The sequence below is a fragment of the Zychaea mexicana genome (assembly GCF_025766255.1).
Source record: "Zychaea mexicana strain RSA 1403 chromosome Unknown BDB00scaffold_133, whole genome shotgun sequence".
Classification (NCBI taxonomy): Eukaryota; Fungi; Mucoromycota; class Mucoromycetes; order Mucorales; family Lichtheimiaceae; genus Zychaea; species Zychaea mexicana.
This window is the reverse complement of record NW_026516796.1, coordinates 1-111,419: the sequence shown is the minus strand read 5'-3', so window position 1 is coordinate 111,419 and position 111,419 is coordinate 1. Positions and strand designations below refer to the sequence as shown.

The 111,419-nt window shown below is 42.8% G+C and overlaps 36 protein-coding genes across 36 annotated transcripts; 12 read left to right on the top strand and 24 right to left on the bottom strand.

Moving 5' to 3' along the window:
• Nucleotides 1-1,849: 1,849 nt before the first annotated feature.
• BDB00DRAFT_853066 (uncharacterized protein) lies at nt 1,850-2,268 on the top strand (the record flags this gene model as incomplete). The annotated part of the gene is made up of 1 exon (XM_053125600.1): nt 1,850-2,268. A coding segment is annotated over exon 1 (163 nt), but the record flags the coding sequence as incomplete, so codon positions are not given.
• Nucleotides 2,269-4,845: 2,577 nt separating this feature from the next.
• On the bottom strand, nt 4,846-5,843 carry BDB00DRAFT_792551 (uncharacterized protein; the record flags this gene model as incomplete). Its single annotated transcript, XM_053121128.1, has 2 exons — nt 4,846-5,133; nt 5,715-5,843. 2 exons carry the CDS (start codon nt 5,841-5,843, stop codon nt 4,846-4,848), a joined length of 417 nt encoding a protein of 138 aa, XP_052973901.1.
• BDB00DRAFT_853056 (uncharacterized protein) lies at nt 5,766-6,303 on the bottom strand (the record flags this gene model as incomplete). The annotated part of the gene is made up of 1 exon (XM_053125599.1): nt 5,766-6,303. A coding segment is annotated over exon 1 (254 nt), but the record flags the coding sequence as incomplete, so codon positions are not given.
• A 193-nt stretch (nt 6,304-6,496) lies between these two features.
• On the top strand, nt 6,497-6,788 carry BDB00DRAFT_853052 (uncharacterized protein; the record flags this gene model as incomplete). The annotated part of the gene is given in 2 exon segments (XM_053125598.1): nt 6,497-6,521; nt 6,532-6,788. Coding segments are annotated over 2 exon segments (214 nt in total), but the record flags the coding sequence as incomplete, so codon positions are not given.
• A 6,358-nt stretch (nt 6,789-13,146) lies between these two features.
• Nucleotides 13,147-13,431, top strand: BDB00DRAFT_853008 (uncharacterized protein; the record flags this gene model as incomplete). Its single annotated transcript, XM_053125597.1, has 1 exon — nt 13,147-13,431. A coding segment is annotated over exon 1 (176 nt), but the record flags the coding sequence as incomplete, so codon positions are not given.
• A 5,622-nt stretch (nt 13,432-19,053) lies between these two features.
• Nucleotides 19,054-20,589, bottom strand: BDB00DRAFT_852987 (uncharacterized protein). The gene is made up of 3 exons (XM_053125596.1): nt 20,208-20,589; nt 19,874-20,095; nt 19,054-19,662 (listed from the first exon to the last, which is right to left on the bottom strand). The coding sequence occupies exons 1-3, from the start codon at nt 20,367-20,369 to the stop codon at nt 19,216-19,218; spliced, it is 831 nt and encodes a 276-aa protein (XP_052973897.1). The 5' UTR covers nt 20,370-20,589; the 3' UTR covers nt 19,054-19,215.
• A 4,148-nt stretch (nt 20,590-24,737) lies between these two features.
• On the bottom strand, nt 24,738-26,131 carry BDB00DRAFT_109406 (uncharacterized protein). Its single transcript, XM_053116088.1, has 2 exons — nt 25,426-26,131; nt 24,738-25,346 (listed from the first exon to the last, which is right to left on the bottom strand). Exons 1-2 carry the CDS (start codon nt 26,030-26,032, stop codon nt 25,054-25,056), a joined length of 900 nt encoding a protein of 299 aa, XP_052973896.1. The 5' UTR covers nt 26,033-26,131; the 3' UTR covers nt 24,738-25,053.
• Nucleotides 26,132-26,482: 351 nt separating this feature from the next.
• BDB00DRAFT_109390 (armadillo-type protein) lies at nt 26,483-29,263 on the bottom strand. The gene is made up of 10 exons (XM_053116087.1): nt 29,196-29,263; nt 29,009-29,110; nt 28,716-28,904; nt 28,543-28,633; nt 28,310-28,454; nt 27,891-28,212; nt 27,689-27,802; nt 27,532-27,606; nt 27,251-27,448; nt 26,483-27,141 (listed from the first exon to the last, which is right to left on the bottom strand). The coding sequence occupies exons 2-10, from the start codon at nt 29,015-29,017 to the stop codon at nt 26,713-26,715; spliced, it is 1,572 nt and encodes a 523-aa protein (XP_052973895.1). The 5' UTR covers nt 29,018-29,110; nt 29,196-29,263; the 3' UTR covers nt 26,483-26,712.
• Nucleotides 28,905-30,591, bottom strand: BDB00DRAFT_109384 (armadillo-type protein). The gene is made up of 6 exons (XM_053116086.1): nt 30,395-30,591; nt 30,201-30,301; nt 30,039-30,111; nt 29,905-29,966; nt 29,196-29,833; nt 28,905-29,110 (listed from the first exon to the last, which is right to left on the bottom strand). The coding sequence occupies exons 1-6, from the start codon at nt 30,524-30,526 to the stop codon at nt 28,998-29,000; spliced, it is 1,119 nt and encodes a 372-aa protein (XP_052973894.1). The 5' UTR covers nt 30,527-30,591; the 3' UTR covers nt 28,905-28,997.
• Nucleotides 30,592-31,061: 470 nt separating this feature from the next.
• BDB00DRAFT_852981 (uncharacterized protein) lies at nt 31,062-34,073 on the bottom strand. Its single transcript, XM_053125595.1, has 6 exons — nt 33,897-34,073; nt 33,205-33,828; nt 32,977-33,112; nt 32,604-32,854; nt 32,461-32,509; nt 31,062-32,379 (listed from the first exon to the last, which is right to left on the bottom strand). The coding sequence occupies exons 1-6, from the start codon at nt 33,900-33,902 to the stop codon at nt 31,079-31,081; spliced, it is 2,367 nt and encodes a 788-aa protein (XP_052973893.1). The 5' UTR covers nt 33,903-34,073; the 3' UTR covers nt 31,062-31,078.
• A 431-nt stretch (nt 34,074-34,504) lies between these two features.
• Nucleotides 34,505-35,393, top strand: BDB00DRAFT_852979 (uncharacterized protein). The gene has a single exon (XM_053125594.1). The coding sequence runs from the start codon at nt 34,597-34,599 to the stop codon at nt 35,119-35,121; it is 525 nt and encodes a 174-aa protein (XP_052973892.1). The 5' UTR covers nt 34,505-34,596; the 3' UTR covers nt 35,122-35,393.
• Nucleotides 35,394-37,369: 1,976 nt separating this feature from the next.
• BDB00DRAFT_964862 (major facilitator superfamily domain-containing protein) lies at nt 37,370-40,445 on the bottom strand (the record flags this gene model as incomplete). The annotated part of the gene is made up of 16 exons (XM_053129773.1): nt 37,370-37,677; nt 37,791-37,844; nt 37,950-38,084; nt 38,171-38,230; nt 38,309-38,318; nt 38,412-38,566; nt 38,678-38,774; nt 38,865-38,923; nt 39,039-39,269; nt 39,373-39,448; nt 39,539-39,689; nt 39,782-39,813; nt 39,906-39,925; nt 40,031-40,066; nt 40,152-40,217; nt 40,322-40,445. 16 exons carry the CDS (start codon nt 40,443-40,445, stop codon nt 37,475-37,477), a joined length of 1,509 nt encoding a protein of 502 aa, XP_052973891.1. The 3' UTR covers nt 37,370-37,474.
• A 2,350-nt stretch (nt 40,446-42,795) lies between these two features.
• BDB00DRAFT_878364 (Mis12 protein-domain-containing protein) lies at nt 42,796-43,919 on the top strand (the record flags this gene model as incomplete). Its single annotated transcript, XM_053127726.1, has 5 exons — nt 42,796-43,023; nt 43,127-43,255; nt 43,357-43,437; nt 43,512-43,632; nt 43,729-43,919. The coding sequence occupies 5 exons, from the start codon at nt 42,796-42,798 to the stop codon at nt 43,917-43,919; spliced, it is 750 nt and encodes a 249-aa protein (XP_052973890.1).
• Nucleotides 43,920-44,167: 248 nt separating this feature from the next.
• BDB00DRAFT_109211 (uncharacterized protein) lies at nt 44,168-45,272 on the bottom strand. Its single transcript, XM_053116085.1, has 3 exons — nt 45,000-45,272; nt 44,768-44,928; nt 44,168-44,673 (listed from the first exon to the last, which is right to left on the bottom strand). Exons 1-3 carry the CDS (start codon nt 45,124-45,126, stop codon nt 44,341-44,343), a joined length of 621 nt encoding a protein of 206 aa, XP_052973889.1. The 5' UTR covers nt 45,127-45,272; the 3' UTR covers nt 44,168-44,340.
• Nucleotides 45,273-46,007: 735 nt separating this feature from the next.
• Nucleotides 46,008-49,396, bottom strand: BDB00DRAFT_792542 (rab-GTPase-TBC domain-containing protein; the record flags this gene model as incomplete). The annotated part of the gene is made up of 4 exons (XM_053121127.1): nt 46,008-48,102; nt 48,253-48,287; nt 48,364-48,936; nt 49,028-49,396. The coding sequence occupies 4 exons, from the start codon at nt 49,394-49,396 to the stop codon at nt 46,008-46,010; spliced, it is 3,072 nt and encodes a 1,023-aa protein (XP_052973888.1).
• A 2,505-nt stretch (nt 49,397-51,901) lies between these two features.
• BDB00DRAFT_108968 (uncharacterized protein) lies at nt 51,902-54,162 on the bottom strand. The gene is made up of 2 exons (XM_053116083.1): nt 52,219-54,162; nt 51,902-52,136 (listed from the first exon to the last, which is right to left on the bottom strand). Exons 1-2 carry the CDS (start codon nt 53,954-53,956, stop codon nt 51,982-51,984), a joined length of 1,893 nt encoding a protein of 630 aa, XP_052973887.1. The 5' UTR covers nt 53,957-54,162; the 3' UTR covers nt 51,902-51,981.
• A 629-nt stretch (nt 54,163-54,791) lies between these two features.
• BDB00DRAFT_108909 (velvet factor-domain-containing protein) lies at nt 54,792-56,802 on the bottom strand. Its single transcript, XM_053116082.1, has 6 exons — nt 56,275-56,802; nt 56,060-56,203; nt 55,710-55,952; nt 55,449-55,530; nt 55,337-55,352; nt 54,792-55,258 (listed from the first exon to the last, which is right to left on the bottom strand). The coding sequence occupies exons 1-6, from the start codon at nt 56,583-56,585 to the stop codon at nt 55,176-55,178; spliced, it is 879 nt and encodes a 292-aa protein (XP_052973886.1). The 5' UTR covers nt 56,586-56,802; the 3' UTR covers nt 54,792-55,175.
• Nucleotides 56,803-56,907: 105 nt separating this feature from the next.
• Nucleotides 56,908-58,182, bottom strand: BDB00DRAFT_885141 (uncharacterized protein; the record flags this gene model as incomplete). The annotated part of the gene is made up of 3 exons (XM_053128388.1): nt 56,908-57,081; nt 57,195-57,333; nt 57,440-58,182. The coding sequence occupies 3 exons, from the start codon at nt 58,180-58,182 to the stop codon at nt 56,908-56,910; spliced, it is 1,056 nt and encodes a 351-aa protein (XP_052973885.1).
• Nucleotides 57,988-59,359, bottom strand: BDB00DRAFT_108879 (uncharacterized protein). Its single transcript, XM_053116081.1, has 3 exons — nt 58,978-59,359; nt 58,224-58,911; nt 57,988-58,120 (listed from the first exon to the last, which is right to left on the bottom strand). Exons 1-2 carry the CDS (start codon nt 59,123-59,125, stop codon nt 58,259-58,261), a joined length of 801 nt encoding a protein of 266 aa, XP_052973884.1. The 5' UTR covers nt 59,126-59,359; the 3' UTR covers nt 57,988-58,120; nt 58,224-58,258.
• Nucleotides 59,360-60,267: 908 nt separating this feature from the next.
• BDB00DRAFT_852946 (putative cation efflux pump) lies at nt 60,268-62,563 on the bottom strand. The gene is made up of 10 exons (XM_053125593.1): nt 62,044-62,563; nt 61,917-61,960; nt 61,647-61,797; nt 61,536-61,568; nt 61,407-61,448; nt 61,216-61,303; nt 60,925-61,137; nt 60,774-60,839; nt 60,475-60,689; nt 60,268-60,379 (listed from the first exon to the last, which is right to left on the bottom strand). The coding sequence occupies exons 1-10, from the start codon at nt 62,392-62,394 to the stop codon at nt 60,362-60,364; spliced, it is 1,221 nt and encodes a 406-aa protein (XP_052973883.1). The 5' UTR covers nt 62,395-62,563; the 3' UTR covers nt 60,268-60,361.
• Nucleotides 62,564-63,696: 1,133 nt separating this feature from the next.
• Nucleotides 63,697-64,962, top strand: BDB00DRAFT_852943 (uncharacterized protein). Its single transcript, XM_053125592.1, has 2 exons — nt 63,697-64,452; nt 64,542-64,962. Exons 1-2 carry the CDS (start codon nt 64,055-64,057, stop codon nt 64,843-64,845), a joined length of 702 nt encoding a protein of 233 aa, XP_052973882.1. The 5' UTR covers nt 63,697-64,054; the 3' UTR covers nt 64,846-64,962.
• Nucleotides 64,952-66,334, bottom strand: BDB00DRAFT_852941 (uncharacterized protein). The gene is made up of 3 exons (XM_053125591.1): nt 65,956-66,334; nt 65,769-65,862; nt 64,952-65,664 (listed from the first exon to the last, which is right to left on the bottom strand). The coding sequence occupies exons 1-3, from the start codon at nt 66,326-66,328 to the stop codon at nt 65,115-65,117; spliced, it is 1,017 nt and encodes a 338-aa protein (XP_052973881.1). The 5' UTR covers nt 66,329-66,334; the 3' UTR covers nt 64,952-65,114.
• A 2,401-nt stretch (nt 66,335-68,735) lies between these two features.
• On the top strand, nt 68,736-70,547 carry BDB00DRAFT_942844 (WD40-repeat-containing domain protein). Its single transcript, XM_053129418.1, has 4 exons — nt 68,736-68,943; nt 69,089-69,278; nt 69,395-70,251; nt 70,338-70,547. Exons 1-4 carry the CDS (start codon nt 68,793-68,795, stop codon nt 70,436-70,438), a joined length of 1,299 nt encoding a protein of 432 aa, XP_052973880.1. The 5' UTR covers nt 68,736-68,792; the 3' UTR covers nt 70,439-70,547.
• Nucleotides 70,548-72,014: 1,467 nt separating this feature from the next.
• BDB00DRAFT_108749 (TMEM164 family-domain-containing protein) lies at nt 72,015-73,878 on the top strand. The gene is made up of 6 exons (XM_053116080.1): nt 72,015-72,425; nt 72,497-72,595; nt 72,689-72,836; nt 72,970-73,153; nt 73,259-73,444; nt 73,524-73,878. The coding sequence occupies exons 1-6, from the start codon at nt 72,319-72,321 to the stop codon at nt 73,679-73,681; spliced, it is 882 nt and encodes a 293-aa protein (XP_052973879.1). The 5' UTR covers nt 72,015-72,318; the 3' UTR covers nt 73,682-73,878.
• Nucleotides 73,879-74,074: 196 nt separating this feature from the next.
• BDB00DRAFT_878354 (uncharacterized protein) lies at nt 74,075-74,944 on the top strand (the record flags this gene model as incomplete). Its single annotated transcript, XM_053127725.1, has 1 exon — nt 74,075-74,944. One exon carries the CDS (start codon nt 74,075-74,077, stop codon nt 74,942-74,944), a length of 870 nt encoding a protein of 289 aa, XP_052973878.1.
• A 60-nt stretch (nt 74,945-75,004) lies between these two features.
• Nucleotides 75,005-78,311, bottom strand: BDB00DRAFT_878353 (uncharacterized protein; the record flags this gene model as incomplete). The annotated part of the gene is made up of 6 exons (XM_053127724.1): nt 75,005-75,385; nt 75,537-75,749; nt 75,847-76,451; nt 76,533-77,849; nt 77,926-78,088; nt 78,201-78,311. 6 exons carry the CDS (start codon nt 78,309-78,311, stop codon nt 75,005-75,007), a joined length of 2,790 nt encoding a protein of 929 aa, XP_052973877.1.
• Nucleotides 78,312-78,600: 289 nt separating this feature from the next.
• Nucleotides 78,601-80,394, bottom strand: BDB00DRAFT_983588 (NADP-dependent oxidoreductase domain-containing protein). The gene is made up of 8 exons (XM_053130001.1): nt 80,265-80,394; nt 80,127-80,159; nt 79,965-80,030; nt 79,779-79,885; nt 79,594-79,710; nt 79,426-79,487; nt 79,046-79,343; nt 78,601-78,918 (listed from the first exon to the last, which is right to left on the bottom strand). Exons 1-8 carry the CDS (start codon nt 80,284-80,286, stop codon nt 78,685-78,687), a joined length of 939 nt encoding a protein of 312 aa, XP_052973876.1. The 5' UTR covers nt 80,287-80,394; the 3' UTR covers nt 78,601-78,684.
• Nucleotides 80,395-81,712: 1,318 nt separating this feature from the next.
• On the top strand, nt 81,713-82,236 carry BDB00DRAFT_852929 (uncharacterized protein). The gene has a single exon (XM_053125590.1). It carries the CDS (start codon nt 81,954-81,956, stop codon nt 82,212-82,214), a length of 261 nt encoding a protein of 86 aa, XP_052973875.1. The 5' UTR covers nt 81,713-81,953; the 3' UTR covers nt 82,215-82,236.
• Nucleotides 82,237-83,815: 1,579 nt separating this feature from the next.
• Nucleotides 83,816-86,051, bottom strand: BDB00DRAFT_852925 (heterokaryon incompatibility protein-domain-containing protein). Its single transcript, XM_053125589.1, has 3 exons — nt 85,955-86,051; nt 84,002-85,771; nt 83,816-83,938 (listed from the first exon to the last, which is right to left on the bottom strand). Exon 2 carries the CDS (start codon nt 85,760-85,762, stop codon nt 84,077-84,079), a length of 1,686 nt encoding a protein of 561 aa, XP_052973874.1. The 5' UTR covers nt 85,763-85,771; nt 85,955-86,051; the 3' UTR covers nt 83,816-83,938; nt 84,002-84,076.
• Nucleotides 86,052-87,813: 1,762 nt separating this feature from the next.
• BDB00DRAFT_774168 (GPN-loop GTPase) lies at nt 87,814-88,882 on the top strand (the record flags this gene model as incomplete). The annotated part of the gene is made up of 3 exons (XM_053120135.1): nt 87,814-87,906; nt 88,017-88,705; nt 88,789-88,882. 3 exons carry the CDS (start codon nt 87,814-87,816, stop codon nt 88,880-88,882), a joined length of 876 nt encoding a protein of 291 aa, XP_052973873.1.
• A 1,752-nt stretch (nt 88,883-90,634) lies between these two features.
• On the bottom strand, nt 90,635-92,186 carry BDB00DRAFT_774136 (kinase-like domain-containing protein; the record flags this gene model as incomplete). Its single annotated transcript, XM_053120134.1, has 5 exons — nt 90,635-90,763; nt 90,847-90,954; nt 91,037-91,262; nt 91,333-91,756; nt 91,856-92,186. Coding segments are annotated over 5 exons (1,218 nt in total), but the record flags the coding sequence as incomplete, so codon positions are not given.
• A 1,955-nt stretch (nt 92,187-94,141) lies between these two features.
• BDB00DRAFT_852918 (E3 ubiquitin ligase complex SCF subunit sconC) lies at nt 94,142-95,228 on the bottom strand. Its single transcript, XM_053125588.1, has 4 exons — nt 94,978-95,228; nt 94,807-94,868; nt 94,397-94,687; nt 94,142-94,255 (listed from the first exon to the last, which is right to left on the bottom strand). Exons 1-4 carry the CDS (start codon nt 95,069-95,071, stop codon nt 94,235-94,237), a joined length of 468 nt encoding a protein of 155 aa, XP_052973871.1. The 5' UTR covers nt 95,072-95,228; the 3' UTR covers nt 94,142-94,234.
• Nucleotides 95,229-96,959: 1,731 nt separating this feature from the next.
• On the bottom strand, nt 96,960-99,292 carry BDB00DRAFT_852911 (WD40-repeat-containing domain protein). Its single transcript, XM_053125587.1, has 8 exons — nt 99,187-99,292; nt 98,902-99,112; nt 98,595-98,799; nt 98,327-98,514; nt 98,109-98,252; nt 97,907-98,002; nt 97,575-97,829; nt 96,960-97,511 (listed from the first exon to the last, which is right to left on the bottom strand). The coding sequence occupies exons 1-8, from the start codon at nt 99,210-99,212 to the stop codon at nt 97,026-97,028; spliced, it is 1,611 nt and encodes a 536-aa protein (XP_052973870.1). The 5' UTR covers nt 99,213-99,292; the 3' UTR covers nt 96,960-97,025.
• A 411-nt stretch (nt 99,293-99,703) lies between these two features.
• BDB00DRAFT_852908 (major facilitator superfamily domain-containing protein) lies at nt 99,704-102,261 on the top strand. The gene is made up of 5 exons (XM_053125586.1): nt 99,704-99,911; nt 100,001-100,291; nt 100,391-101,169; nt 101,255-101,474; nt 101,548-102,261. Exons 1-5 carry the CDS (start codon nt 99,776-99,778, stop codon nt 101,859-101,861), a joined length of 1,740 nt encoding a protein of 579 aa, XP_052973869.1. The 5' UTR covers nt 99,704-99,775; the 3' UTR covers nt 101,862-102,261.
• A 1,104-nt stretch (nt 102,262-103,365) lies between these two features.
• BDB00DRAFT_878344 (uncharacterized protein) lies at nt 103,366-105,068 on the bottom strand (the record flags this gene model as incomplete). Its single annotated transcript, XM_053127723.1, has 8 exons — nt 103,366-103,554; nt 103,628-103,752; nt 103,827-104,090; nt 104,201-104,426; nt 104,494-104,687; nt 104,750-104,783; nt 104,874-104,963; nt 105,051-105,068. The coding sequence occupies 8 exons, from the start codon at nt 105,066-105,068 to the stop codon at nt 103,366-103,368; spliced, it is 1,140 nt and encodes a 379-aa protein (XP_052973868.1).
• Nucleotides 105,069-105,381: 313 nt separating this feature from the next.
• On the bottom strand, nt 105,382-106,852 carry BDB00DRAFT_878343 (uncharacterized protein; the record flags this gene model as incomplete). Its single annotated transcript, XM_053127722.1, has 5 exons — nt 105,382-105,805; nt 105,940-106,129; nt 106,203-106,389; nt 106,530-106,684; nt 106,771-106,852. The coding sequence occupies 5 exons, from the start codon at nt 106,850-106,852 to the stop codon at nt 105,382-105,384; spliced, it is 1,038 nt and encodes a 345-aa protein (XP_052973867.1).
• Nucleotides 106,853-111,419: the final 4,567 nt, after the last annotated feature.

Genomic DNA, 111,419 nt, shown 5'->3' with positions numbered 1-111,419 from the left:
TATACACGCACCGCCTGTTGCCCCTTGAACGCGTGATACCGGTCTTCCTGGGGATAAGCTTTTTCTTTCTACACTTCTTATTGGATCGCATTCCTAACACTATCCGCTTTTACCCGCCATTGCCTCCTTTCCACCTACCACTTCCAGATTTATTTTTTGTCTTTGTTGATAAGATAATTTGTTACAAGGTAGCGGTGTTGATACCTTTAACAGCCGCCTTTTTCTTTGTGAATAATGGTAGCTTATAAGATCACAGAATGGCCGTCGCCGGCTACAAGTTTCTTTAAGTGATACGAACGACATAGAGCTATGGATGAATGTCGTCGGCGCATATCGGATTATGGCCGTTCATTGAACAAGTGTCTCTTGTCCAGGTTACCAACTATAATCTTGTGCGAACATTCTTTCACATCAATTGTTTACTGATAGTACTACGGTGTATTTATTATCAGAGGCTTCGGTGGACTTACTATCAACATGTCTGATAATCATTTAAGCTCATATGAAGCCTTTCCGCATTTGGCACACGACCTAGTTCCCTTGGACTTCATCCGAGCTTTGACAAACAACCGCTTCCTTCACCAGCTGTTTATCAACCAATGAAACAAGGTGAGCCATCCTGTATTTTTCATCCCTATGATTCTAACCGTGTTGCTTTTGTTTACATTCGAATAAGAAGTTCTTTGTTTATTATGTTGAAACGTTGATGGTTGAGGTGTTTTACTTTTGTTTGTGTTTTTAAAGGCTTGTTTCGAAGAGCAGTGGCAACTCCGCGGTTGACTACGGTTTGTTTATGGTCAATTCTGAACTGGCTATGTCTTGATTTTCCCCACTGCTAGATAGCCGGATACCCCAACTAAATATACTGTCTTTCTCTTCTCTTTTAGAATCTCTTCTCTTTTAGAAAATAAGTTTTCGAATTGCAGTCGCACTATGATCACGCACTGTTTCATTTTGTTTATGCAAGACTGGACGACAGATTTTTGACTGGTGGCACAGTACAAACTATCTTTTTTGTGGCGTTTGAAGGGGCCGTTGTTTGTTTATCAAGTGCAAGTACGGTAAATACTTGGCATCGATTGTTGTCACGCGACATAAATAATATATAGTACCACACACATAGTGTCATAGATAACCGATGATATGTTGCTGTTCTTGTTACGAAAGATGGGCCCTATTAGGTTTCGATGAAAATGCCGCAATCTATCAGAGACAATGACTCAGCGTTTACATCCTAAATTACCATGTCTTCTCTGTTCTCCGTTTATCTTTCTTTTTACATTCTTCACCATTCTTTCGTACTGTTTTCTTTTCATCCTTCACAATCATCGTAGGGTCAGATCTTTTTGACACTCGATGAGTGGAAAACCCGCTCTATACGACGCTCAGTTGTCATCACGTCAAACGACTGTCCGTACACACCCTAAGCCGACCGGCGTCGTCAACCATGTACTGTGGTAGTCAACCAATTCAAGGTGTGTTCAAGCTTTTTTGGGCCCCTTATTGTGGATGTGCGCACTGAGACGTTGATAGCACAATGGCGAAGAGTCGGCCACTCACTGTTGTTGATAGATTCACGGTCCTTCATATTACATGCCAACAGCGTTTTTCAGATCTTCCAGCTGGCATATCTATCTAATTACAGTCATGCAGTAGGGTCGTCGGTATGGCGCAGGTAAACAGATTACGTTGCTGCTTGGGTTCGCTGTTCTGTTCAGCCGCAATGACATTTAACGCGTCACCATTCAAGTATGACTTGTATTGATATGCATCATTAGTTGAGTTGGTTTAAAAATGAATTTGAGCGCTACATAATTGGTGGTTTACTCACAAGTTTGTGTACATCAAGGACCAACTCTGTACCAAGTTCTCTATACCCGTTGTGAATTCAAAGTAGATGTCGTTCTGCACTTGCACCCAGTACCTTCGACTAGGGTGCGCTGACCTTGATCGGAGAACTTGATTACTGTTGCCATGTTATAAGTGGTCATGCTTATCGGGTTGTCACGGTGCCTATGCTGTCATGGACACACAGCTGTTGCTGGCCAGTTCCCTGTCGCTCGCCTTTACGATGGTCTATGTAAGCTCGTTGCTGGGCTTCTGTTTTATATGTCTCGTGACGATATCATGGAAGCGCCATTGGTACCTCTGATTTAGCTAGCTTCTGTCTGTTCATGTCGCTTGCTGGCCTTATTTGCTTGTAGTCTTTGTTTCTCCATAGTTGTCTTCTTTCTTTCCATGAATAAAAATATGATTTCACTCTTCGTACAATAATAATTCTTTGTGTCTGTCCAATAATCTTGTACACGTTGTTGACCTCTAGACATTAATGCCTTTCTCAATCATTGAGCCTTGGCTCTCTTCTTCCACCCAACTTGTTTATAATCACAATACAGTATACCCCCTTTCATTGCACATCCGTTAACAAAATTTTTGGGAACGGTAAAAATAACATGGTAAATTTCAAACCCCCGTTTATTTCACTTTCAATGTATCATCCAGGGTTAATCGCGTTATAATACAAAGTGCTCCTCCATATATGCTTTAAATAAATAAAGCGCTGCACATTATTAATTTCGGTTGAATTAAAGCGAATATCATAAAAAACAAAAAAGAAAGCTGTCTAAAGAGCTTTGTCTAGCAAACAGTTTTTCTTGAAGCTTCCCGCGTAACTTCCGTAGTTTAGAAGGGAGACTAGGTATAATCTCTTCCTCTCCATCGGAGGTCAAGGAATCCAAAAAGTTAGTTTAATATTCATGAACAAGTTATCGTTTATCTTATATTTATAGAATATTTCAATAGAAAACAAATATTCATCCCTCTCCTTATGACTTCAAGTTCTTTTATATGATAGAATAATTCAAAAGGATATAAGTAACAGAGATATGCCTATCCCTGTATATAATTTTTCTGATTTCCGGTGATACTACTGGGCGGCAAGCAGTCGCTGATTTACCAAATGCTTCTTGGTCTCCCATTGTCTCTTCTTTCGGTGTATATTTTATTATTATGTATGTGGGAAAAAGTCAATACAGCCAGAAAATGTATTGGATAATGGGCTATGCGAATTACGATTCCTATATTGTGACAACTTCATGAGCGTTGGTAATCTATGTAGCATTAAGATGCGTCTTGATAACGAATATCCGTACACAGCTATTGTGTCCTAGCATCCGTTGACTTTCACAATTATCATTTGGGAATTTCAAGTTGGAAATTAACGGGTGTCCTGATCTCGTTCCTGTATTATTTCCGCTACATGCTACATATCCTCTTATCGCCCTGTCAGCTCTCATCATACACATTCACGCTCTCGAAATAAAAGCTCCGTTGCCTTTCTTCATAACCCTCGCTATAAACACGATCTCTTTTGTTTGCCATACGCCGAACCTCTGCCGCTTCGTCCTGACCACCGCCTATAACGTCATACCCCCCCCCAATTCTTTTCACTTAGTGCCCCACTCAACTTTCCAAACTTCCTAAGTCAACTTTGCTCTGCTCTTCTTGTACTTCATTTTCATCTTAGTAACTTATCCAACCTCATTTTTTTCTAAAACCACAAGAAAATCCGCAAAGATATTGAACATTTTCCTTTTCCGGTGCTTTTCTGGAAAATTCTCTTGTTTGTGTTTATACATCCTTCCAAAACAATTTCGCTTCTACTGTTTTTCCACTGCTTCAACACTTTTGCCGATTTGCTATGTTGGGGGACCACTGTATACTTTTTTGCTTCAGGAAAAAACGTGCTAGTACACAAGTCGCTTTGTTATGTACGTCGGTTTATGTGACTCACAGACAGGTTCCATGTATCAGCAGCACGACATGCTTACTTTTTTCTCCTGTCCTACCTTTTATCCCTCCTTCCGCCTTCACACAAACGAAAAACCTATATCTTCTCATTATACTGGCGTTGAGAAAATGGTTTTTCTAAACTAGCGTGACAGTCTACTTGTTGTATCCAACAAGGCTGATAACACTCATTCTTTGTTCCGTCATTAATGACTGCTGTTATTTCCCTCAAGATTTCACTAGCGTTCTTCATGTATCGCATCAGATCGGATATAAGGGCCATGCGCACCCGATCCGGATATGCGGATGCACTGATGAAATTCGAATCCGCCGTATTTTCCAATATTGCGCATTAATGAATGACAGCCTTCCACTGTACGCTCTCAGTCAACTAAATCACAACAATTGTTCAATAATGTGCTCCGGTTGCTATCCATATTCCGCTTCAAATGCTATTAACGTTCGCATTGTATATATTAAGAATGTCCCCAACAGAAACAAACAAGTTCGATAAATCAAACAAAGACAGTAACGTCGCCTCAATATCGGTAAGTTCATAGACAATAGAATTGAACCCAACAACAAACGTTAATATTTTGGCCTTATTAACCGAGGAACCACTGCAGCAAAGATACTGCAGGGCCATGCAATACCGTGATGCGAATCAAAAAGATCGGAAGAATCAACTCGGCAAACTCTATGATGTAGATCAGCTTACTGCCATGCAAAGGGCCAGAGATGCTTTGGGAGTTAGTCTCACAGGAAACAATCAAATGTTGCAGAAGAAGCTGAAAGGCTAATATCTGATGAGCTTGATGCCGCGATATTGAATACTCACGAGGAGACATGTGGCGTTGATGGTATTGATTTAATACCAAATGAAGAATCGGAGATATCCATGCACCAAGTTCTTTCGACGACCTCGTCAACGATCTCTCTCTTCCTCCGAACCGTCTGCCGGCTCTCCTTCCTGCACCACATTCTTCTCCATCTCTTCTTCTCTCATTCTTTAACGATCTCCTGTTGCTTCTTCTCGTAGTACCATCGTGAGCAAGACTAAGAGAATCCAAATCCTTGCCAGTTGCGCCTCTTCATTCGCCTTTTGCGCCTCCTCCAGCATTTCTCCAAAAGTCTCCTACTCTTTCCTTCCTCGACGACCTCCAGACGGGCGAGCTTCACCTGTTCACCAGCCAGGCTCTCGAGATCGTCGTCTTCGGCGTGTCGTCTCTTCAGAGCCTTGGCTTTCTTATTACCAATGGGCCGCACATCCTTCTCGCCATCCACGCTGACCTCGTTGGCCTTGTCGCTGATAAACTCAAATTTCTGCTCATCCTTCAGCAGAGGCTAGCAAGAGCCATCTTGAACGGCCTATACCGTGCTTCAACTTTGCCGTTGTACCTCTCGATTATGCGCTGTTTCTATTATAGGAACTTAAAGGAACTTCTCGAATCTGTAATATGCATATTCTTGTGCAAAGGACTACCCTGTCACCATCGGTCTCGTCACTTTTGGTGGCCCTCTCTCGATAAAGGCCGGGGCCGCTGCATATCTCGCGATTTGTGCGCTGATGATTTCCAACGACCTTGACAAGTTTCGGGGGTGCGGTTTTTGTCATTGCCGCCTTTTTCAAACTCTTCAAAAACGCGTTGCCAAAAGGTTTTTAAAATCTTGGTTGATGTCAACTTTTTCATCCTTGTCGACGAGAAGGCAGGCTTGGACCAAGAGCTGATCCTCGTCATTGCGCCACTAAGCACCTTTCGTCTTTTTTTTTGGTCGGCAGTTGCGACAGGGGAGACAGCAGTAGCATTTCGACTTGAGGAGAGGGTGGTTTCGGGGGAAAGTGACCGTAATCGTAGACATGGGATTGCTGCTGTCGTTGTTGATGTTCAAAATGTTTGGGAGTTTTACAGGACAGGACCAGTTACTTTACAGATTATCATTTCTACAGATAATCCGTTGCGAATGCTCATAGCGCGCACTGCTCTTGTGTCTTTTCGGAGGACGTGCATGATCGATGCTTTTAAATGACCTTCGTAGAAACCCATGTCAGGCATTATTAAGCAGGGTAAAGCAAAGTGACAATGACAAACCCGTTTGGATGAATGACGAAAAGGAAACCGCGGTGACGAAAAGGGAACCGCAGAAACGAAAAGGAAAGAACGTAGCACAAGTAAAAAAGAAAGAACTAGCCGAGTGGAGTGACGGCGTGAAAGCGTAAACAAGAAGTAGCGAAAAGGAAAAGGAGGAATGGAAAAGGAAGAGCGTAGCACAAGCAGTAAGGAAAGAAAGCATGAAAAGGGCGGTTGTCATGGTCACCACTGCATGTGGGAAAGCACTTCTTCCAGTGGTCCAATGCTCTGCTGGCTCGGGGCCCCAGGACGATATAAATACTTGAAACAAGGGGTGACGCTTTTCATTTCTTCCCTCTTTTTCCTACTTTACTTTCTACTTTGCCTTTTTTTTTTTACCAAAGTTCTTTTGTTGTTTACTATTGCTCAACATTGCTTCTTTCGACGTCCTTCATAACCATCTGGTCACCTAGCTCCATCTCGCTTTACGCCATTCGAACATTACGTCTTTGCACCTTCACTTGCTACGTGTGCTCTGTCCTTGCCGTCAACAGAACGTTGCTTTTTCCTGTCACTACCGTCAATCGTGCTGGCTGCCATCTGTAGTGACGCTATTCTGCTCTCGTATATGGCGCCCTTGTTGCTCTGTTACCTGCAATACGTATTCGCGCTCACTCTGGTTTTTTTTTTTGGCTGTTGTATACCTTGACTTGCTCATCTCGCAATATCTCGCCATCTAAGATCTTGGACGTGTTGGATATTCTACTCATTGTACAGACAATTCTTTTCCTTGGGTGTCTTGAACTCTGCCGGACGTATTTTGTGGCTCTACTTGGCGTCTTTGTTTCCAAGGCCCTTTGCTGGACGGACTTGTTTTTGGTTTTCCCGTGCTTGCCAAAGATGCTGTGCATGGATGCTGCTCTGCCGCTTCAACGGACGACCTGTTCTTCTCATAGCTTTCCTGTGTATGCTTAAGCTGTATGCCTTCATCCGCCGTTTTGGATTTATCAAGATCAAGGCTGAGACTGTGTTGGTTGCTGTGGCTCTCCATGGATGAACTTGCTTTTTTCTGTCACATGCGATTCCGTTGTAGGCTCCTGCTGTGCTTGCCGAAATTATGATCCACATGGTAAGTTTTTCTAATTTAAGATCTTCCTTTATATTAGCTGGTCAGCACTTGTGGATTGTTTTATTAAAAAGCAAGAATGATTGATAGGATGAACAAGTGCATGTACACGCGCGATCGTTGACGGCAGGCATTGTGGGTATTGGCGACGGTGGCAGAGGAATTTGGATGGGCAGGTTATTCTGTTTGTTTATGGAACAGATGCAAGACCATTGACCGTTGGTGTGATAAGGTACTTTACTTTTTGATGTATGTGTATTGCTGGATCAGCTTGAGCCATTTTCTAATTTGAGGCTGTCCTTATAATGTAGATACTACGTCTTTGTATCATTGCTTCGTGTGAGGATCCAGGTAAGTGGTCAAGAGTGATTGCTGGGCAGAGTATGCTGTGCTTAGTTTAATTGTGTCGAGCATGCTGGTTGTGGATGGGTGTGGTGGATGAGTGATGTGGATATATATTTCAGAGTGCCGGTCTTTGTTTGCTGAAGGCAACAGTGTTGGACTAGAAGAATAGAATTCTTTAATAAAGACGATCAATTTAAAAAAGAAAAAATACTTTTTGAGCGGGTTAGAAGATGTGCTGTGAACGGCAGTTCTTTTGTCGGATTACTGATACGACGGATTGTGTGAGAGCACTGGTAAAAGAAATAGAAACAGAAGGATCTCTATTTTATAACTTGGCTTGATTACCAGCATGTATATATGGATAGTCGAACAACGACATATGAATATGACGGTGAACCATGATCGTGCTGTCTTTGAGTGACTGTGCTGCTGAAAAAGAACAGCACATCTCTACTCTTTTTCCTCTTTACCAAACAAAAGCATGAATATCACGAACGCTCCACACCATCGATCGTACAAGCACCTCTGACAACTCAACATACCATTCTACTGGTGTCACTGAGACCGTGTGCTTCTCACGAACGTTTGCATACAACGATTTCTCTGGACGACGATTAGCAGATCATCTCGTCTGTAACGATATAATATATACAGAGTTGTTGACCACGCGTTTTTATCATACCAAAGTGACACATTAAGGCGGCAATTGTACTCACAGCACTCGAACTTGTATAAAAACTTTGACGAACGAATATACAACACACATTTTACACAATTGTCAGTGGTCAGTCAATCGCTGTCAAAATCGGCATTTTTTAATATTAGCAACACCACTGCAAATACAGACGAACTCGTTTGAATATGTTCTATGCCAGCCGATATATTTTCTTCCATCACGTGAAGAAAAGAAGGGTTACACAGCACCATAAAAACAAAGACGGTATCCAGCGCTAATTTTTTGATTATGACGTTGGTGCAATTTATCAACATTCAAGTAAAGATGTATATATCATCCCATAACACCGAACAGCAACAGCACCAATCACTTTGGAACCCATTTCTCAGGACCAAAAGGAAACAGGCAATCCTACTCATAACATTTACTGCACACATCCAGGCTTCGATCCAGCAGACTATCTAGACAAAATTAATCGGTATGTCATCTTTACTATTTCTGCTGTTGCTATAGTAATGAAGGGATAACGCTATTTGATTGCAATGGAATAAAAAAGACCGGTCTGTGTACTTTCTGTGTAAGAGACACTGGATTCTCAAGTTGAAGATAGGATGATGTTTGTGAAAAAAAAAGGAAACAGCAGCATTTTCGCTGGTATGCAGGCTTCTTCCTAATACATTGCCCACGCGATCCAAAATATCTTACTGCATTGTCATGATATCAAGCAGCTACGTTACTAATAAATATAGGACATAGTGATGAATTAAGTCACTCAATAGGTTGAAAAGAAGGGCGAGTAGCTCGCAACGAATTGTGGGGCCTGGCAGCGAACGCCAGTGAGTGAGCAGGTTTAGGCGAACGCGCAAGTCCTGGTCTGGGTTTAGTCTGGTTTCGGGTTTAAAGTTTCCAAATGATGAGCTTGGATGTATATGGGACTATCGTCTTCTTCTTCTCCACCACTTATTTTGGATTGTTTACAGTAATTCTAGGATATTCTATACTTCTTGTGTGCTGATGTGTATGTACCTGTATTCGAGAGATAATACTAAAGGTCGTGATTGCCAATAATGGTACTTGCTCTAGTTATTATTTGTTTTGCTGAGCTGTAATTCCATTCAAAAGCTTGAGACGCGACTCAAACTTTCTAAGCAGTGTCCTTTCCGCCTTTCCAAACGATTTAGTAAAATCCAGCAATCATTTGCCATTGCAGCAAGAACAAAGTTTGCTTCGAAATCTCGTTAAACAGTATCTTCACTAACAGACGTTGAGAAGTGAGTTTGTGTTGTTGAAATAAAAGTGACGACGACTTTGCTATGCTAATACTGACTGTGTTACAAGAGATATTTTTTTATATTTGAATAGGCAAAGATACAAGTCAGCAACCTATAAAAAAGTGGAATGGAATTGCGTCGAGCGAACTTTCAGCAGAATACTCCATGGGTCGAACAAAATCCACATTATCACTTGTAGATATTTGGTCCGCCAGGGCAAATGATACGAGTCCTTGGAAATTCAGCAGTAGTTACTGCTTCCCAGATCGCACACGAGCACTCATCCGTTGTTCTTAATCATCGTTGGCATTCTGTCTTTCTTCCTTGTCATTTCTAATTGAGTTGTTCAGTCGCATCTTTTTTTTTCTTGCGTACTCATTGAACAAGTTGGCATTCGAAACGTACCTGTATTTGACGCGGAGGCCGGGTGCGTGCACTGACTTCTTTCCAAAATAAGCGGCGACAGTATCGGAGGGTACATCGGCATGGTGAAACATACATAGCATGTCGATCACTGCTGCTGTAGCGTATTTGACTTCTTCACGACGACTATCACTTACACATCTCCTTCGCCTTCCCTTTGCTTTTGGGCCAAGTTGCGTCATATGATATAAGCGGTCCATAAAATGAGCCAACCAGAGTCTTACAAATGAGAGCCAATCAACATGATGGATTTCATTGAAGACCCGAGCGTGACGGCAAAAAATTGTCTGGATAAGAATACCAAAACCCCCCCACCCCTCCCATTTTTTTTTCTTCTCCAGTTCCATTTACACAAACTTTATGAAGCGCAAAGTGTTGTGTGAATCCTTGACTTGGAAAGCTATCTGCCGAGTCGAGGTGGATGTTTTAACCCGAAAGATGCTTCAACGGTAGCAAGGTTGTTGGAAGCATGCCCTAGGGCTGCATCAACGTAATACAACAACCTTGAGGCGTCTTTGTGCTTAGTTGACGTTGTGGGCACACACGGCACGGGCGCCACTAGTGAATGGCGAAGGTCTCTCATTGCGTAGCGACCATTCACTACCTGCGTCTTCGATCAGGTTTTGTTGTTTTCCTGGAAAAAAGAGACAGCAGGAGTTTTTCCCCTCTTTTTCTATTGGAACTTCCTAGAAAAGAGGGTTTCTCTTTAAAATACAATAAGAAAATGACAAAAAGATAATAATCAACAAGAGAAGCTTTCTATGTTCGATTATTATTATAACGGAAAGTTAATCTTTCGTTGGGTAATGACGTCCCATTTCACAAAGAAAATCTCTCGCGTACTGATCGACCTTGTGATGTACTTTTGTACTTTGTTTGTGAATGTACTGATTGAGATTTAGGATCTTTTATAAGTGCATATAAAGCGGTGGCAGCTCTTTGACACCGTGCTCTCTACGCACAGACCCTGCTATTGTTCTTAAAAGAAAGAAACGAGGTTGGCATCCGTGTTTTTCAGTTCTGCGATGCACGATTCGTTTGAAACAAATGGCCATCAACGGCAGCAATTGAGACACGCTTGACTTCAAGTCAAGCTTGACCTGACCGACTGCTGCGGATTCGCGTTGTCAAAGCTTGGTTCAAAAAGGTTTATACGATATTTTATAACGCGCTGGTATTGCAAGTAGGATGCCTTTTTTCCCGCTATTCTCCGGTTTCAAAAAGTACCACTTTCCTCTTGACCATTCGTTTTTCGTAAACGGATTCCACCTTGTCAATGGCGATTGAGCTTGCGTTACTTCTCCCTCGCGCTTACAGGCGAAGAATGACCCTTTTATCATTTTAGTTATCATCCTCGCATTATCTCTGTCGCGTAACCTGCATAAATAATTTATGTGGCACATCGTGCTATACACATATACACATATACAATGCAGATTGCCAATTGCATCAGTCAGCTTACTTTTGTTGGTAAGAGTTGGCGTGGCACGAGGTTTTAAAGAATGTGTGAGTAAACGATGCAATAATATCATTATACGCGTGATTTTACTTACGCATATATGATTCTTCATCAGTAAATTGTATTAAGCGCGTAACAACCGAGCCATCTCATCTCCTCCGCTTACGGCTGTATTCTCATTTGTAAGCAGCCACAGAAATGGCGGCGTAAAACAAAGGTATATTTTTCTTCCAGATACGAGAGCACTTGTTAATAGACCGCATAGATTCATAGAGCTGCGAAACTACAAGAATGCTTTTACTCTTGAAGGATGATGGTCGAGAAGAAGGAGAAATGGCAGTCGCTATCCGGATCATTTTTTCAACAACATGTTCGTGCCACCACTTTCTCTTCTTATTTCTTTTACGCTGATAACATTCTTACTAAAACTCTGGTCCCAAACTATATGGTCACAACGTCAATGCTCTCAGATATAAACAAGTCAAATGCAAAAATGCTTATGCATAGATTCATAATCGAGAGATGTGACTGACTCGCTTGTAAGAGTGTCTAATTTTTTAGACCCTTGCTCGAGCATGAGAAGTCATTGTTTGTATGCATGACGTCAACAACCAAATTACTTGACTATTTCACCATCTTGTATAAGCTGTTCGTCTCAAATCGTGGCGCATTTTAATGTACTGATATTGAACAATTCCTGGAAAGTTGAAGGCTGAAGACTAAATATATAGAAGCGCAACGTGTATGCTCCGGAAAAGCTGAACGCTCCCCGAGAAACGCAAGGTGGTTGGAAGAATTGCTTAGATCTTGATCGTTTGTCGGATCACGGTCTTGCTTGGATCTTTTACTTTTGTTCTCGATAATTAAAGTAACGCAATGATCACCACCATGGCAAATAAGTGTTGTAGTTGATGCGTGTTAGTCGACCTAGTTTCGCATTTTGGTTTTCTCCAATGTGCGATATTTTAATGATCTTCTTTTGCAACGAAATCCATTTAAATGCCTTGTATCGTTTAATAACGTTTGATGATTGTTTTCTTCGGCAGTGTAAGTTATTAGCGGACATGTTGCCCAATACACTACAACGGAGCTTAGATAGCGAAGCTTTTTACATTGCCATCATATGATTTCTTCTAGGCGTATCAGATTGTCCCCTTTTCATAGACTTCTCAAAGAAAATTTTTTATTCAAAATGATAGTGAATGATCAATTCGCAGTAAAGTGATAGGCAGGCCAGTAATACAAAAAAGGAGTCAACTATTATAATGTTTCAACTCTGGTGGATCGATTCTGAGCGTTTTAACGAAAAAAATGCTGTTGGCAGCAGGTTAAAAACTGATATTCACGCGTATTGAGAATGCATCGAACGCCCTCGCGGTTTACAGCACCTTTCAGTAATGGATACACGCCTGTTCACGAACAACAGCGTTAGCAGAAACGAGTAGTAATCCACAATGTGTTTATTATTTGTTAAGTAACTGTCAAAAGAGCAGAATATATAATACACGCTATTAAGCGTTTTATGCTGCGTCAATGAACATTGAAAGTTTTTTGCTGTCGACATTTACGATGCTGACACGTTTATGCGCGACCCTTGAAATCTTGCCCTTACTAAATTCGGATTATCCAGCTTATGTAAGCAGTAGCAGTACGACTGCCATTATATCATGAATGTGGAAGATCTTACACCTGTACAACGAGGGGCGGCTATAAGCCGATACTGTATGGACTGACGCAATATGATGCATAGGCGTATGTCGTTAGTGATCTCTTGATATCCTTTACGATAATTTAGAAAGAGAAGGTCTGCTTATGATGCACTTGGAATTAATGTCTTGTCACAAAAAAAAAAAGCACCTGGCAGTGGCAGGTGGAAACGAGCGGATGGGCGATGATAGCGGATAGTGTTATGCAAGCTAATCAATACTTATCATCAGCTGGTTCGGGCACCGTTTCACTGTGCCGATCCACGCCTGCCGGCTATCGCACATGCGATGAAGACTGCTGTCTTCGCACGTCGCTTTTGCTCCCAACCCAAAACCACTCTTCTATGCATCGCCATCGTTCAAGCGATCTGGTCAGCACATTGGTTTTTCATATTCGAAGGCCACCCTTTCATTCCGCAGGCAGTAGCTGCTCATGCCACTGCCATCTATCACCGCACATATAAATAGGTTTCTCTTTTCCGTCACTTCTCTGTTCCTCATTTTCTCATACATGTATTCACATCCAATAGTCCGTCACTCCTCTGGACACTCTGTTGGGAATAAGTTTTGCCTCCAGACCATAAAAAAAATACTTATGATCAGAATGATTGGGCGTGTACTAGTTTTGGTTAGCGCCAAGCTCAAGCCAGGGATCAAAGGGTCTCGGTACAGTGTCTACCGTCAATGTTGCTTATGTTGAATACGAGATTATTTTTGGATTTATACCGCGTCGATATTGGCCGGTGAACAATAGCTTCGGATGATAACGATATATTCGCGCAAGGTGTTGGCGAAATATCATCATTTTTGGTTTGGAGTAAGTATGTGCTGAATGTCGTATCCAGCTTCCTGATGGGATAAGTGAGCCATTGTAGAAAGTCTCGGCCGTTGTTGGATTAACCATGGTGCGATGTGGTGGCGTGTGTAACAAACAAAAGACGCACTCTTAATCAAGTATCAAGTATAAGAAAAAAAGAAAACAAAAAAAAACAGGATGGTGGGCTCGTAGCCTCAGAACAATTTTTTTCTTCTTTTCGATTATTTTCGCGAGCACGACTACGCGACCACAGGAAGTAACAAAAAAAAAGTGTTAAAGTGTTGTGATCGTATTACTATTGCTGCCATTGTTCCCTGTATTGTTAGCACGGGCCTGTTGATGGTGGGGGGAGGGGTGTTCTTACCTATTTTAGTTTAAAAAAACCAGTTTTTCGGCACGTACCCTCCGAACATTTTTTTTCGTTACGATTAATTTCGCAAACACGACTACGCGACCACAGAAAGTAACAAAAAAAGTGTGAAAGTAACAAAAAAAAGTGTGATCGTGTTGCTATTGCTGCCTGTATTGTTAGCACGGGCCTGGACGTGTTTTTTTACAACCAAAAAAAAAATACATAAATACGCCAGGGCATTTTGATTTTTTTCTCTTCACTCTTTCTTTCCTTCACTTTTCTTTTCCCTTCACTCCCTTGGATCCTCCTGGTCTTTCTCTTGGCTCTTCCCTTGGTTCTGGTCTTCCCCTCGCTCTGGCTCTTCCCTTGGTCCTGGTCTTGCCTCTGTCGGTCCTGGTCTCAGCCTTTTTCCCGTGGTCCCCCTGGCTGCCTATATATAAAGCGATTTCTTTTTTCTCTTCTCTTCAGTTCGTTTTGGTACAGCTTTGGTCTGTAGTACAGATGCACTGCTCTGTGCCATGATCGGGTCATTGCTTGTGCTGGCTATTGTCATAATTCTTCTGATGATCGGCAGATTCAGTGGTCCGCCCTGAAGAAATTTGCAATACATACCAGTGGGAATGTGGTCATATACTCCGGCCGATCGTGCACCTTCGGGTGCATGTGATGCCAACGGTATATGTTGGGATAATTAAAACGAACTTTTTATTATTATTACTTATTATTTATTACACACAAATAAGAAAATGATAAACACAATAAACAAATCTTTCTCTTCTCGCACTCTTCTTATAAACATTTTACCGCTTTTTTTTTTTTTTGTAGCGCACGACAAGTTCCTTATTTTTTTTTGCCCACCACAGCTCCGTGCTAAACAAAGCGGGGAACAATGACAGACGACAGTAAACGATCACAACGCGCTTTATCACACTTTGGATGCACTTTGCACCTTTCCTTTTTTTACATTTCTGTGGTCGCGTAGTTCTGCTCGCGAAATAATCGAAAGGAAAGAATTGTTGGGAGGGTATGGACTCCAGCAACAACGGCGCTTAAGGCAAGCTGTTCTAAGCTGAGAGAACCAGTTTAATGGTTTGTTTCGCTCGCCACGCCCCTTTCAACCCCTTGATTAACCGAAAACAGCCATGCTGGTCTATAATTTGACAATTTGTTTAAAGCTGCCCACATCCTCATCGCATCGCTGAGGGCATATACTCGTATGAGAAGACGCTGGCTACGGCGTTCAGCACACATTTACTCCAACCCAATCCAATACACGCTCAGTCATGCTGGTGATAAGATATCATATAAACAACTTGCATAACACTATCCGCTATCATACCCCAGATACTTTTCCTTTTTTCTGATTTGAATTCGTCAATATAACTTGTGGTGACAAAACTTCCGTTCTGAGTGCATCATCGGCTCCCTTTTCTTGGTAAATAATCGTATAAGAGATTAAGAGATCACAAATGACATACGTCTATGCATCATATCGCGTAGTCCATATCGGGTTATAATAGCCTTACATATGCTGGATCATCCGAGTATAATGTTTACGTGCTTTACACAACTCGGTTGGATTGTCTCTATGCGACAGTGCTTAGCTTATTGCCATGGTAATTGCTGTGTATGCTTTTGCTTGATTTTTAGCCGAGTACCTTATTCCGATGATGATTTAGGTAGTGTAATGATGTGTTTTACCACAGTGTATTTATATATGTGTTTGCGCTCTGTATTCTCTTTTATAGTATAATAAAATCTATGGCGAAGGTATTCTACCGAAATGCAAGCACACCATAGCCAGTGCTTATTTTTATGTACTTAATACATAGGAGTTGACGGTTTACGTAAATGCAGGATCCGTCAATTCTCACACCTCTTTGAATTTCACACAAAAATCGGGAATCTTAGCTTTGAGCTGTTGTCAGGTTACAGTGCCGCTGCGGGCTGCTCAACCCTGTTGATGATCTCTCCATTACAGCAAACAGCGCAATACTCTTCCGTCGACCATAAGATAAGACATTAAAAAAGAAAAAGAAAATCAGTTCGACGAAATGCCGAAACCCTCTGCTAATCAGACATTCACGTCGAAAGGCTCAGCACTATGTTGTGCGAGCTCTACTGTCTGAGATGCGGGTGTTATTGTTGCTCGCTCTTTCTAATCCTGTTCTTGCTCACCAGCGTTGCTGCTGCTGCTGCTGCGGTTGTTGTTGTTGTTGTTGTTGTGATGGAGATGATGGTGGTCGAAACACTGATACGTTTCCAAGATTTATGAGTCCGTTGAAGCATCACAAACTGCTGATGACTGCATTCGCAAAGTACTGGTGCTGTAAAATCGTGTGTACGACAAGCACGATTCAGCCCCGAGGAAAACGTGCTTGTCAAACAGATTGCTGAAATTTGTTTTCCATAGCACAGTGTATGTATCCCAAGTTTTTTCTCGTGTGTATGTCCGCCTTGGTCAATCCGGCGCTATAAAGTCCATGTTATCTATATACTCGAAATAGACATTGCGTAGGTCTAAACAATTGCTCAGCAGTTAAAAGAGACAGAATAAGTCAACGAGACCCGATGGGATCTAAAACCGGGTTATCATGATAACAAAAGTACTCACCAGCATGTGCATTGAACATATTCATTGAGCTCATCCGAGTAAACGTCTCAGATAGTAGCTAATGTGAATTACATGATCTATATTATGACAGCTTCTTCCTGAGCATAGCTAATCCGTGTAGCATCAAGATCTGTCTGGATGAGGAGATGTCCGCACATGTGAGGTTATAAGGGAAATCACAGCAATCTTTAATGACGGCTCAAAGGATATGATATGTGTTATTTATCATGTTCGACACAACACTCCAAATGCAAACTACCCTCCCATCTGCCTTCCGTAAAGTCTTTTCGTAGTGATCATACCATGGAAGTGGTCGTCTGTTTTATTTTCCATTGATGTACATGATTTTTATGGCTCATAATATTGCTGCGTGATGAAATTACCTATATGTTGTATATAGTGTACGCTTCACCCAACGACATCTACTTCCTTAATCCTAATCCATGTAGGAGAAGAAGACATGTCGTACTTGGCAAAGAATTCTTACGACTCCTTCAGAGAGACGATGTCGTGTGCTGGCGGCAGGATATCGTGTTCGCGTGGCTAGTATAAGTATACACTTTAATTGAGACGATTTAGAAAATTAACTTAAAGACATCATTATGATACGAGGATGACTCTTGGTCTTTTATTTTGTATGAATATATCATCAGGTAATAGAACATTCCGTCAATATATAGTTGGTACAAGCATTATTTGCAGACAAGCCAAAGGACTATCAAAGAAAGAAGTTAGAGAAAGCCATACTTGGAGTATATAGTAAAAGCAAACAACAATTGAATCAATCACTCACCACGTATTTCCAGAACAGATCGTCGCGGCCCCTACCCTACCCTCCCATTGCTGGGAGAACCTCCACTTTCGTCTGGGCTCCAGAACCTATCATAGATGCAATTATCCCCTCGCTCGCTCTTCAGACGTTTTCTTGTGTATATTTTGCACTAACCGTTCTCTGTGACGCCTCCTCTTATCCGTGTACGTGACCTCACCATACTGCCCAATCCCGTATGGCTGCCTGCTACGGCGGCATGACCCTGACAGTCATCGCGTTTAGTTGTTGCCGCGCTCCACTGCATAGTCTCTACGTGTTGCCGACCCGTGCCCCGAACCTAACGTCTATGCGCGGCCGGTGGTCGGTTTATCGAGTCATTTCCAGGACTCAGCAAGCGGTCACAGGGAGTACAGGATCAAGAGGTGGGCGCAGGTCACGATTTACTGGAGAGGTGCATGCGCAATCGAACTTACCATGCTTTCGCTCTTCCACTCGCAAGGTAAACCAAAATTTCTTTCAGGCCTTCCGACAAAAGAGAAAAAGGTTAGGCATCGCCCAATCCGCGAACCAATCCTGATAAATCTTAACAACTACAGCAACGAAAGCACGTAGAAAATCAAGTTATTAAGACGTAAATACCAGAAGAATGCTACCCTAGTAATTTGCTCTATTTTGCTTGAATCACCTGGCTCAAAATGACCATCCTTTAAGAACATTGCTCTGGTGGGTAAGCTGTCCACATGCTGCACACGCTTGACCAGCTTCAAATCTAGTTCAAATGTCAAATTTTGGACTCGTTACGCTATTCTCGTTACAGTATGTTCCTCGAACACTTGTACGTGGACAACAGCAACAAGAATAGAATCGGCAGCAGCTTGTATTGCAACGACACAGCAGAAATTAATAACCAAGCCTTGTTTGTCTCTTGCTCGACTGTCCACTGGACAGACGCTTTCAGCTGGAACCAGTATTCATGGCTACATGATAGCAGATTTTGGCAGTCAGAGGAATGATCAAGTATAGGAAACAAAAGGCGCGTCTGGTATACAGCAACACGTGTAAATATATTTACTATTTTTGTAGGAGAGGAAAACAGTGATCGTATATGTGATAGCTGATAGGTATGATTGGTTTTTGCATACCATAGATATTTTCATCTTTTCTGGGTTGAAGGCTTAATATAGGACATTCAATCTTTTGTTTCTTTTTTCACGTGGTTTATTCTAGAATAATTTCTCTACAAAAAGATCGCAAGCGACAACAACAGGTTCCCACTAAGTGACAACATTGGATACAGTATGATAAATTCTTCCGCTTCTGTATGGACACATTAAAACAGATAGAAAAGAGAAGAGCATATTGATAGGGACTCTAGCATTAGTCATTGATAATCTTACATTCAAGTGTATACGAAAGAGTATGTGAAAGAATGTCAAACTAATTATCCTACTGCAATGTAGAAATGAAACATCCTGGCGTATGTATGATTAATCAATCTCGGGGTTGAAAAAGGAAAGACATAGACTCAAGATGATATATAGTCGCATCATTGCGTTATGAGAAACATGCATCAACTGTTGATAATAGAAGAACGCAGCGTATACTATAAGCAACAAAGCGAAAACGTGTTTACAGCAAGTTTGTATGATATCAATTTTTAATGCAAATTTCTGGGTGGTGGAAGAAAGTATTCACAAAAAGGTGTTTTTTGTTGTTATTGTGGTACAAATGGAAGGTATTCGCAGAAGGATATGAGCAAAGAAGGAGCGAGAAGTAAGAACAATTGGGAGAGCCACCTAGGCTTCCTTGTCCTTAGGCTTGGCAGCGCTGGAGCGGGTATCGTAACGACGAGGGACGGCACCCATGTCAGTTTTCTGACGCTTTGGCGGTGGCAGCACTCCTTGACCCATGCGACGCAATTTGGCTCTGCAGGCAGTTTCGGAGCGCTCCACATTTCGGGCGATCTCGGCCATTGGGACACCCGTGTCCACACCTTCAATCAGTGTGTTTTCCTCCTCTTCCGACCAGAAACGAAACTTGCCAGTTCTCGGCCGGACATATCCTCCTCTTCGTGGCTCCGGCTTCTGCGGCTTACTGGGACCTTGTTCAACATGGTCGAGCCCTGTTTTCGCGGTTTTTTGCGCACCACGTTCTTCTGGCTTCTTGGGAATCTGCGCCTCTGGCTTGTCAGCTTTGGTGGTGTCACCTGCCTTCGTCGTGCCAATACCACGTAGTGCGCGGATCTGTGAACACCATCATCAGCATTGCATAATTTTTCTTTTGTTCAATCACTATCTTTTATCTCCTTTTCTGACAACACATCAGCACCCATCCTGCCCCACCTCACCCACTCCCCAGCCAGCACACACACAAAATCTTGACTTTCCCGCACCAATGACAACTCACACACGCATCATCTTTCGGTAAAATAAAAGAGGAGTATTTGCTACATACATTGATTCTTCCGGTCTGCACGCCTTCAGAAACGGCTTCACGAGTACCACGAGCCTTCTCCTTGTCAGTGGCATAGTACTGCCAGAAAATTTCAATGTCTTCTGGAGAAAAGTTGCCGGGAATACCTGCTGCAACTTCTTCATACGAAGTTGGCGGATCGCGTCTGAGCCATTTGCACACGACGCGGCGGTACCATACTGGAATTTGGTGTGAAAGCTTGGGCTATGAAAAGAATGGTCATGTATGAGACGATAAGCAACAACAGCACCATATAAAAAGCACCAGCAAAACAGGAAAGAAGCAAAGAAGATAACTGCTGTCTTCTCGTACTCACCGCAACAGGAAGGAACATCTTGCGACATCTGTCAGCGTTATGACGGTCGTCAATTAAGGCTGAGATTTCTTCCCAAGACAAGTCCGGGTTGTCATTCTTTGCCTTGATCACGGTGTTCGTGTCGTTTTCGTCCCAAACTATTCTGCTTGTTTGTTGAGACATCAGTGTAAGAGAACCCAGTTATAAACAGGAGGCACGGTGGAAAGGAAAAAAAATAGATGTGTTGAGAGTTATTGAAGAAAGAAAAGATTGCGTGGGTGAAAGACAGCTTGAAAACATTTATTTCTTGCGCTGCTGTTCTATTTATCATGCGACAAGGAGCGTTTACTACGTAGTAATACAATCATGATGACTTCCTGACTGAAACCGATTGTCATTGCTGTGCACGTTATCATGCAACAATAAATAGTGATTTTTACTCTTCGTTTCAAACGCCGTAATCAAAGTAACATAATGCCTATTAAAAAGAGGCGCCAGCAGCTGCTCTCACGACTATAGAATATACGAGAAATACACTGTACTGCTTACCGAAAGAGATGGGAAAAATTGAGTACAACTTGGCATTAATAAAAACGCCCATTAGCTTTGCTGCTATCTATTTTGTATGAAGGGTGATAACTTGTTCTATGTACTGTATGCTCATGGATGTATTTCTTGGAGAAAAAAAAAAGCAGCAGATGTACGATAAAACACATGTACATTCTGTGAAGCCTCACAATATCATGTTCGTCTAGGATAAGGCTTTACCACCTTTGTCAGATATCCATTCTCTCCGCACTCAGAAACTGACATGCATTGAATCTCTGTGCTACATAATATGTGATATATCAGTTGGTTTGATAATGTGACCGATCTCGATAACCACCATATTGCACATATTCAGTCATGATGAGATGAGCCTTTGTTATTTGTCACAATGACATAGGGAAGCATTCCTGAGCTGTAGTAGGTAGTAGTTACACACAAGAGCTCTGTTCTCTTTATCTTTTGATGACCATACATGAATGTTGTCTTTTAGCAATTGTGCATGAAAAATCTAGATCCGGAAACTGTTATGCTCTTTAGCATACATCAGACTTTCGTTGTACTCCCAGAACAATCCAAACAAGTACTATGATTTGTTGAGCTTGTACTTACACTACGGTCAAATGCCTAATCACTGTGCAATCATAAAATTTGGTAAGAGAAATTCGCAATAACCACTGTCACTTTTGTTTAATTTACCAACAATTCATGCTGTCTCATCCATTGAGCACTCTGCTAAGCTCCCGTATCGCTCGGATGCTTTCTTTACAAACATTACAAGCTCAGAGGAAAATGATCCAGATATTGTACCATACAAGGCGCCTTTTTTAAAAAAAAATAAAAGAGGAGGGGAGGGGCAAGTGTAGCATATAGCCTCAAAGTACGCGATTTTATTATGTATAAGATGAAGAATTGATACTCTTGTCTTGTTAGTTTGCACGGTGCCAAGCAATGTTACATATTAGCTTTGTTTGCATCCACATGCAGAGAACAAATGACACAGATGAGATTTTTACTTTTCAGAAAGATTTCTGGAGTTTTTCTTGAGTCTACAACATAATTCATAGAAGTAAAGTTAGGTTCTAATGTTTCGGTGAGAGGGTATCAAACGTGAGCTGGCAATGATGCTGCGGTGGAAGCGGTGACAGAGGGAGCACAGGAGACAGAAGGGCTTTGCTGGAGTGATATCATTGAGGACCAGCTCGCAGACACGCGACAGAGCACCGAGCTCATCATCATCTTGACTGAGGTCAATGATGAGAGAGGAGGCGGAGGAGAAGACGCGTTCATAAGGAGCAGTAGCGACGCCGTCGTTGTCGTCATCGTAAAAGCCAGTGGCGTGGCTGTAGCTCATCGTAAAGACACGGAAAAGTAAGCTGCTAAAGGATAGGCGCTTCCCATGACTTGGAATAATGATGAGCCGCTGCATCTCTCGGATGCTGCATCCAACACGTTGCTTAAAGGCGTCATGATGAAAGAGGGATCGCCATCATTGGCTCAAAGGTCAAATGGCCGATGCCCCGAAAAAGGAAATTCATTCATTAAGTAGCTCACATGCCTTGTTCAAAAGAGATCCCCGTCTCGCTACCCTCCAGATTTGGATGCCAAAATGGCTGCTTCGTAGGTCATGTTCTCGACTTGATCACCTTGTTCCCTCACTCACTCTCTCTCTCTCTCTCTCATGGCTTTTCTTCCTTAAAAAGTTAACTCCATCAATAAAGAAGTGGGCTGTTAAAGTAGTAAATTGCTTGCGACAGAACTGTTTGTGCAACCCAAGATAAACAAACCAGACGGTTTGCATGAATCACACTAGCACGTACATACTGTAATGTCATCCAGACCACAAGATTCAAAGGGAGCGATCAACACTTGGCTCGTCATTTTAGCTGCAGCTCATAAGTTGCAGGCGCTTTGACATTGGGGCGAGAGCAATCCATCCTCTTACATGCCCCAAAACGACCATGTCTTCAAAAAGCGGTGATGTGTAGAGCTAATCAGAGTGTCGTTCGATCTCGCAAAAGATAACATCCCCCTTGGGCGTCTTAATCGATCCTTAGTGCTGGCAACTGCAGTTGCAGGAACGACGATGGCGCCATCTTTGACCGTGCCGACATGTTGCTTTCATGCGTGTTTTGGATCGTGTAGACCTCGTGTAACTTTGATGTCGAGTGGAAGAAAAGCACGCTGACCTAGCTTGAGTAAACCAAAACACCTCGTCATAGCAGTGTAGAAAGACGAGACTAGTGTGTACGTGTAGCTTGGAACATGCACAATGCAATGGGGAATGTCAGGTTGACTGCCATTGCTTCGGAAATGAGCGACGCGTTGGTCGGTGTGTCCACAGTGTGCTTGTGTAACAAGACATGAGCTGGGTGGCAGGTGACGCTGTCAACTCTTATCTTTTCCTTTTCGGGCTCGGTTGACGGAAGAGCAAAAAAGATATTAAAAAGCACTGCTTAGAAAAAAATCTGCTGCTTCTCCTCACTCACACACTCTCTCTCAATCTCTCTCTCTTTCAATCTCTGAACATGAAAATCATCACGAAAATCACTGAGATTCTCACTGGCTCTGAGAACGGTCGTGTGACGAAAGTGTCCACGACACTAAGGAACAGAAGCAGACGCCATCACCATCACCACCACCACCACCACCACCACCATCATCGTCATCATTATCACATTCACAATCACAATCACAATCATTATCACAATCACAATCACAACAACAGCAGCCATGGAAACAACAACGGAGTCAGTAGCACTGGTGACCAAGGAGAAGAGCAAGAAGAGCAACAACAACAACAACAGGAACAGCAGGAGCAGCAGCAGGAGCCGCATCTCGCTCAAGAAGAGCTCGCACAGTACAGTGAAGAGCCTTTCGACGTGGATGCCTGGCTGGCGGACGTTTTCGGCGATTCGTCGGATTGATTTTTCTTTCCTTCTTCTTTTTAATTTGCTTTGCTTCTGTAATAAAATACGTGTCTTTCTCTTATGCTTAAAAGAATAGTATTGCATTTATCAAAACAGAGTTGAAAAAAGCGGGGGTGATTGAGAAGCCCTGCAGCGGCGCTGTTTTATGGGGATAGTTGAACTACCATCTTAAAGTGCTAGTAGTTGTATAGATTGTGCATGTTCCTTGACTGATAATCACTACTCAAGCGCTTAATAGCCCTTCGCTTACGATCTTTGCTTACTGATCTTATTTCGCACCTAAGTTTCCCCTATGTGTTAATATGACCTATGTTCTATTAGATATATGTATCAGTATGGCCATGCTGCGTATTTGCAGCTCTAGTGTTTGCGAGAGTCTGCGTTCTCCAACTTGCCATTTAGACTATTCAAAACCATCGATCCCAGCCAACCATCATGAGCGGTTTGATTGGGTACAGCATGTTTCGTGCAAATGCTCATTATTCTTTTGCCGTGCTCAAATTAAACTACGAGCAGCCCGTGTGGATTGCTGTGGGTGGGCCTGTTTACAATCGTATATAAGCCTCTCTCAGATGCACTCTGTCTACATGGCCATAGAGCTGTAGCAGCAAAATACTATCATTTTTTGGACCCTACCTACAGCAGAGAGTCTATTGTTTATGCTACACAACAGACACGGCAATAAAATAATGCTTGATACAACACCGGCTGAGAATTTCTACCTTCACTCAACCCATTTAAACGCTGGCTGAGTCATTCAGCATAATGTGTATTCCAAAGCAAATACTGTTGTGTACCTTGACTCTGCTCTATCGAACTCATAACAATTACTAGTGCAGTGGCCGCTCGCTATAGTAATATTCGATATAGTGATATTTCGATAGGTTTTTGGGCTCCAAATCAGATTAAACAGGGAATTACTACTAATTCACTATGATAATGAACATTTTCGTCTTCATAAGCTACATCATATGTGTACTAACTTACATGCACTCTCTCTTCTTTTCATTTTCTTTTGTATCCTTCGTCTCGATTTTATGATATTGTGGGCAAAACTCTACAATTATGTGCATAATAAAAGGATGTTATACATAAATCTTAACAATTAAGGGTGTAGAAATTTGGGTGTAGTTGTTGGGGCTGATATGAGGGAAAATTTACAATATAATTATATGGTGTGGTACATCAATCTCGCATGGTAAGAAAGAAATAAAATGGACAATTATGCTCATTTGAGCTTGTCGTTTATAAATAAAAGGGCAGGAAGACGGAAAATGGGCTGTAAAATGATAAGACAAGTCATCTATATTACATAGCTATACACAAAAGGGGGTTATATGATGAAAGAAATAGCGTCATATGAATGAGAAAGTGGAAAAGAGATTGCATGGTTAGGTAGTAATACCGACAGGTACATTGCAAAAAGGTTCGGCTGGCTCGTTAGGAATACGACCGCTCATTGTGCTGCATGCCGAGTAATTGTTGACGGCTGTTTTTGCACTACTGCTATGCTGTCGTGAACTATGACCATTGGAAAAGAGAGCTGGAGATACGGCTGGTACTATCTCCTCTTGTCTCGACATGGTAGCTTGCAAAAGTGGCTGCTTCAAGTCTGTTGTGGTAATGATACTGTTGCTTGCACTGAGACTTTCTTTACGGATTCGCTTTTGCTGGCAAATAAATCCTATAAAATCTCCAGAATAGTTAGCGTATCGCTTTGTTCTTTCAACACGATGTTCGATTGATGGAAATGTATAGCATACCGTAAAACCAATATAAGTGTAATGGGAAGATAGCCAGCAAAGCAGCCAATGCTTCTGATTTGAATGGCCAAGCTATCACGACCATGAACGCATGAAAGCCGATACGTGTAGGGACATACAAGCTGGCAAACACATAGTCGTGTCGCAAATGCGGAAATACCCAACCGATGGATAGACACAAAGTAGGCAGCTCCAATATACACATGGCGACAAAGAGACGAGTAAGGTGACAATGAATCGCCCAGCCTAGGATCAAGAGGTAGACTGTGTGGTGCACCCAGCCCGTTAGAAAGTTGATTTTGGATCGATAGAACAAGGCGCCAATGCCTAGATCCATGGCCAACGACGTCATAAAGAAACATGTCGCCACCAAAGTCCAGTCGAACATTTGCCCAGGCACAAGCAAACTGGCGAAGCCGGCTTGATAGGAGTGGTACAGCACTGGTATAGAGCAACTGGTCATCACAAAACTACCGAGCAAAGTGACAACAAAAGACCGTTCGCGCTCCGACGACCGCCGCCCAAAATGCCATAAAGAATACCAGGCAATGAGCAACACGAATGAGCTAATGAAGCTCACTTGAACGACCAGTGCCGGGTTGTCCATAGTGTTAGTTTAAAGAAGGGGAAGCCAAGGAAAGGAAAAAGAGCAGTTCTTTCTACAAACAATCATGATCCCAGGAATAACTTAAAAATTTGTGAAAATGGTGTAGGCAGCATGATCCTTTCAAGACGAATCAAAAAGCCAACGTGCTCCCTCTAAAATCAGGTCCCGATGATGGCGTGAATGAAGCCTATTTATTGATTTGTCAGGGCCTTATTCACCTGGTCTAAGAGCGTAGGATCTACTTTTGATAAGCATGATTCGTGAAACGCTTGTCCTCCTCCATAATGTTGTTCCACTGTCGCAAGTGCTTGCCGCACCATCTCTGGCAAGTTTGTAGTGTACACGGGATCTTCGCGCCGCAGCTTGTTCCGTCGTTCCTTTTCCGCAGACTCATCGAGCTCAGCAATATCACCCGCCATATCTGCTTCTGCATATAAAAACAAGCTACAACATCTCTTTTCAGTTGAACTGTTCCTCTGTTTTTCTTTGGAAGGAGATGGGGTGTAAGTGAACGAGGAAGCCACACTTACTCGTCCTCGGCATCGTTCACTTCGGCTAAAATATCAATCCACACTGCCATCAGATGGGGTAGTCTTGCTAAGACCACTGCATCTGTCGTACGCAATAGGTTCGTGAGTGCTATACAATTCAACTTGCGTGCTCGTGGGTGGCCGATATTGTCAAACTAAAAGACCCACATGATCAGTAAAGGTAATGATTTTATCAAAGCGGACGACAAAGGTTATAACCAATCTTCTTACCTTTTCCATCCATCGCTCCAATACACTACCGACAAAGTCATCAGGGGTGGTGCCTGCCATTTGCTGACCTGCCATTCGAAGATAGTTGAGTAGAAAGTGTGCATCACAGATTGCCAGTCGTGCAAACAGGGTCATGTAGGACATGATCGCATGGGCATAGAGCTGATCTTGAACAAACACATCCAAGACGTTTCCCAGCAGCCCTGACTGGATCAATGCTTCTCCGTATACTTGCACAGGGCACGATTGGAATGCGGTTTCGCCCACGTATGTAATGCTTGATGCCACTTCTACTTTGCTACTGCCAACATAAGCCGCCAGACCAGAAAAGAGTTGAGGTGCAGCTTGCTGCGTTTGTTTGTTGATTTCATTACAAAGATTCGAGAGCTCATGTGAGTAACTTTGATCTGTGTCCTGATTACTGCAAAAAACGGGTCGTAAAGCAGTTTTAATGTACCTGAAGTGTGGTTTGGCCATCCAAAAGTATATAGCTTTCAATAATCTTCAAAGTTTTTCGTAGTCCTTCCGTGTCGTATTCCAACAAACCGATCGCCGACGGGAGCATCGAAAATAACTCGGAGCTCCCTTGAGGAGCTGTTTGTAGCATCGTCCACCATAGATCAAGGACATCTTCGAGAAGGTACACGCGCGCTTTCTATACACCCACAATGACATCAAACGCTTAGTAAACAAAAACCATAATATATGCATTGTCATTTCCAAAAACGGAATATTTACATTTTTTTTGTCCACGCCGTACTGTACAATGGGTAAAAAGAAGTGTTGCACATGTACAGACTGCTCCTTGAGGATCTGTAATAGTAAAACCTCAAGTTAGCTTCTCTTATAAGAATCTCACCATAGAAAAAGTTGTGATAACTGCTTCACAACTTACTGCAGTGATTTTCGTAAACGTGACAACCAGCGCTGATTGAAACAAGGGATTGTCTTCGGCGCGCTGCCAGTGAGGTATTAATAAATCAATGATCTTGGGTGCATACGGTACCATCTATTTGAATCCACACATGCAGATGAAACACACTCGGTGAGATCATGGCTTTACAAAGGTGAAGTAAAGACGAAGAAGGGGAACCTACATGTTCTCCAGTACGATCGGCGATAGTATTCAAATCACTGATCAATTTCATTACTGTATCCGACTCCTCCACCTCGTTTAACAATTTTAGCAACAAATCCATAGCAGGTCCCAAATAAGGTAGCAAGATGCTGATTTCAAAGTCCCAGTCGTCGATTGCTTGGCGCAAGCTATGGGCTGCTGTTAATCGGACAACCATGTCATCTTCGCCCACCATCAATTCCAATAAGCCCTGATAAATTGCCACACGACTGTCCGCGCTGATGCCTTCGTTCACCCAACGACCTAATAGCCACCCAATTCTTCGATGAAGTATTTTCAACCTACATGTATTATATGAAAGGGTTTCATTAACAAACAAATGAGTTCAATTGCTTCATATTGTTGACAGATCGAAAAAAACAGAAATTATGCTATTACCCTGATCCTTTTTGGGAAATTTCAGGAATTAGTCGATTTACCAGAAAGGTTTCGAAATCCAAACGGCCGTAAATCGATTGTACACCCAACCCAACTGCCGCATAAACTGCATCCTTAAATAGCAAATCTTGAAATGTGGAGACGTCTATATATAATCGTAATTTAACACGTCAGCCTTGTAGACCCCTTCCAAAGAATGCATATAGACTCAGCGCGAGAAACAATATACGTACTGGCCACTTTTTCAACCAAGTCCAGCAGGATGGGACATAACTGATCGCGATAATGCGTCAATAAGCTCATAAAAGTGATTTCTGCACATGGCTGTATATATAGAGATAAATGCTTTAGCAGTCAAATCCCAAATGTTCCTGTTCCCTTACGGGTATCCTCGAAAAAAACTTACCCTTAACTCAAACTCATAGTTTTCCGAATCAAGTGCATTGGCCCATCCTTCTGGATCATCTTCCCATTTTTCCATATCAGCCGGTGTTAACAGCATATACTTGGTAATCAAAGTTTCAGCGCATGCGTTAACAAAATCAGATGTCAAAAACTGATTGTTAATTATGTTGTTTGCTTCCACGCTCAACGTCTTTTCTTCATCAGTAACAGACAGTACTTCCGATGCTAGTTTCAAATGTCTTTAATAACGTACTTCATTTATTTCTCCATACACTAAAGTGATTTATATCTTACCTGGACCATCGAGGTTCTGGGCAGCAGTCTTGATTGTGTCCTTGACCAGTAGCATACCCTGTAAAAGAAACTGTTCAAATACGGGTATATCCACAGGTTGACCTGATAATCGCACATGCATATTCTAGTTTAGCTCTTGCGCTCCTCCTTTTCTTATCAATCCACTCTATAAGCATAAGAAACTAACCTGTCTTGTAGCGATCCGTCAACCGTGTGCCTTCATGCACAATCGCCTGCCAGTAGTAGCCCAGAATATCTGTCCAAGCTGGACACAACGCACATGACACAGGGTGTGCTTTTTGTAATCCTAGATACAACGCACCATAATCCTCAATAATTGTATTGACCATTTCTTGGATCTTTTCCGACGTAGACGAAGAGGACTGCTGTTGTTGCTGTTGCAGTAATCGCACTTTCATGTATTCCTCTAAGCGTTGCTTGCTGAGTTGTATAAAAGTTTTTGTCTCATCGTATTTATGGACGTCTCGAATACCGCTAACCATCAATATCCGCAAACATTTTACGCATGCTGAAGCAATTTCCATTTCTGTCAACAATACTGCTGCTGCTTGCTGATCCAAGGATGAGCTTGCTGATGTTGAAAGAGTAGAAACGGTGGTTGCGGTATAGGTAACATAGACATTGGCTACAGTTTGAAAAATACGTGGTGCAACTTCAGCGAATTGCCGTCGGCTGGCGGATAAGAAACGTGTGCTGAGTTCGTGGAGTACTTCGTACAGCATCTCTAACGCGCGGTCGTGGATCAATCGTTCGTCGCCGCTAGGTGTCTCGATTGCCTGAACCAACGATGGTAGTAAGTCTGGCCTATCTCGCTTGACAACATTAGTACATTATATAGCTAGTGTATCTTCAAAAATCCGCTATTGCGAGCATACCATTCCATGGGATAATCCATACGAGCAATACGCGCCACGATAACAGCGTTTTGAGAGGTCAGCTATTTATAAACGCGAATTATGAGGCTTCTTGTTCCCTTTTTTAAAAAGTCACCATAGATCGATAAGTGTACCTTTTTGCTCGGCTCGTCTAAGAATTGCAAGAGTCGTTGTCGAATCGCTGCCTTTTCTTCAGGAATAATCGGGCTATCGGGTGTTATAGCGTCATTGTCATGGTTAGCTTTCGCTCTATTATTTTTGGTTTATGACAGTTTCCTCCACTAAGCCGTTTGTACTTTTTAGCAGTTTTGCGCCAAAAGCGACCGACGCCATTTTTGAGATAGATGCCACTGAGTACACGTACGTCGTGATTGACCGTGCGATCGTAGAAAATATCCTATATGCTCATGTGCGCAAAAGTTTATCTTGAGTATTCTCTAATCTCAAGTTTGGGAATAAACTTTCTTTTTGGTCGCGATCCTTCTTGTACCTGAAGTGTAGCAAAGAATCGCGGCTCATTTTCCCATTGTTTCAACAATTCTTCAGCTTGTCGTATACGTGTATAGTCTTGCGAAGCAGCTTCGTGGAGCACGCCGAGAAGTTGACTACGTGCATCGGTCATTGTTTCAATCGCGTTTCTTTCAAAAGAACAAGAAAAGAAGCGTGTCGTGGTTCGGTAGCAGAAAAATTAGATTTCCGTAAGGGCATCCCTCACACTCTCGTCCTTCCGAGCTTTTAGGCCTTGTAGACCTACGCTCTTTTGTCAACCACAGTGCTATGCTAATCAAATGTACACTGAGTCCATTCGTTTTCATATAAAGTCTAGTAAATATAGCTGATGAAATAGTTTGTCGATGATTTGGCCTTTTCAACGAGCCTTCCTTTCGTCAGGTCAGCTTATCATATGTATGAAATTATGATGGACGAGAGGGATGGTATCGTTTTTTCTTCAGTGGAAGACCATGCAGTATATATTCACAATGAAAACCCCGGTTTTGAACGATAATTAAGCTCTATGGATATTACTAAATTGACAATGCTACAATTGGTCTGTAATATCAAACTTGATGAATTGTTCACAATGGGCGTCAATCGAATAACAAATCTGATGATATCCTTCTCTCAATAATGAGTAACGCGAGTTTGCCGTAAAAATAAATATTTATTAATTCAATCAGTGGAAGAAGCTGTCGATATGCCCTGAAACAGACATACAAGTGCGTACTTGAGGGCTGATACCAGGACACTGACTGATATTCACATACTCTAATGATTTTGCGTATTCCATGCCTGTGATAAGGCCAATACCCGAGATCCGTACACAGCCACGAATATTGAGTCGACGAATAGTTTTAGCTGTTCCTTTCAGCAAAGTAGTAATCGATGCGTCCGATACGGCCGATCCACAATAACTTGCGTCTAGCGATTCGAGTTGCTCTAACTTGGCCAATTCTTCAAGTGACGAGTCGCTCAATGCACAGCAAAAGCTGACAGACACGTCTTTCAAATACGGGGCTGCAATCACTAGATGGGCAATCGACCTGTCTGTTAAGAAGCTGCAGTCGCTCAGGTTGAGTGTGTGCAGGGCGGTGAAGCAGTTTGGTGCTTTGATGAGCCAGGAAACAAAGCCTTGGTCGGTTATCTTAGTACACCGCTGCAGGTTGAGGTATTCGAGATTGCGTGTACAGTATTTGGTAAAATACAGCATGGTTTGATCAGTCAGGTTCTTGCAGTAGGATAATGTCAAGTGCTGCAAATCGGTGTTGTTTTCGAGTAATCGTTGCATGCCGGCGTCTGTTATTTTGCGACAGTTTGATAAATCGAGCCAGCGTAAATGTCGCAAGGCGTCCAGACTGCGATCCGTGATCAACCAACATGAATTCAGATCGAGTTTCTTCAAATGAGGAGCATTTTGGGCAATCATTGTGATAGCTTGGTCGGTCAAGTGGAAGCAGTGTGTCAAATATAATGATTCAACGTGAGGGCCAATCATGTCGATCAATAGCTCAATCGTTTCGTCCGTCATTAATCGATTGCTGCTACCCAGGTCTATCTGTTGTGTCTGGACATGCTGTTTGTGAAGCGTGCGATATAATTTGCGGGACGACAATGAGAAGCGAACCATGCTGGCAAAATCTAGTAGAGTAGCAATCCGCGCGATGATGCTTGTATCCAATGCTGTCAATCTGTCTCTTTCTGATGCTGCTTCCAATGCGTACGTTTCTTCCATAATGGTGACAGAACGTCGTTTCGAAGTTGCCGGTTTCGATGGTGATGTAGCAGCAAGAAGAGATGGATCTGACCAAACGGCAATACTTGGCCTTCGTGGCCGCGTTTCACGGTCGCGTAGGCGGTTGACGTTGGTTGGCAATGTAGGGTCTTGGTCACTCGTTGTGCTGCATATGGCTGTAGTGTCGATGGGGGCCAACGATGCACCATAATCCTGTTCTTCCACTGGTACGTAAACGACACCGCCTAGATATACCGTTCAATTAGGTCAGATAACGATTATACTGGACTCCAAAAGTTCTTTACTAATCTTTTTTTATGATTTACCTGAGACCGTATCCACTTGCTGATCCTCAAACGAGTCAATTTTCAGGCTCTAATTGATCAGTACAGCATACCTTGTTGTTAATAATGTTTTATGTCACCTGTATCCTTAGAAAAGTATGTTTTTTTGTCAAAGAACCATTTACCAACTCATTAATCGTTCTGAGTGTCTTGTCAGCCAGAGTTTTAAATTGGCTTGTGATGTCTGGATAGTCGTGGCACACTTGTAAGCAATCTTTTTTGCTCAAAACATACAATTCTACTGGTGTAATCGATTGCACGCTTGCCGTCCGTGGTACGTCGAGAAGGATGGCAATTTCACCAAAGAAGTCACCAGGGCCCAACCTCGCAATAGCCACCGCCCCTTCTGCCCGTCGATTGATAATTTGGAGCGTGCCTAACAGCAAAATAATACACAGTTCTTAAAATTAGCTTTGGCAGCCTCATTGACAATACATCATATAGAGCACCCAGGCGTCAAATGGAAAATCAAAACTTTAGACGTTTGAGCGTATATACCGTCAACAATAAAGTACATTTCATGACCAATATCGCCCTTATTAAGTATCATCGTATTAGGTCGATAGCTTCTAGGTTCCATCTTCAGTGATATTCGATGAAGAAAATCCTCGGGACAGTCCTTAAAGAATGACACCTATCCACACACACAAATGAACATACTTTTAGCTTCAATTCGCTTTTGTCCACTCACTCTAGCATCAAGAAAAAAAAAAGAATAATGCATACCTTTGTCAAAAAACTGTATGCGCTTGAAGTGACAAAAAAATCCACTGCACCAGAACTTCGTCGATTGCACTCTGCTTCTTTTTTACTCTTATTCAACATGGACATGCGTTCCTGGGCCTCAAACCTCAAAATGCGTTCAACAGCCGGGTAATCCGGTAATATAGCCGATACAGCTTCGGCTGTAAGGACAGCGACTGTGCAGGGTGTAGCGGCCATGACTGTTGCGGTCCGTGGTATGGCATACAAGAGACCAATTTCACCAAAGCAGGCGCCTCCCTCCAAGGTTGCATAAATTCGCTCAAAGTCAGCGGAGCACACATTCACCGAGCCGCGTAGCAGCAAAAACATGGCCTTGGCTTGTTCGCCTTCAACAATGATTATGTCATGAGGTGAATATGTACGAATATTCATGCTACAAGCAATTCGTTCTAGGAATTGTTGGTTTTTGGATCGTTGGAACAGGGAATGTCGTCGCAATGAATTGAGCACTTCCTCTGGGATTGTAGTAGCAGCAGCTGTGGTCGTTGTCAAGGGCGACGGCGATCTTCCGACTGGCGGCGACTGTGCCGACCATTGAGGAGAATGTTGAACATCGGTCATGATGGTTAACAGAGAAAGACAAAGTAGGTTAAGGGTGAAGAGCTAGCAAAAAGCGGATGAGAAACAATCCAGTCTGAGAGGAAATAATAAGGCCTCATCGCCTATTCTTTTTGGTTGCATAGTGAAACAGAGCCTTTCATGTCAATCATCTTTAAACCCGAGGAAATAAAACACTAACTAAAAGCATACTAATCAATTGGGAAAGTCTGGCGGTTGATAATACGCTGAATTACTGAGCGTTAAGATGATGACGCTACGAAGGCTAGTAGTGTTGTTGAGAGTACTAATATGACATGCATCATGCATGACGTGAAGATGATGCATCTTCATGGCTACACAAAAAATGAGTACAGTATCGTAGTTACAGCCCACATACTACGGTCATCCCTCTTTTCTTTTGCAACCTCCGAGTCAATTTTGTCAACAAAGCTCATCCCCTCCTAAACAAGTTTTCTATTGACTTGATAGAACGCACAAGGGATGTTGGCATTACAAGTATACATTAGCAGAAAGTGAAGTGATGGAAAGAGCAACTCCTTATGAAAACTTAAAATAGGAATTGACAAAGGTTACCAAGTACTCCTTCACAATTAAAATATAATCAACCTGTGCCATATCATGAGGATGTTATGCTATTGTGAATAAGGTTTCTGCCTAAATAGGCTGCTCAGCTGGGGGATCAATGATTAAAACAGCTTGTCAAATTCAGACTCGAGGAACTACCATAATACATACGCTCTGTGCGGAGCAAAACGTGCTTCTCTTTTTGACTATTCTGACGAGAAAAGTAACATGCCCATTCAACCACCAGCATTTTCAGCGCGCCGATTACTTGGCATGCCGCCTAATGCCGAAGCCATTCATGATTACTTAAACACCTTGAGTAGTGAACCACTGCCAGAACCTGTCATTAAACGGTTTCCGGATTCCACGTACTATTCGTACAAATCGCTCGGATTGTCACTAAGTTTTACACCCACCCGCAAAGGAAGCGATAAATTACTTCTCGACAGCATTGACATTTACAACGGTCATACACGCGACGGATTTCAGCCTTTTGTTGGTAAAGAATATCCTTATGGTTTTACACCACAAACACAAGCGCACGAAATAGTAAGTCAGCTTGGTGAACCGGATCGAAAAGGCGGTGGCGGCACAACGCGGTTACCGTGCTGGATCGAATATCAGTTTGAAGACGAAGGCAACGATAACAAGGATGGCGACAGGGGTAAAAGTCAAGGAGGGCTGATGTTACAACTCCATGGCGTGGAGTGGGAGGATCGAGATATGGGTTGGACAAGTCTGGTGCTGTTCTAAGCTGTTCTCCTTTGTACATACACACGTTTTGTGTTTTACTACCACTGTAATACTTTATACATATTATATCACCGCATGCCGAAATATACTGCCAAACTCAATGATGAGGTGTGTGGCTCTACGCTATACTCATCAATCGCCAACAAGAAAAGAAGAGAGGGAATGTCACTGACAGAACGTTGTAAAAGTCATTTATAAGCAGATGGAGCTTTTGTGTGCTATTTAGTCTAACAACTACGTACGCCTTTTTATATTTCTTTTGAAAGTATCGGATTAGCGCTATTTAAGTAATAGCATAAATATCATATAAGCTATCCTAGCCTTTCTCTTTTCAACATACCTGCCGCGATCATAATCTTTAAGTGTTGGTATATATTGAAGTGAGATGTCAAATGTAACTCAGTTTTTTTTGCTGGTGGTTGCCATATGTAGTAAATTAAATAGTTAGCCTGGTAAGCCGAACAACCACCTTTACCATTCTTCACAATTATATCAATCAATCGTTTCATGTTTTGCCTCGTATTATCAGTACCATCCTACGGATTTCAGTATCATAGACTGCACATGAGGCATTTGTTAAGCCGAAAAAACACTGATACCTACAATATTGGTAGCGGTCATCACTAGCTATCCAAGATCTCAGATTACCGTTTGGGCCTTCTGCAACCATACAGGGTCCTAGAAGGTTGTATTAAAGTGTCCGAAAGGTTACAAACGGCAATTGTGAATTATGAATGCTCACTATAGAGCCAACTCTTGTCTGTTCGTTCTGGGTTTGGACATAAGAATAGGTAATTTATACATAGCATTCAGGTTTTATATCACATTTGCGAATAAGTAAAAGTAGAGCTGTTGCGCAAGTCCACCCATTTACTTCATCATTATCTTACTACGTTAATTTTGCTCTGTATCATGCTTATATTGCTGTAATGACTACTATGTACTTATCGACACTGTGCGCTGCTGCTGTTGCTTTCATACGTTGGGTACATATAATAGAAAAAATTGGATACGTAACAAGAGCAACAACCTACTGGTTTCGTGTCACATTTGACGACTGATTCACATACAAGCCCCGGATATGTAATGCAGATTTGTGAATAATGGAGTAACCGCCCTTTCGAGCTAAGACATCGAAGTTAAACTTTGAGTTAGTCTTCTGTGCAACACCGGTTGAAGATAAGCAACAAGTCTTTTTTTCTATTATAGCACACTATTCCAAAAAAATAATCATTATTTCTGCATATGATTCTCTTTTTGTTCCGCGGTTGAACTTTATCTTTTCTGATTCGATTTGCTAACAAGAATAATCTGCTGCTAACAGACATAGTATGCTTACCATACATACTTCTTTTCGCCAGTGCAGCGTATATTAACATCAGTAGTAATGGAAAAGACTTGAAGCATAATGTCTTTGTAAGGCGGTCTAAACCGCTACTCATGTGCAATAAGAGTTTTGGTTCAAGTGGTACAACAACTTTCTATTTTGTTCAAACCACGCTTTTTGATATTGCTCCCTTTGTATTTGTAGCATTATGTTTGCAAGTATTATGATAGCTCAGCAAAAGGTTTAGAAATCTTGCTCCTTGAAGCATTAGTACTCGGCATGAAGCTGGCTATTATACTGATATAAATTATATACAGCGTTTAAATTTCTTTCTTGTCCATGAAATGTTTATACTCGCTGAAATGATGCCCTTGTACATTATGGGTACTCTATTAGGTGATACGATGAAAAAAAGCAAAGCATGACTTCGGTTAAAGCCGAATCCTGTTTTTGCGTTAAACATTTTTCTTATCATATCCGAGTAAACTATACCCGTGGGCGCTTTTTCCAAAATTCTCAGCAAACTTCTATTCTGTTTCAAAGTTCTTCCGGTTCTGCTGACACTTAGACAACACTCCCGTATGCTTCCGCCGTCATCACCACAAGGACGCTCTAAGGATCAGACTACAATGCTCTTCTTGCTGTGCACTTGAAAACTTCTTCTCATATCATTATAACTGCGAAATTACCGCGCAAATAAATATGTTCTCTTTCTTCTTTGGTACACCGGGAAGAGTCAGTACATCATCATCAGTTCGAGAAGCATCGTGATAATGCGTTTTCGTTTACAAAATACTCATTATATTACGATGACAGTTCACTGATTAAACGGTGATATGCTTGCTATATCACTTCAAAGTACAAAATATGTGTATGGTAATATCATTATCTTTGATCGAATTAATCAACAGTTATTTTCCAAATACATTCAAGCTGCTACCATGCGCTTTACTTTAAAGACTATAGTATCTACAGCATACTACTACTCAATATAACAGCTATTATTTTTTTTAAATGTCCCAGTTTCTACGACTTTTTTTCCGTATTTGATGCATGGACCACGGAATCGGCTTCTTCTTCTGCAGTAACAATTGCAGCAGGAGGTTCGGACTGCTGACCTTGCTCTATTTTTTGAGCATCTATATCATCTTGTCCGATCACCCGACCGTGTTCGTCTTCATAAATGTTTTGCATGAAGTCCTTGTTCCTCTCTTCCTTGCCGACCAAAGCTATGGTAACAAGGTAAAAAAAGTAGAGTTGATGTTAAATATGACACTTATGACAAATTAGGTGAAACCGTTACTGGGGGTAAGAAAAGAACAAAAGTTTCAAAGCAACTTACTGGTAATGATCAGGCATGCGACGACAACGCCCATAAATATGGCTTGAGTGTAGCCTGTGTGTGCACAGAATTATGTTAGAATAATAATGCTTAATATAGCACAATGCTCAGTATGAAAACACTCTGATGTTTGCAGCAATAGATGGACTAACAACGTACCATAATCAGGGATTGGATTTCCTTCTCTCATTTGCAGACTACCGTCATCGTTTCGCAATGGATATCTTTCACCCAGTGTAGCTTGGATCTGACTGCTGGCTGCGCTGATCAAGTTACCAAGTTGATAAGATAAGCCTGACAAATAATTAATCGTAGTAAAGTAGCGTTATTACAACGACGGACGTAAACTCACAGAACACAATAGATGCTAATTTACGTACCAGGCATCAAACCACGAAAATTTGCAGGAGCCAATTCGTTCAAGTGAGCCGGAACAATACCTAAAACACGCATATTATCGTCTTCTTAGCATACTTATTCCATGTAGACTTCCGTGATAGTAAACATCATATCAATACCCCAGGCGCCCTATGAGAGACATGAACATGAATGTATGTATTAGTAATAGGCAAGATACAGTATTTACTTTGTTTCGTTAAAAACGTGGCATAAATCATTCACCTGTACAAAGAATTGGAGGGCAAAGGCACCAAAGCGGAGACTGTGCAGATTAGGGCCGTAGATCCATAAAGGAATGAAAGCGCCAACCATGATGGCAGAAAATACTATAGAGATACGGCGGCCGAGATAATTCGAGTATAAACCGACCAATGTACCTATACAATAGTCAACAAAATGGAAAGCAAAAGTAATGAGTTTTACGTATGTTATATGTGAAGCAATCATCACAAAATTACTCCATCATTAAATAATCGACAAAATCTTACCGCCAATGATAGCACCAATGTTATGTATGACAGTAGTCGCTGTTTGTTCCGTTGGAGTGTAACCAAGCTGAACCCTAAGGAAAGTAGGATACAAGTCCTAATTTGGTGTTTTTGCTACGTTAGCTCGAAATAATCAAAAATGCTATCAGCCTCTTCCCAAATTATCTGAGGTGTGTATATATTATACCTGACTGCCATGGGCATAAAAGTTGAAGAATGCCATAAGGATTATCATATATATAGAGCCTAATTAGTGGGTATTAAACTTATCGTCAGCTCACACATTTCTTGTTGATAAGATTAGCCATTACATATCTGAATTTAGCACATAAATATCATACATGAAAAGAAAAAGACGTACGTCGATAATGGTTCTTGAGCATATGCATCAATTCCTTCACATAAGATCGTCCGCTTAACTCGCGTGCTTCTTGGGTCTTTTCAAATGATTGTGATTCTGGAACAAAAATTCTGATGAAAACGGCTAAAAGAGCAAACACGGCACCAGTCCAAAACAGGATACGCCAGCTTGATCCGGTGCCTGTTACTGCAAAGTTTACCAAGGCCGCCAAAAGATATCCGGTCGCGTAACCTTTAAGGTTGTTGGTATGATAACGTTATGTGTGTGAGAGACATATTTTTTTGCTTGTACGCTGTCATCATGCAATGTCATAAGGCTGTTATCTTGTTTTTACCTTGTTGGTATATACCGGAAAATAGACCTCTTGCTTCTATTGGAAGAGTTTCCAGTGCCAAGCTTGCACCCAAGCCCTGTAATGTTTCGTTTAGTGAGTTAACATTCTTTAGCTAGTACTTTAATAAGGTGGCAAAACGGCATGAATCTGCTTGTCGAATACTTACCCATTCTCCTCCCATCGCAATTCCAAATAAAGCTCTAAGTGCGATGAAAACTTCGAGATTGGGCGCGAAGCCACTGGCCATGTTGATAATAGAGAAAAGCAAAATGTCGATCATAAGTGGCCATCGACGACCATACTTATCTGCTAGTAGACTGTGTGGTATTGTTGATGTTAGCATCGACAGTACTGTACATCATACGACCTTTGAGCTGTATAAGTCATAGTTATTAGTAAGAACACGTACCCAAAGATCAGTGCACCAACTGGTCTGAGCATCTAACATATCGTAAATACAGGTATCTCTTTAAGCTGCCTTCGATCAAACAAGATAGTCGCTAGTATCTTCAAATATATTGTTGATTATTTACCAATGTTGTAGTAATAGCAGCTAATGGAAAATAAAAAAAGACGATTTGTTATTATATATATTTACTTCAAGTCATGCACTCAAAAAAGCCTACTGTTCATATTGCCATATATTCTCACTACTTACAGGTAACTTCACTGGGCATAACATCAAAGTCTGCAGCTATATACATCATTAGGTAAAAAATAGGCAATCAGCCACAAAAGTACATTATCGTGTAGTCTAAAGTAATATCAGCTGTACTTACCAATTTCAGGAACGGCCAGCGATACACAAAAGTAATCAAACGCGTCCACAGTCCAACCAAGAAAAGCTAATTTAAAGCATGTAGAGTCATTATACACCAGTGATTAACATGAGTGTACGACACATTCACGGGTAAGATAAAAATAACATTAATGGATGTGGCTCACGTACCAGCAGTAAAGGTGATCCATTGGGTTCTATTCAACTGTTTACAGATTGCCCAGAAACTTGGCGGCTTTTCAGCCGGCGGCTGCCACAAAGAGTGGAAAAAACGCTTTGCATATCGCTTCACCATATTGGAGTCTTCTTTAATCGGCAATGTCCTGGTAGCAGCAGGGTCGAGCTTCTTCTCGTCAGCAGCGGTGACATTCTCTGTATCAACAGCAGAGGAAATCACTAAATCATCGCTCGTTGCAGTGGCTGTAGCAGTGGGCACATGATCCGAGGTCTGTGCGGCAGCAGCAGAAGTAGTAGTGTTGGGAGTGGAATTGACGGCAGGTTCCTTCTGTGTCATTTATGGTGTTTTAATCTCGCTTATAAAAATGTAAGAAAAAGACCAAACAATGTAATATATGGCAAGAAAAAGAACCATTTTCTGCTTTTATAAACTGATCAATGATCTCTTCTCTCAACGGATCTGTAGTACTGCCTTTTCTTGACATTCCTTTTGGTCGGATCGAGCGGGCAACATAACTGAACCTTAAAAGGAATAACGGCAAAGCATCCGTTGTTTCTTTGTGTCATTAATGCACAGGATAATGGGGATAACACACGATAGAAACGCAAGTGCATCCGAAGAATCGACTCAGTATCTAGCTTCTAATCAGTTTCCAGTTCTTATGATCTATTTGTTACTGCTATTGAAAAGAACAAGAATCAATTCACACGACACATAACTTGAAGTACGGGATCTCGTTTGATCTGAGTAATCCAATGTTGTGGTAAAGCAAAGTGAAACTAGAACAAATCATTCATCCAAATGCTGTTATCGCTGCTTATTTAGCGTGAGCACTTATCAGCAGTAGAGATTACGTACAAATAAATCACAAAAGCCGGGTGTCCATTACACGCTGTGAAGAAGATACGTAACTTTTGACGCTTGATTTTCACAAAGCACAAAATCTTTAGCCCTGTGTTACTCTGATCCGGCACTTATTACCCCATATCGTGAATACTGTGCATGCAAGTCGTACAAAGTATCTTCTATTTATCGCAATACCCGTTATTGTCTTTTTATTCTTTTTTTTAAAGAAATTCTATTATCGAGCAATGCCTCGACTTTGGTACTAATAGCGTGAGAGTGGGCAAAACTTCCGCAAGTGTCCGAATATTAACAAAAGCGTGCAAATAAACCGTGGTGGGATCGTACTTGGTAGTAGCCATGTTTAGGCAAAAACAAAAGCAGTGCATTTACTTGTCGGATTATGCCGATTAGCAAAGTAAGTCTGATCTGTTAATGATAGGCATGAATGTAGCGAAACTGATTTACAGGATAGCGGGAACGATATGATAGCTCTATCTCTGTGAAAAAATGGACTTAGGTAGTGTTAAATGTACCATGTTTCACAGTTACAAGTGATAAGACAAAGCTTTGGCAACACTATGTACAAAATTAAGATTAGCTGTGCCCCTGGTGAAGAGCATCCTTTTGTATATGTGTTTTGTAGTGTTATCTATTGATAGCAAACATGAAATCAGTGAAAGACCGATCTAAATTCATACAGCAGCGTCATAACAAGTGTCGCGAGACGATGTTACTTGAATTCGGTTTATAAATGTGTTTACAGATTCTTGCAGCTTGGGCCGTTCTACACTAAAGCAGACGAAGTCTGTTAAAAAGACAGAGGCTGGCACCCTGTTATTCCCGCCGTAGCGTTCTTAAGATTACACAAGTTTTTATGTTTGCGTAAGTTCATTTTTTCCATGAAAACTATGGTTCAAAGGTATGCTCCCCAAAAAATGTATTGGTTTTGCAATGTGCCTTGATAAGGACATAGTGGTTATTGTATATTACTATGTAGGACGATCATATACATACAATGGGTGGTACCAAGATCCAGTACACGATTGTGGTGATGCTGATTGTTTGTTCGTTGCTGTGGAGATAAAGAACGTATATTAGAAAACTTACAAGTGATATAGACAATTGTTGTCGCAAGTAGTGAATACATTGAAAACTGACCGAATCGAACGCTCCAAGAGACTCATCTGTAGCACTTGCTCACCAGTCGATTATGAATTAAGGTACAAAACATTTGCCCAACTTCATTCTATTTCAGGCAGAAGCTCTAGGCAGTAGCGTTTTCATTGGATAATGGAACAGCTGTAGACTTGATATGCTACGTTTCATACGGTAGAGCTGAATGAAACAGGATATGCAAGCATATCGCCTAATGAAGAATTTGCTGCAAACGGCATAATTTAGTCAATGAAACAAGTTGGGATAAGTTCAGTAAAAGAAAGTATTCGTTGCCGCTATGCTTAGCTATAACATCAATTTTTTGAAAAAGCACAGCAGTATGTCGTAGAGGAGGTCCCATTTTACTATTTTGTGCATTAGAAAATCCTAACACTATCTCGTGTAACAGCAACCACCGAAGAAAATAAAGAAATTGAAAATCGCGCTCTGACACTTTTACAAAAAGATGCCCACTCAAAATACATTTAATGAAAATTTAAACGATTACCCTAGACGATCGCTGGGACGTATATACAGCAAAACCGAGCTGTTATCTGAATACTTTGGCTTTTTACCGGTCGAACTTGCTGACGATGTTTATAATGCATACAACTATGTCTTTTATACTGCCCTCGAAGCGCTTGAAAAGTATTTGAAAAATCTAGATGGATTGTCCCAAGCCAACATTGACAGTGTGAGTGTTCTTAAACTCTCCCTTCGCTTTTTTTTCCTGGCATTCTTTATCACTCAGAAATTCAACGGATAATTTAACTTGTAATCACTGTTGGTGTGTTTAGGCCATACGTCAATTCGAATGCAAAGTGGAGCAGGTTCTTGACAAAAAATTCAACGTGTTTGAACGATACTTATACGACAATATATTACAAATAAGCGAAAATAATCATATTCCAATGGAGCACTATAAGGTATCTTGAAATGTTTACAAGAGATATATGTATGGGGAACGTCATGTACTACAAAGTATCAAGTCCAATCCAACTAATACTTTTTCCTTTTTCATCAACAGGATCTGGATTTAAAGGTTACTGAAGAACAAGAGAATCTTGTGGATCAAGAACTTTTGAAATGTCGAAGAGCGGCGCTTTCAGTATGTAACAAATGAATGACAAAAAGAAGAGGAACTATGAGTGATTATATATTAACAGGTATATTACTTTATAGCAAAAGGCAATGAACCATATATTGAATAAGAAATTAAACAAGCTTGATCGGGATAGCAAAGAAATAGAGAGCTACCTACAGTTGACACAGGCGTTGTCACAGACATCTGAAAATATCCATGGTAATAGATCAAAGAAACTGGAGGGAAAAAGATGGACGTAGACGATGGATAAAATATGAGAAAGAGTTCTCTGAAAAGTTCTGTTCTTTTCTTTAGTAACGCATCCAGACGATGTGATCCGCTTTGCCGCAGACCAGTGCGAACAACTTCGTCAATCAACACTCAACACATTGCGGCTCATCAACGACAAAGACTTGATGCAAAACCTGACGGCACCGGATAAACGACTCAAATACATGTTGGAGGATGTGCAAAACAAACTCGACGCGTTCAAAAGCAAGGAATAATAAAAGTACAAGAATGAGGGATGATGGTAGATGATGGGACGGTGGATGGATGGATGATGATGATGATGTGCGCATGTACAATGTTACACACAGGCGACGGGATTACTATGATGGGATGCTACTGTCGCTACTGCTGCTACGGACGATGTTGACGATACATCGTTTGAGAATTCACGGATCGCGCCCATCACTGCCGCATTCTCATCCGCCGACCAGTCTTGCAGCGCCGTAGTCCGTTCGTAATAAGGCGAATCCCAAGCGCGTATACGTCCTGATCGTGGCGCATCTTCGTTGGGTCGGACCAGTCGTCGTCTTGTTGTGCCTACGCCAGAAAGAGTTTTCTCTGGACCGCGCGCCATCAGCATGTGCCAGTTGGGACGGATTTCATCTATAATTATTGTTGTTGCAATATAAACTCGAGTCAATCCCAATACACTTCTTTTCGTCTTTTATAATAATAAAAACAACAACACGTACCAACTAATACTACGTTTGGATCATCCCAAGCATAGTTTTTCCGTCTTCCCGATGAACCCCTTCCGTCCAAAAGAGATTTCTGTCGTTGCTTAGCAACATGCTTGTGCTGGCTGCTAAACGGGGGTGGAACATATATGACGCCAAAGTCAGGTTTGACACAGAACGGACACGATGCAGGTCGCAGAGGTGTCTTGGTAGATCGCTTCATCTGTAAGAAGCATTCGGTACAGATAGGTTGATTACAGCATCGTGAATAATTAATATGAATAGGATAATACTAGATATAATCATAATAAGAGCATTCGTTAGTTGAACCTGCAGCTTGCTTAGAAAGGAAATGAAAAAAATTAACCACAAATCCGAAACAATACCAATAAGCAAATAGGACATTCAACGACTTGACCGCTATCAGCTTGCAGAAGGGCTCCTGCTGCTGTGGATCGTAGGTTTGGAAGATCCCACGGTAAAAAGGGGTATTTGTGGACAGTGATACGAGAAGATTCGTCCGTCGTGGCCGGTAGCTCACTTAAACCTATCGTTTATATTGTTTAGCTAATTATACCTTCAAAAAGAAAATGACATTTTTTTTTCGATTTTGCATACCGTTGAAACAAGGAGCTAGTCGACCCGTACGAATGAGTTTCCGTACGACTCTATGGTCGTAATCTTCTTCGAAATGTTGTTCGGTGTGTTCAGAACGTTGTAATTCTCGTGAGATTTTGGCTCCCATTCACAGGTTATGGTGTTGTTATTGTTCAGAAATAAGGTTTCAATTGGAAAAAATGGAAAAAAGAAGTTAGTGCACCCGGAAACGGACGATCTCTATTTATATATCGAAGCCGACTCCGATAATGGATGGCGGACATTTTTTGATCCGCTGTTCTTTGATTAAATAGTAGATAATTCTAGACTCGTTTCGCATGTAGCGATAGATCGAAACGGAACGTTTCGTTATGGAAAAATAAACACTCTCTTCAAACGTTTGTCATGAGGGTAGGCAGCATTTCGTGGGTAATTATTTTGGGCATACTGTCATGATTGAAATACCATGACGATGGCTCAAACTGACGTCACTTGATGTGATAGTGGTGAAACGAAACGATGAACAGTCATATTAGCGCATCATTGCCAAGGCATGACAAAAGCACACAGTTTAGTGCATGATTGACGAAAGAGCTAGTATAAATGAAGCTGATATACGATAGTATGATAGAAGAGATGGCAAATCGGACATCATGTTGTTATTACCATAATATATGTAAACGAAGCTACTAGACGTAACAGGAAAGAAGAAACCATTTTACTCGGTAAAGAGGAGGTTGTTAAAACAACAACAATAAATATTTGGAACGCGTATAGATAGGAAAAAGAGAAAGAGAAAGCGTAAGATGAATTCGCACACAAGTAGTAGTTTAAAAGAAAAGGGAAAGGAAAAAAACACATAACTATAATATCTTATAAAGGGGCTGGGGGTTGGGTTAAAGGGTGTGGATAAGTGTCCAAGTTGGTGAAGTAATAGCAAGCAATAAGAAGCGGGGGTTGGAAGGGCATATAAGTAAATAGTATGATAGATGATGAAATAGGAAGAAAGGGTATAGAATAGGAAAGTGATTAGATCTGTTGTGGCTCCTCCACCACATCTTCGATAGGCTTCGTAGACCCAAGGACAGGGCTCTTGTGTGCTACACTTGATGCTGGAGATGTGGCTGCCGTGCTATTCGACCCGAACGAGTTCCATATGCGAGAGTACATGCTCGACCGCTTTGAAGCTGTGGATGTGAAGCTATCCGTCGATTCTCGCGGCTCGGCTGCAAAGCTGTATCGTTGATCGATGGAGCAAGGCGATGTGGGCATGCTCATTCGTCCCGCCGTTTTTGTAGTCATGGTCGATCGACGACGCGGCGGTGCGTTCAAACGACACGACTCATACTCGGCCAATTTGCACTTGGCTTCTGCCAATAGCTTTTCTAGCTCGCGACAACGCAAGTCGCTTTCAATGTATTTCGCCTGGTACTCGTCGCTGTCGCCATCAGAGCTAGCACCATGGATCGTATGGCGTCGATTGTTGTTATTGTTGTTGTTATCCTCTTTGGCACCAAACAATGTCTGATGAGCAGCAAAGACCTCTTCGGCAAATGAACCACGTGGCATCAAGTAGTTGCGCTTCTCTTCTTCGAGGTCTGCCACTTGCTTTTCCAAGGCTTCTACCTGCTTGGCCAGGTCAAGCTTTTCGACCTGCAGGTCGGATGCAGTCTTCTTTGCAGCTGCAAGCTTGACTTCCATCTCGGAACTCTCTTGTTCGATTGCATCGCGTTCTTCCAAAAGACCATCGCGCTCCATCGTCAGCGTTTCGAGCTGTCCTTGCAAGTCCAAGGTCTTGGTCGTCAGCGAATCTTGTACTTGCTGTGTCGTTTCCAGTTCCTGAGTGACTGCGGCATAGCGCTGGCACATTTCATCATACTTTTGCAAAAGCTCAATGTTGACTGCGTTATCCGTGACAGCAGCAGCGGCAGATTCTTCTTCCTCGTCTTCCTCTTCAATGGTCATCGACGATGCCTGCTTGATCTTATCCTGCTGTTGCTTTTGGTCTTGTTGTTGTTCCTGCTCTTGAACAACGTGTTTCTGTTGCTCGTGGTCTTTTGAGGACAAGGCACCCGCGATCAAAGCACCAAAATCGCCACTACCACGCAACGAATCGACAAAGCTGCGGTACTCATAATCTTGTTCCAATGCTTCCAGTTTCTGAGTAGTGGGGCTCATGGGTGGCTCCTCAACTTGGTGCTGCTGCAACTTGAGCTTGTACTTCTTGACGCGTTTTTCGAGCACGGCGTTGCGCTTTGCCACTTTGGTTCGGTCTGCTTCACGATCGAGCTCGCGCATTTGGATATTCATCATTTCCTCCGACAGTTGCGAATTTTCCTTTTGCAGCTGCGAGAGTGCCAGCAACAAGTCTTCAATTTGCTGATGCAACGCCTGCATGCTGCGATCCTGCTGTTGTCTCGGGAACATCATTGTCGTGGGCGTTGTGGGTGATGTAGGCGACAAAGGTTGCTGCTGCTGCTGCTGTTGTTGAGTCTGCTGTTGTTGTTGTTGCTGTTGTTGCTGTGTTTGTTGCGTTTGTTGACTGGACTTCCACGAGAACCACGATTCACGCTTCTTGTGCTTGGTCGTGGTTGTCTGCGTAACTGGCTGCTGCAATCGAATAGCCAGCACCTGTTGAGCACGTGTCTTTTCCTGCTCGAGCTCCTTTTGATGCTGGGCAGCCAAGCTGTCGACCTTGGCCTTGGTAATGACGGTACTCAAGGCCATGGCATCCTCAATGACTTGGTCACACGAAGCAAAGGCATCGTCGTACAACTTGCGCGAGGCAAGATAGAGCATCAGCTTTTCAAAGTCGTGGATGGCCAGCAAGTGGGACTGGTTCTTTTGCATGACTGCGATAGCGACACGGGTGATGGTCTCAACAGCACCTTCGGCGAACACCAGATCGTAGATGCGCAAGACAAGGTCGATCGGGAACGAGTAGGCAAACAAGGTCAAGAACCACTGTGACGCATACATGGCAGGATGGATGCCGTGTTCAGCCAGGTGCTTGTCGAGCTCAGGGCACAGCTGGGCAAGCAGCGTAGAGAACTGGTGCAGGCGAAGATGAAGGCCTTCCATGTTGAGGGTGAACATGGTGCGCATATCGTACGTTTCCATCAATCTATTATGTCGCCAGAAAAAATAAAATAAGGAAAGGTTATTTGAGCACGTGGGCATTCCCTATTCCCTCAAATTTAGGAGGAAGAGCAAAGTGCGGGCGGGAAAGCAAAGGTCAAATTTACAGGAAAGATTTAGGCTCATTTTTACTCACCTGACAAAGACGCAGAAAGCTTCCTTCTCGGGCATCTGTCAAACACAGCCATATTTTGTCATGAGCAACCACACAAGAAGTATTTAGAAAAATCAGGAGGTTCTTTCTTACAGTCATGAGCAAGGGTCCAGCCAAGAATGCCAATCCTTGACAATAGCCAACGTGTGCATCATAGACGCTGTACGCACGCAAGAGACGGCCCATGGCTTGTTGACCCTCTCCACCGTCGGCCTTGAACATTTCGATCTGCGGGAACGTGCGGGACAAGTCGCGCTGAATGACACGTTCGTAAGGAGACGATTCGCTGTGTTCCTCTACCAGCTTGTCGTAGATGGCTTCGAGGTGTGTTGCAGAGGACTGCGACATGGCACGCCAAACAACACCACGCACACGGTCAGGAATGCCACGGCTCAGCTTGGACGTCAACAAATGTGGGATTTTGGCAGCAGCACCGCTAAAGTCGTCGACAAGATATTCCCAGAAATCCCAGTCGACGGTCGCTGCAGTTGCCGTGGTCGTGGTCGTCGTACTAGTAGCATTGTCCTGCTGTTGTTGCAATAGGAGATCACGGACAGTTGAGAAATCGGCCTTCAAGCGGTTCGATTCAATGCAGACGGATTTTGGATCGGCGCTCAACAAGGCGTTTTGTCGTTCGAGACGAGCTAGCAAATACTCCTCAGAAGCCTATCACAACATTATATATTTCTTTCAGTACAAAGCCTCAAACGACCGTTACGATGGGAAGAAGTGTGTGTGTGTAATAAAGATGGTTTACTTGAGGCGAAAGCTCGGCATTCTCTTTCTCGAATCGATTGAGCATAGCGGATGCAGTGGAGATGCGGAGCTGCTGCTGAGGGTTGCTGATCTGCGCATACAACTTTAATTTCTCGGTGGAGGCGGGAATTCTTCGTCTCTCGGCGATAGTCGTGCTGTTGGATTTCACCATATCGTGACGCCGAGGGAACGCTTGTGCCTGTGGTCGTAGATCAGTTGATTTCGACTCGGTGAGATGGTTGAGATTGGCTGCTTCCAGCACCTCATCGACCGAGACGGGGCGATCGCACTCTTGCAGTTGCTTGAGCTTGTCAAGTACTTGAGGTGGAAGTGCCTTGACGTGAGTGTTCTCTTGTACTATTTCGGTCATGAGGATCGATTTGTGCTGTTGTTGTTGTTGCTGCTGCTGTTGTTGTTTATTTTTTGTTGTATGGTCTTATTAAGGGAATACTTTTTGACAAGAGTGAAAAAAAAAAATTAAAAGAGATATTAGCTAGATCCGGGATTTTCTGGATGCAACAGCAAGAAGGAAGAAAGAAAGAAAGGAAGAAGAAAAGAGGGCAGAGCGAAGAGCGAAAGAGAGAGAGGGAGAGAGGGGAGAAAAGAAGACAGGAGTTTCCTTTTTTTTTGCTGCTGCTGCTGCTGCTGCTGTTGTTGTTGTTGCTGCTGCTGTTGCAAGAGCAGGAAGGGGAATTTGAAAGGGGGCGACAAGAGCGACTTACGGCACACACACACACACACACACACACACAACACACGCAAGACAAAAAAAAAGAAGAGCCGACGTTCGAGGTAGCATACAATATAAGATGCTATAGGCTCTATTTCAACTTGTGTACTATGTGCAACGTGTTACATACCACGAGGAGGAAGCGTACTCTCTTTCTGTCCGCCTCTTTTCCTCTTCTTCTTGTCCAAAACGACAGAAGCCATCCTCTTTCTTTCGCTCTCTTTTTCTTCTACGCTCACCACCTTCTGGGATCTCGCTGCTAGCTCGTTATCAGTCGTGCACATAAGATGACGTTCGGGAAATGCAAAACATAGCGCCCCTGAAAGAAGGGTGTATGTAAGCACCTCCAACAAAACAGCATCCGCTTTAAACATCCGACTCTGCAAAAATTCTTTTGGCGCGGGTTGACGCCATACAGCCAGCACTACTACAACTACTAACTAGTACCTAAACTCCCTCAGTCTCTCTCGTCTCCCTTCTCCCTTCCCACCTCCCCTCCCCTCCCTCTTCCGAATCTCCTAAATACCCGCTAGTGTAGTGTAACTAGTAGTGATGGCTGCATATGCTGCTCTTCTTTTTCCTTACACGCTTGTTGATAGAGCGCGCGTATTATTGACGACAACAACAACAACGGTGAATATGTAGTGTACTTGATTCGGAAACCCTTCATCTGTTTCATCAGTGTTAGCAAGTGGAGCTCTTTTTCCTTTTCTTGCTCTAATTCCCCCCTCCTTTTCATTACCAGTCATTCGGCTATGGCTTATCATATCGTGTGCATTATAGCAGTTGCGAGCTGATACTGAGATGATGCTTCTTTTATACCCACTATAGCATAAAGACACTCGAGCGCTCGTGCTTATCAGTAAACCAGCAGAAACGCTCCTTATTTTTTCATATTCTTCCCATTGTTTTACTACCCACACAAAAAAGAGAAACCAATCTTGCGGCAATCTGGTCGAAGGGGACGCATTATAGTTATTTAGACGTATGAACCTAAAAGTCGATCTGTTTAAGTGTACTTGTTATTTGCAATAGATTGATCAAATGTTCCACTAGAATCCCACTGTGGTCTGTTGTGGTGCTGAGCAGGTCGCCATGGCGAACGGGTCAGGTTTCTATTAAACGAACAAGGGCTTTTGGAGCTATATCATAGGGATTAACATAGTAAAGCAGCCAGGGCATTTCTTCTGACACACGCGCACGCCCTTGTCCAGGGAACAGTCCAACCCGTGTTGAGCTAAAGAGCTCCTCGATTTTGTCTGTGTCCGTTCATAATTAGAGTGAATACCTACTTCTTATAATTGATAACACACATATAAGACATATACGTAGTATTAAGGTGCGAACATACATAAATAAAACAATGGATACGTCAACTCGTTACTGACTCCAAAACTTTTGATCCAGCTACATTCCTCGAAACCAGAATGAATCATTCATGCATTACCCAGTTACGATTACTCGCAAAAGTTGCACATATTGTTACGGATCATACAAAACCGATAAAAACTCGATCCTCACTACCTCTTTGGAACAATAACCTTAACCCATGAATTATATATATATATATATAAAACATATATGTCATTATTTAATCAATAAAGCTCTTTGGTAAAGGTCCATAATAAAAATGGCTCAAGTAGTGCAAGGGATGCTCGTTATTACAGTAGATCCTCGATGTTTGTAAAGAAAAATTTTGACACTCAATGATGCAAAGAGATAAGGAAAGCCGTGAACTGCTGGAAACTGAAAAAGCCTGAGGAATCTTTGCTTCGTGCTTCAACCAAGCACGTACTAAACTCGAAAGCCAGAACTGACCTGACCATCAAGTAAAGGTATTGTTCGTGTATGAACTAACCAGTCTGTAAAATAAAATACAAAAGGGGTGAGCAGAATTGTGCTCAATCAAGTAAACTCTTCTCCACAAAAGAAACATGAGTATTCGAAGAAAAATTGTGTTGTAGTTATCCGTTGTAAATGCATAATGGCTTATCAATGAAGCAAATAAAGTCGCTGACGCAAAACTTTCATTCTTTTTACCAAAAAGCAGTTTTACTTGGCGCATACAATTTGGAAAAATCTCGTAGTGTATAAACCATTCCCGATACAGGAGCTTCTCTCCACTTAATTCACGAATTCATGAATTGTCGTTAATAATAAGACAGGATGGGGTCCCTTTTTTTCAAAATATATTTAAAACACACACAAAACAAAGGAAAACTTTTTTAAAACTTGTTCTCCAGGCTCTTGTTCTCCTTCAAAGCAACCAAGCCAGAAATCACGGTTTCCAAGGGGATGGTTTGGCCCTTTGCCTTGGTGCCAACGTCGTCACGGTTACGTACGTTGACAGACTTGCTGCTCTCTTCCTCCTGGCCAACAACTAGATGGTTCCACAATAACAAAACGGAGCATTAATAATCCATTTTAAACAAACTAACCGTTTTCTTTTGTACAAAGCTTACCAAAGATAAAGTTGTATTGGGCCAGTTCGCTGTTTCTGATCTTTTTGTTGAGGGTATTGTCCGTAGTGTCGGTATCGGCATAGATGCCCTTGGCCACCAACTGAGCGGTCAAATCCTGAGCATACTGCAAGAAGGGTGCAGCCACAGGAATGACGCTGACCTGACGAGGCGAGAGCCAGAAGGGGAATTTACCGCCGAAATGTTCAATCAAGATACCCATCATACGCTCGACCGAACCCAAGATGGCACGATGGATGATAACAGGACGAGCAAAGGCGCTGTCTTCGCCGGCGTTTTCGGTACGGTACTCGAGCTTGAATCGCTCGGGCAACTGGAAATCGAGCTGGATGGTAGCACACTGGTGCTTGCGACGCAGAGCATCCGAAATGACGATATCAATCTTGGGGCCGTAGAAAGCGCCATCGCCAGCGTTCAGTTCCCAAGTAGCACCCTTCTTCTTTGCAAAAGCGTTCAATGAATCCTCCAGCTTCTTTTCAGCATTGTCCCAGACGGCGATTTCACCGATAAAGTTTTCAGGACGAGTCGAGAGCTTCAAGTGGAACTCAAAGCCAAAGATGCCGTACACGTGGTTCAAAAAGTCAAAGCAGCCAGCCATTTCCTGCTCGATCTGGTCCTGACGACAAAAGATGTGGGCGTCATCTTGCTGGAAGCGACGCACACGCGTCAAGCCCGAAAGGGCACCCGAGAATTCGTTTCTGTGCAAGACACCGAAATCGGCAAAGCGGATGGGCAACTCACGGTAACTGCGGTCCTTGTGGCCAAACATCAAACAATGGCCAGGGCAGTTCATGGGCTTCAGTGCAAACTCTTCCTTGTCGACTTCCAAACAAAACATGTTTTCCTTGTATTTGGCAGCGTGGCCAGACTGGTTCCACAGCTTCAGGTTGAACATGTTGGGGGTAATGACTTCGGTGAAGCCGCGGGCCTGGTATTCCTTCTTGATCAGATCGATCAAGGCATTGTAGATACGCGAGCCGTGAGGCAGCATGAATGCCGAGCCGGGCGACAGTTCGTGGAAGAAGAACAGATCCTGTTCCTTGCCAATCTTGCGATGGTCACGCTTGGCAGCTTCCTCAATGAACTTTTTGTATTCGGTCATCTGCTTCTTGTCAGGGAACGAAATACCGTACAGACGCTGCAATGAGTCGTTCTTGGCATCACCCAAAAAGTACGAAGACGAATTCTTGGTAACAGTGAATGCCTTGACACGGCCAGTGTGGGGAACGTGAGGACCGCGGCACAAATCAATCAAGGGACCGCAACGGTAGACGGTGGTAGAGGTGCCATCCGGGATCTTGTCGTTGATAATGTGCTGCTTGTACGGGTTATGCTTGAACATTTCGAGCAAGTTTTCCTTGGACAGGACCAAACGCTCGAATGGCTGCTTTTCCTTGTTAATCTGACCAACAAGCTTTTCGAGCGTGGCGTAATCCGTCTGCGACACGACACGCTCCTTCAATCCCATCTCGTAGTAGAAACCATCCTCCAACGGTGGGCCAATGCACAAGTGGCAGCCATAGTGACGCTCACAGGCTTCACCCAGCATGTGTGCACTCGAGTGCCAAAACACCTTTTTGCCGTCCTCGTGTTCAAAGTCGAGCAATTCCAACTTGCACGACGACTCAAGAGGGCGCTCCAAATCCCACAACTCGCCGTCCACGCGTGCAATCACTGTGCGTTCGGCCAACGACTTGGCGATGCCCGATGCAATGTCCATGGGTGACGTTTCGTATGAAGTGCCTTCCTTTGTGGTGCCGTTAGGAAGCGTGATAGTGATAGGTTCGCGTGGTTTTTCTGAGTCATACAATTAAATCGTGTGAGCTTCTAACCAAATTTTTGATAATGACAAAGAAAATCATTGAATGTGGAATTCTCTGTTTACCCTTCAGGGCAGCGTCGGCTTCAGCCTTGAGGCGGTCAAACATATCAATACGGTGCTGCAGGAATTCTGGAGGAGGGGTCATCTAATACATATAGGTGCGTCACGTTTTAGTTGTCAGATTCCGTATGTGTGTGTTTCTAAAGAATCGCAGTGTAATGCGAACCTCCAGGGGATAGCTGTTTTCAGTAGCAGCAGCCTTGGCCTTCTTGGCCTTCTTGTCAGCCTTGGGCTTCTTGTCAGCAGCCTTGGCGGGAGGGGGTGCTGGCTTCGTCTCTTCAGCAGGCATTGTGAGTGTGTGGGAGGAGAAGGTAGAGGGGAGAATGAAAAAAAGAAGGGCGTGTGAGACGTGGTGTCAAAATCGATATGGGGTCATCGGAATCACTAGTCTCAGCCACCAGAAAAAATGTTGCGCAGCATTCCTGTGGTTTTTTGCAAAGAATCATTGTGAACCATTCTTGCTCTCTCTATTATCTTTTACTTTGCAAAGCAGAATATAGACAGGTGCCCGACGGATGAGCTAACAGACAAGACATTATCTTTTTAGCCACCTACACTATAGGACTGTTTTTTCCCTAGGACTTATCTATCTGTCACAGAACGCCTCAACATGTATCAGCAAAATCATGCACAGCCATTAAATTCCACAGTAATGAGTCATCAGTTGATGTATGACCCGTCCAGTGTGCTATCACCAGCTCGATTTGGGCAAATCGTACTGACCAAAAGTTGGAGGTCGCTAATGAGGCACTTGTCCCGCAGTCAATAGGTACTACCCAACGGTCTGAAACATATCCATTTCCTTTTTCTTCAAGGCATCATGTTTATTGTCTTTTGTGTATGGGTGAGTTGTGAGTTGTGTATGTGAGTGACAGTGAGAGTGAGCGAATGTGCGTAGTGTTGTGTTGTTTTTATGTGGTGTTGACGAAGCCAAGGCTGTGAGAGAAGAAGGTCAAAAAACCAACGAGATCATAGTTCAGACCCGCCCTTCCTTGCCCGTACTATGTACAACATAAACAATGCACGTTAAACATATGTTGGAATTCCTTTACTGTATCTATGTATCTAGTTGCTTACCATCATTACGAATGGGTATTTTCAATCCCTGCTTAGCAAATGCCTTGGATAGTTCGGTCGATTCTATATTTTGCAGTCCAAACCGTAAGCACATCCATATCCATTTCATCTCACTCTAAAATATGCCCTCCTTATTCATACCTGTCATGCCAGGGAACTATAATAAACAAGCAAACAAAAAGATTTACATCTCAGTTAGTACTGAGACTACATGCACGTCTACAATCCATTTAACTTTTCTTCTTTCTTTTACCTTTTTAGCAGAATACACAGTGAATGGATCCGAGAATACTTGTGCAATGATCTTTGATTTAGCATCCGTTTGAAAATCCGAGCTAAAACAATAAACACAATAAGCTTTTTCTGTCTCCAGGAGAGACTGCTGATGACGATGTAAAAAGTGAGGGGGTGGGGAGAAAAATGAAGGCGAACAAAGGCGGCAAGACAAAGAAAGGTGTGGTGATCCATCCAGGGAAGGGGGAAGAATGTTTATGCGTAATGAACATAGTTTTACCTAGCGAGTTTCATCAAACTGAACCGTAATGTATATCTTCCTTCGGTTCGAATGCTCAAATCTGGGAATGCAAAGTACAACCCCTGTTCACCTGCTGGATTCTTTAGTAAGCTGGGCGAGCTGACCAACGACCCCATCAAGACACGAGTGCATTTGGGTGGATTCGAAATGATATTTCGTTCCTCTTCTCTGTCGGCAGACCATAATGTCACATGCAATACAAAGAAGGGCGTTTGTAGCGTTCTAATATATAGGTTTTTTTTAATAAAGATGGTTTAAAGTCTGTGATCGAACAAATGCAAGGAAGAGAGACTCCTGGGCTATTATGATAGGATCCTATATAAACTTACTGTACATCCACAGGACCTTGTTGGCCTTCTTGTTGAACAATTAATTTGACGATCGGTGGTGGATCAATTGGTCGTCGGTCCTTTTCGCCGAAACCACACATACGTGCGTGCAGTGGCTGTTGGCATACTACTAGTTCATAAGATCTAGCACGTTATGTCCACAGTTAGTATATATCTCGATTATAAAAGTTACTCTCCTCTTTAAAAAATAAAACCTTTTTTCCCGCTCGTCATATCCGATCGATCCGCAATAAGCTTCAATCCCTGACAGCCCACCCGCTGCGGGCGGTTGTTGCTGAGGTTGTTGCTCAGTGCTGCTGCTAGTGCTGCTGCTGCTGCTGCTGTTGTTGCCGTCCTTATCTTCGTAACCCTGTTGTGGTGATGGTCGACGTTGCCGAGGTTCATGCATATATGATGAAGAACCTAACCCGTCGGGCATTGGCGGTGCGGTTGCCGTGGTGCCCGCACCGGATGCATAGTATTGTGCCGGAGGTGGTAATGAAGTAGCAGGGTACTGTGAATCCATGTCTCGCTATATATGTGATGAAAGACTATCGGCGAGCTAAATTGGCTAGTTTTGTAATACAAGGTGGAGAAGAAAAAGAAATTAGAAAAAAGATGCTAAATGTGATGAATGGAGCAGTGAAAAAGAATAATAATAGAAAAAAAAATAGAGCCAAGACGGATAGGTTATACCCGTAGAATAGGAACTTATTTCGAGGGGAGATTGTTTTACCGACGACCAAAAGTTAGTGTTTGCATATGCAGTTCTTTTATGCCCAACAAGTGCACTCTTGTGTATGATATTTATTTATCCCTTTAAAAGATCGTCCTTTGTCTCTTTTTTACTACTCTGGCTTGCCAATAAGCCCTTTGCCCCAATTCTGGATCACCCGTGAGCATTGCTTACGAACGTGCTCAGACCGCGCACTCTTCCATAATCCTAGTGCATCCAACTGTCGTGCATGATGCACACACTGTTCCCAAAAGAATTTGGCATAAAGCCGGTTTTCCAGTACAAGCTAATACACACATTTGCATGAGTATCTTTTTCTTCTCTCCCTCCCTCTCTCCCTCTCTCTTCAACATTCCTCGCTCATACAGACTGATAACGATTCAGTCACATTAAACTTACATCGAAATCAGAAATGACAAATTCCTTATTATCCGGCAACTGCACTGCAAAATCATCCGGCAGAACCCAAAACTCGCCACCGGCCAGATAGTTCGAAAAGAGACATGCTGACCGTCTATCCAAGAACCGTTCTGCACACCTAAAACAGCATTAACAGAAAGCAAAGCAATCCAACAACCGGGATTTTTCCTTTTTTGTAAGCATGAGATCTTTTAAACAACGTAAAGCCTAATCAAGCATTTTACCATGGTTGCACTGCTTTGCTTTCAACGACGATCGGTTCGTAATGGAAATCATAGTTCTCCACGGCATAAAGAGTCGTGGCGTCTTGCCAACGGTGAAGATCCGTAGGCCCTTCGTTCATATCCCAATGGGGATCCACCAGTCCCATTTGACCCGCCTCGACCAACTCCAACAGTCGACTTTTTTTATACGGGATCGTATATTTGGCATCTTCATGCGGTGCAGGGAACCCAAATGTGGGCACAACCAACATATCACCCGAGTTCAACAATGTTTCAAAATACTCGCGATTTGCGTCGAGCGTGCGTCTTACATCGGTGGCCGGCACCATATGACTTGACATCTCGCAAACGTAGCGCGTGTGGGCAAACATGCGTGCCATGTTGCGTTCAGCGTTGCGTGGTAACAATACAGACAAGACTTCTTTACCCGGCGAGCGCACCAAATGCACATCCACACGTTCGGCCAGTTCGGGTTTGTTCGCGTATGCTTCACGGATCTGGTTGAGCGTCGATACACCACCGTCAACCAGGGACCGTGTGTGTAAGGTCACTGAGACCGGTCCTTGCCACTGTTCTGCTAAACGCACTAGCTCTGACCAGCTTCCAGGGGTCACTGTGGTGACAAGCGTGATATCGTTCTCTTGTGCCGGCTTTGATGCCTTTAACCAGAAGGGTTGTGTGCTGCCAGCGGCATCGTAAAAGGATTTCGAAAAGAGTTTTGACATTTTTAAACCATGTGTCATGTCGTCCATGATTGAATATGGTTCATCTAATTTACGTTTACCCCAGTTGGCTTCACAGTTAATGCTCCTTTTACTTTTAAATAAGTGTATTGCTCCCTGCTCGCTTCTTTCTCTTACCTTGATCATAAGGTCGTTGTGGTTTCCATTGATCGCCAAACCGGGCATCCAGTTGAACCGTGTCAGCACCAAACATCCAATGCCATAAGTGATTGATGGATAAGAATACCGAAAAGACGACGTAAAAAAGAAACAGGAAACGAACGGATCGCGATCGTACTATTTGAGAAATACGCGATTTCTTTCCAGTGCCACCGAATGCGGCACCATGCTTGTCTTGTGGTAAGAGGGGACCAGAAGGTTTGAGAAAGAAATCGATGCGATGCAATAAGGTGCGCCAGCTAAATGATGATGATGATGAGCGGAGACGTTTTGGTGAAGATGGCGGTGGAACAACAGACGAAGACGATGGTAATGGAGGAGGTGGCATGATGTTAGCGTTGGTGTTGTTAAGAGTGACTTTTTCGGGAATGGGATAGAGATTGCTTGGAATGTTGAGAGAAGGTTTGCGTTGATGGGTAGTTCGAGTCGACTTGGTTACGGATGTCGACCGAGAAACCTGTGGCCGACCAGCGCTAGGTGCGTTATTATTGGTATTGTTATTGCTACTGCTGCTGCTACTGCTGCTGGTGGTGCTGCTGTCGGCCATATGTGGATAGCAGTGTAATAATTCTAAATATGCGTATTGTGGAGTGTGTGAATGCTGTGCGGCCCTCTCTCAACCCCTGAGTAATTTACTTTTTTCTTCTGCGGCGTTATAGATTGTTGGAAGAAAGAAAAGAGAGAGGCAACATAGAGCGAAGGTGCGAGTGTGAAACCAAAGAAAGTGCCCAGCGTGTCGGAAAAATTGTTGCCGGACCTGGAGGAGTCTCCTATCCACGCGCATTGCCCTGTTGGATCTAAAAAAAATTGTTTTTAGCTACAATTCGTAGTTCTGCTGGTGTTTTACGGAGATCTTCGTCGCAGATCCAGCTTCCTTCTTCCCCCCCTTCTCGAACACTATAGAAAGGAAACTCTATTAGTTTTATACCCGGAACTGGGCATACATACAATTATGCTAACTACTTTTTTTCTTTATTCTTGGTAGTGGATATAAATGTGTGCTTAGCGTTGAGAAGCAAGGCCGCATGATAGATGATTCTTTCATACAAGTACTGCTGCTTCAAAACACTTGTCGATAACATGGATCGACAATGAACATCATGTTATGGCTCTTTCCTTTTTCTCACACAGAAGCCGTCTGAAAAACCATATGTTTTTGGAAACTCTTTTTCGTACATATATGCCAGTGAATCCGTGATTAACCCTATGTTCATCATCGTGTATCTTTATGTTGATAACATCGACACTAGTAATGATACATCTGTTTTGCATGTATCTGGATGTTAACATGGTTAAGTGATACGAACGTTATCGACAATTCAAGCAGTTACTCAGTATAAAATCGATGCTAACCACTGATCTATGCCTGTAAAGCATGAGCTTTTACTGTTTGACGAATTAAGCAACATAAACATACGTACGTATACACGCGGTCGTTCAACTAATTAAAAAAAAGCAGCGTACGTTAAATAATAGCAATAATCATTTTGAAACGACTGCATGCTTTTGAAGAACGTCACTATAAAAAGAAAACGTTAATCGCCAACCCTATCTTCTATCGATCCATGCCACACCCGCTAATTTTTTTGTCAGTTGGCTAGTATCATAAGCATTTCGTTGTACACGCTTAGTGATAAAAGATAAATAATAAAGTTTTATCCTAATATCACTATCTATACAAAGCTATTATTGCCCTTTTATAACAGACATTTCTTTAAACAAGTGGATTCGCTGACTTACAGTGATGAATACATACTTTTGACTCGCTTATTATAGCGACACTATAAGAGGTGAAATTCATCGATACATACAACACCACTCTGCGCTACACGCCATGCTATCTTAACAAACATCGCGTACAGTAGTAATAGTTTTACGCCTGCTGCTTTTATACTAACAAAGCAGATCAAGAAGCCAATGCATCAATTATTTAAAATCATATAGCGTTTATTCATGCTGTCGCTTGCAAGCCAGATCTCAAAATTTGAGAGATAAACGAAGTAAATACCATGGTATCTTGTTACTTGCTCTTTTGATGCTGGATATATTTTTATTAATGGAATTGTAGTCAGTCCGATGATGCCACTGTCATTTTGTTTTAGAATAGCAGATCCCCGCTGTGTAAATCTTTACCTCTGGTCTGTGCGACGTTTCGTAATCCACGTGTACAAAAGCCCGCTCGACCTGCGGCAGCGATTCGAGCTTGATCTGCAACGACTCGCCAATGTCGTGCGAATCACGCAAAACTGTTTCTGGTGGCAGCACAATGTCGACTTCAACAAACAAATTGTTGCCTGCATAATACGCACGACATGTATCTACTTGATGCACACCCGGATGTGTCAATGCTGTAAATAAAAAACTGTCAGTGAGGTAGATGCACATATGCAATTGGTACAACGAGAATTGAAGGACGATGGATCATCACATACCAATGTAAGTTGCACGTTTTAAAAAGTCATGATCGGCAGTCTTTCCAACAATCAATTTTGTATGCTCTATGAATGGCCAAAGAACGAGATTAGTAATGTTCAATCAACAACACTAACTATTAAACAAAGCACACATAATTACAAGACATACCAATCAACGTGGATATCCAACTTCTCAAGATAATTACGGCAATAAGGATGGATCCTGCTGCATCTATCCATCCTACCAATCGGCTGCCGAGTATACCCGTCGTGATACCAAGCCCATTGACCAGCAAATCATTACGATGATCTTGAGCAAATACTCTGGCTGACGAGTACTGGGAGAGTGAATAGCAATACAGAAACAGGCAAAACTTGACACCTGTCCGTAAATTTCGTTAGCTTAGCCTTCTAACTATTTTGAGCCAAGCATTGTTCTGCATAGTATAGAATCTATTACCAATGGCAGTTGCTACACAACCGATGGCGACAGACGTCATGTTGGGCGTGTTGGCGTTTGGTTCTGCAAGTTTTTGTGCAGATTCAATCTGCATTAAACAGGTATACGTCAGCTTTTTCACCGGCATCTCCTCATTGTCTACTTTAATCCCCTGGCCAAAACCGCAACCAAAATATCATGAAAATGCATACGATCAAAAAGATGGCAACACAGCTCATCAAGCAGGAAAAAACCTATTATCAGAATGGTGAGGGTTTTAATTCGATAACAAATCTTTCCATGGTGGTGCATCATCAACCACATCAGAAACACGTTCTTACCATGATGGCAGCGGTTTCCATTCGATCTTTGCCCTATCATCATATAAAGCCTTCTGAGAAAGAAAAAAGGGGGAAAACATAGTGTGTGTTGCATGAAATCGAATTATGTACCGCAGGATATTTAGTCAAGTTGGGCCTGCTTACTTGCCGAGCAGCCCACATCATGACGATAGAACTCAGCAGATCCATAAATGCATCTGCCATTGTAGCAAAAATGGCTAGTGATCCGGAGGAAATGGCTGCCACCATCTGTAGCACAAATCTACAGAATTAGAAATTCGTGTGTGTGTGAGAAGTTTTCGCTCCGCCATCTTATTATTGAAACATGTTGGTAAAGAGAGAGTGGGCAAAGGGAGGATGCATATAGCATGGATTTCTTACAGTATGATATTGGCGATACCGGAACCGTACACTGCGATCTTGACCTTTTGATGTTTTTCAAGAGAGATATCGTCAACTAGGTCGAGTCGAAATTATTCATGTGTTCAAATATGGTGAAAACAAGTACCTTGAGCATTTGCTTTTGTTCTGCTTCTTCATCGACAGGGTTCAATGGACCCAAGATATGGTCGATTAAATCGTTCTGTTCGCGATAGAACTTGCGCAGTTTGCGACTCGCTTTGATGTCTTTTATGTCGTTTTCAGACTTCTTGGCCGATACAAGACGGAGCGGGTCCCCAAGCCGTTGATCCGATCGACCTTGTTCCATGTCTAGCGGACGCTGACTATTATCACTGGTGTTACTACTGCCGTTGGGATGACGGTGCTGCAGACTGTTGTTGAACACAGTTCCCCCGCATGTTGTTGCTGCTGTTGCTGTCTCCCGGAGCTCAATTGTCTGTGTGCTTGTTGTTGTCATCTGTTCTTAGCTTAGCTATGTACGATTAGAAAAGAAGTGTGGCAAAGAAGGAGGAACCAGTAAGAGAGGGAAGAAAGAGAGGGGGAAAAAAGGGTTGGGATGATGGCAAAGGCACTTCAGTGCCAAAGAAGGCATAGCATAATAGGTGCTTTGCTCTGTTGGAAAGGGGTCCTCGTGACGCATTAAGTATCCTCTTCTATGCTATGCATATGCAGCAGTAGCTACACAGTAATTTGATTGATTAGCCACACATAAACTTTATGAGCAATTCATCGCTGTGCTTTTTGCTCTGGAGATGATGAGAGGGGTGGTGATTGACGATTGGACACTGATATAGTTGGAGGCGTTTTCTCTCGTTTTTGGCTAGATACTACAGCCGACGAGGATGATGACCCGCGGGCTTAATTGGGGCAGGTATGGGGTAGTTGGAAGGATGGGTGCCACTGTAATGGGACCTACACTGCAGCGGCACTATGCTTTTGCCGATCTCCGAACAGAGGACCATGGATTTGTTGCCAATGAACAGAGTCAAAATAGAGCTGAAGAACTGGAAGAAAGAAGGTTTGCGGGGTCGGAGAACGTGCCGATAATGACGATGACGATGTTGGTTTATGTAGAAAATAAATGCCCTCCACACTGCTTATTTTAGTCTCGTTCTGTTCTCCAGAAAGGAAGAAGCGCGCATGTCTTGATCTGTTATTGGCAAGAAGAGAAGAGGCGTATGTTTCTTGGGGTGTTGCAACAGGGCATATGACAACAGCAGCAGCAGCAGCAGCACATCACACAATAGTAAAGACTGCGTATACAGCAGATGCGTGGGCTGTATCAAATCAACGAGACGTGAAGTGCAGGGTGGTGGTACAGGCATTGTTTAGAGACATGCGGTGTATTTCACCGTTATGTCACCTTCCGATCAAAAACTGCTGAGAGCGTGTGCTTTAGTAGGCCACCGCCTCATTTCTTACATTTCCGTCTCTTCCTGTTTTCTTTTCTTGGCTCTCGCTCTTTCTTCCTTTGCTTCCTTTCTTCCACCTCTTCCTTACCCTCTTTTTCCCGTGTCTCTGTTTTTCTCACCTCATACCATCCTTGCCACCACCAGCACAACAGCATGCTCCATCACAGCAGCAGTAGCAACACCATCCATCAACAGCAACACAAAAGTGCCTTCCAGCGAATCATCCTGTCACCGCCCGATCTACTACATGATAGTGGCGGCGAAGAAGACGACGAAGATTCTCTCCCCTCACTGTCGTTGACGCCTCCCTTTTACCCTGCCTCTGCTGCTGCTGGTGCTACTGCGGGTGCCACCACCACCACCACCACCACTAGCAACGGGCCACCATCGTTGGTACCGAGTCTGATCAAGCAAGAACAGGGGCCACTCCTACCTCCAGCAGCAGCAGTGGCAACAAAGCGACAACAGCACGACGGCAACAGCCATTATGAGCATCACCCATTACAGACTCGACGCAAAACAGTACAACCGCAGCGGTCACCCACACGGGCTGCAGGCGATCAAAGTATCGTGTTTCAGCTTGATCTTGAATCGCATGCTTTTGCACCACCGCCCACCAATGATACCATTCTGTCCACGCTGCGCAAACGCGTACTACTTGAGCGCAAACACCAATGTCAGGAGAAACAACAGGAGCTGCTGCCGATGCATCAGAAAAGAGCGAGGCTTTATAAGCCCCAGAAACGTCTGGTGACACGAATCGAAGTCCCTATGAAGAAAGTCCCGCCGCCACCTGCCACCACATCAGCAACAACAACAACAAACGCAGTATCATCATCGTTAGCATCGTCATCATCCAAGCGCTCACTTACTTCCACTTCGTCTGCCCAAAACCCTCTGCAGCAACACCAACACCAGCAGCAGCAGCAGCAGCAGCCACCTGGAACAGGTAGACCTGCCCGAACCAAAGGCCCCTGTCAAGCATGTCACGAATCATCCGACGGCTGTATGCGGAAAGCATTCAACTGGCCATTCCCTTCCAACGCTGTATTCAATGACAAAGGACGGCCCTACGTTTATCTGTGCAACAAGTGCGGGCTAAGGTAAGATTGCACACGCGTTTGTTTGCAAATATAGTGTATGTATTAGAGAGAGAGCGTAGATCCTTACCTTTGGTTTGACATGATGACAGGTACAACAAGAGTGGTGGATGCGTGTGTCGCAACTGTCGATGGGTGCTTTGCAAAGACGAGAAGAGAAATGCATCGCAGCATATCGCATACATGCGCCGGGGCAGGCCCGAAGGCCGAGTTGGCCCAGATGATGACATTGTCGACTTTGTCTGTTCGCCAAAGTATTGGTCCTGCGGACGGCCCTGGAAAGTGGGCTGGATTCCACAAGGCGGCGAGTTTGACGAAGAAGGCGATGTCTCGGTGGAAGAGGACGATGATGAGCGTCCCTTATTTACTCATGCCACCAACAACAATAACTCATAACCTCGATCTGCCATGTCTTCTTACCATCTGTACATATGCTCCCTTCTTTCTCTATTATGAACCTAAAATTCTGGTGATCTGTGATGACATATAAAAAAACATATCAAGCGTTTCCAGCCTTCATTTTGAACCGATTTTTATTGTAAGCATTAGCAGCTGCTAGTAAGTGAAGACAAACATGTCATATCCAAGCCCTTCATCTCTCGGCATCAGATCCGCGTCCTTGTGAGTAACACCCCCCTAACTCACACACACACACACAAATATTTTCATCGTGTGAGCCGGATCTTAACTTGGCCCTGGATGGCCTTGATCCTGACCACCTTGTTCTCCTTCTCCTCCACCACCACTTCCGGCTCGCCTGCCTGCCCATCCACATGCACCTGAATCGTCGGGAACATTTTGCCTGACACCAAACACTCGATCTCGCCACCATCCACTTGCACGTTATACGCGATCGCTCCATCCTCTTTTTCTTCCAACGTTTCTCCGAGGAACTTGCCCGTGCACACACGCGTGTTTGGAGGGAATCCGCGCTCCTTTACGTAATCCGCCAATTTGCCCGCGCACAGCGGGATACTTGTTTGAATCGATTTGAGCAGCCAGTACGGGATATACCCGCCCAAGTCAATTTGCGTAATGTACGTAATACCAATCTTATTGTCTTGCGTCTTGTAGAACTTCCATCCAGACACAACGAGATTGGCGCGCACACATTCTGGGTCGGGCGGATTAAGGCCATCCTCAACAGAGGTCATGGACATGAATACCACGTCATCACTGTAATCACGAATGGAGGTGCCTGAAATGTCGCGTGGGCTATATTGTGCGTCAGCAGAGGGTTCTTGGTTTCCCAAAATGATACGATAAAGGGGGGGGGGTTGCGGCTGGGAAAAAGTTGCATAAAGAGACACACATCATACCTTACTGGCCAGGGCGCTTTCATTTTGACCCAAAAGAGGGATTCATATCGCGTATAGAGCTCTTTGATATCAGATGTGTCGAACTGTTCATCCCCTGGAGTAGTAGACAAACCATAATATTACAGTGCTCTTGTTAGAGAAGGGGATGACTTTTACACAAGAGAGCTCCTAGGGAAAGCAAACTTACAGACTGCGCGGCATCCTGGAAGAACAGCAGCAGACACGATATCCTGAGGACTGCAGTCCAAATCATCACGTACGGTGTCGCCGCGCACAATTGGTAGAGGACTGTCGGGGATGTCTTTGGTATACAGCTTGACGCCGTCTTGCTCTGAGACAAAGTCCCAAGAATCCAAACTCTCTGTCAATGTTTTCAAGTAGGCGAGCTGGTCACGTGTCTTTTTTGCATGGCGGTTGTCTGAATCAATAACTGTCATAATTGTCTTTTTCTTTGGATTGTAGGATAGAAAAGAGGAAAGGGGAAAGAGAACAAATTCAAGCAAGCATCTCGCAAACTCGATATTAAATACGTATCCCCCAATGCGGAGTTGCCGCCCCATCTGCCGCTCTACCTGTTTTTTAGGTAACGAAATCATCAAATCCCTTTTCCCACCAGCATCACAATGATGGGAAGAGATGCCTCCTTTATATGTACGATTACCCGCTCACCAATATGAATCGTTCTAAACAAAGAACACTTCAAACGTTCCGCTTTATATGCTTACCTCTTTACCCGATAATTACCGGCTTCAAATGATCGTAAATCAACCTAGTAATGCTGAAGAACATCGATGCAAATACTATATAGAGATACAGATGCCTATGTAATACGATTTGGCAATATTACTATTGCTACAATAAATGACAACAGTACACACAATGCTGTTGAATGTTTTTGTATATGCACATCACATGAGGATATCCATCTGTTGTTGTTGCTGTGTACTAAAAGTGAACAGTTGATGGATCGCGTGCACATCCGCCGTGATCAGTCTTAATTAATAGCTCTCTTCTTCTCACATCCAATACAGTAATCAACGTTGTACTGTACACGCATTACATTTTCTTTGCGAAACCAATAAAACTGGATGTGACAAGCAAAAAGATGCTGCTCCTGCACTACAAAGAGAACAATACAGGTTTCTTCTTCTTCTTCTTGGAGCATATTGTGGTTGGTGATTACTTTAGCGCAGCAGGATGCTTTCCCGTCCTTCCTCGCCACATTGCTTTGATATTTGGAGTCCGCCATATTCCTCTCTTGGACGATGCAACATTTGTTATATGACTACACATGTATAAGGAAAGGGTAAGTCCGTTATTCATCTAGTCGGGAGGGACCAGATGTTATACAGCCTTCGTGTCGTTCTGCTACGTACTGCACTGCGGTATTATGCGATCACACACATAAATGATAGGAACCCAAGTTATTTGAGAGCATAAAGAAGCGCAATCATGCTGATCAAGCTGCTGTTGCATCATTGGCGATTTGTTAGGGGAATCGCATTGCATGATACGTAAAGTAACTGGATAACTTTCTCTTAAAACACTTGGCCGGCGCTTTTTGTCCAAAATACCTGTTGCTGACGTACTGGAATGAAAGTAGATTCCGATACGCTTATTGTATTGGAATATAAACCCTTTTCGGCCTTGTTAAAAAAATGCTATTGTTTTTCAACTTTCAATGCCATTAGATATACTTTGATAATTAGATATGGTATACGATGCATTATTATCGCTTACCCATCGTATGTGTAGACTATGAAAACGCTGCATTATAATATCCAATCACTCGCTGGGATCAGATGGTCACTCTGTTTCGTCTCCTTTGCAACCTTGTGCCCATAGCCAACCGGACAAGGACTTGAGCTTTTGCTCAAACGCTTGCTTGCAGAATTTTTCTCTGTTTCGAATTACGATTTCGGGCACATCTGTTGATGAGCTAGATCGTCTGTACTCTTGTAGTTTTGATGTAGACTGCTGTAACATGTTTTAAAACAAAATAAGCCTTAGAAAAATCCATTGAATATGTGCATGATAGTTACTTCTTTAGTAATCGAGCTAGATGTTGCCTGTGTTTGCGGATCTTGCCTGCTACTTTGTACATACATAAATCAACTCCTTTAAAGGATCATTCTCTTCGTTGAAAGGAGGCACAAAATCTTAAAGTGCGAGAATATACTAGAAGAGCTTATCGTTGCAAAGTGCAGTGAGTATGCTGGATGTTTATATGCTGCAGAATGTTTTGACGAGCATAAATCATCCACGGACCCCCAGATGTTGCATAAAAGCTGTGCCACATCTCTAGAGTCCGAATATGATGCTGACAGACAAGTGGCAAAGTGCAGATCACGATAAACGTGCGTTGCTAATGCAGAAATAAAAACCATAACGACAAGAACGGTGAACAGGTGCTTCAAATTTATTTTGAGCAGGAAAAGAGTCGTTGCCCGGTTGGTTATGGGTACAAGATCATAAAGGAGACGAATACGAAAGTTTTTAAAGTAATCCAGCTAATGCTGACCGACTTTTACGCGAGCTGCAATCGGCCAGAACCGTTGCCCACCACTCAATGGTAACATAGCGTTCATGGACCGTCTGATCCCAGCGAGTGATTGAATATATACTCTAATGCAGCATTTAAAAGTCCACACATACGAAGGGTAAGCATTGTATACCTTTTCTAATACCTTGTTGAAAAAAGATCGAATACGGCAAGGTAGCATATATGTACACAAATAATCATACTGTAGTTAGTACTCTGAAAGTTTCTTTGTTATCTTACAAATAGTAGCTTATCAGAAATATGTATATCACATGTCTGTCTATTGAATAGCTATATTGATTATGCTTGTAATACAAGTCTTCTTTGTCTCCCTGATCATAAAAATGGGCGCATACCATATTATTGCCTTGTTCTGCATTGACGTCATGAAATTTTCATGCAGCACGAGCACGCGGCGGGCCTTACTTTTTTATACAGTACAACTTCCTTCTCCAACTTTATATACACATTAGAGCTCTTAAATGAACCTTACACGCTCAGTGTCGCATCAAAACGATGCACCCGGATTCCTTTATGCTGGATTCAATCAGGAGTATGGTTGTTTCGCTACAGGACTCGATAATGGATTCCGTGTATATAACTGCGATCCTCTCATTGAACAAGCACGCTCAGGTTTATAAACCTCTCTTTTTTTTTATATACCGCATTCATATATGCATAAGCACAACCATTACATCCACGCAAATTAGGATTTAGATGGACTAAGCTAACATGGTTAAAAAAAATTTTATTGTTGTGGAATAATTCGCCTAATTAGAGTCGAATGAAGGCGGTATAGCGCTTGTCGAAATGCTCTATCGCACAAACTACCTTGCGTTTGTCGGTGGGGGCAAGTATCCCCGGTTCCCACCAAATAAGGTTATCATCTATGACAGTATCAAAGGCAAGCCAGTTTTGGAACTCGAATATAAAAGCGACGTCAAAAATGTCAAACTTCGTAGAGATAGGCAAGTATTTAATTGTTTAAGGCTTAGTAAAGAGGGTGGTTGGAACGTTTCGTTTGTTTACATGTTCTATTTCCACCACAACGACACTTACAAATACATCGACGATTAAAGAAAAGATTGACTGTCGTATTAGCCAACAAAGTGTTCATTTATCAGTTCAGCATCAATCCAAAACTGTTACATACGTTTGAAACATGCGACAACGAAAGAGGACTAGCAGCAGTATCGGCAGCACAAGATCATGCAGTGCTGATTATACCCGGACGACAGAAAGGACACTTGCAGATTGTGGATTTGGATTCGTTAGGATATTATTGGTCAGCAGTGCCTCAGCGATACTCAGAGAGCTCTAATACTGCTGATAATGCGACAGAACAGCAACAATACGAGGATTCATTATTACCACCAGCACCACCTAGCAACACATCTGCGACAACATCTGCATCTACAGGTCGACCGACACCCACAGCCAACGTCAGTATTATTGCTGCCCATTCTGGTAGACTGAGTTGCATAGCGCTTAACCACGACGGCACAAAATGTGCTACAACAAGCGACAAAGGAACACTTGTGCGTGTATTTAATACGGCAACCGGTACATTGTTGAACGAATTACGACGAGGCATGGACAGAGCAGAAATATACTCAATAGCATTCAACCACGATTCTACACGGCTGTGCGTATCATCGGATAAAGGGACTATCCACGTATTTAACCTTGATGCATCTGTAATAGCCATGGCGGATCAGAAGCCACGGGGTCCAACATATGGTGAGGTCGTCGTCTATCCAACATCACCCGCCGCAAAAGGATCTGGTTTAACGATGAATGGCAACCGAGGAAGTAGCTTGAGCTTCATGAAGGATTTACTACCCAAGTACTTTAGTAGTGAATGGAGTTTTGCCCATGCAAAAATTGTGACCGAGAATCGGTGTATTGCAGCATTTGGGGAACAAAAGAATACAATTATTGGTAAGTTTGGTATGTGTAGTGTTGTTTTTTTCAATCGCTTGATGGGAGAAATTGATACTCAAATTATTGAGTGTGTGTGTATATAGCGATATGCGCAGATGGAAGTTGGTATCGGTTTCTCTTCGATCCACGAAAAGGAGGAGAATGCATTCGGGATTCCTTTGACAGGTTTCTAAAGAATGAATGAACTCTACCTTCATCTAAATACCTACTATCTATGACCCAGTGTTTCATATACCTCTATCTACATTTGTAAAGTAAAAAATGGTGACGTGCTGGAATTTTTTTTACACATAGTAATATGCATTTACAAAATTGGTTTGCGATTTCATATCGACTATATGCGCGATTTGATTCGGATAGTGTAATTGGGTTAAAGAACAGTAATCTTATGTTACAGCAACTCTTTTTTACATCTCTCCTTTTAACCCCAAAAACAATGTAGCCATTGAAGTTTATTTGATAAGCAGCAGAAGTGACCGACTCCAACGAAATCGATCTGGTAACGATTCCGTGCTTCAGTTGGTAACTTCAATCCAATTGAGTAGCGCCGTCATTCATATCAAACCGCTTGAGTTTTAAGAGTTTTCTATACTTTCATCAAACATAATCGCAATGATAAACACCAGCAAGTCCATACAATATTGTCCTGATTTTTGAGAGTAGTAAGCCATTATTGATTTACTAGACCAGTTGACGACGATGCAGCTGGAATACATTCTAATATTCAAAGCAGCATATCACGGCCCACCCCAGTTGCTTTTGCGGTGGAGCACCCAAGTTTTAAATTAAGTCACTGAAAGCTTGAATAGGGGTACCCTGCTTTGCACAAAGTATCGGTGTCAAAAGGCACACTGGTAAACGTTGTTAAGGAAAACCGGGGTTGCCAGACAGCATAATCAAGCGATGCCAAACACATGATAGTAACATTAAACAGTTGTCATTGCTGTAATCCATTCGCTACAGTTCGCCATTGTCACAAAAGAACGAGTCGGCCAACCGCATAGGAACGTGCAAGAATACTACTATTCTGGAAAAACGGAGTGGCGTATTCCTTTTGCTGAGTGAAAAAAGAGCAGACAAACCATATTTGTGCCTCATGTGCTCCACACCCCAAGGTGGCTTTGATAATTCGTTTCACATGATTCAGATGCGTTGCTTTAACATGATTTGATGATTTGCATCTGCTGCTATTCCAAGAGAGTAAATCTAGCCACACAAAATATATTAAGAGTGATATGCATGAATCGTACATGTTAAGAAGCGGATGATCACCGTGAATTTGGGAAAACTACATCCGTCGATTTTCATAAAGATTCTGTGGTACCGAACTGTTTGGAAGCTTTCTTTTCATATATAAAGTAGGATCATCGACAAGAAGACCAAATGGCTATTTCGAGACAATTGAATTAATGCAATCACGTTACCTCTGGTCAACTGACAAAGGATCATGCCATCATTGTAGCGCCTCGGATACAGACTGGTTGGCACATAGCAGATCAGGTCAAGCTGCGAACGTATCCGAATGGGAACTTCTGCTTCTGGGGTTTTAGCGAAATGAACAAACATCCCAATGGCTGGCCCCTGCTGATGTTTTTTCTACAGCACTTCCAATCAATCAATCCCTATTAGGCGTCAGCCACACAAAATCCCGATCGACAAGTCTTGCAAATAAGAGAGAGAGAAAATAGGGGTTGCTAGTCATGAAAAGCATGACATAGCAAATAATCAGCAAATGCAAATGGCTCACGTCGAAACAGGAACAGAGCAAGAGCGCTCTATTCCATCCGTTTTTCTGAAATCGACAGGGCAACTGATTGCACAATTTTAGCGACCAAAATCGATTAGTGCGGAGTTCGACGGCTCGTTTTGAATACCCAAACTTTGGTGCATTTCCACCACACCTCTTTCTTCTTTTTTCTCCTCCACACTACCTTTTTAATTTTTTTATATTTCAGCAGGACGTGGGCAGGAACCCTTCCCCCCTACTCGCCATAGATACTCGACCACGCATCATATATATCGACTACGCGACACTTGCTTACTACAGAAAATACACAGTATTACATGACGAGCGAAATACTACATACCCTGGGTGCCTATGTGAAGCATTATGCGGTTGATCTGGCACCAGGAAGCGAGACCGACTTTGCGGATTCTTTAGGAGGCTCATGGTGAGACAACCCTTCTTTCACGTTCCAGAGGTCTTCTTTCCTACATGAAATTCAACGCCAGTTGATCTTAGGTATATCTCGCCGACACAACACGCTATCGAGTTCTTAACACTAGCACCAATGTATTTGGGGTTTGCGGCTTATTTTGGGTGGAGGGCATTCAACAAGAGGTATGTCTCTTTGGATTTCTCACTGGGCGTATGACTTGAATACTCACGTCTGGATAATGTGAATTTTTGGTATCTAACATAAACAAAAAACAGCACGCCCGCTTACCGTCTGCTGACATCGACCGAGAAATTGCCACCTCGACCCCTCCTGGAAACTTTATGTCTTGTTTTGTTGATTGCCTCTTTTAGCACGACTGTCGCACACAAGGCAGTAACGGGTACCTTGATGTTTCTTATGCAGGTGCGGTATGATTAAATTTTTGATAGTTTGCTTACTGGGAAAAATCAAGAGAAGATTATATACCGTCATGGGACCTTAACTAACATCAGCCCTCTTCTCGTCGTCGTCGTCGTCTATATGATTTCGAAAACAGCCATGTCATGTCAGTGCTGGACTTTTAATTCTTGTGATGAGCTGGCCTGATCACAAGTACCCGATCATCCCTCGAGTCTTATTCAATATCTACTTGCATACCCTCTGGGGAGCCATTCTGGCTCTGATCTGGCCTGATCTTCGAGATCATGAAATGTTGGGCGAGGTCTTCAACTTCTTTATGGGTAGGTGAAACTGAGTGCATGATGGAGTGCGGATGGATAGTGGTAGAGGCTTTGTCAAGGCTCAGAGTAACAAACAAAGAAACAAACATTGTGCGCATAAAATAGAGCATGTCCTGGTCTTGGTCCTGCCATTCTACATGGTGTTAAGTCGTCGTTACGTGGTGATGCCCCTATCGCTTGACATGGCACTCTTTAGCTTCTTCCTGTACGCTGCTTATCACAGCCCGGTCTTGCATCTCTCATCTCTATTATCTGGTTTTAATCTTAATTATGCGCTGGTGCCCCCCGCATGTGAGTCTTTCACTCAGGAAATGTCTTTTTTTACTACTACTATTTGGGAGAATACATGATGCTAATACCATGTTCACAGTGACGTTTTTGATCGCATCGGGCCCATGGTATCGAGGGATTATGTACTTTAGCGCATTGCTTTTGATGTTCATTACGCGATATGGGCTAGTAGAAAACTTCTTGTTGCTGGTTCATGGCATCCAAATTATGATCCAGAAGAAAAAGAAGTCTGCATAGAGCCTTGCCACCTTCTCCACTCGGTCTTCTTCCCAAAAGTATCGCAAGCGCAAAACATGAGCCTGTTCTCTGCTCTGGCTGCTTGTGGTTTGGGTTGCGGTCTCCTATCACAACCTCATTCACTTACATATTTTTTTTCCTTGCACTTTTACACATTCATCCCAAGCCAACCTTTTGCCTCCCTCTCTCCTAGTTTTCGAGGGAGTGAGAAACTCTACAACTTATATAAAACTCCCCTTTGCAACTAATAAAGATGCCACTTGAGCTATCTTCCTTTCACTTTTCGTACATTTCTCTCTTTTCCTCTCTCTCTCTCTCTTTTTTTGAGCTGAACTCCCCTGTCTGTCATTGCCGCTTCCTTGCCTGCCCTTGCCTATCGTAGATCAATCTATAATGAGTCCACATGATCATCTGTCATCTTTTGATGCGTCGTTTAGTGACTCTTTTTCAGAAGACTTGATCCGTCAATTCGACCACAAGACAAAGGCTATCCGCAACGCACTCAACGAAGAAGAACCTCCTTCAGCACCTTTACCGCAGCCAAAGCAAGAACAGCACGATCATACATCGTCACTGGCTGAAACTGAAAAGAATTCAGAATCAGTAGCATCCTCTCCAACGCCTTCGTCGCAAGCTGTAATTGACGCGGCCACCCAAGAGCAGGATGTTCCATCTTCTTCTGCTCATGGAGATAGTCGACAGCAGCAGGAAGTACAGCAAGCAGAAGAGTCACAAATGCAACAACAACAACAGCAGCAACACCAGCAGAACGAACAAGAAGAAAAAGAACGCAGCGGACCCAAACTAACTGTAGTTGTGCCCGAACGAGAACTACGGCCGAGTCGCTCTCGCTTCTTCCGGTCACCCAAGAAGATGAAAAGTCTGAGTCGCTTGTTCACTACAGCCAAAGAACAAGATGAACAACAACAGCAAGAGTCCTTAGCCCTCCCCAAAGCCATCTCCCCATGGAGCGCAACGACCCCAACCAGCGTAACCCAAAGCTCTTCTCCCAGCAGCACAATATTCGGCAACATTTGCCACTATCCACCCAAACCATTGCAATACTCGACCGACATTAGCCCACCCGCCGATACGAATGGCTGCAGCACAGACGAGTTCGCGCTAAAGTCGCGGCGCTCATGTACTCTCAAGCCTGTCACCCCTGAACCATCTGAGCAAAGACGGTCGTCGGCTCCCGCGTTGCCTCCACGTTCCTATAGTAAACATCACCGTATGTTTGCTTTCCTTTGGTCGTCCAAATAATGCAACGTTTTCCTCTCTTCTTCTTTTCTTTCTTCCTTTTTAATTTTAATAATTAGTATGTCATAATCTATAGCCTTGACCCCATACTTCCCATAGCTTTTCACTAAGTTGCTGTCCCCATCTTCGTCTACTAATGGCATCCTTGGTTGCTTCCCGTGCCAAAGCCTTCCCCTCGTCTTCTGATTTCATTTCATAGGCTCGGAGTAGATGACAGGGTGTAGGGTATATCTTGGTGAGCGCAGATGCCTTTTCCGCACTTACACCGCGGATAGTCATGAGCATACGTAAATAAAGGTCTTTGAGTGTAAGCGTATCATTCTTGCTGTTGAGTTCGCTGTACAAGGGATATGTTATGTGGTGATGTTTGCCCAATCGGTTCTTTTGTTCCAGGTAGTTTATACGAGTGATGGTATGATCAGGAATCCGGTAGAGTGTAACATTCTGTAGTACAACAACGGGTGCTTAGTTTATAGATTTTTGCACGTGTATATTTGATAGGGCACACAAGGAGGATTTTTTTTAGAGTAAAGTCATAAGGAAGGGGAAGCGGGAGAGGTTTCGTTTTTTTTTTTTGGCAAAGAGGAGAACTTACATGGAAGATTTGTTCAATCATCTTGGTCATAGTAACAAGGTAGTCGATAGTATCGTTGATGGTTGCTGTGCGTTTGAGGAAGAACTTGTCCACTACCTGCGTAGATGACATGGCTGTTTGAATCGCCTGTGCATTAAAGTTCATGGCGTCCTCCTTGCTGTATTCTTCGATAATATAGAACACTTTCTCGGCACCCGATCGTTTCAATCGATACTAAACACATAGGTGAGCCTAGATATATGCCCCTGCACATAAACCGAAGAAGAAGAAGAAGAAGATCATTGTCTGTTTAAGCATGTTTGGAACATACCTTTTGTTCATTAAAGCGGCCATCCTTAATACTTGCAACCAAATCATCCAACCGTTTCCGTTCCACCACAAAGTCTAGGAACAGTTCGTCCCTTGAACTCCTACTGCCCTTCTTCTGTGCGATCCACAACATGTCGCCAAGTTCAAGGGCTCGCTTGACGACACGTATGCCTTTTTCCGTCAACTGTTGGAGGAAAAAGTCGCGGTTGGTCCTCATTTTAATTTCTCGTGTATCCAGCACCAGAACAATGTCGTAACTATCTGGAGGGTATTCTTCAAATTCTATTTGACTTGCTGGAATCGATAGTTGGCTATCCATGATACTTTGGCTATCCATGATATTCTGGCTATCCTGTGGTGTTGCTGCTGCCGATCCAGTCTCTGGCGCATTCAACAGCGACGGCCAGAAATCATCCTCCTCCTCTCGGTTGAGTGGAATCAGAGGTTCACCAGAGAGACCAGGACATAGAGTATCGCAATCGATCTCTGCAATGTAGCCGGTGTACGTATTACTGTCGGTATCAATTTGAGTGTCGTGTATTTTATCCGTTTGAGGATGTGAAAGTTGAGACGCTGAAAAGCGTATCTTGTACAGTGCCCGACTACCTAAATTGTTCATATATGAGGAACTGTCAAAAAACGTTTAAAGAAGCCGGCTGATTTTGCCTAGCCTTGTATGAGTTATACCTCGAATTTCCACAGCAGCCTGTGATATATGTCTGACATATTTGTTTGATTGATCCAGAAAAGTGTATAGAAAAGAAGCAGATTGGCTTCCTAGCTCGGATTCGGGTATAGAAATATCGTCAGGATCGGGAAAGGAGGATAAGAAAGCTTGGGAGGATGTGCGTAAGGGCGAAGGTGGTAGTTCTTGAGGAGAGGGCGAGTCAAGTGCAATGATGTCGTCGTTGTTCAAGTTTTGAAGTTGGTAACTTAACGGTAATGAATTTGTCGCTGGGCTTTGTGACGGCGATTGGTATCTTGAGAATACTTCGTTGCCTACTGCTTTGGATCGACTAAAGAGATCGATGCCGTCGTCGTCATCGTCTAATAAACTGATCTGGGTAGATGTATCTTGCCATGTTGATACTGGTGGTGCTGAACTTGCCATTTCCGCTCGAAACTTGACCTTATCAGTAACATAGAGACTGAGATCCACCGGCTCTTCCTCTCCCTCGTTGTCTTCGTATTTCCTGCTTATATCACGCACATCATTCCGATCGCTGCGACTAGCACGACTATCTCTTTGCTGTTGCTGGGATGACTGTTGCCCAGTAGAGCTGCTGGCCATTGATGCTCTGTAGTTGTCGGGATCCATCACGTATAGGCTCAAGTCGACCTCTTTTTCTCCACCACCATCACTGTGACCCTCACAATCATTTCTTTGATGTTGTTGTGATGATTGTTGTTGAGTAACGCTGTTGGCCATCGACGCTCTGTACTTGTCCGGATCCATCACGTATAAGCTCAAGTCTACTTCTTCTTCTCCGCCATTATCGCTACTTTCGTCCTCGGGTTCCACTTGTCGCATCCGTCCTCGATCTCGCTGTTTTCCCTTATTTTGAGATGATGTGGATGATGACGCTTGCGTTGATCGTGGCATCCGACCACCATTTTCTGCTGCAGACTTTAGTTCTTTTGCCATCGATAGACCGGTGTCGGTCAAGGTATAAGTTGCAGGACTACCATGCTTCCATACATAATCCTTGGTCATCAATGTTTTAATGCCGCTCCATGCCGTATAGCTTTTGCCTGGTTCTGGCAAATCAAAGGAAGAATCACAATGGTCTTCGGCAAGGCGAATGATCTGTTCCCTTGATACGTTCTTCTGGTCATTGCGCTCGCGATGTTCTAGCAGTGATAACATGATGGCGTATCCTCCAGTACGATACCGAGGAACATATGCGCGAGAGCTGGTTCCTGAGGAACGCTGCTTCTTTCGTTGTTGTGAGGCATTCGAGCCGTCGTCTCCTGCAGTGTCGCCATTGTTACTTTTCCGCGTTCCTAATTGCGCGTATTAGTTGAATTTAAGTTCTTCCATAGAATAGCCTAAAAGGTAATATTGCTAGACGACCCGCACCTGACTTGCTTGGTCGTTCAGGCATTGGTAGCCCATTTTCTTCGCAATACTTTTGTAGTCGACGTTCCAATCGTCCAGCAAGACCTTCACCAATTCCCTTTAACTGGATAGTTTCTGAAGGATGCGTGAAAACCGTTTGACAATTAGCCAACGCATTGTGTGCCTAGAAAGGATATTATACAAGATTGCGCGTGTGAGAGAGAGAATGATCACCTTACATGATTGCTAGCAGAACAGTTGAGTTTGGGTACCCTCTCTATATGTGTGGTTTATACCTTGATGTATGTATAATATGCTTTCGATTGCCGTATTTCTTCCGCCCATTCTTTAATCCAGTCGCGCCATAGTGGATTACCGCACTGTGTTTGTGTTTTGGATCGCCCCATTGAGCAAGAAGTTAAAAAGAAAAGGAATAAGAGAGCGAAAGGCAACGCATGGCGCGTGTCACGAATTGGTTTCCAATTCGAGTCGCGACTGATCGCGTCTATACCCCCTTTCACATAGACCCAAAACGCCGAGTGTTTGAATTATCGCCGCCACGAGCTCTTCAGTTGCAATACATCGGCTTCTTTATCTATAAGCTATCCTGGAATCATCCGACGATGCTTCCCATCGTAGATGGCATACACACAGGTGCAACAGATGAAGTATGTACTACAACCAAAGCAATACGTGTTTTTACAAGTTGCAACAAAACGACGATACGAATATCCGTCTTTTTTTTATTATATTACAAATAAATAAAAATATACAGGAAAATTAGAAAATCTTGCAGAACCATTCTTCAACACCAGGGTCATTGTAACGGATGTTGCGCTCGCCAAGGGTAGCAACAGCATCAAAGTCCTCCTTCTCCAAGACAAAGTCCTGGAAGTTATCGGCAATACGCGATGGAGTGACCGACTTGGGGATGACGGAAACACCACGTTGAGCAGCAAAAGCAATGCAGATCTGAGCAGGGGACTTGTTCAACTTCTTTGCGATATCGACAATCTAATGACGCCAGACACACCGTATATAAGGTTAGACATAATGCCCACACACACACATACAAACTTACTCTTTTTAACACCGCCCAAACTGTATGTAAATCCCACAAAAGAAAAATACGAAAACTTACGACTGGGCTATCGACAATACGCTCCTTGCCGTAGATGTTGTTGCCCAACGGCGAGTAGGCGGTGATGTGAATGTTCTCCTTGGCACAGAATTCAAGGAGGTCGCGCTGGAGCAAGCCAGGGTGGAGCTCGACCTGGTTAGCAGAAGGTCGGATGCGGCAACCCTTCAAAACATATTCAAGCTTGGGGATATCAAAGTTGGAAACACCGATAGCCTTGACAAGACCTTCATCAACAAGGGCTTCCATGGCCTTCCAGGTTTCCAAGAAGTCAACCTCTTCAAGGGCAACCTTGCCATCCCTATAGTGGATATATAGTACATATTTGAGTTAGGAAAAAGTCGTGTAAATATCTGCTTCTCTTATCTTCACACACTCCTTACTTTTGTGGGAACAAGTATTCCTTGCTGGGAACGTCCGGCGTCTCCGATGGTGGGCCAGAAGGCTAGAAATTATTCGCGTTTCAAGGTTACATGAGCTAAATCCGAGAACACGATATACCTTACCTAATCGCTACGACTACTATAATTACTACTGTTATTGGTACTTACAGTGAAGCTGACCGGCCAGTGAATCAAGTACAGATCAAGGTATTCAAGACCGAGAGCAGACAAGGAGGCCTTGACAGCAGACTTGACGTACTCGGGACGGTGGTGGGTGTTCCATAACTTTAAAAAGGATACGATGACGTGTGAGTATGAAGGATACAAATGATGGAAAAAAAATCCTATTCTACCTTGGAGGTGACGAAGATATCTTCACGCTTGACGCCAGACTGGCGGATACCTTGACCAACCTCATCTTCGTTGCCGTAGACGTAAGCACAATCCAAGTGCTTGTAACCTATACAAAACGGCATACAGCGATCAGCCCACATAAAAACTCACAAGCTCCAACCATGATCTTGAAATGTGGAACTTACCAGTCTGCAAAGCGCACAAGACAGCCTTACGGACCTCATCGGGCTTGGAGAGCCAGGTACCCAAACCTTTCAAAATGAAAACGGAATATATGAGTGCTTTCAGATACATAGACTAGCTTGGTCTATTATACTACTTTTAAAATTGAGATTTCCTATACATACCGACAGTGGGGATCTTGGCGCCAGTGTTCAAAGCTAGATGTAATAAGTTGTAGTAGAAATTTCATGGGTGAGTTTGGTTTGTATGTTCCATGCTTTCCTCAGGAACAGTAGAACCAGAGAGGTATATGAAAAACATACTGCAAGTACGACCGAGAGACATGATAATAATGCAGAGAAAAGTGAGGGAAAATAAAAAGAGAAAACAAAAATCATGCTACCATGGCGATAGATGCTTATATAGAGACCGTGCGCGGGGGTTTTTGAAGAGAAAAGGTCCGTGAAAAAGGTCCTAAAAGGTACCGAATTTCGGCGATTGGATTTTACGTTCACGCAAAGATATTTAGGGCGAGAGTCTTGCTCTGGAAAAGCCGCCATTCCTTTATAGGAAGGCACTCTACTTGCCACGGCCTTTTCGTGTTTCATTTTCCAAACAGGCCCGGAATATTTCAAATTTTCTAATGCTGCGAGATCATTTTAAGGTTTGGCTGTAAGTGTATCATGGTTTGCTGCTAACAATACGCTATGTCTAAAAAGAAAAGGTGTGATGAACGGCAGCAACCGAAACCAGCCAAACGATTAGCTTGAGTGGATGAAAACAAATGTGCATAAGTGATTACTTTCTGACTAATCCGCACAAGCAAGATAGTAAAGAAAGACGTCGTTGAATTATTTACGCTATCTCGCACTGCAAGGATTTGATAGTACGTACGGGTATATAGCATACCACTACAATGGGCATATAACAATACTTGTAGCGACCTATATCGCAAACGACTGTTGGTCTTTAAAAGTAGTGAATTTATGCTGCCATACGTTGATTTGCTGTAGTGGAGGCCAGTGCCATCTTGCAATGAGCATACTCACGCTAAGTTAAACCACATTCGTGTTGGACAAAACAAGCGGGGTAGTACGAGATCTCGGATGGTCTAGTAACAGTCGGCAAACCACGATCAAACTTTGTATATCATGCTCCTCAATTTGCTTGAATCAGCCTCTAAGAGGTCGTGGACTATGTCATTCAATTGCACACGGCTGCTTCTTTTATCTTTAAGTTTTACGCCCGTCATGGCTCATTCATTGATGTGACTTACAGTACCACTATCATCCTATGTGATACTATCACTCAGAATAACAACTTCTTGCTTGTGTATGGGTAAGCCAAATGATTCATTATAAATAGCAGTGATTGAAATTTCGCTTCTTTCACCATATTACCCAGGTACTACAGTTATATGTAATACAAGTGCTTTAATACACAGCACATCATGCTATGCGCTGTTGTTACCATTGTAAATCTACAGGTTTTTTAAACCATCTTTTTGACGCTGTTAAGCTACCAATTACACGCGAGCGCAATCGAGAAAAGAGATAAATAGGCCTGGTCAGTGAATGCAGGGTGGACTTGATACTTAGTGCTGTGATCTACGATAGCGTGTGTCATGAGAGTAGATAATGGTTACGAATCAAGGGAGGATGGACAAGTCTTAGAAAAAGAAAGAGAGAAATGAAAGCGATCCCAAATCTGCATCTTGTCAAATATAAAAATAGGCTAACTATTCTTGGCCTGCACCTCATTAAGGCCGGGATTTAGGAGATGGGTGGTAGAAAGTGATCTTCTTTCTTTTATTCCCGTTTTCTCTTTTCTTTATTATTCAAGTCTTTTTTGGCCCTTTCCCGTCCTTTTCTCTTCAATAGAAAAAAAACAATGTCTTCTTATCCTCCACAAGGCTACGGTCCACCTCAACAGGGCGGATATTACGCTCCTCCTCCTCCTCAGCAAGGCGGCTACTATCCACCTCAGCAGGGCGGTTATTATCAACCAACGTAATGTCTATAAAAAAAACAGTTTGGTCGACAACGAGAACAGCATGTATACTCATGACGAATTTATTATATCAGACCTCCTCCTCAAACTGTTGTTATGCAGCAACCACAGCAACAAGGTGGAGACAAAGGGTGCTGCATGGGCTGGTGAGTCTGCTGCTAATACACAGCTTACAAGTTGATGAATACGAGAATAAGCAACGAATTACTAATTATAAAATAACAACGCATCGATCAATTCGATTTGTTCTCGACGCAAAATAGTTTGGGTGCCTTACTCTGTTGTTGTGTACTCGAAGAATGCTGTTAACCCATGATGGTACTCTCCCATAACACCTTGTCACCTCCTTTACAATGTGGTACACACGTCCGATAATAATTTCCTCCTTACTTTTTTCCAAAAACGAAAAGAAAAACTATATTACAAACCTCCTTGAGGATGTTGTTAACTTATTAGATGTAATATGTGCGGAAACACAAAAATCAAATGGAACAAACTGCGCTGGTCTAATATACTGCCTTTTAACAAATGAAAAAAAAAGACTCTGTTGCTGCTGCTCTATATCATTATGTATGTGCTACCAAGTACGTTGTATTGGTGCTAAACCACCATCAGCAAACTGTACAGTAGGACTAGAGAGCTCATTTGAATGATATACCATGACCATATATGTTTCGTAACCAAAGAAAGTGATCGACAACAGCCGCGAAAAACAAAGGCTTCTTTTACCCGTTTTGCCACAAATTGCCTCCCGCGAGAACAAAGAAATTCAAGTCGCACAAGAACTAAATTTTCTATTGTATTATGATGCACATGCACCGTTCACTTTGTCCGATCCGAAAGCACTATGATAAAGCTAGTAAAAAAGAGATGATGCGATGATTTACGTAATCGTAATGATTTACTTTAGACATATCCAAGCTTAGTCAAACTTCGATCTGTCATTATTGTTGATCTACGCTATCAACAACATTTAATAATGTATATTCTCAACTTTCCGGATTAGCAGCTCAAAAGGCATTGGATCGTTTTGTGTGGAGCTGGCATCTACGATGCTTGTATATTTTTGCTCTCAACGGTACTCTCTTCTCAGCAAACCACTAATAAGCAATAACGTCTGATAGCAATGCATCATATGTGTAATCATTTACTGCTTATGGATTAATTCCTACATGTAGCGTTGACATGTATATAGAGACCATTGTAGTACTGTTTTTTAAAATAGACATTTGCGTTAGCGGAGAGAAAATTAGCGTTATATCACGATAAAAGAAATGAAGGTGGTAACATACCTGCTCGCGGGGAGGCTGATGATGATCATAAAAAGTAATATGTAGTAAAAGACATTGCATAGCAAATCTTGACCGTCTTACGCGACGTCGTTTTGACCGGCTTCTTGATCCTTGCGGAGGGCTTGGATTATGTCTTGGTTTTTGTACTACCTGGTCCTCATCACATGTCGTTGTTGCCTTCCTTTTTTCACCGCATCGTTTCCTCTTGTTTGACTTTATTCGTTTTGCTCTTCTCTTCTTGCTAGCAGTACTTGGCTTCCTTCTCGGTTGTGTGCACAGTGTGACAAAGCGGTTCCACCCGTTTCCACAATGCAAAACACAATACTTTAGAAATCGACACACTTCCGTTTTTCGCCCCTTTTTTTACACCTCTCAAGAGCAACAACAACAAGAACAGTAGCAGCATGCCTGTCAATGGCAGCAATCAGCGCGAATACAGCATCGACGGAGCAGACTGCAGTGCTACAAGGCTATTTCTTTGATGGCCTGTCGACCGGCGAAGCTGGGGCACTTGCAAACATACCAAAACCAACGGCAGCATCGTTGACCAAGACCTTAAACCAGTGATGATGCCAACCACCACCACCACCACCACCACGAAATAAGGAAATGAGTTAGACATGCTCAAAAATCAAGAAGATTGATGACTATACAGTATAGAAAGGTTGGAGAGCATTTTTTTAAAGAAGAAAAAGGTGAGGAATCTGAAGAAACAAGGCATGAATTTACTACGATGCTAACTGGGAGGAAAAATCCAGTATATACAACAATAATACATAGACACAAAATGAAATAAGTATCAATCAAGACCACTGCTAGTAACAGGTGTGGATTTATTCAATCACAAAAGAGCCATGCTCATAATTTTTTGCAAGTTTCGACAATCCTCTCCTTTTTTTCCAAAGTTTGTGGTTTTCTAAAAATAAAAGACCAATCGATTTCCACGCCCCATCATGATCATACTTGATGACAGGAAATATTCGCTCTGTATATCCCGGTCTAGAAAACATTCCTGGAGTCCCCAGGCCACTGAACGATATATCAAGGACCACGCATTCGTCGCAATCTTCGGTTAATGACATGAGTTTCACCTCGCTGTCACCGATACGAAAAAAGGAGCTGACATTGCGCTTTCTGGTGGCAACAGCGGATCTAGTATCTTGCTTGCTCTCTGCCACATCCTTTCCCTTGTGGTATGTATCGACGTCCAGCTCTGTCAAGTAATGTGTGAAATCCAGGCCACCAGCGTCTCCCCACCACTGCAGGCTTTTTTCCAGGGATGGCCATTGTGAATACTGTTTTGGAAACACTCGTATATATCCGCACTGAAGGTGCATTTGCCTTCCTTGGGTGATACACTTGAATTGTCCAGCGGGTGCCATTTTCAATGGATAGCTGTACGTATAGACATGGGTCCCTTGAATCCCGGTCCAAGATGGAAGATACTCGTATTGCTGACGAACAGTGCTGTGATAAGGCATATATTCGGCCGGTTTTCCAAAGCACAGAATAGTCAGGTCCGCCATGGCGAGTTTGCCGTAAAAATTGAGAATAGCTGTTTTCACTGGCAAGTCATAATCGACATCAACTTTGATTACATCGGCGAACATATTAACCAGCGCGAATACGCGGTCGTGCTCTTTGGTGGTTGTGCGCAGATGAGCATGATGTAGTGCGACGTTTGCTGTGCGGTGGCCACGATAAAAAGTAAATAATCGAAACACAGTTTCTGGTGAAGAATCGGAAAGGTGAAGCAGTAGTTCAAGTCGTCGACCCACCCACAGATGCGCGTTTTGTCCTACGCATACGATCTTTCTAGACACCATCGCTTCTTCAAGAGTCCACATGCGCTTTGCCCATTCGGAGTTCTGGATGGCTTCCATGCATTGTTCGTATGCTGTATTTTCCTCTTCACCTTCGTCTAAAAAATAGCAGGTTTCGTATTTGAGGAGACTGCGCCAACCCAACCTTTTCGCCCCTGCTGCACCTTCCAGCTCTTCAGGAATCTTCATCTCGGGTATGAGCGCAACCGTAAAGTCCGCGTGCGAATAGATTTTATGCATTTGCTTGATCTCGGCTAGCCTGGCTTTTTTGTCATCTTGATCGATGCATATCTTATCATACCATATGTACTCGATTCTGCGATCCTTGCACAGCTGTTGGATAATGCTCTCAAACTTGACATATTGAACGTCGACACAGGAATGGTTGCTTGTTTGTTGTCTTTTGCCACTTTTGTTGCCACCGTTGCTTGGGAAATTCTTTAGCACCAGCTTGTGCTTACCACGATCGATAAATGTACTTTTGCCATTAGTGTCTTGTATGATATCACCAGAGTAGCTCCATGGATATGATAGAGCACAATAGCTCTTGGCAGCTTCTCTTCCAGGCACCCGCTGCATATCAGAAACACGGACGAGCCAGGTTGGTCGAAAAAACGAATCCTGAAATTTGATAAAAGCTTTACTTGATCCGTCGAGTACCAGTGATGCTTGACCACTGACGTATGTCATATACATATTGCGTTACTATCATGATATAATAAAAAGAAAATTACCGTGGTATAAGCCAATGTCTATAATTGATTTTACATATTTTGGTCCTTTTCCATAACAGAAAAAGTAAATGTTGAATTGTTTTAAAGTTTGGATAACTTGTTCGTGTACTGCACTTACAGTTGGTAATATATGTTTATCACACAAAGTACATACGTATATAAATTTGAGAAAAAAAAGCAGAATGCCCTTAGCAATTTATCGTAATATTAGAAACGTCAATAGTGCCGCTTATCATCGACCAAAGTTTTTTAAAATAAAGAAGAGTTGAAGAATATAGGCTTAGCAGCAGACGTATTTTAAGTTCTTGGTGTGATACGAACCTGTGCCACAATGAATGTTGCACCAGCAGCGTCGGACCTTCTTTCGGATGTACCATACTTGTCAAGCAACAGTAGTATAGGCAGTACCACTAACTGCATTGAAGCTCATAATAGTTCCAGGTACATAGTAAATTTCATCAAACCTATCCGTGCATCACTTTATATACTCGTACTTGTGAATTTCACACCTTCTATGAATCAAGTTTTATCTAGCATACTTACTTGTGTACAAGGGTATAATACCTCCACTTGGTTGTCTTCCTTTATTCGGGGAAAGCCATCTCTGACAGTTCTAAGGATCTTTGCTGAGAAACGAATATCGGCCATGTCAATCTTCAATAGTGTTATGCTTATGATATTTGAAGTATCTATCAACTTCAATTATCAAAACATGGTTGAACGATGCTGTTCACGACAGCTACTGTACTGCCGTATAAATGCGCTAGTAGAATGCGACCAATACCTGCACGTACAACAATTGTCCCAATATCCGGGGTTTTTTCAGTTGCTGTATCTTCATTTGTAAAATTTCTCCCCCTTATTGTACCGGAAGGAAGCGACCAATTACCCAAGGTCACTAAGTCCTCCATAAAAAATGATGTTTTCCTGCTAGATTTTCATTATGTATAGTTCGAAATTGCTAAACTATGTACTATTGCTCGACTAGTGCTTTTCTTCTTAAACCATCTCTTGTTTGGATGAAAAGAGCTGGAACAGGAAATAATAAGTGCTTTTCAGTTTTTCTCGCTGCATAAGGCGATGGTTAGCAGCTTTCAAAGACTTCTTGAGTGTCGTGTAGGCATCACTGTGTTGTGGCAATTGCTTTAAGAGCATAACATATTTTCTAGGATCTTTTATTGATTGGAGAGTTTTGCGAATAGTTTTCGCCTTCTTTGACTGTTTACTTGTGGCAGTAGAAGTATCGCATCTTGTGCACTTGCGCATATGCACAGTTGGGGATGCTGGTGCTACTGGTGCTGCTGGCCGTTGGGACGATGTGGACATTAAGCGATACTTCGTAGAGTCCCCAACTGGTGGTCTCGTTCCACTTATTACTTGATGCTTCCCAGAACCTTGTTGTGAAAAAATATGGCTAGGCTTCATTATATGTACATACATATCATACTGCTTGCAGGCAGCATTAGTACTTTGAGTCGCGTAGAAAATAAGCATACCAACCGCTCGGACTGCTTGCTTATTTTTGCGAGGTAATCGATAAATAAATTAGAGCTTTTTGTAGTTTGTCTTTTCAGAAAACTTGAGGTCGAAACCGTAATTAAGGTATGCTGACAGTCCCTTTGCTTCGCCACTACAGAGGTAATTGCTTTTCATCGCACACTTGACTTCTTTTACTTCTGGGTCAACTTACCGAGTCCGGCGTGAGCGTTTATGCTGGCGAGCATGAGGATACCAACGAACTTGTGGCCTATTCGTCATCTGATATGTTTACCTTCGTCATTGATAAACTTGCTGGCTAGCGAGAAGTCTAATGTAGAAGGCTTTTGTTCAACATAAAGTCTCTATATGAATATTCGGCTGCCTTGGTATGATAGAAGGAATGACAGATCTGTCTTTGACTCGGCCATCCGGCACGAGTTTATGGCAAAGCTCCGACGTAATTTGCTGCTCTCTTTTTTTTTACCGTTGTCGTCCTCGTTCTGATCGTTGCTTCTACCACAATCCCATTGTACAATGTCGTCGAGCACAGAGAGCACTGACAAAAAGCAGCCACCAGTGATCCTTTGCATTGGCATGGCTGGATCGGGCAAAACCACGTTTATGCAGGTAAAGTGGATAAAAAAAGCCTAATATATACATTGCTTCGGCTCTTGATTACAAAGATCTCAACTGACCAAAAAAAATATTTGAAAAAACCTCGCGTATAAATCCAACAGCGCATTATAGCACACCTGCATGCAGAAAAGACACCACCTTATGTATTGAATCTCGATCCTGCTGTCGGTACATTACCGTTTACCGCCAACATTGACGTTCGCGACACTGTCAACTACAAGCAAGTCATGAAACAATACAACTTGGGACCCAATGGCGCCATTCTGACGTCGCTAAATCTATTCACCACCAAATTCGATCAAGTTCTCGATCTTGTCAGCAAACGCGCCGAATCGGTCAGTAATATCGTCGTGGACACGCCTGGACAGATTGAAATTTTTACGTGGTCGGCTTCGGGCGCTATTATTACAGACACATTGGCAGCTACGTATCCAACGGTCGTTGCTTACATTATTGATACGCCACGTACGACTGCACCGGCCACGTTCATGTCCAACATGTTGTACGCTTGCTCGATCCTCTACAAGACGAAATTGCCGTTTATTTTGGTGTTTAACAAGACGGATGTCGTGTCGCATGATTTTGCGGTCGAGTGGATGACGGATTTCGAAAAGTTTCAGGAAGCCTTGAGCAAGGATACCAGCTATATGAGCAGCTTGATGAATTCCATGAGCTTGGTCTTGGATGAGTTTTATAACCATCTCAAGGTCGTTGGCGTTTCGGCCGTGACAGGAAATGGCATTGATGACTTCTTCAAGGCAGTTGATGAGGCTGCAGAGGAATATGAAACGTGAGTGTGATTTTCCGAAAGGCGACAAAAGAAAGGGAACAGTATATGGAAAAAGCTCTAAATGTGTTCTTCTTTTCTCTTAGTGAATATAAACCCGAAATCGAGCGATTAATCCGAGAAAAGGCAAGTGTTGTGATGTCAAAGAGAGCAGGAAGGAGGAGGAAAGTAAAACTCTAAAGATAGATCATTAACGGTTGTATTGTCCTAATAGATGGAAAAAGAGGAGAAGCATAAGCAGGAACAATTGTCAAAGTTGATGAAAGACATGAAGATGTCCAAAGGAACCGAAGTTCCCCTAGATGGTGCACCTCGAGGTAAATATAAGAAAAAGACAATGTTCTTTTTTTCTTTTCTGTTGTTCTGTTGCATCCCCTCGTTTTCCCCCATTTCTCACGTGCATTTCAAACCACACACAATATCGTCTTGATAGGTGAAACCTGGGAGGAGGAAGACGACGAAGACGACGACGAGTATGATAGTGGTAAGTTTTTGTAGATCTACCAGGAGTAAGATCTCATTGACAGTAGTTAAGGGTGATGCGCGTTTATAGAAACTTTAATTTGAAGGCTCTGTTTCGAACGCTAATGTATCTTTTATATTTAGATGAAAACCCATTGCCTTCCGCTTCCAAATATCCTCCATCCATTAAAAAGTAACTCATCAAATCTGCAAAAAGTCACTGTGCATTGTATATATAACTATTAATAAAAGCAAAGAAACTATTATTATCTCTTGCAAACGCAAGTTATAAAAGAAGGGTGAACAGAAGTCTAAAACAAGGGAAAGGAAAAGTACTCGTACTACTATTATAAACTTTTTCTTTGGAGATGAAAGGTTGAGTGAGGGTGTGGATTATATGTTGCTGAGTGAATACTATGTGAATGAATGTCATGCTATTATTAGTGTTGTTGTTATTATTATGTAGGTGTAATATACGTATAAAAAGATGTAGAATGTTGGTTGATGCAGTATTGAAAGATAAAAAGAAAAGAATTAGACCATGGAAACATATGAATGAGAATGTCGAAGTTGTTGCTGTTGCCAGTCATTATTAGCATGGGTGCTATTAGTGTTTTTACTGGTAGTACTGTTGTTATGCAAATGATCGGATAGGCACATGGAGTCGCGCTGGTTCATAGGTGTGGTGGCGGTGGAATTAGAAGCGATTGAGATATCTGGTCGTATTTGACCTGGTACGGGGCAATGGGGACGAGTATAAGGACTGTGCTCGGGTTTGTTGTTATTGCTGTTATTGTTATTCGTCGTGGAGGAAGACGGAGCATGTCCATTACCAACGGCACCGCACAATAATCGGTCATCGCTGGTGTTGTCGCTGTCGTCGCGTGTAATGTCGATATCGTCAGGCACAGAAGACATTGTCATGGAAGAATACATGGATGATGTGTCTGTTGTAGTTGGTTTTCGTTGAATAGCAGTATAGTCGCCTTGTCCCTCTTCCTGATGATGCTGTTGATCTTTTGTTACAGCACCCGAAGAAGGCGTCGAGGTAGCGGATAAAAGATAGTCCATGTGTTGAGCGGATAATGCAGCGCTATGTCGCTTGCGTGCATAGCGCTGTTGTTGCTGCAGGAACGACGGCATCGTGTCTGTATGGCGGATCACTTCGCCGGGTGCAAATGAAAGTAATGACGATGATGACGAAAATCGATTTTTGCCGAGCTTCTTTTGCTGTGCACGCGTCCTCAATAACTTTTGACGCAACAGTCGTGGTGGGGGCGTGTTGGCATGTTCTTGGCTCATAGGTGGATCGCGCTCAGGATCGAACGAAAAGTCTTCGAATGGATCTTCAGTGTCCAGAAACAACTCGTCTTCATCATCCTGTTCTTGCTGAGACATTTGGCTGATACGCGGCGTCATGTTGACAAAGGTCTCGTCAAAGTTCGCCAGATCGGTTTCGCTAGCAAGTTCTGGAACATAAGGAGGAGTCAACTTGAGGTTGGCAACGTCTTCCCAATCGACACCGGCGAAGAACGGGTGTGATTGAATAGATTCTACGCCATCCCATCCTAATCGCTCGCAAGGGTCTCTCTCAAGCAGCTATACAAATTTTATAGTCAGGGTTAATGCAGGGACCGATTATTCTTTCATCTTAGATGAAAGGTAAAGTAGCAAGGACTTACGCCGGCGAGAAAGTCGCAAGTGACAGAATCAAAATGAGGTGGGAACTCAAGAGGATCATCCAGAACACGACGGTACATTGCTACGTGTGTTTCTGCCCAGAATGGTGTCTATATTATATATGGTTGGGTTAACGTTAAGCTTATGTGGTTGGGGCCTCTTTGGTACTATAGTAAAATACAAAGGCCTTACCACACCAGCAAGCATCTCATAGAGAAGCGTGCCCAAACTCCAATAGTCGACCACAAATGTGTATGGCTCATCCATGAGCACCTCTGGTGCCAAGTATTCAGCTGTGCCACAGAACGTGCGCGTAATATGCATGTCAGTGTCGGCATCAAACACCTTGGACAAGCCGAAATCCGTCAGCACAATATGACCGTCGCAACCAATCAAGACATTTTCCGGCTTCAGATCTCTACACATCATTCATAAAAAGATGTTAGTGTTCATCTAGGAGAAGCTATGTGTAAAGTAAAGTCTCGTACCTGTAAATGATGCCGTGCTTATGCAAAGTGGAGAGACCGTGGAGGATCTCGGCTGCATAAAAAAGAGTGCGCTCTTCGGAGAAGGTGGTGAATCTTGACATTTGGGTTGCAATATCGCCTCCGCTATAGTAGTCCAGAACTAAAAACAGCTGCTTCTGTGTTTGGAAAGCACAGTGGAGGTTGACCAAGAACGGCTCCTGTCGCAGCTTGACCAAAATGTCACGCTCAGCACGTGTGTGAGTCACTTCCTTTTGCTGAACGACGTGTATTTTTTGAATCGCTTTCAGTGCATACAATTGCTTGTCGATTCGGGAACGGACCAGCAGGACTTTGCCCATGCAGCCCTTGCCCAATACTTTGAGTAGTTCGTAGTCTTGCATGGAAGGCGGCGCGCGTTTCAGTGGCAGCTGATGTTCTTCTTCGTCTTCCTCTTCTTCGTGTTGTTTCTGCTTTTGATGAAGAATGGAAATCATGGACTTGCTGTTGAGGGTTTTGGATACGTCGGATTTGGCGTCCTGTAAACCAACGCTTGATTTCTGCTGGGCACCCTGGCACGGCAGGAGCTTATCTTCTTCGCGTTGGACACTTAGAAAGTCACGCAGCAAGGTGGAAATGGAGACGATGGGGTGGTCGAAACAGCGCTGCAAGTACTTTTCGATCTTGTCAGCATTGGTTTTCTTGCTAAAGGAAAGAAGGTTTTTGATGGATCGACGTCTGCGCAGATGGTGGATGGTGCTGTGTGTGACAGGTGTCGACAATGCGGGAAATGGAATTTTGCTGGATCTGGGGTAATGGGTGCGTATCTGTTTATATGCAGCAATTATCGGTGTTGTTGTTGTTGTTAGTACATGCATGTCTTATTGGCCTGGTAAGCTATCTAAGGGTACCTTTTGATGGAGTTCGACAAAGTCGAATGGGTAGCGGACAAGCGAAACGACAGTAGCGGGCGTCTGGATGACAACGTTGAAGACCTGTAGACAGCATGAAATGAGTTTAGTTGAGTTACACAAACACACAGCACATTGTTTTGTTTTTATCGTGATGAATTATGGTACTGGACTCACGGATAAGACATCCTGCTGTATGGACAGCGTTGTTTCGAATACAGAGATTAAGCGTGGTTCGTGGTCAAGAGTTGAAGAGCATGGCATGGCAAGGTAAGGCTTAGAGAATGGAGAGGAAAGCGAGAGAGAGAGAGAGAGAGAGAGAGAGAGAGAGAGAGAGAGAGAGAGAGAGAAAGAAAGAAAGAAGTAAAACAACAAGGAAAATAAAAGAAGAAAGAAAATAAAAGAAAGAAAGCAGGGATTGTTAGCAGTGGTATCGTTAATATTATTTATGATGGTGCAGTATTAATAGTAGTAGCGGTTGTGGTAGTAGTAGCAGTAGTAGTAGTGGTGATGGTGATAATGATGGCAATAATCAATAAAACTTCAAAAGCGCACATGCAAAAAAACAAAAAAGCTCAACCGATCTGCATACATCATGTTTGCTCTTTTGGTACGACTCCCCTCGTTTTCTGCTTTGGCCTGTAGTATGATAGCTCTGTTTTCGACTGCCAATTCACGCTGTGTCTCCTATCGCTTCTTGTATTTCACATCGTCCATACGTAGCGACATACACACCATCCACACGATACATCACGCATTCACACGGTTCATTTAGTATTGCGCTTGATGGTCAACTCCACCCCCACCCCAACTCCTTACTATTTTGTGTGTCTCTACCGTGTATATGTATCACATAACACAGCAGGTATTCTTCTAGATAGGCATACACATAGCAAGAAGCGGAGCCAAAGAGACACTTCCTCTCTTGCGTTACTATGTAGAGTCTCGGTGCCTTGTGTAGCATGTATGAATTCAATAAAGAATCTCTTTATATATTACATGTCCTATTTTTGGACGAGTGCGGGTGGAGACGAATATCGGAGGGGGGTTAATATGACAATACAGATTTATACTAGACAATCGTGTGTGTAATGTAAGGGGTTGATAGGGAAGCAAGGGATGAGATGTTATAGACTGGGTTTTGGGGTGGTGGTGGTGGTGGTGGTAGTGGTGGTTTGGGGGGGGAGAGGTGGAAGACATGATCGAGCGCTATTAGTACGGATGATGGCTTAACGAGGAAAGGGAACCTTGCCAATATGTAAGCGATCAACACCTTTACTCGATCTCCCACCCCCAACCCCCAAACAGTCCACCACATTGTATTGTGTGGATCACTCCCTTCAGCCTTATCCTTTTAGAGAAGATCTGACATGTCAAGCTTGTACGTACGTTTACTCAGTATCCTGCGAAAGTTCGTCTGCTTAGTTCGCTTTCATCATGGATTATCGGAAACAAGAAAACCTGATTTGCACAATAACCGCACTGTGCAATGACGTTTCAGCATATAATCCAGTCATCCCTTCTCCTTACTTCTTCCATTGTATCCGTCGGCGTGTATGCTGTCTTCCTCGTTTGTCAAATAACGGCTTAAAGAAGTCCTGATCCTCATTCTTTTTATGCCGAAGCTCTCAAGTTTACCCATTGGTCAGCCATGTTTGTTCTTTTGTCTTTCGAGTGCGCAGCCATCGACACAAAAGGTGTAGGACGACAAATTCGAGGCTGAGCCCATCATGGTCATTCATAAGTAAAAAAAAAAAAGGAAAAAGGTATGTTCAATGTATTTTTTTTGTCATGTACAGAGGGGACACGGTTCTTTTTTCGAGAGTTTCATCCAAATGGGAGGCAAGTGAATAAAAGGGGGTGAAAGGCTTTGACTGTAGTTTGTGTGTTATGAGAAACCTGATTCCGTAGAAAAGAAGTAAGAGAGAGAGAGAGAGAGAGAGAGGCGGGAACAAAGAGACACACACACACACACACACAAAGAAAGAAAGCCGAATCGTTGGAGGTCAGGTCATTCATCGATCCTCAGCCCATTCCTGCAAAAAAAGAAAAACAATTGTTGACACAATGTTGAGCGTTCAAAAAAGATACTCGCACGCGTATAGACGCAACACCAAGCACACAAGTGCACACACACACACACACACACACACTAGCCAACACAAGAAAAAGCTTACGTTTTCCTTTCTAATCTGGTTCTCTTCCTCGAGGGTAAAGTCGTTGGTGATGTTGAAGGTTCGTCGAATCTCTTCGGCACTCTTGCCCTTGATCATGTTGGCAACAGTCTTACAGCCAACGTCCAAAAGAGGCTTGATATCAAGGTAGTTTGCAGCCAAGATGATGTCGAACAGGGTCTCCTGATCAACTTCCATATACTTTTGATCCCACTCTTCGATATCCGTGTTACGTCGTTCTTGCTCATCCTGAGTGACGGGGTCGTTGCGGTGGTGGTCACACCATTCGATCACCTAATAGTTAATCACAGGTGCTTAGTAGGCGTAAGAGTGTATGTGTGTGAAACAACCATCATCACCGTCACCAACCAACCCAATACCTGTCCTTTACTTTTTAATTCAGTTCACTTTACCTTACGCAGAACCTTGGCAGTGACGTTGGGAAGAGGAATAGGAGCATCGCTGTCGCCAACATCTATGAAAAAGAAAAAAAAGCGTACTTCGAGTTAGATGACGAATTCAACCATACACATACAGAACGATAAGGTTGTCAATGACAAACAAAAGAAAAGGTAAAATGTTACCTTCCAGCATGTTCTTGATCAAGACAGATCGCTCAGCGACTTCCTTGTCGACAGTGAAGTCTTCGTTGTCAGAGCTGATCAATTTAACAGACATGATTTGTACTTTAAAAGTTGTGCAAATGTGGGAAAGTTACGAGGAAAAGAGAAGAGAAAAAGGGAAACCGGAACTAGACCACGCGCTTATGGCAAAGGTTACCTTTTATATGATTTTGACGTCAGCAAAATAAGCAGCCGCGCCTCATTCTTTCCTGTCGTTTCGAACCCCTTCTCTCCCTCTCTCTTTCTCTCTACTACACGCACATACAACAATAACAGCAAAGCATTTACAGTCAGTGTTTATCATTTTCTGCTCATTGAATACTGAACAAGTCTTTTCGCGCGAAAACCAAAAAAAAAATTGATCAAGAAGTGCGTTTGATCACTTTGCTGGTTGCGCGCCTTATTCTCCTGCCTGCCCTAACAAACACACAGACCCTCCTACTAGACAATAACAGCAACTGCAGCGAAAGGTTTTGGTAATAGTACAATGTAGCAAGTACACAAATATAATTATCACAGGTATCATCCCTGCGCGCGCAGCCACCTGCTTTTCCTGGCGCTGAAACTTTTCTTTTTTCGGAACAAAGAACCGATGACGCTTGCTGCGGCGGATATCTAGAAACACAGAAATGCATTGCCAATGTCTCTAATCCGAATAGCTTATCTATCACTACTGTTATTATTTATCAGGGAACATGAAAAATAGTCTTTAAAGAACGACAAGTTGGCATTAATTTTTAACGCTCAATCGACAATGACAAAATTCAAAAAGGTAAAGAAACGGCTGTTGTGTTTTCGTGCCTGGCGCGCTTGCCCAAATAGTATATTAATTAAAGGAAATTGATAGCGTTTCCTGATTGTTTTGGCACTGTCAGATACTTTGTATATGTACTTGTCTCGTAAAGTATCTGCTTTAGCTCTTCTGTGGCATATGTATTAAACGATCTGATGGTAAAGCAAGTCAGTATCAACTCTTATTTGTCAAGATGTACAAAACACAGCAATGTTGGTAAGTTTCACTGTTGCACGCCGTCTACAATAATACGGTAAGCACTGCTATTACATCCGCCACCGTCTTATGAAAGCCTTTCCTTCTCTCAAGTAATTGAAGCATGCTTCTTGATTCTCTCACAAAGGAATTGAGGAAAAAAAACCATCTATCGTCAAAACCTTGAGCGAATGGCTTATTTACGAACGTCTTGTCGTTCTTGAAAAACATAAGCTATGTAATCTTATATTCACTATACCATTAAAACACAATGACCTGCAGATTGCCTGAAGGAAGTTGCCTCTATTGTTTTTCTCACCGATGATTAAATGAGAAAACTGTTTGAAACATGTTTATATGTATTATGGAATGAATGCTCGATAATAAATCAGCTTGGAAAATATATCTGAAAGTATACTGTCTTGTTCCCTAATATAATGCCAGTAAATAAACATCAACCATACATACATCATGAATTTGCCAGATCATCTTCTCCTGTTCATCATACAGTATCGTGTTGCCCTCAAACCTGTTGTGGCGCCATACAGTATCCTAAACATAGCACTCATCATATAGATAGCTTACAATCGCCAGTTAAGCGATATAATAGTGGCAGCAACAAAAAATACTTCTGTTCTACTATTCAGTGATGTTTCAATTTCCTATACAAGTTATTATGCGTGTCATTCTTATTGCTTTTGCTGCTATGTACTTCAACCGTCTTTAGTACACTGGGATCGTGAATCGTATGCACAGTATATGCACCACTCAGGGTTCTGTAATTAAAGCAACTGGACTGCTAGAATGCTATCATCAAAAACCATACTACATAGACTTTTCAGATCTATACTACATCATTGTTTTTACATGGATGAATAAACGCTCAAAAAATTCAATAAGCGCGAATCCATCTACATAACGCGTGGTTCACAATCAGGTTAGGCCATAGAATGTTGTGAATACTCATTTTACTTTTATGACGTTTGTACACTTGAAAAAAAAGTTACGCATTATTATGCTATTATGCTTTAAGGAAATATACATGGCCATGATCATCATGAGATACAATAACATTGGCACGTGGGTGACTCACCAAGCCCACTGCCTCATAATTGCAAATTTTGGTCTCATTGATGAGTTTTCCGGTAGCTGCCTGGAAACAGTATAAGACCGAATCCTCACCGATACCATAAACCAGTTCGCACTGTGGGGATACAGTTGCTGATACGAAATCCGATCCGGTTTCCTTTTGGTGCGAATATGTCTTGACAATCTGTCCACGCATCGTCATCATATATAGAGTGTTGCTTTTTGTACATACGAGTACTTGATCGATATTCTTGGGCAATGGTACGATGACCTGCACCGTGTGGTTTGCAAGGGCACCAGCGGCCGCGACAGTTGGAGCTGTTGACGATGAAGATGAAGACGATGGTACCTTACTGATATCGGCGTTTATTTGAGGAGTGATAGTGTGCAGGCAGCTGGTTGTTTTGGCATCCCAGACCTACATCGATAAATCAAGGTATAAGCAGCTGAGATGAGCTTTAATAGCGTAAAGATGATTTACCTTTACAGTGCCGTCGCTACTAGCACTCAATACTCGTGAGTTATCGCTGGAAAACAAGACTGAATTCACAAATGATGAATGTCCTCGGAACTCTTTTAATGTTTTCCCAGATCGCAAGCCATGGATCTTGACCGTTTGATCATAACTTCCACTCAATACTTGAGATCCATCTTTGTTGAAGCATACAGAAGTGACGCCTTGACTATGTGCCGGGGAAAGTCGACGTTGGCAAGTTCCAGTTTGCACTTTCCACACCTGGAATCCGTGGGAAAATATCAGTGGCATGTTTATTTGGTGAGTAGAACCTTTCTCCTCTCACCACCAAAACTTACAGCTATTTTTCCATCGTTGGACCCTGATACCAAAAGCTGACTGTCCCGGCTGAAATTTAAGCAAATAACAGAATTATCCATAGCCATCAATCGATCCTGGCACCAAATAGGATCAGCATGAGTCAAAGTTAATAAGAATATAAGATCGAGCAAGGTCCTCTATAGAATGAACTAAGCCTTCCTTTCTACTCTCTTCTCTTACCTCTGCTTGATATTTCAAATCCTTTCTCAATTTTCCAGTAGCGTAATTCCATATTTCAATGAATCCGTCAATTGTGCCAGTGGCAAGATATTGGCCGTTCGGTGCGAACACAGCGGTTTCTGCGTAGGCTTTTTTGCCAGGGAACTAAACAATGAGACGGAAATATCAGATCAATCACTCAATCAAGTTAGCCCTCGTACATAAAAATTAATTCATACTTTAATCGTGCTGTATAGCTGGTTCGCCACAGAGTCATCCTCCGCCTTTTGTTCAGGGACTACACCACGGAACAGGTCATATGCATTATCTGGTGCCAGGATACCCTGATGTTGCTGCCACTTGAGGCATTGGCCTAGCAACGCGAGTAAACGGGATGGCGGTACCACAGTGATCTGATCACCCAAACCTATCAACCGTATTATGAGCTTCTTCTTACATATTCGGCTTCTTCATCAAGTAGCGATTATAGATTTTGAAAGCACCAACCTTTAGCAGCTGCTTTTCGTCTGCCCTCTTTTGTTGCGCCATCTGGATATGCAAGCTTTGCGTCAAATTTTGGTCGCGCCACTAGCTCTTCCAATTTTGCATAACGATCCACTTGGTTCTCTCTTAAAGAAGCCATAGGCTCTGACCTTCGAAGTAATACCTTAGCTGTGCTTTGTTCATTCAACTCGACGAGCTCGGTAATCATCTACTACACCCACACAGTTAAAGTTTTCTTTTGATCAGCATATTTGAGCCCCTTTGTTGATTTCCCGATCGTCACCACCGTAACCACGTTCGTTTAACGTACTTGTTCATAAAGATCGTATAGGTACTTGGGTGGAATTTTCATGTTCTGAACTTGACGTAAGACCACATCCCAGCGACCCTGTTCAATATCCTGTAGGAATGATTCCTTGTTGTCGACTGTATTGAATGTAACGGACGATTCAGTATGTAACGCTCCGAGTGTCCGATCCAGATTATTCTCGCGCAAGAACTGTAGGATCAGACGAATCACACTAAAAGCGAGCTGTTGTTTGGTAAAATTGTACGTATGGGTGGAAAAAGTTACGTTAAAGAATCGATCGCTTACTCGTCGGTTTCGATCGTGTCTGACATTTGGGTGGTGATAGTGATAGCTGAATAAAGAAAAGGGAAGGCTGGCTGACTGCACCAGCTAAAAAGGAAACTCACTGACTTCTTCGCCGTGCTTCAACATTTCCAATCCAGTTAGTTAGTTTCTTGTCCCATATTTCGTCATATCGTCCAGTGTAAAGCTCAGGATAGTATGAGAAATACTGTAGAAGAGATACTTATTAGGGCTTTAACAACCAGTTATTACTCTTTTTCTTGCGCCAAGCTCAACCGCTAGATTTTTACCCGTCATCATTGACTACACACATATATATCAGGCAGCGTAATCGGTCCTGCACCTGCAGTTATAGAGTTTGAAAGTATGCAAAAAATGTCCAGAACTGAAGTCTCTGAAGTGCTACCAAATTTTGGTAAGAACCATTTACAAGCACTCAAAACAACTTGCTCATACACAACCTCATCAGTTTGCGGTTCAGTTTGCGTTAAGAGAAGCAGACCGCGCTGGATTTCTATTCACGCGGCTCATTTTAAAAAGGAAACTTCCGGTTGTCGGAGAGCTTGGTCGATCGCTTACGTCTTGGTTACTTATGCCATACCTTGCTCCAAAGCTACTGTATACCTTCCTGTTTGCATGCCAAGGGTCAGCACCAGTATATCTCGCTCTTTTTTACTCATCGCAACTCGGCTTGAAGAGTGATCAAATTGGCTTACTTGTTGCCATTGGTAAAGAAAGAAGATTGATTCAAACTTCTACTATTTGACTCGAGATCGTTCTTGGCAGAATCTCTGATTTGTCCTACCATATATTATAGCTCCATTCATTTCGGCCATAGCCTGCCCATTATGGACGGCAGTCGCTGACAAGACCAAAACGCACCGATATATAATGTGCATTGTACATACTCTAGCGACACTGGCGATCGTCAGTGTTATGGGCATATCGGTTGCGGTACAGCATGCTGAGCCAGAGACGGAGCGGAGTAAGCTTACAGTGACTCTGGTGACCATCACATCCGTTTGCTTTGCATTCTTTGGTGTACCGGTTGGACCATTAGTGGATGGTGGCGTATTGAAGATATTGGGTCGTAATAAAGATCAATATGGTAGGATAGAGGGGAGTCAGGTTGGACGGAATTTTGCACACGCATGCGAGTACATGTTTGCATCTCGGACTGACGTTTCATGGTGATATAAATGTATAGGTCGACAGCGAATGTTTGGTTCGATTTCATTTGGTGTGGCGTCTTGCCTGGTTGGATTTATCACGGATTGGACCAACGACATGAACGCCATATTTTACGTGTACGCCATATCAGCAGTATGCTTCATCATCGTTGCCGGTAGCACCCAATTCAAAACAGAAAAACTAGATACCTTCATCCGACGACCGTTCTTACAACAGCAGCAACAGCAAGTGAATCCTTTAATACCCAAGCGCACAAAAGCAGCACCTGTACCCTTCGCTTCGAGCTCAACAAGCACTGCTCATTCTGGTAGCAGTGACGGTAGCACCACCAGCAGCGGTGGAGAAGGCCCAACCCGGACGGATAGTAAACTGCATCGAAAAATCAAGCAATTCCAGCTCGACTATTCGACATATGACGACGATGACGAATTTGAAGCAACACAAATACGGCAAAATGAGATCCAGCGATTGATACAGTTTGCGACAGAATCGAGTATCATTGAGGCAGTTAATCTATCCAACCCACCTGCGTCCAGACGACGCTATTCGGGTGTGAACTTGGACGAAGTCGCGAATGCTACGCAACAGCCGACAAGCTTAATAGAACTACTAAAACAACCACACGTGCTCTTGTTTTTTATGACGATGATGCTGATGGGTGCGTCTTTGAATATGGTGATCAGCTTCCTATTCATTTTCCTAAAGCAAGATCTTGGTGCGAGCTCTTCTGTCGTCGGTTTAACAGGATTGGTTGGATCAGTTACTGAGTTACTCTTCTTTTTCTATTCGCGAGATGTAAGTTATCGACATAGAACATTCAAATGTCAAATATACGGATAATGCAAAAAAGACTGGGTCAATTAACTGTTTTTCGTTGCAGCTTATTCGACTTTTCGGTATCAAAAGTCTAATAATCTTGGGCCATGTGTTGACCATCGTCCGTGTATTTTCATATACCATCCTACCCAAGGGACCAAGTGGCGCTAATGTTGCATTGGGACTTCATTTGTTGAACGGCGTTGCATTCTCGGCTTTGTGGGGTGCAGGTGTGGTACAAGCGGATGAGCTTGCCCCTCCATCTTTACAAGCAACATCACAAGGTAAAACAGGCGCATATTACTTATGGACGGGTGAGATAACCCGACGTAGTAACTAAAGAACTGCAAAATCTAGGTCTATTGGCTGCAATGTATGCTGGTGTCGGTGCAGGACTTGGTAGCCTGATGGGTGGCGTTATCTATGAACGTGCTGGACCACACGCCATGTTTTATGCCGCTATCGGATTGACATCCCTCAGCTTGGAGCTTTATCTCGAGGCAAACACAAGATGGGGTATTACGGATATGCTACGGTGGACCTATCGGATGACTGTGCGAATGTATACTTGGACACAACATGTACGCGGCCGAGGACGAGCTGTTCCTCGGTGGAGTGGTCCACGTAGGGAAGGCAGGATCCGGTTGCGCGGTGATGGCGACGACGATTAAGTCTTTTTCCCTGTTTCGAGTAAGTAACCAACCCAGTTTCCCTATCTTTCCATACCACACCCATAACATACAAACACACAACTGCAACCACATGTATATACACCACATATTCAAAACACATTTACATTGCACCCACACACATGATCTGTTTACTTCGTTTACATTTATTGGCGAGGGCTTATTTGCTTGAAGAAAGATACCTGCGCACCTTACCCATCAACAATACATCGCTTATAATCACTTTCAATACCATATATAACAGAAATATCAAAGAACGCATTCATAGAGTCTGGATAGATTTGTCGCCTTTCGTTACCATTCTTTGTAAACTTCAGCACTTTTCTTCTTTTTTGCAATATCTTAAAATTATACTTTTTTTAGCCTCAGATGCTATTCGGCATAGCTAAGAAGTCTTGCTCTTCTTTTCGACGTTGAATATCACGGCGAGCAAGATAATGCAACATTGATTAGGGATATATAATTTACATACTTGGTTTTATGGTGCAGTTCACTTAAACCGTCAGAAACTTTACCCGGCCTCCATACCTAATAACGTGTTGTAAAAGCAGTTGTCTGCTATGTAGTATACGCCAAGACATGCTTTTTTGACTGATTTTGATCGATGCATGAGGAATAGATAGAGCTATTCAAAGAGTTATGGGACACCAAATTGGCAGATTCTCTTATTCAAGCAGTTCTTAGTAGGCTTAGGACCTTTTCTTTATAGAAGCCTTCCCTGCTATATGTTTTCTTCTTCCCGATTTTCCTTATAGTTTTATCGATGAAAAACACCAATTCAGCTAAAAAGCAGCGCATAAAGAAGAATACACTCTTAATCAGAGAATGACCATTTATGATTACTGGCAGTAAAGGTCATCACAGCCCATCGCTTCAGTAAGTATGTACTACTTTTATCAATTTTTATACAGTAAAAGCTAGAATGTATCATACATTTTTATTTTTAAGTAAGACAGAATACAGTTTCGATGGTTATTAATGATATGCACCCATATGATATAGTAAACACATAATGATCACAGTATTTATATACATACGCAGCTATCTGTATATTGATTACGGAGTTCTTTTGTGTCTGATTCGCGAGGTCGCTTAAACCTAATGCATATGAAGGTTTTACATATCGCTCCTTATAAGTGTAAACTGAAAATGCGATTTAGTGTACCGGAAATTATAAGCATGTGGTGATTGTGATAATAAATCCTTACGCATTAGTGCGTAGTGCGTAGAAAGACCCAAAACACCTACTATGTGACGCTCCATCATAGGAGGTAAATACCGTTTAAATGAGACGAACCTTCATTATCTTTTCATCACTACCCTTCCAATCCCCGGCCCTTTCGTTTTGTGCAAATAAAGACGTACTGATATGTCATATACTGAAAAACGACGCATTTGAACAAAAGTATTGCTGCGGGTAACAGGTGAAGAAGGGGATGAGGAAGAAAAGAGCATTGAGAACCGAAGAGGCGGGTATGCTTCTTTTTTACAGATATGGGGTATAATTCAGAAAGTTTTCTTGAAAAAGCCATTGGCCAATTTGCTCAAGGGCAGGGATTGCCGTCCACGAATACTCTCCTTTGAAAAACTCGGCATTGACGAGATTAAATGCATCCGATAGTGTTTCGTTCATCAACCCGTCCATTTCACACTTCCATACTTCTTCATCCGGTTCCTAGCAAAAATAATTAGAATAACTGCCCTACAATAAGGGATGATTTGTATCAAGAAGTGAAAAGACGACTTACTCGACCAAGAGTGAACGCATTAATATTATCCACCAATAGCAGAATAGCAAATCCATGTTGAGACACCAGCTTAATAAGCCGATGTCCCCCTCGGATGTATCGATATACACGGTCGCTATCATCACCTAACGAGTTTTTTTTTGTTGTTAATGCACATCCTCACTTTTTTTGAGCTTTAACGTAAAAGAGTTATACACACCGCCTACGCAGCTTTCGAATTCGCCAGAAGAGAAAAGTAACTGTGTGATATATTTTAACCGGAAAAGATATATCGCGTGCATGTTTCGCTCGAAGCGCATTTGAGCAGAAGCTTGACATGCTCGCCGATCGTGCTGCCAAACATCCTGCACCCATTTAATCACTGCAGACGCATCTTTAAAGTATTCTGGTAATTTTTCAATAGCTTTGCCTTCTTGTGTGATCAGCATCTTAGCAGTATCCAGAGCGATCAATGCCGTTGCCGCTAAAAACATTATAAACATAAAAGAAAAAGATTGAGCTCCTTCTTCAGATGACATTCAACGTTTCCTCTACAATCGGAAGTAGTAGTTGTCTCTTATTCTTCGTTGTTACCTCGAGCATGCGCTTTTTGTTTGGCTATATCATCATCGACCTTGCTTAAGCCTTCGACACTTTCTTGTTTCACCTCTGTATTGGTCGGTGGTCTTAAATTGCTTCTTTTCAAGCATATTTCATCTGCAGTGAGATTATGGATATTGCATTTCTGTTCCAAAATGTTATATGGCCCCTTGCTTTGTTTCGATAATAATGACTCGGACTTGATTTGCTTTCGCGTTTTCTATGGATATGTACGACTCGGTATCAGCTGAATAAAGACATTGTGCTCGATTTTTACTATTGCATACTTTGCGCCAAAAGTCGGCAACGGCCATATCTTGATCTGCCAGTATACATCGGCTGCTATGGATTGGGTTGGTGAAACCCAAGACACAGTCAAAATCAACCTTAGACCAGTTCTCGCGCTCATAGAAAAACATGCCAATGTCGAAATCCTTGGTCCAACGTGTCAGCTTGTCCAGAAATAGTTCAGGCATATTCACTAACACAGAAAACAGTTAAAGATAAATATTGTAATTTCGTGGCTATCTTTCACACACTCACTTGCTCGGTATTTGTTCAACGCGCTTTCCATACTCTATCAGACCAAGAAAAAATTTTGGGCAGCAGTCAGTTAGTATTAGCTGTTGGTATCTTCCAAGCAACAAAAACGTTCACGAACGCGTACCTTGGCAGCTGCCTCGAAAGGATCCGCTTCGGGTTTGGATTTGGGTTTGACATCCTTGCTAATGCTTTTTTTGGAATCGCCTTTCTCGTACTATTAGCATTTTGAAAAGTACTACAAGATTTAGAGCCACGAACACAACGCGCATATTGTTTCTATGGTGCTTGGGTTATATCATACCGTCTGGGTACGGCTCATACTCCTGGTTCTTGGACTCCGTCTCTTTTGCTATTGTTAAACTTTTAGTGACACGTCGAATTGCAAAGCGAAGTAAGTTACAGAAAAGAAAACTTACAGCTGTCATTTGGTTGTGATTTGACGCGTGAATGGGAGAGGGATGGATTTCAAAGTAGTCAACCAAGAGTCTGCGAAGAAAAAAGAGGTCGGGGAAGCACATCGATCTTTTCCTCCCATATTTGTGCGTGGTGTTGTGGCAACATGATAGAATCAGCCAGTTTATGTATAAACATAAATAAACTCAATCTCAAACAAGAGCTAATAATCCTCATAACTATGACGACAGATTATAGCCTTCCAACAATCGTGTGGCTAGACAACCCAATCGGTCCAGCTTTGTGCCTCCTTCTTGAACAAACAGGACAGCACGACCTGTGCAGCTTTCGATGGTTCGAAACAGACGGCCGATTTCAAAGTAAGTGTCCACGTCAGTGAATATTTTAAATCCTGCACCTGCATTCCCGTGCCAAGTATCGAGCCCGAGTGAAACGATAACAATATCTGCCCCAAATTCGCTAGCAAATGAGTCCTTGCCAAGTACCGTTTTTAGAGCCTTTAGATAAGTCGTGCCCGTCGTCGTATCTTGATCGAGAGTTACGTTGATATTATAGCCTTTGCCTGGTCCGGTACCTATTTCATCTGTGCTGCCGGTGTAGTATGGATAACCTGGGTATCCGTGCAAAGAAATGTATACATAACTGATGGATCGTCGTAAAAGATACTTTGTGTGCCATTTCCACTATGACACGCCATAATATGGAGGCACATTACTAATATGCTACACCACGAGCGCGTATTATTTGTATATAATATGGACAGCGACGAAACTTACTGGTGATAGTCAATATCGACAATTAAAACTTTCTTTTTCTTTCCAACGCCGTTGGATGGTTTAGGTCCACTAGGAACTATGGATGTGCGCCCATCAAATTGTAATGGCTTGCACATGGCATTCATTTCAACCATAGTATAATCCTGCAAAAAGCGTGCGGCAACAGCAACATTGTTGATGAAACAATAGCCTACGAAAGTATGCATATATGTGAGCGCATGCAAAGTGATGATAGGATATCAGGATCGAAATCATTCACATACCTCCAGCAACTTGACATGCTGCATGATGACCAGGCGGTCGGCATAAAGCATACGTTGCTGCTGCTGATGATGATGTCGCTGGTACTGTTTTTTGATCTTGATCCACAAGCAGCATCATTTTATGTGCTGCCGTCAGCGTGACCTGGGCAGCGGCGTAGACCGAGCGCCAAGTATTTTGAGTGTATGCCTCGACATGTCAAAGGTGTACTTTCCGACGCGTGCTCTGGAGGTCATATTTGCAATTGGTTTGCTGGGATCAATCAGAATGCTATTGTGAGCGAAAATCTCGGCAGTAATACACTTTTGTCCATCGAGCTTTGCAGCTACCCAATCACTGTGAATGCTGTGCAGGAACTGAATATAATCGTCATGGTGAATGTTCAATATGGGAGTCAAAGTGTAATCATTGGCACTGACAACATAGAACTGATCAGGTTTCTTGTCGATCTCATTTTTTATCGATGTCAATCGTGCTGGAGAATCTGATACCTCGCCGGGTGTATGTTACTTTGTGCATGATTTATTACTTTTTGCAACGCTGCCCTCATATATGAATTATATCACTTACCGCCATAGGCTGTGATTTCACCACACGAATACTCGAAAGGTGGATTGTGCTCGAGACAATCTTCTGAGAAAACGACGTACATGCTGTTGAAAGAGAAGCTAAAAGCGCGAAACTGGATGTGCCAGTTTATATAGTGAAATTGCCTTGTTTCACAGATCCTGGATTCGTCATTGTGAGTCTAATCTTTATGTTACTTCAGGTAGTACCCTTTTTCTAAAAACTTGCATTTACTCATCTTGATAACGGAAGCATGATATACAAGTAAACTCCTGACCGGCCAAGATTTACAAGGTTTTAGATGAGCTACCGCGACTGCGCTGCGCGACATTTTTGATATGTTCTTTTATACTGCAATACTTCATCTGTCAATAAATGTGCCACGCTCTCTGTAAAATGAACCATAAGCTCTTCTCGAACATTATGCACTGTTTTTTTTTGTAAAGGACTATAGTCCGGATTTTATTTAGAACATTATGCACTGTACCACATCTTCTTCTTTATTATTAAGATCTTTAAAAGTTAGCTGAAAAATCCAAAAAAGGAACCTCCGCTCTTTCCAGATGATTCCACCCGCACACGGAGAGTGAGAGAGAGAAAGCAAGTACTTACGCAAAGCATTCCCCAAATTCATGGGGGACCTCGGCCGCACTTTTGACCCGTGGGCACGGGGAATTTGAAAATGAAGCAGGACTTACGCCCGGAGGCTGCCTGAGTAATTAACAGCCGTTCGCGTGAAACGATGCAACATCCGAAGATGGGTCGAGACAGAGGCTACTAGGAACTGTAAAAGAAAGCAAAGGGGGAGGGGAGGGGGATAAACTATATTAAGAACGCAATAGACGCTTTTAATGACTTCCTGGGTCAGAGCAAGGGGAAGGAGGGGAGGGGGGTATAAAATATATAAAGAACGCAAAGAAGAAGATGAGGCTTTTAAGGACTTCCTCAGGTCCAAGTCAAAGCAAAAAGCACACGCCACCGTCTAGATGGATGGATAGATCTTGACCACTGCCGATGGACTACTTGACAGGTCGGCTTCTAGGAGCGGGATGACAGTGGAGCATCAATCTTGACTAGCATGGAGGTGTCTGTGCACTATCGCCATTCCGAGAAACGAAAGAGACGAACAGTTAATGGGAAAGTGTCAAACCACACACACAAGATTCTACCGTGCTATACTTACCATACTTCTGAGTAGAGACACAGGAGAACCGAGCACCCAGCCAGTGTAGAGCAGAGAATCGCAGCCAGAACAGAAACACTTCTTCTAGCTGGAAAAAGAAAAGATCATTAGAGGGCTGCACCCACTGTGCTATCTTTACTTTTTACACGGCATTACCATCCTCCTCCATCCCAAGCTGACTTACATTTGTTTTGTCTTTTACAGCAAAGTTATAGACAGAGAGAGATGGGGTCTAAGCCAATCCAAGTCCAAACAGATCACCGCAGAGCCATCCTCTATTAGAAAAAAGAAAACATCTATGAGCAGCTGCATACACTTTTTGACATGTCACGGCAGACATCTTCCTGGTTCTTCAAACCCGCAAAGACAAACACAAGCACAGCTATACTTACGATTATGACATCCTTGAGTTGGAGGAAGAGAGCCTTGAGTTAGAGAGAGGAAAAGCAAGAAGGGCACGACCAATTCTGTAAAAGAATAAGAGAAGAAAGGGGAGGAGAGAAAGAAATTTTTTTTTGAGAGACTGCTATACTGCACACGTCATGGTCAGGAACCCTTTCCCGTCACGCTGCTGCGCACACTACACACCCTTGGCACGTCATCTACAGCACCCAGGCCATCCTACTCACCTACCAACGTTCACGTCCCCTGTTTTTGCTTATACTTACTATCTGTTATTTGTCCGCAGGACACAATTAACCCAACCAGCATAAAGCGAAACCTGAAGTAGAATGAAAAGAAGAAAGATCATGAGCAGGCTGTTCTTAATATGCAACTATTCCTGACACGTCATGGCATCAGCACCTCCAACAGACACTCGACTTCTCTCCAACTCATCCTCACATTTCATTCCCTACCGTACTTACAGTTGTTGCTTGTGCTTATGGGTGGTATTCAAACACTAAGCCGAACCAACCGTATCATAAAGTCAGAGCTCCAATTGTAGTAGCAGAGAAGAAAGGAGGATAACATTAGCGGCTGTATGCTGTACACACACTTCTTTGGACACGCCAAAATTCAGATCTTCTTTCGTATATCACATCCACATGCAAAACCTCAAAGTACACGTCACTCTTTCCATAGTGTACTTACACTTGCATTTGTGCTTTGAGTGAGCCAACGTGAAGGGGAGAAGGACCAGGTTAAGACGAGAAGAAGGTCTGTGTCAAAAAAGTAAGAAAGTGAGATAAACGGATCATAACTGTATACTCACAACCGGTTGCATACACTCTTCTCACACACCACCATAAACATACACTCTTCGATCCTCTAATCCGTTCCAATGACAATCATATTGAAGCTTTGGTTTAGAAAACTTGACGAAGAGGAAGAAGAGCGGCATGATTGCTGTGGCCGCGCGGTTATATAGTAATGATGAACACACATGCTACGCGGCATTTGAGCCAGTTCATTCTATCCAATCAGATTATTCTCTCACGTTATGACGCGCCAAGGTGTGTGGCTCCTCCAAATCAGAAACTTTATTTTACATGAATGTATGACTATGTGAGTAGACGGGTATCGCATTGAGGAAAGACTCAAAGGTTAACCGTCATTAACACGACAGAAGCTCGCTTTAAATCCTTCATCATCTGAGAAGTGGCATCGTTTTAAACACGCTGGATACAAGTTTCAATACAGGTATCAACGTATTCACTACACTATGTATACAGTACAGGAGTATCCAAGATCTCATGAGACATGACGATCCCGCGCTTGCCAATGTTCCATTTGGTGGAAAGATCATGGTCTTTGATGGTGACTTTCGCTAGGTATCCAACATTGTATCCTCTCTTCTACTTTGCATTCTTTTACTATTAAGCGGTAGTACTGTACTTACATTTAAAGTATCTGCATCAAACCTGATAATAGGTCCTTCCTGTGATAGCAAATGCCTCGCGCTCGCAAATCGTACAGCAGTGCCTAAATCGTTCATCAATTTGGCCCAGTGTCACCATCCACCACCTTGAAACCAACATGCGCGTTCAACAAGCTGCCAGCACCAATTATGCAAATGAGCTTGGCCAGTTTGCGCTATAAGTTAATTTCGCATTGGTGATGGTGCTGAGCTGTTGGTGCCAAACACCGATGACAGAGTCCGGCTACCAGATCGAATGCCAGCACGTACGAGCTCATAGAAGCCATTTACGGCAACCTCAACGCACCACACGTAGATCGTGATTACCTCATCAGTGGCTCTATATTGACTCCAAAGAATGTCGACGTTACAGCAATCAACGATTTGATACTCGACCATTTCCGAGGCACCGTACACGAACTTCAGAGCGCTGATACAGTGGATGATCCGAAATATTAAATCACATACCCACCAGAGCTTCTGAATGCAATGAATACATCCGATTTCCCACCACACTCGCTATATCTCAAAGTCGGTTGCCCAGTCATGCTTTTGCAGAACCTGCGTGCACACCCAAAGTGGTCTCTGCAATTGGACACGGCTGAATTGTACGCTCTTTCCAACGATATGTGCTTGAAACTGAAATAGCCACTGGACCTCATGCTGGCAACATCGTCTTGATCCCTCGCATAAAACTCACACCTTCGCAAACACATTCCCCTATTCCATATTAACGCACGCAATTCCCTGCTCGCCTGGCATTTATAATGACTATCAATTAGGCACAGGGACAAAGTTCTAACACTGTTGGCCTCTACTTACCACCCACGGTCTACTTTATGTAGCCATGTCGCGCGTCCACACCCCTTCTTCCATCAAAATTATGCTAGATCCTGAGAACTCAAGAATCGCAGGTCAGCAAGGCCAGAACACACCCGAAACGTTGTTTTTAACGAAGTTCTTCTCTAATTCTTTTTGTCGCCTATCCTCTTTTACCTTCTTATAAATATCACTACATTATCTTTTTCTACACTTAGTTTCGCGTTGCATTTAAGCTGGAGATAGTTAAGTATCCAACTTTGATGACTTTCTATGATAGACTACTTCTCACTGCACAATGTGATCTTGCTTTTGTTTATGAAAACAGACAATAAGCATTTAATACCAAAACATTGATCCAACCTCGCTCCACAGGGGCGTTTGGGGGTCAAGGGGGGAACCCCCTTGCGACGCGTTTCCGTTGAATGACACGGAGCGAAGCGGAGGGGCTCATTCATCCGAGCGAATATAATGTAAAAGCTGACATAGAAGAGCATGGCTTAAGTCGGCAGTTGTATTTCCTATGGGAAAAGTTGCAAATACGCACGCTGTCCCTACTGTCAGTGGGATATTTTCTTTCTGCATTTGATTACATATGGTATAATATGCTGAAACCATGGCAACAAACAGCGACAACGAGCGTTCTTAATGCATGTAGTAAATCGTAAAACGTTTTCTTCTCAATAAGCGCACTGTCTCTGCATGTAGAAGACTAGTGGCTAGATTTTTAGTTCGAACACTCTTTATCCCGCTGTCCCGCTTACAGTTATGCTTATATTGGCTGAGCCAGAC

Coding starts and splice junctions, on each gene's coding strand:
- BDB00DRAFT_852943 (XM_053125592.1), top strand. CDS start 64,055: ATGCATCAGAAAAGAGCGAGGCTTTATAAGCCCCAGAAACGTCTGGTG. Junction 64,453..64,541: donor TGCAACAAGTGCGGGCTAAG/GTAAGATTGCAC, acceptor ACATGATGACAG/GTACAACAAGAGTGGTGGAT.
- BDB00DRAFT_852946 (XM_053125593.1), bottom strand. CDS start 62,394: ATGACAACAACAAGCACACAGACAATTGAGCTCCGGGAGACAGCAACA. Junction 61,961..62,043: donor AACAAAAGCAAATGCTCAAG/GTACTTGTTTTC, acceptor AAACATCAAAAG/GTCAAGATCGCAGTGTACGG. Junction 61,304..61,406: donor GTGTTGCCATCTTTTTGATC/GTATGCATTTTC, acceptor TGTTTAATGCAG/ATTGAATCTGCACAAAAACT.
- BDB00DRAFT_942844 (XM_053129418.1), top strand. CDS start 68,793: ATGAACCTTACACGCTCAGTGTCGCATCAAAACGATGCACCCGGATTC. Junction 69,279..69,394: donor GTCAAACTTCGTAGAGATAG/GCAAGTATTTAA, acceptor ATTAAAGAAAAG/ATTGACTGTCGTATTAGCCA. Junction 70,252..70,337: donor ACAAAAGAATACAATTATTG/GTAAGTTTGGTA, acceptor GTGTGTATATAG/CGATATGCGCAGATGGAAGT.
- BDB00DRAFT_109406 (XM_053116088.1), bottom strand. CDS start 26,032: ATGGACAACCCGGCACTGGTCGTTCAAGTGAGCTTCATTAGCTCATTC. Junction 25,347..25,425: donor ACACTTATATTGGTTTTACG/GTATGCTATACA, acceptor GAGATTTTATAG/GATTTATTTGCCAGCAAAAG.
- BDB00DRAFT_108879 (XM_053116081.1), bottom strand. CDS start 59,125: ATGCGCGTGGATAGGAGACTCCTCCAGGTCCGGCAACAATTTTTCCGA. Junction 58,912..58,977: donor TAACGCCGCAGAAGAAAAAA/GTAAATTACTCA, acceptor ACGCATATTTAG/AATTATTACACTGCTATCCA.
- BDB00DRAFT_852918 (XM_053125588.1), bottom strand. CDS start 95,071: ATGTCTGTTAAATTGATCAGCTCTGACAACGAAGACTTCACTGTCGAC. Junction 94,688..94,806: donor CTGCCAAGGTTCTGCGTAAG/GTAAAGTGAACT, acceptor ATTAACTATTAG/GTGATCGAATGGTGTGACCA. Junction 94,256..94,396: donor ACCAGATTAGAAAGGAAAAC/GTAAGCTTTTTC, acceptor CTTTTTTTGCAG/GAATGGGCTGAGGATCGATG.
- BDB00DRAFT_108909 (XM_053116082.1), bottom strand. CDS start 56,585: ATGGATTCACAGTACCCTGCTACTTCATTACCACCTCCGGCACAATAC. Junction 56,204..56,274: donor TATGACGAGCGGGAAAAAAG/GTTTTATTTTTT, acceptor ATAACGTGCTAG/ATCTTATGAACTAGTAGTAT. Junction 55,953..56,059: donor CAAGGTCCTGTGGATGTACA/GTAAGTTTATAT, acceptor CCTATATATTAG/AACGCTACAAACGCCCTTCT.
- BDB00DRAFT_108749 (XM_053116080.1), top strand. CDS start 72,319: ATGACGAGCGAAATACTACATACCCTGGGTGCCTATGTGAAGCATTAT. Junction 72,596..72,688: donor TGGAGGGCATTCAACAAGAG/GTATGTCTCTTT, acceptor AACAAAAAACAG/CACGCCCGCTTACCGTCTGC. Junction 73,445..73,523: donor TGCGCTGGTGCCCCCCGCAT/GTGAGTCTTTCA, acceptor CCATGTTCACAG/TGACGTTTTTGATCGCATCG.
- BDB00DRAFT_108968 (XM_053116083.1), bottom strand. CDS start 53,956: ATGGACATTGCATCGGGCATCGCCAAGTCGTTGGCCGAACGCACAGTG. Junction 52,137..52,218: donor CCAATACAACTTTATCTTTG/GTAAGCTTTGTA, acceptor GGAACCATCTAG/TTGTTGGCCAGGAGGAAGAG.
- BDB00DRAFT_852908 (XM_053125586.1), top strand. CDS start 99,776: ATGCCATACCTTGCTCCAAAGCTACTGTATACCTTCCTGTTTGCATGC. Junction 100,292..100,390: donor TCGTAATAAAGATCAATATG/GTAGGATAGAGG, acceptor ATAAATGTATAG/GTCGACAGCGAATGTTTGGT. Junction 101,475..101,547: donor TTTACAAGCAACATCACAAG/GTAAAACAGGCG, acceptor TGCAAAATCTAG/GTCTATTGGCTGCAATGTAT.
- BDB00DRAFT_109384 (XM_053116086.1), bottom strand. CDS start 30,526: ATGACCGATGCACGTAGTCAACTTCTCGGCGTGCTCCACGAAGCTGCT. Junction 30,302..30,394: donor GATTCTTTGCTACACTTCAG/GTACAAGAAGGA, acceptor ATGAGCATATAG/GATATTTTCTACGATCGCAC. Junction 29,967..30,038: donor TAGACGAGCCGAGCAAAAAG/GTACACTTATCG, acceptor GTTTATAAATAG/CTGACCTCTCAAAACGCTGT.
- BDB00DRAFT_109390 (XM_053116087.1), bottom strand. Junction 28,213..28,309: donor ATTTCCCAAAAAGGATCAGG/GTAATAGCATAA, acceptor TAATACATGTAG/GTTGAAAATACTTCATCGAA. Junction 27,449..27,531: donor ACGGCGTGGACAAAAAAAAT/GTAAATATTCCG, acceptor GTGGGTGTATAG/AAAGCGCGCGTGTACCTTCT.
- BDB00DRAFT_852929 (XM_053125590.1), top strand. CDS start 81,954: ATGTCTATAAAAAAAACAGTTTGGTCGACAACGAGAACAGCATGTATA.
- BDB00DRAFT_983588 (XM_053130001.1), bottom strand. CDS start 80,286: ATGTCTCTCGGTCGTACTTGCA. Junction 80,160..80,264: donor GTCTCTCGGTCGTACTTGCA/GTATGTTTTTCA, acceptor TATTACATCTAG/CTTTGAACACTGGCGCCAAG. Junction 79,488..79,593: donor ACTGGCCGGTCAGCTTCACT/GTAAGTACCAAT, acceptor AATAATTTCTAG/CCTTCTGGCCCACCATCGGA.
- BDB00DRAFT_852941 (XM_053125591.1), bottom strand. CDS start 66,328: ATGGGGCGGCAACTCCGCATTGGGGGATACGTATTTAATATCGAGTTT. Junction 65,863..65,955: donor TCCAGGATGCCGCGCAGTCT/GTAAGTTTGCTT, acceptor CTACTACTCCAG/GGGATGAACAGTTCGACACA. Junction 65,665..65,768: donor AAAGCGCCCTGGCCAGTAAG/GTATGATGTGTG, acceptor CGCACAATATAG/CCCACGCGACATTTCAGGCA.
- BDB00DRAFT_852925 (XM_053125589.1), bottom strand. CDS start 85,762: ATGTATATGACATACGTCAGTGGTCAAGCATCACTGGTACTCGACGGA.
- BDB00DRAFT_852981 (XM_053125595.1), bottom strand. Junction 33,113..33,204: donor CATACAGTTTTTTGACAAAG/GTATGCATTATT, acceptor GTGTGTGGATAG/GTGTCATTCTTTAAGGACTG. Junction 32,510..32,603: donor TCAGAACGATTAATGAGTTG/GTAAATGGTTCT, acceptor CTGATCAATTAG/AGCCTGAAAATTGACTCGTT.
- BDB00DRAFT_852987 (XM_053125596.1), bottom strand. CDS start 20,369: ATGTCTCAACAAACAAGCAGAATAGTTTGGGACGAAAACGACACGAAC. Junction 20,096..20,207: donor AGATGTTCCTTCCTGTTGCG/GTGAGTACGAGA, acceptor TTCTTTTCATAG/CCCAAGCTTTCACACCAAAT. Junction 19,663..19,873: donor TGCAGACCGGAAGAATCAAT/GTATGTAGCAAA, acceptor TGGTGTTCACAG/ATCCGCGCACTACGTGGTAT.
- BDB00DRAFT_109211 (XM_053116085.1), bottom strand. CDS start 45,126: ATGGGAGCCAAAATCTCACGAGAATTACAACGTTCTGAACACACCGAA. Junction 44,929..44,999: donor ACTAGCTCCTTGTTTCAACG/GTATGCAAAATC, acceptor TATAAACGATAG/GTTTAAGTGAGCTACCGGCC. Junction 44,674..44,767: donor AATGTCCTATTTGCTTATTG/GTATTGTTTCGG, acceptor GATTATATCTAG/TATTATCCTATTCATATTAA.
- BDB00DRAFT_852911 (XM_053125587.1), bottom strand. CDS start 99,212: ATGTCAGACACGATCGAAACCGACGA. Junction 99,113..99,186: donor GACACGATCGAAACCGACGA/GTAAGCGATCGA, acceptor GCTCGCTTTTAG/TGTGATTCGTCTGATCCTAC. Junction 97,830..97,906: donor CCAACGATGGAAAAATAGCT/GTAAGTTTTGGT, acceptor CACGGATTCCAG/GTGTGGAAAGTGCAAACTGG.
- BDB00DRAFT_852979 (XM_053125594.1), top strand. CDS start 34,597: ATGCCCATTCAACCACCAGCATTTTCAGCGCGCCGATTACTTGGCATG.